A 123,057-nucleotide genomic window follows, 5' to 3' on the forward strand; every position below is an offset into this window, starting at 1 on the left:
CATGATCCCAAAGAGCGATTACTTATGAGGAACGTTTCATTAGGAGGCGAATAAGGTGAAGGATCTCCTCCTGGATCAAAAGATGAATGTGTGCTGCTGTCTGTTTGTCCTATCGATGTGGGTGAAATCTGTCCCTCTTTGCTAATAGTGGATCGATAACCTCTTTCTTTCTGTCTCTATCTGTGTGTCTTTCCTCACGCGAACAGAGAACACGTCGGGAAAACAAATAAAGGAAAAAAAGTGATTTCAGCACCACGGACAGCTCCCACTTCAACCACAGTCATGTGAATGAAAACAGGACACTGCAGCATCCGAGGAGGCACACACACACACACACACACACACACACACACACACACACTGACGAAATCAATACTGTCATGTAACTCTAGTCATAGTCAAGCATAGGTGGAGGGAGTATTCAAATATTGACATTACAGATATTATTTTGCACTTGCTGCTGCTGAACTGTCAACTTACTGTCATGCACTTCATGTTCTTTGCATTCATTCTGTATATTTACCCAAAGCACTGACATCTGCACATATTACACACATTGTACATAGTGTACATTTTGTTAATATTGTAGATTCTGTAATTCCTGCCTTTGCACTATACATGTGTACTGATAATACATTGAATCTGAATCTAAAACCACAGAGCGTGCATTCAAAACATTAAATAAAGGCTTAGAACAGGGGTGTCCAACCCTGGTCCTCGAGATCTACTATTCCTGCATGCTTTTAGATGTTCCCTCTTCCAGACACCCTGACGGGTCCCTTATCAGGCTTCTGCAGAGCTTGATGATAGGCTTATCATTAGAATCAGGTGTGTTGGAAGAGGGATGCCTCAAAACATGCAGGATGGTAGCTCTCGTCGGACCAGGGTTTGGACACTCCTGGCTTAGAATAATTAGTATCATCACCCACTGAAAATCTTCTTAAGCGTCTTATGTATGTCACATGTTTATTTTTATGCTATTAAGTTGTTATATAAATAATATTATTACTCAGGAGGGGAAAGCAGTGCGCCACCAACACTGTTTACAGTGGAAGTGGGGAGCTGCTGACCTCGACTGGGGATGTTGTCGGGCGGTGGAAGGAATAAATACTTCGAGGATCTCCTCAATACCATGCCCACGTATTCCATAGACGAAGTAGCGGCTGAGGTCTCAGAGGTGGGAACTACGTCCATCACCCAAGCTGAAGTCACCGAGGTGGTTGGCAAGCTCCTCGGTGGCAGGGCACCGGGGGTGGATGAGATTCGCCCTGAGTACCTTAAGTCTCTGGATGTGCAGGGACTGTCTTGGTTGACACGTCTCTGTAACATTGCGTGGCGGTCGGGGACAGTACCTCTGGATTGGCAGACCGGGGTGGTGGTTCCCCTTTTTAAGAAGGGGGACCGGAGGATGTGCTCCAACTATAGGGGGATCACACTCCTCAGCCTCCCGGGGAAAGTCTATTCCAGGGTACTGGAGAGGAGGATCCGACCGATAGTCGAACCTCGGATCCAGGAGGAACAATGCGGTTTTCGTCCTGGTCGTGGAACGCTGGACCAGCTCTATACTCTCCATCGGGTGCTCGAGGGTTCATGGGAGTTCGCCCAACCAGTCCACATGTGTTTTGTGGATCTGGAGAAGGCGTTCGACCGTGTCCCTCGTGGTATCTTGTGGGGGGTGCTTCGGGAGTATGGGGTCCGGGGCCCTTTGTTAAGGGCAGTCCGGTCCTTGTATGACCGAAGCAGGAGCCTGGTTCGCATTGCCGGCAGTAAGTCAGACCTGTTCCAGGTGCATGTTGGACTCCGGCAGGGCTGCCCTTTGTCACCGGTTCTGTTCATAATTTTTATGGACAGAATTTCTAGGCGCAGCCAAGGGCCGGAGGGGGTCCGGTTTGGGGACCACAGGATTTCATCTCTGCTTTTTGCAGATGACGTTGTCCTGTTGGCCTCATCGAACCTGGACCTTCAGCGTGTCCTGGGGCGGTTTGCAGCCGAGTGTGAAGCGAGCGGGATGAGGATCAGCACCTCCAAATCCGAGGCCATGGTTCTCGACCGGAAAAAGGTGGTCTGCCCTCTCCGGGTCGGTGGGGAGTCTTTGCCCCAAGTGGAGGAGTTTAAGTATCTCGGGGTCTTGTTCACGAGTGAGGGAAGGATGGAGCGTGAGATTGACAGACGGATTGGTGCAGCGTCTGCAGTGATGCAGTCGCTGTACCGGTTGGTTGTGGTAAAGAAGGAGCTGAGCCGAGAGGCGAAGCTCTCGATTTACCGGTCAATCTACGTTCCTACCCTCACCTATGGTCATGAGCTTTGGGTCATGACCGAAAGGACAAGATCCCGGATACAAGCGGTCGAAATGAGTTTCCTCCGTCGGGTGGCTGGGCGCACCCTTAGGGATAGGGTGAGGAGCTCAGTCACCAGGGAGGAGCTCGGAGTAGAGCCGCTGCTCCTCCGCGTCGAGAGGGGCCAGCTGAGGTGGCTCGGGCATCTGTTTCGGATGCCTCCTGGACGCCTCCCTGGGGAGGTGTTCCGGGCATGTCCCACCGGGAGGAGACCTCGGGGAAGACCCAGGACACGTTGGAGAGACTATGTCTCTCGGCTGGCCTGGGAACGCCTCGGGATCCCCCCGGAAGAGCTGGAGGAGGTGTCTGGGGAGAGGGAAGTCTGGGCATCCCTGCTTAGACTGTTACCCCCGCGACCCGGCCCCGGATAAGCGGAAGAGAATGGATGGATGGATGGATAAATAATATTAACCAAATTTCAGTGTTATAGCCAAAAGAAGAAAAGCAGCTTGTAAAGATCATTCGTCATATTCTTATAGGTATTATATAGCTATATACAGTACTTATAAGTATAAGGAAATATTAAGGACTTGCAAATCTACATCTAATTTTACTAAATATTTTGTAAAACATTTAGTAAACCTGAAATCTAAAATCTAAAATCTGAAACTGAATGAATTGTACTTAAAATAAACACTAATGACTTGTATGACGTTTTATTTATTGCTTTTGTGACTTTTACTGAATGTCAATCCTCTGTTATCATTATGTGATGTGAAAGCAACCAACAGGGACAATAAATAAGAAGGCATCAATACAAAACACATTCAGCAAATCCGGTCCGACACATGAGCCTTTTGAGTATCATTTATCTGTTTCCAGTACAGAAGGTCATGATGTGGGTGATACAGGTGGACAAAGTGGTGACGTTCGTTTCACAGTGTCCATCACTCCGATTCCCGTCAGACACCGAGTCCATCTGACCTTCACACTTCCTGATAACAGTATGAACCCGGATGCAACGCCACATCGGTGTTTCCCTCGGTCTATCAGCTGCAAAGTGATGCCAATCTCACAGACACTGACATTTTTACGGAGTCTTGTGATAACAGATGACATTTTTTACAGACTTGTCTGAGCTCTGGTGACAATTTAAAGAACAAGTCTGTGACAGTGCTGTGTAATAGATAAAATGTGTCTCCTTAATGACTGGAATTCACTGTCACACCTATAAATATAAACATTATCAATGCAGTTCATATTTTACACCACTAAGATTACAATATGAAATGTTCTTATATCAACAATAATCTAACAGTGAATATATTATGTAGAAAATGGCTTGTTTAAACATTTAATTGCAATGATTATGTATTAAATTCCACCAAAAATCATTCCGTGTAGACTTCAACACTGTTAATCTGCTTTTGTAACAATTATCTTATAGTTTCTGTTGTATTTTAATGTTTGATTTATGCTGTAGTAACATCATAGATTTTTAAAATTATTTTTTCCATTGAGTATTGTACACAGATGCATTATTATTGTATTGTACCAAATGGCACCTAAACATCAGAATCAGCTTTATTCACCAAGTACATAAACTGCTAAGCTGTTGTATCTGCAAGTAAAAACAAAATGTAAGAAAAAATGGAAGGAAACGTAGAATAAGAAAAACCCTGTATGTATAAAACAGATGCATCTACTTATATACAATAGTAGTGCAGCTAATATAAGTAAAACATGAGTAAAAGGCAGTGAGGGAACAGAATAAAAAGGATAAAATTTATAAATGAATCATAATAATGAAAAATAAAAGTGTCTAACACCAGAACCATGAAAATAATAATTTCTATTTATTTACCTTGTGCTATTACAATGTGTCATAAAGGTCTGCCAAAATTCTGTAATTTCATCCTGTCTCATAACTCAACTGTACTTAATTTTATTGATAAATCACTTTAGCAACCAGAGCTGAAACAAAGTGCTGTACATCAATAATAAAAAATATAACTATTAAACAAACAATATATCATAAGCATCAGTCTCTGTCCTCAGTGTAAGCCACTCTATCATATGTTGTTTGTGTCCACGCTTCCAGTTGAAGAGAATTATTCTGGAAGTCAGAATTACCCAAACTGCTGTAGACAATCTAAGTGGAAAGTCTGGCATGTGTTGCATTAAGCATTACCAAGGGGACAGTCCCATAGAACATGTACGTAAGTGTCCTGTTTATCAGATTTCCAAGTTTCAAATGATTAACCCCTAAACATCCAAACATCCACTGGTGATCAAAAGCATCTACTGATCCAAAATGTTTAATTCTCATTGATCCATTAATCCTATCAATACATGTAAATAATTGGTGTAAAATGCAGTTTGTCATCTTTTCACGGTCATCAGATATGACCCATTTGGATGTTCAGAGGCTCCGTAGTGAACGTGGAAACACCATCATCTTCTACAACATTGATTCACCAGTAAAACCCATGGAGTTGGATCAATGACAGTGGATGGACACACTTGTTTTATGTTCAGTTAATGATATAGTTCACTGAAAAAGTCACTTTTTCTTTAGTTTTCTCTCCTTTGATGTAATAACCTTTGAATTTACATTGAGTTTTCATGAAAGTCTAAATTAAATATAGGAAAATACATGATTTACAGTTTTCAGTTGAAACTTATCCTCAATATTGAAAAGACGAGGATGATGCTATTCTCATACTCTAAGAAGTGGCCTAAAACTATCCCAGTAGTGTCTACTTTAGAGGGAAATGTCATAGCGATAGTTCATGTGTATAAGTATCTTGGTGTCCTGATTGATGACTCACTCACTTTCAGACCCCACATTGAAAACCTGGTAAAGAAGTTAAAGCTTAAACTGGGCTTTTACTTTCGAAACAAGTTGTGTTTTTCTTTTGATGTAAAAAAGCTCCTTGTCACTGCCACTTTTTTAATCAGTGTTAGATTATGCAGATGTACTTTTTATGAACACATTGTCTAAGTATCCTCAAATGATTGACACAGTCTATCATGCTTCTCTGAGGTTTATTACAAATTCTAAAACCATGACACATCATTGTAACTTGTATTCCAGAGTGGGCTGGCCTGCCCTGTCCACTAGGAGGCTGGGACACTGGTATACCTTCATTTATAAGGCCATACTTGGGCTACTACCTTCCTATATCTGTGGTTTGATTACGAGAAGAAGTGTTGATTCTTACTGTCTGTGATCGAACGAGCATTTATTCCTCTCTGTGCCATTTGCCTGTACAGAGCTGGGAAAAAGGGCATTTGTGTACTCTGCTCCGTCCACAGGGAATATGTTGCTAAAAGACTGGAAACTCTCTGAACTGATCTCCCTGAATGCTTTTAAATCCAAACTCAAAGTGCTGGAGAAGAACTAAATGACTTGCAAGTGTTTTTCATAGGTTGAATTGTCCTGTAAATTATTGTTTGTTGTAACTGTATGTTGTAACTATGTGTTGTGTTTCATAATGTCTCTTTGCCAGGACTCCCTTGAAAAAGAGGTTCTTGATCTCAATGGGATCCTTTTCCTGGTTAAATAAAGGTTAAATAAATTTTAAAAAATTTACAGTGAAAAATGTTGAATTCAGAAGGTAATGTTATAATAAATGGTGATAAATCACTTAAGAATGTTTAAATAGAGAGAAACTTTCATTTGGGAACTGCCAGAAAAGTAGCACGGGGTCTTTATGGGTTAAAATAACATCTATGAGTGATTTAGTAATGAGTAAACTTACTTTGCACATCTTTTGTCTTGACATTATCTCTAACATCTTGCCTACATCAGAGACAACACAATAGTTTTGACTTGGTTGAAATGTTAAGTGTTGCAGCCTCAGGGCCGTTCCAGGACTGGTATGTGTTGTGTGTGTTACTGTGTTTTGTCTTTCAGTGTGTTCCAGTATCAGGTTGGGTGGAGCTGGAGGAATGTGAGGCCGCCGCTGACTGCCTCCAGAGCTTTTAAACCTCATAATGTTCTGTCAGTCCTGCTCTTCCTCTACCCTGGTACCATATTGTGTAGCTTTGATGAATTGTATAGTTAATTTTGGTGTTGTTCATTTTTTTAGGCAGAATGTTCCCCTGCTAGTTTCATTTCTTGAATTATACCCTTGGTTTACATTTGTTAGATTAGTTGTTTGTTGTTAAATTACTTCTGTTTTTAGTTTACTCCTTTTGTGCACTCATTTAATTTGTTATAGTCAGTCATTTGTTATGGCCATAGCATAGGTTATCTAACACTTTGACGCCTGAATTCATATACAAGTATATTTAAAAAATAATAATTATTTGTGTTTTTGCTTTCTAGTAGATGCTAAATTCAATGGAGATTATTAATTTGACTATAGCACATAAAATAGATAGAGTATTGGGTATGTTGCATATTTGAAACAACAGGCAACAAAAGTAAAAACCAGTACCAGTAAAATAATAACCCAATAATCTAAAAATAATGACAACCCCAACTTTTTATCTTTGTTTAAGTGCAAAAAAGTACAATTACATGATAAAAATATTTACACTTACAACTATTTTTTCACAAAAATGTGAATAACCTGAAAATCCATGCACAATCTAAGCACAATTTTAACAATAGTATACCTCACTTTATCATTTACACATGTACATTATAACTTATAACACAGTGGATCTAAAAATACACAAAACATTTATCAACAGGCATCTGGAACGGAAAAATATAGCATTTAACTTAACACACATAAATACATCTTGTTATATTCTGCTATGAATGAAAAAAAAAAAATCACTTGTGGAAAGTGCAGACATTTTTAACCCTTTCCTGCATAGTGGTCACAACAGTGGACAGCTGTTCAAAGGTGTTCTCTTGTATATGCATGGATTTTGTTGTTTCAGTTCCATATCAGCCAACACAGTGGAGACTTATGCATCATCCCATACACTGTAATTCATACCATTACTGTAACTTTGCTGTTCTAGATAAACCTGATCTGCATTTACATGTTTGAGTGTAAAAAAAAAATTGGCAATTGTTATTAGACTGTAATTAGCAGTTTTGTTTTCTGTTTTTTTTTTTTTTTTTTTTTAAACAAAAAGGTTTTTTTTTTTTTTGCATATTATCTCCATGCAAGTATGTTAAAATGTGAGAAAACGTCAGATTAGCAGCATTAAAAGTGTTTTTATTTCATAGTTTTCCCACTGTATATCAGTAAATACATGTTTCTTTGCTTCTAAAATGAAATGCATGGTGTCCAGCTGAGTGGACATTTTTGTAACTCCATGAAAAATAGGTTCATAAAAAAAATCAATCAAAATTTTTTTTTTTTTCCATGTCTAAAGATGAATTAAAACACTTAGGAAAAAAATCTTGATTAAGGTTCTCATAATTCATGCATGACAGGGTTAATTGCATTCAGGGGGTCATGGGTAACACCATGGTATGATGGCTGTGGACTCCATGCCCCAGATATTTCCATCACTGTGTCACATCACATCCTTAAAGATCATGACTCCACAAAAGTAAATAATCCTTTCAAAAATAATTAATAACCCTCACATATAAGATGTAATATTGTTCATTGTAATTTACACTGTTGCCCAAAAAGTTGGAATAATTTTGTTTTCAGATATATTCCTCTTTTTATTCCTATTTATACACACATCACAATTTAAGAATAAATCCCATTGTTACAATCATTTCATGAGAAAATGTAAAAAATATTTTATTCCAACTTTATGGTTAACAGTGTATTAATTACAAATAACTAAACCTTTTATATAACTGATATTAAAGTTGGCCATATTAAATTCTTTCCACAAATACATTTCGTGTTATATTTTAATTTAGAAAGCAACAGGTGACAGATGAAACATGAAACATGAAAGGTGTGCAACAAATGTCTAAGACACTGAAGCACAGACACCTAAGAAAAAAAGCTCTGCATCATTAACATGAATAGTTCATTATTATGAGGTAGATATCTAATTTTCTGTGATAAATGTTGCGTCTTGTGAGTGATCACTCTCCAGTCGCAGCTGATGTTGAAAGGTTGGTAAAGGGAGCAGGTTGTCATGGCAACAATGTGTCCTTGTTGAATGTTATAGGCGATAGATTTCACAGGGTTGATGGGTGACAGGGGAGTAACACACACTCTGATCACTGTCATGATGAGTGTGTTTAATGTGTGTGAACAGTGTGTTTGATGATCACATTAGACTGTAGTACTGTTACAGGCTTAAGTAGATAGATAGATAGATAGATAGATAGATAGATAGATAGATAGACAGACAGACAGACAGACAGACAGACAGACAGACAGATTTCTTGTTTTACAAAAAATCGGTAATCTATACCATCTCTGTATTTATTGTTGTAAATATAAAGTCACTTTTTTCAACAGTTTGCATCCTTGATTTTTTACAGTATTCAAAAAAACATGATTAATTGTATTTATATTTAATTTGACCGTGCAGCTTTGTTGTATTTAAACTTTACCAACGTTAGTAAATGCATCCTCGTTGTAACCAAAATTTCCTTATTTTCTTATATTGGTTCCTATTTTCAGTGTCTTTTTTATTCAGTCATTATTCACTACATGAAAGAGCGTATTCATTAAAACAAAAGATAAAATGTAAAACAAAATACCACATGGCTGTGCTTTATGTACACAAAAAATATTAGTAAAAATATTTTTCCACCTGTAATATATGACAAACATGTGCTTCACACCAAGGGAGTAGGTTTGATTCTGACATTGGTGGGGACACAAATGTCTGGTCTGGTTTCAACCAACTCGATATGTAAAGCGTCATGAAATAACTTTTGTTATGATTTGGTGCTATATAAATAAGATTTGATTTGACAAAAGTGCTCCAAGGCAGCACTCCTGAAAGTTGATGTTTTTTTTGCATTTGTGATCATAATTTCACATCATGTAGAGCTGATCAAACAAGCAAACAATTATAGTCAGTCGGTTCTAGCCATTTTGGCACCCTAGGTGAGATACGAATTTGGTGTCCCCCCCCCCCCCCCCCCCCCCCCCCTTCCCAAAAAAAAAAAAAAAAAAAAACACACATGCACACAAACACACACACACACACACACACACACACACACACACACATCATAGATATGGGGTGGGGGGGCACCAAGGGGAGATACATGAAGCATGAGAAGAAAAGCACAAAGCAGCCAGCAGTAAACCACATAGAAACATTTATAAACCAGCCAACTAGCAGTAAACCATATAGAAACAGATATAAACCACATAGAAACATGTATAAACCACATAGAAACATGTATAAACCACGTAGAAACACATATAACCCAGTTGAGCAGCAGTAACCCACACACCTTAGTAGATATCTCATATCTTAATCATCTACAGTTCTATTATTAGCCAACTTTGCTTCAGTTCAGTTCAGCTAGCTGTAGCTAGTAGCATAAAATGTATTTTAGCATTATAAAAGGTTATACCTAATTGGATTATTTATACCTATACCTAATTGGATTATTTTTCTGCCTCCTCTTTTCTCCTCTTCTAAACTGTGCAGCTAAGGCCTTGGAAGGCCTTTCATGGTGATAAATTCTCCAGCCTTTACCTGGATGCTAGTTCAACACCTGTCTGACTGTCATTCAGCTCCACTCTGTCTCCGTCACTCACATGGTGAGCACTGGTCTGGGAGGGTTCACCTGAGAAATTACAGGGGGGGCTGTTGTTTTGGTTTAATTTCCTCTCATTTCTTTATTTTTAAGACAATTCATGAGAAATTATCATGTTATCAGTCATCAGCCTATGCCCTGCACGCACCGACACACATACGTGCGTGGATGCAGGCAAACAAACACATGTACAAACGTACATGTAAATGACACCTCTGATATTCAAATCCGTCTAGCTGACGTGACCCAGGCAGAACAAATGCATTAATGTTGACAACTTGTGCTAAGCGGTTGGAGATACGAACTGCATCCTGTCCTGTCCAACTTGTTTTTTTTTTTTTCCTGTCCGGTCCAAGGAGCGGATAACTGTAGCTTACAAGTAGATGGAGTAACAGCGGGGATGGCCAATCACATGTTCGATAGCAAAATCGTAGAGCCAATTGGAGAGTGATAATTAGGTTAGAGGCGGGACTTCTAGACCGACTATTAACCCTTTGTGTGCCATAATCATTGACTAAACACTACAGACAGCAGTAATATTGGTAGGGACAAAACAGTAGTGGCTGAATAGTGGTAGGGACGTGTCCCTAATGTCCCTATGCAATTCTACGCCCCTGCTTCACACACCCTGCCTTTCATTTTACTTAAATAAAAACAATATATAATGTACATTTCTCAACTATTATATGCTATTATAACAAGTATAACTACTCCAAAGCAAAATTTATAGAAAACATGAGAAGAATTCATTCAGGAACTCAAATACCAGTGTTTTAATTCCTTTTTTTTTTTTAAATCTTAATATGTAAAGACCATTATGTGTTTTGTGTTATTTAAAGACGTTCATGACAACCTCAGAGGCTGTTGATGTTGTTTGCTGATGGAAACAGAAGCTCAGGGCGCTCCAAGTATTTCCAGTGTGTACAATGGGCCCGAGAAAGAGTCATAAACAATCGAGTCTGTGGAAATACAGTTCATCTCATGCATGTTAAACACTGTATAAACTTGGAACAAACAAACATGTCTATAAGAGCCGTGTTTTCCAAAAAGCCTCTTCATTTTCAATTCAGATGTTCAGAAATCGAATGAGCTTGTTGTTCATGTTGAAAGTGATAATGACTGATGGCTTTGATCATGTGGACATGCACCAGATCTGTCGTATAATCCACATCTACCTAGCAACAACTGTTTGCTTTAGACTCAGGCATGAGGCGCACGGAAACAACTCAACGGTGACACAGATATTAACAAGGATGGCAGTTTCGACAGGACATTACATGTTTCATTACAGAGGACTGAATCTGAGTCTCACTGAGCTGTCGTGTGTTGGTCAGGTCACTCAGGCAGCCTTCCTTTAACGCACCCACAGAACTCCTACGTCAACACACACGACCGGTAAACACATCTATGTATTAATAGAGGTCAAAGGTCTGCCATCAGCTAATTATATTTCCGGCTCTATGAAGGATGGCCACAGCTTTTAGCCACAGAATGACGCAGATGAGGCAGACTGAAGAGTCAATTTGACAGCAACAGAAAGTAATTTAACCAAAGTCAATTAGGCAGCACTAATAGGTATGAAAACTGCAACTGCACTTCTTACTTGTCTCGGTGTCAGGTTACACTTCAGTTATATATGAAGCACTTTTCTGCTTATTCTGCTTATTCACTTATTCTGCTGTCGTCTAAATTCATGTGTATCAGGTTGACAAGCTATAAAGATAATAAACAACATTAAAATGCAACCTTTTAAAGAGTCAATTCTACTTTTTTTTACTGTTCTGCTGCACTACAATTTCCCAGTTTGAGATCAATAAAGTATATGTATGTATTTGTGTATATATATATGTATGTGTGTATGTATTTATGTACAGGGTGGGGAAGCAAAATTTACAATATTTTGAGGCAGGGATTGAAAGACAGTGTATGACCAATTAGTTTATTGAAAGTCATGAGAATTTATTTGCCACAAGAAAATTTACATAATAGAAAATGTTTTTATTCTATGTGTCCTCCTTCTTTCTCAATAACTGCCTTCACACGCTTCCTGAAACTTGTGCAAGTGTTCCTCAAATATTGGGGTGAAAACTTCTCCCATTCTTCTTTAATAGTATCTTCCAGACTTTCTCGTAATAGTTTTGCTCATAGTCATTCTCCTCTTTCCATTATAAACAGTCTTTATGGACACTCCAACTATTTTTGAAATCTCCTTTGGTGTGACGAGTGAATTCAGCAAATCACACACTCTTTGACGTTTGCTTTCCTGATTACTCATATGGGCAAAAGTTTCTGAAAAGGTATGGATAATAGTGTTAGGTATGATTATGACATCAATATATGTTTGGTTTCAAAACAATTGACGTAGCGCCTGCTGAGAAAAAACAACTAAATGTTCATTGTAAATTTTGCTTCCCCACCCTATCTATCTATCTATCTATCTATCTATCTATCTATCTATCTATCTATCTATCTATCTATCTATCTATCTATCTATCTATCTATCTATCTATCTATCTATCTATCTATCTATCTATCTATCTATCTATCTATCTATCTATCTATCTGTGTGTGTGTGTGTGTGTGTGTGTGTGTGTGTGTGTGTGCGTTTATGTAGGTATGTATGTATGTATGTATGTATGTGTGTATGTGTATGTATGTATATATGCATGTATGTATATGTGTGTGTATGCATGCATGCATGTATGTATGTATGTATGTATGTATGTATGTATGTGTGTATGTGTATGTATGTATATATGCATGTATGTATATGTGTGTGTATGCATGCATGCATGTATGTATGTATGTATGTATGTATGTGTGTGTGTGTGTGTGTGTGTGTGTGTATATATGCATGCATGTATGTATGTATATACAGTATGTATGTATGTATGTATGTATGTATGTATGTATGTATATGTGTGTGTGTGTGTATGCATGCATGCATGTATGTATGTATGTATGTATGTATGTATGTATGTATGTATGTACGTATGTATGTGTGTGTGTGTGTGTGTGTGTATATACATGCATGTATGTATGTATATACAGTATGTATGCATGCATGCATGTATGTATGTATGTATGTATGTATGTATGTATGTATGTATCTATCTATCTATCTATCTATCTATCTATCTATCTATCTATCTATCTATCTATCTATCTATCTATCTATCTATCTATCTACATCCACATATCATGACAGTATTTTAGGATGTTTACTCATATCTGAGACACTATTTTACATGAATTATTTACATGTATTTATAGGATTAGTGGTTCACAAATTGTTAAACATTATAGATCAGTAGATTTTTTTCATCTGTTCAGTTCTTTCTGTTGCTACTGCTCATGCGTAATGCCCCTCCAGTCAAACAAACCCCTTTGTACCCACTAGTGGGCAGCGTTGCGTCACATAAAGCTGGTGCTTGTGGGAGGAAGAGGGTAACATCAGCAGTGAGTCAACTCTTCCTTAAACTGTGGGGCGTGTCTGGTCCTGCCAAACATCCAGTTTGTGCGCCTTGTGTGTTGAAAGTATGGTTTGTGGAAGAAAATACAGCCGTATCTGTGAGTGCGCGTGGGATTGCGCAGTTTCAGTCTTACTTTCACCATGTGTCCATCCACTAAATGATCCAAAGTGTGTTGTGTTTATTTTCATTTATCTTAACAGAGTCTGAAACTGAATCTCACTTTGAAAGGTACGACCCGTGCGTAACAGTGACCCACTAACCCCACCCTTTCCTGAGGACAAACACATCCAAACAGTTTCCAAACCACTTCGATCAGGCATCAAACCCGAATATTTTTCTCAGCGGGAGCGGGAGGGGCAAATAATTTGGTTCCAAAGGGGCAGACCAGGCTGTTGACTCTGTCTTTCCACCAGAGGACTGAGAGCGCACAGGGAACCGAAAAAAGTTCATCCACCGTGTTTTAAAGATGCCACATAAGAAGAGAAGCCATGGTCACAGTAAAAACACAAAGGAGGTGGGTTTGCATGTTTATTCACAGAGTTTGGACCTGTGGAAATGTGGAATGTTTAAAAAAAAAAAAAAAAAGTACCCTGTTTTTTGCTGGTGTCTTTGGGTACTTCATGCAAATGTGCGTTTAGTGCGCATCTGATCTGCGTTGGTGTTTATTGTGTGGATGTGTTTGCGCTTTTGCAGGATTGGGATGTTGCAGAAGTAAAGCAATAAGTGCAATGCTGCGGGCGTTGCATTGATTAACCCCATTTCATTATAGTTCTGTATCTGTGTGTGTCAGTGAATGCGTCTTTGCCAGTGGAAAAAGCTGCAGTTGTAAAGGTTTTCTGAAGTTTTTAGTGACTGGAGAAGTTCAAATCACAGGAAATGAGGATATGACTAAAGCCAACCTCCAGCAGAGAAGCTGGAAAGCATTACAATACTCATCTATCAAGGTATTCTGTGGAAATGTGTGTGCGTATGTGTGGATGTGCGTGTGTGGGTGGGTGGGTAGGTGGGGGGTGGGTGGTTATAAACAGGTCAGCGCTTGATGATTCTCAGATATTCTTGCGGCAGAGCTTGAGTGAGATCCAACTGGAAATCTGTGAGTTTTCTTTTGTCACTGAGTCAGAAAGCTGCAGACATCTTTGTGTGATAATTATGTGAAGTGTGCGGGGAGTGGCACAGTGTTTGGTTTGGAGAAGGCATGAGAAAGTTTTTGTGCTGAGGACAGGCTAAAGTGTCAGTCCAGACTCAGCTTTATCTCATGTCAGTGGTTTTTCCTCCTGTTTCCTCATGGCGTATGCAGCATTCTGGAACAGCACTGTGAGTATCACTTCTACTTTCACCCCCTTTTTTTTTATTTATTTTATTTATTTATTTATTTTTTTAAATTTTGCTATTTGATTCACTGCCTAAGCACTTATAGTAACTTTTGCATCTGAATGCCTTTACAGCAGAAAACCAGTAGAACTAATCTGAAAGTACATCCCATTCATTTGCTTTAAAACTTGGCAATAGCTGCACAAATTAACCTTTGGACTGAAATAAATTAATTGCAAGGGCTTTGTCTTTATTCTGGCAGACTTTGTATTTATATATAAGGGTGTGTGTCTGTTTAAACTAAGATAGGCTTCAACACACACTCCTATTTGAGTCCCATTTATTAAGTTAGGTTTGATCAAATGTACAGTCATAGTTCAATGCAGTGACTTATTCTTTCATCACAGCAGATGGTAAATTAATAATAACCACCTACACAATAGGTTGAAATCTCTGCATCCTGTTTTTTTTTTTTTTTTTTTTTTTTTGTCATTTAGCTGTTAAAGCATATGGACTTACAAGCTGATTTGTGTATCTGTGTGTGTGTGTGTGTGTGTGTGTGTGTGTGTGTGTGTAGCATGGAGGATCGACCACTACCCCAGTCCAAGTCCATCATAGTAGCAGGTTTTCTACCCTCTGTGTCCCTGCACAGTCCTGGTACGGCAAGGTACTGACTGCACATCCTCTTGTTATCTCTCAGACGCAACTGAGACGAAGACGAAAACCTTTTGTTTTGTATGTGTTTGAGCATTGAAACTGAAAAACTTGCATCACTTTAAAACTATTTTTAAAATGCGTAGGTTGGAGACAATCACTTTTTGTTTCAATTATGACATAATAATAATAATAATAATAATAATAATAATAATAAAACACCAAAACTTGATTAACATTACTATTGCCTCATGAACAGATATTTATGCTTACATTTTCTTACCACAATGATGTATTTTTATACACTCGAGTCGTGAGAATTTTGTGTATTTGCCTCATACATGAATTCCTTCAGACGTGTATAGATGAGAAGAAACGTCTCTGTATGTTTGTGTTTGTCTCCCTCTACTGTGGACACTCATTCCTGAGAATCTGTCAGCTGTAAATATGTGATTCCTCAGAGCTGCTGGTCTGTAAATTTACAATGAGAGAGAGTTTTTCATAGATTTAATCAGTTTGCTTTGTAATAGCGGCTTATTTTATTTGACGTTTAATATCATAATACCTCTGAATTCAGAGTTGAGTTCACTTTTACTGACTGCTTTTTATTTCCTACAGATTTTAATTGCTTTTTATTCATTTAGTGATGGCTTCTTATATTTATTTTCTCTTTGATTTTTGGACTCAAGTTGTCCGCTCCACTGACCTGCCTTTGAGGAATTTTAGCCTTTTTTGAGTCAAATACTTAAGAGAGCTCCATGTTTATGTCACCACAGTGTTCAGTTATGATTATTGCAAGACTTACAGTACTGTGCAAAAGTCTGTGGCCACTATTAGTTTTATTGTTTTTGAAAGATTGAAATGATCATATGTTTATTTCTCATTGTCGTTTCTTCAGATGCAACAAGGGAAATAAAGAAATTTGTGCACAACCTTAAAAAACATCCAAAAACTGTGCAAAATGTGTTCTAAAGGTTGAAGTCAGTATTCAGTGTGACCTCTGACCCCATGACAAGAAGCAGGAAACACAGTTAGAAACATCTGACATGTGTTGAATGGAACCTGGTATAAAACATCAGAAAATTAATGTAATAAATCTTATATTGTCTGAACAATGTTACATTAAATACTACCTCTTTGGGTCATAGAAGCAAGGTTATAATAGTTTTGGATTTTTAATTCTAGTTTAGTTTTATTTAGTTTTGACTTTTTTTTTTCTCTAATTCAGTTAGTTTCAATTAGTTTTTAGAGCAGGTTTGCTAGTTTTTATTAGTTGTCATTTTTTCTGAATGCTTAGTTTAGTTTAGTTTTAGTATTAGTTTCAGTTTTTTCATATATTTTATCTTCCTCGCCATCCTATTCAAAGAAATAAGTGAGGTTACCCTGGACACTTTATTTGGGGGTCAGGTTAGGGCAGCTCTGATTGAGCAGAGACACAAACATATGTACAGTGCCATGAACAGGGCGGGGAAGCAAAATTTACAATGAACATTTAGTTGTTTTTTCTCAGCAGGCACTACGTCAATTGTTTTGAAACCAAACATATATTGATGTCATAATCATACCTAACACTATTATCCATACCTCTTCAGAAACTTTTGCCCATATGAGTAATCAGGAAAGCAAACGTCAAAGAGTGTGTGATTTGCTGAATACACTCGTCACACCAAAGGAGATTTCAAAAATAGTTGGAGTGTCCATAAAGACTGTTTATAATGGAAAGAAGAGAATGACTATGAGCAAAACTATTACGAGAAAGTCTGGAAGTGGAGGAAGCAACAAAAAACGTACCAAAGCTTTTATTAAAGCTCTCAAATCCAAAATCCTAAAGGATCCAACCAAATCCATGAGAAAAATGGCAATTGAACTTGAGGTAGACAACAAGACCGTTAGAAATGCAGTAAAATATGATTTGAAGTTCAAATCTTACACAAGAACACCAAAACACATGTCGACAACAGCAACAAATCCAACTTTAGCAATTTTTGGGAATCATGTTTATGGCCGCCTTCTAGCCCAGATCTAAACCCTCTGGATTCTGCTATTTGGGGCGTTTTAGAACATGCTACCAATAGAACATCACACAGCAATGTCGACGTTCTTAAAAATACTATTAAAGAAGAATGGGAGAAGCTGTCACCCGAATATTTGAGGAACACTTGCGCAAGTTTCAGGAAGCGTGTGAAGGCAGTTATTGAGAAAGAAGGAGGACACATAGAATAAAAACATTTTCTATTATGTACATTTTCTTGTGGCAAATAAATTCTCATGACTTTCAATAAACTAATTGGTCATACACTGTCTTTCAATCCCTGCCTGAAAATATTGTAAATTTTGCTTCCCCACCCTGTATAAATTCCCTATAGCAGGTTGGAGGGGGTAATGTAGGTGGGAGTGCGATCCATACACAACGTCACTTAAATGAAAACGAAACTGAAACTTTCCATACTTTCACCGTTGGCCTTCTGACTTCTATACCTCTGTTATACCGCTGATCTTAGATGAAATTTTCACATGTTCGATCCTATATCAACACTGACAAAGACGAAAACTAAGGGAATTTTATCCATAATTTTGATACGTTTTAGTTAGTTTCGTAAGCACACAATACAGTTTCAGTTAGTTATCTTTTTTTTTTCTTTTAATTTGAGTTTTTACTTATTTCAGTTAACAAAAATGTTTTTTCAATTTTAGTTTTCGTCATTTCGTTCATTTTCGTTAACGATAATAACCTTGCATAGAAGGTGTTTTTTCTCTAAATCTTTTGTTTTACTGCTGTACATACTTGACATATATCCAGATTGTCTCTTAATCCATAAAGACCCAAACAGCCACTGGTGACTAAGACCATCTACTGATCTAAACTGTTTAATACCTGTTGATCCATTAATCCCATCAATCCATGTAAACAATTGGTGTAAAATACAGTTTATCATCTTTTCATGGTCATCAGATATGACCCATTTGGACGTTCAGAGGCTCTGTTGTTACCGTGGAAACACCGTCATCTTCTACAACATTAATTCACCAGTAAAACCCATGGAGTTGGATCATTGACAGTGGATGGAAACACTTGGTTATTGATGTATTTGCTGAAAAAGTCACTTTTTTCTTCAGTTTTCTCCATTTTGATGTAATAACTTGAATTTACTCTGAGCTTTTATGAACATCTATATGATCAGGGAATTAATTATAGGAAAATGCATGATTTACACTGAAAAAAACTCAAAATAAAGAGGATAATATTACAATAAATGGTGATATCACATAAGGTAGGTTAAATATAGAGAAGATACATTTGGGAACTGCCACAAAAGTACCACTGGGTCTTTATGGGTTAATAGAAAAACTGATAAATACCTATATGTGGTTATTGTAACTTTACTAAACCAACAAACCTAATGTTGGCCTAGGAGTTTTGCACAGTACTGCATGTATTTACCACAACTATAAAGTGTAATTTATTGCTCTTTATATCATAAAAATAACCTTTATAATTCTTCAGTCAGCATTTGTTAGCACAGATGTACTTCAGACTGCAAGATCTGGTGCTTTAATATTGCTATTATTCTAGACAGAATTGAATCTGCTTGATAATTCAGGAAAATGGAATGAGTTTGATCAGTTTGAAAGCTTTTTTTTTTTTCTTCACAATATACACACAAATATACGACTTTTTTTTTTTTTTTTTTTCGAACTTTGTGTTTTTTGGTGTTTTGCAGAAAGTGATCAATACAAACATTGTATCATATGTGACAAAACAACTGGAAATGAATAGTTGCACAATTTCCATTTCTTTTGCATGTATACAAAACAAACAAACAAACAAAAAAAACAATCCCTACAACAACTAAAGCAACCTTCTCCATTAAAAAGAAGAGGACAAGATGGAAAAATTAACATAAAGGTTAATCTGGAACAAAGGGGAATTTGTTCTTTGACAAGTTGAAACAACAGATTCCAGATTTGTGTGAATTTATCAGCAGAGGCATGAAGTGTCATTGTAATTTACAAATATACAAACTTAAACTTGCATAAAAAAATATAAACTTTCTCCTCATACTTTTACATTTACAGGTAGTAAGTGTAGATTCAGTGTGACTGAATCCAAAATACCACTATACACTTACACTAGCCTTTAGCGACCGAATAATTCCACATTGCATTTTGAATCCATAAGTTGTGCAGCTGTAGTTGTTACTTTTCTTCCCTTAATTTTCTGACCAGCAGGTGTAGAAGCTCTTCGTTTCTTTCTGTGAACACTTCGATGACCCTGTCTCAGATTGTAGATGTGTAAATCACCGTGGTGGAGGTAGGGTAGTGTGTAGTATGACATGAGTCTAAATATAAAGATGAGCAGGGGAGTCCAGTTACATGCACATGCTTATGTTCATAGACTAGCACACACGTTGATGACAACACCTGACATGTCCTTAGTCATTTCTACTCAGCAAATACAACACATTATATTAGATTTATGTTTTCAAGTACTAAAACTATGTGAAATACACCTGTGAAATCCTAATAATATCAAGTTACAGGTGAAAAAACTAAACCATCTGCAGCTGTGACTTCCAAGTGGTTCAGTTCCTGATGAGGTTAGTTATCAAGTCATCTCTAGTTATCTCAGACGGTGCATCGGCTAGTTTTACAGGCTGGGCGACTTGGCCGCTTTGCCACAGGTGTGTCAGGGTGTGTGCCATGCATACTACAGGTGATGTGGAAATGCCTGTGTGTGTTTGTGTGCACACATGTACAAGCATGAACACTGCAGATACCATGTTGTGTGTGTTGCATAATGTCGCTGTCAAACATGTCTGCATGTACAGTGTACGCTTTATTTGGTTTTTCTTTTTTTGTAAACTGTAAAACTTTAAAAGACAGACTCCTGTGACTTGATCTGGTGGAATATGACAGACAGACAAAACCAGTGGGTGCTTCGATGAAACTGGTCCCTAAAAACGAGACAGAGGGGCTAAAAATTCAAACGAGATGAAGACTAATGTCATATGTTTGGAAGTACTTTGGGTCTATGTTAAAATAAATATTTTCTGAGATAAAAGACAAACTGTTTTTCAAATAAAACACATTTTTATATTATTTTTTATTTAAAAAAAAAAAAAAAAATCTGTATGTAACACGGAAAAAAGGACCTGAAAATTATGTGCTGCTATTTTTTCAAATATCTTTCATTCTCTCACAGGTACATTTTGGAAATTGAACTAATTACGCAAGGTAGAGTGTTTTACAAAAATGACCACTGTTGCAAAATCATTCACGATTTATTTGTGTTTAACTGGGCAGGTTCTGTATGTAACACCACTGGACACGATGGGTTACACACGAAACCTGGAATGAGACTTGAAAAACTTGTATGTCTGGATTAGAAAAACCAGTAGGATCCTGAAATTTAACACAGTGTCTGTACTTATAGCGGTATGTAAGACTATTTCAAGCTATGTGTTCCAGATAAAATGCACTGACGCCTATGCAGCTTTTCCTTTCCTAATTTTGGTCCTATTTTTGACCCCAATATTTTACTAAAATTTCACTAATTTTGGGATGGCTTAGAGCAAGAGTATCATTTTTCTTGCATTTATCTGAGGTCATCATTAGGTACATCCTAGGGGGAAATAGGTCTAAATTTCTCTTTTATTATTGGGTCTAAAAAGCTGGCAAAGTACTAGGTACCAAAATAAACCCAGTTGGCATCCTTAAATAAACCCATTTGGCATCCTTACACCCTTCTGTGTGTCAGACCCAAAGCAGCAGCTCAGATCTCATCCATCGGTGACCATTCTACATGTGTGCAGTTTAACATGTCATACAGGTTAAAAATACATTAATCGTACAGTACATTATTTTCATATTTTGCTTAGGAGTGCTACCCAGAGGCAACAAACCCCGACTGTCAGACCTCACACTGATTCCATCACACTGACTCACTCAAAAGCTGTATTGTCTGCACACTCCACCCGAGAACTGCCCAAAGGGATACACAATAGGTGAAGCAGAACCTCTGAGATATGACTGGAATTGCACTTTGTACCCACACTGGCTTTAAATACCATGAGAACAATAGGAGAAACACAGCGGCTTCAAAAATGTCAACAGACAAGTGACAAATTAAAGGAAAACTATACTGGAAAGGTGTTGGTTAACCATGTGACACCAGAACAGCTTTGTTGTGCCATTTGGTGTTTTAATAAAGGAGGCGGAGAGTGCTGTCATACATGTCTATCCAAAACCACTCATAGGTGGGATCCACAGATGACAGTGAAGACTGTAGCATATGATTTGCACCACTTTCATACTCATGCACATGTCTTATACCATCACACCTTTATATATTATTAGATTGTCTTTTTATCTTTTTTCTTTTACATACAAAGCTGTTATATTATGTGTTGTAGTCTTTCCTTGTTTGTACTTAACTGAATATGTTTTCCAAATGTCGTAAACAGCTGAACTCCTGTCTTTTATATTGAGTTAGGTGAAAGTTCACAAAGCCAACACCCATGTGTTACACTTCGGCAAATCTGTTTCTCATGATATCTGTAGGAACACTCCCTAGTACACACTTCTTTCTAATAGAGCTGTTCCAATAAAGTTGTTTTGATGAACAGAATCATCTCTGCAGATTCTTAATCACTCCCTATTATTTAATAACTACCATAGAGACCTGCTGACCAGATGTTAAAATGTTGTTATTGTAATATAATATTTGATTCAGACTGAAAGGCCTCAGTTTAGGCTTCTATCTTGGGAAAAAAGTTAATTAAGCTGTAATAGCTAACTAAAGTCTTGCCACTCCCTTTATTCTCAATGGTAATTAGGCAGACTGGGCAGTTGCATAACCTGTCTTTCATTGCTGCGTGTACATAAGTGGTGTGTATACGAACATGTGTGTCTTTATGCCAGTGTATGCTCAAGGCCTATATATCATCACAAATCAGGGTGTGGGTTAGTTGATAAGTAGCTCGGACACTGCCTCAGATAAAGCTCAGGGTGTTTTAGATACCCTGAACTGTTTCATTCATCTTGATTTTAATTCATGCGTTGTGTTGAAACCATATGTTTTTTCCTGGAGGAGCGTCTCAGATGTATGCGCTCATCAGGTGGCTTATCACCCCTCGGTCAGCTCACTTCCCCTTATAGCCCAGAGAGTTATGACCCTGCCTCTTGTGACTTTTCACATCCGAGCCTTCCCCCACTAGCCCCCTTCTGCTCGTCGACCACGCCCCCTCTTTGCTCCCTCCGCCCCCCCCCTCCCCTCCCCTCTCTCCAGCTCCCTTCCCTGCCTCTGGAAACATGCTGCAAGCCTACAGACAAGGCAGAGGCTGACAGACACACACACACATACACACTCTGAGGCACTTTCAGCCAACATGGGCCAGATACTGAGCTGGATCCGAGGCCCACGGGACTCCCCGGCCCTTCAGGATGTGGCAGTGGAGGAGCAGGTGTGTGCAAATGCGTGTACTGATAGAATGATATATGCTGAGTAACTAATCCTAAGTGTCCACGTGTGTTTTGTTTTGTTTTGTTTTGTCGGTGTAAATCAGCCTGCAAGTGTGTGTGTAACTCTACTTTAGTTTGTACTGCATGTTCTAGTTTGTACTGAATGTTTAACAAAGGACTTATAGGGAAAACTCATGCGGAGGAAAACTGTCTTGGCCTTTGTCCAAGTCTGACCTCCCTCTCTCTCTCTCTCTCTCTCTCTCTCTCTCCCTTTCTATCTCACTGCTGGAATGTGTGAGCCTGTGCGAGTTCAGAGTCACTGTGTGTTTTCTACCAGTGAGATATTAAACCAAGGCCTGTCTGTTTTGCTACCAGTTGCCACAAATACAAAACCGCAGGGAGAAATGACGACCCAGTCAGGAATAGTCAAAGGGATAATTGTGTGTTTTACTGCTGAGAAAGAACAGGTTTTATTTTACTATAGGGCGGCATTTGACGTTATGGTTTATCAGTCTTAGAGCAGGATTTGAGTTTGTATGTCTCGCCCAAATAGCATTCTGCTGTGATAATGTGCAGCGGTGGAGCAATGTGAGCAGGGTGTGTAGTTGGATCATAGCTTTTTTGTCTATTTGCACTCGCATGTAGATCACATCCTGTTATCGTTCGTGTTTTATATTTCTGTTATATTTTTTTTACATGCTTGGCAGTGGGAGTAGCTACTTGTTGTTGTGACGGGTCAGCAGAGGTCAGTCTGTTGTCTGTACTTTGTCATCAGGGCTGTGTTAGCTCACTCTGAGTCACTTTATTTCTTAACCCATAAAGATCCAGTGCTACTTTTGTGCCTGTTCCCAAATGAATTTTTCTCTTTCTTAAGTGATTGATCACCATTTATTATAATATTATGCTCTGTATTTGTGCTTTTTTTGTGATAATCATGTATTTTTCTGTGTTTAACTGACTGATTATGTAAAAGCTCAGAGTAAAGTTGAGGGTTATTATATCAAAAACAGAGAAAACTGAAGATAAAATGACTTTTTCAACAAAATCTCTCATTAACTGAACATAAACCAAGTGTTTCCATCCACTGTCATTGATCCAACTCCATGAGTTTTACTAGTGAATCAATGTTGTAGAAGATGACAGTGTTTCCATGGTAACTATGAAGCCTCTGAATGTCCAAATGGGTCATATCTGATGACCATGAAAAGAAGAATAACTGTATTTTGCACCAATTATTAATAGGGGTGTAAGAAAGTATTGGTTCTGCAATATATCGCAATATTTCATTTCATGATACTGTATCAATATTAAAAAGTACTGTATTGATATTTTTAGGTATTTATTCAAATGCAGATATTGTGGAGGTTATTTTTTTTTTCTTTTTTGTGTGTATTTTATTTATTATTATTTAACACTCTTTTATTAAATAATGTTAGTTCCTTTGTTGGGATTACACAATAGAATTTGAACAGGATCTTAAACTGTAATGTCTGTACAATATAATTTAAGTTTTAACACAAGAACATTTTTGTGATATAGCATTAGATCCTGTTCTGATCAAATAAAAATGTGTTTAGTGTTTTGACATATTTCTGGTTTAATTCAATTATTCAAGGAAATAATCATTTAAAAAAAAGAAACAAACAAAAAATTGCCTTTTTAATAGTATCATGATATATTGTATCATGATCCTCGTATTGTGATTTGAATTGTATCACCAGATTCTTGCCAATACACACCCCTAATTATCAACACATACTGATAGGATTAATGGATCAACGGGGATTAAACAGTTTAGATCAGTAGATGGTTTGTGTCACCGGTGGCTTTTTGGGTGTTTATGGGTTAAACATTAAAAACAAATGTGCCCAGGGATTAGGACTCAGAGTGGGTTTTTCTGTTTTCTTTTGGGCTACATTCCCAACAGTCTGCCTCCCCCATACCGTCAGCTGGTGACATAATCATCAGAATGACAGGAAGTGGCCAGTGGGAAAACAAAACTTGACTGCACACGAATAACTATCTGTAAGAAGTCTGAACACGATAAGAGGACAATAGTGCAACACTCAGTTTACATTTCCTCCCTGTCAAACACACATCACAATAACAAGCTGTGTGAATGTACACATCATTCCTCACATTTGACACGTTTGTGTGTTTGCTGTGACAGAATTGATGGTGTTTCAACACAGCAGTGGACTTTATGTCATTGTGTCAAAGTATGCAGAGTTCAGTCATTATAACTGGATTAAAACTATGTTGTTGGTTCATTTGCAGTGTTTCATTCTGGAAGCTGGTTGAGGTGTAAGTATTTAACTACTTAATATAAAACGATCTGTATTTATCAGTCGATGTTGATGATTATCACGAGTCAAAGACAAGTCAAATGTTTTTTTCTTTAAAGTTTTAAGACTGATTAAGTCCAGAAGCTGTTGATTTGATATTGAAGATATAACTGACACAACAAGATGGGAAAGTTGCAAGACACTACAAGACAAAATGCAAAAACCAAAAAAAAAATGTTAAAAATACAACAAAGACACAAATTGTCTGACAAATTTAGATAAAAAAAATTGTCATAAATGATGAAACAAAATGTTCACTTAAAAGGTGCGACAACACAATGGCAAACTGAATTATGTAAAAAAAAAAAAAAAAAAAAAAGAGAAATTATGTAAAATACACAATAACATGAAAATTATGCAAAGTGTTAAGACAAAGAATGCGAAGTATGAAAAAAAAGTAAATGAAGCAACAATATAAGAAAATGTTGTAAAATGTGCAACAGCATAATGGCAAACAAGTTGTGTAAAAACCTTTGACAAAAATGATAGAAAATACACAATAAGATGAAAATGATGTCAAATAAAGAAAATAAACAAGATTTAAATGATGTAGGAGAGAATGTTGTAAAAACTACATAAAATGTAAAGGACACAACAAGAAGAAAACTATATAAAATATGACATAAGACACAACGACACTTAAAGATACAAACAAGAGGAATTGCCCAAACTTATATTTTTATCATTTATTCCATAAAACTGCATCACTTCTTAAAATCAACATCTTCAAGTAAGTGCAGTTTAAAGTGATAATAAAAGAAAACAGACCAGAATATTCCACTGAGTGAGGAAAATAAGGACAAATATGTTGGTGTCGTCATACTGTCTAAATCACCGTAGAGCAGCTGAGTCGGTCAGACGGGGCTCGTGTCTGTGGACATTATGTCATATGACGTCTGACTACTGAAGTTCATGTAATAAACATGAATCTGTCACTGAAAAATTACAATGATCCTTCAATGCAATTTATGGATCGTATTTATTTTTAGATTTTCATTACAAGGCACTGTGCTACTGTCTTTTAACTGTTTTTATGCTGCTTTTATTATACTTCTGTATTGCTTGTATCTCTGACTTTTATTTGATCTTTTATACTTGCACTCTGAGAGACCTCTGCATAATAATTCCTAAGTACCTGAATGTGCACAAATGGCAAATACAACTATCTTTATCTTATCTTTATGTTTTAATTAAGTCTTATAAACAGAGGAAGGTGGGATTTTTTTGTAACAGGGAGTGGGTTTTATTGATGAGGTTAAAGATCCAAACCTCCACCGGCGACCAAACCATCTACTGATCTAAAATGTTTAATAACTTCTGATCCATTAATCCTTTCAATCCATGTAAATAATTGGTGTAAAATACAGTTTGTCATCTTTTCATGGTCATCAGATACGACCCGTTTGGACGTTCAGAGGCTTCGTAGTTACCATGGAAACACGTCATCTTCTACAGCATTGATTCACCAGTAAAACCCATGGAGTTGGATCAATGACAGTGAATGGACGCACTGGTTTTATATTCAGTGAATGACAGATTTTGTTGAAAAAGTCATGTTTTCTTATTTTTCCTCTGTTTCTAATATTATGACAATCAACTTTAATCTGAGCTTTTATGAACATCTGCATGATCAGTCAATTAAATATGGGAAAATACCTGATTTTCATTGAAAATTTGATCAATGACAGTGGATGGAGACACTTGTTTTTATGTTCAGTTATTGACATCTTTGCTGAAAAAGTCATTTTTTCCTTACTTTTCTCTGTTTCTAATATAATAACCCTCAACTTTACTCTAACTGTCATTGAACATATACATGATCAGTACATTAAATATAGGAAATTGAATGATTTACATGGACGTAACGCAAAATAAGGAAGATAATATTACAATCAATGGTGATAAATCACTTAAGACAGGCTAAATATAGAGAAAAAATCATTTGGGAACTGCCACGGGAAAATACCTGATTTTCATTGAAGATTTGATCAATGACAGTGGATGGAGACACTTGTTTTTATGTTCAGTTATTGATATCTTTGCTGAAAAAGTCATTTTTTCCTTACTTTTCTCTGTTTCTAATATAATAACCCTCAACTTTACTCTGACTGTCATTGAACATATACATGATCAGTACATTAAATATAGGAAAATGAATGATTTGCATGGAAGCAACGCAAAATAAGGAAGATAATATTACAATCAATGGTGATACATCACTTAAGACAGGCTAAATATAGAGAAAAAATCATTTGAGAACTGACACAGGAAAATACCTGATTTTCATTGAAGATTTGATCAATGACAGTGGATGGAGACACTTGTTTTTATGTTCAGTTATTGATATCTTTTATATTTTATCACTTTTTCCTTACTTTTCTCTGTTTCTAATATAATAACCCTCAACTTTACTCTGACTGTCATTGAACATATACATGATCAGTACATTAAATATAGGAAAATGAATGATTTGCATGGAAGCAACGCAAAATAAGGAAGATAATATTACAATCAATGGTGATACATCACTTAAGAAAGGCTAAATATAGAGAAAAAATCATTTGAGAACTGACACAGGAAAATACCTGATTTTCATTGAAAATCTGATCAATGACAGTGGATGGAGACACTTGTTTTTGTGTTCAGTTATTAATATATTTTATCACTTTTTCCTTACTTTTCTCTGTTTCTAATATAATAACCCTCTGCTTTACTCTGACTGTCATTGAACATATACATGATCAGTACATTAAATATAGGAAAATGAATGATTTACATTGAACAAACACAAAATGAGGAAGATAGTATTACAATCAATGGTGATAAATCCCTTAAGACAGGCTAAATATAGAGAAAAATTCCTTTGGGAACTGCCACAGGAAAATACCTGATTTTCATTGAAAATTTGATCAATGACAGTGGATGGAGACACTTGTTTTTATGTTCAGTTATTGATATCTTTGCTGAAAAAGTCATTTTTTCCTTACTTTTCTCTGTTTCTAATATAATAACCCTCAACTTTACTCTGAGCTTCAATGAACATATACATGATCAGTACATTAAATATAGGAAATTGAATGATTTACATGGAAGTAACGCAAAATATGGAAGATAATATTACAATCAATGGTGATAAATCACTTAAGACAGGCTAAATATAGAGAAAAAATCATTTTAGAACTGCCACGGGAAAATACCTGATTTTCATTGAAAATCTGATCAATGACAGTGGATGGAAACACTTGTTTTTGTGTTCAGTTATTAATATCTTTTATATTTTATCACTTTTTCCTTACTTTTCTCTGTTTCTAGTATAATAACCTTCAGCTTTACTCTGAGCTCCAATGAACATATCAATGATCAGTAAATTAAATATAGGAAAATGTATGATTTACATTGAACAAATGCAAAATGAGGAAGATAGTATTACAATCAATGGTGATAAATCACTTAAGAAAGGCTAAATATAGAGAAAAATTCCTTTGGGAACTGCCACGGGAAAATACCTGATTTTCATTGAAAATTTGATCAATGACAGTGGATGGAGACACTTGTTTTATGTTCAGTTATTGATATCTTTGCTGAAAAAGTCATTTTTTCCTTACTTTTCTCTGTTTCTAATATAATAACCCTCAACTTTACTCTGAGCTTCAATGAACATATACATGATCAGTAAATTGAACCCTTTCATGCATAGGTCACTCTAGTGGACAGTTCTTCTCCAGCTGTTCTCTTGTATGTTCATGGGTTTTGATGTTTTAGTTCCATATCAGCCAACACAGTGAACACTTACGCACCATCCCATACACTGACATTCAGACCATTACTGTAACTTTACTGTTCTTGATAAACCTGATCTGCACTAAAATGTTTAAGTGTAAATCAATTGTTATTTGTTAGACAGGAAGGTTTTTTTTTTTGCATATTATCTCCATGAAGTGAGTAATTACTGGCATTAGAGTATGTTAAAATGTGAGAAGACATCAGATTAGCAGCATTCAAAATGTTTTTATTTCATTGTTTTCATATCACTTTCTGATATTAGATTTTAAACACGTTTTTTCACTTCAAAAATTAAATGCATGGATATTTTTGTAACTCCATAGAAAAAAAAAACTCAATCGCATTGTTTTTTTCATGCCTAAGGAGGCATAAAAACACTGAAGAAACAAATCTTGACTCACAATTCATTTCTCACAATTCATGCAATGATTTACGTGGAACTAATGCAAAATAAGGAAGATAATATTACAATCAATGGTGATAAATCACTTAAGAAAGGCTAAATATAGAGAAAAATTCCTTTGGGAACTGCCACGGGAAAATACCTGATTTTCATTGAAAATTTGATCAATGACAGTGGATGGAGACACTTGTTTTTATGTTCAGTTATTGATATCTTTGCTGAAAAAGTCATTTTTTCCTTACTTTTCTCTGTTTCTAATATAATAACCCTCAACTTTACTCTGAGCTTCAATGAACATATACATGATCAGTAAATTGAACCCTTTCATGCATAGGTCACTCTAGTGGACAGTTCTTCTCCAGCTGTTCTCTTGTATGTTCATGGGTTTTGATGTTTTAGTTCCATATCAGCCAACACAGTGAACACTTACGCACCATCCCATACACTGACATTCAGACCATTACTGTAACTTTACTGTTCTTGATAAACCTGATCTGCACTAAAATGTTTAAGTGTAAATCAATTGTTATTTGTTAGACAGGAAGGTTTTTTTTTTGCATATTATCTCCATGAAGTGAGTAATTACTGGCATTAGAGTATGTTAAAATGTGAGAAGACATCAGATTAGCAGCATTCAAAATGTTTTTATTTCATTGTTTTCATATCACTTTCTGATATTAGATTTTAAACACGTTTTTTTCACTTCAAAAATTAAATGCATGGATATTTTTGTAACTCCATAGAAAAAAAAAACTCAATCGCATTGTTTTTTTCATGCCTAAGGAGGCATAAAAACACTGAAGAAACAAATCTTGACTCACAATTCATTTCTCACAATTCATGCAATGATTTACGTGGAACTAATGCAAAATAAGGAAGATAATATTACAATCAATGGTGATAAATCACTTAAGAAAGGCTAAATATAGAGAAAAATTCCTTTGGGAACTGCCACGGGAAAATACCTGATTTTCATTGAAAATTTGATCAATGACAGTGGATGGAGACACTTGTTTTTATGTTCAGTTATTGATATCTTTGCTGAAAAAGTCATTTTTTCCTTACTTTTCTCTGTTTCTAATATAATAACCCTCTGCTTTACTCTGAGCTTCAATGAACATATACATGATCAGTAAATTGAACCCTTTCATGCATAGGTCACTCTAGTGGACAGTTCTTCTCCAGCTGTTCTCTTGTATGTTCATGGGTTTTGATGTTTTAGTTCTGTATCAGCCAACACAGTGAACACTTACGCACCATCCCATACACTGACATTCAGATCATTACTGTAACTTTACTGTTCTTGATAAACCTGATCTGCACTAACATGTTTAAGTGTAAATCAATTGTTATTTGTTAGACAGGAAGGTTTTTTTTTTTGCAAATTATCTCCATGAAGTGAGTAATTACTAGCATTAGAATATGTTAAAATGTGAGAAGACATCAGATTAGCAGCATTCAAAATGTTTTTATTTCATTGTGTTCATATCACTTTCTGATATTGGATTTTAAACACATTCCTTTACTTCAAAAATAAATGCATGGATATTTTTGTAACTCCATAGAAGAAAAAAACTCAGTCGCATTATTTTTTTCATGCCTAAGGAGGCATAAAAACAGTGAAGAAAAAAAATCTTGTCTCACAATTCATTTCTCACAATTCATGCAATGATTTACATGGAACTAACGCAAAATAAGGAAGATAATATTACAATCAATGGTGATAAATCACTTAAGAAAGGCTAAATATAGAGAAAAAATCATTTGAGAACTGCCACAGAAGTAGCTCTGGGTCTTCATGGGTTAACCTGGTGACGAACCCTCAGGCTCTGTGTGTATATGAGCCAAAAATAGAGGCAGGGCATACTGTGTACATTTTTGTTGACACATATCCCGTGGAGTTAAATATCATCTCATCCATTTCCTGTTAAACGTCACTGTTTATCCCGTTGGCTGGCTGTGCGTTTTTTTCAGCACTCATCAGGACACAGATTTATCCTTTTGCTGTCACTTCAGCCTGACGTTTACTGTTGATCTGAATGTTCACTGGCATCTGTCTCATTCATTTTCATCAAAGCATTTGAACTGCGCTCCAGTGAAGCAAACCTGTGCATGTTTATTCTACTGACTGTTTACATCTGCTGTATTTGAGGAAAAGCTGATCCTTGTAGCCACATGATGTTTGTTCTAAATAGTGAAGACCACGCAGCAGTCGCACACTTACTGGAAATTGTAACTTGATATAATGATTGGAGTTGTGATATGTGACTTCGCATAAACACATGAAGCCAAGGTGATGCAGTGGCTTAGCAAGCATGTGATTATTAGGTAGTAACGCTTAAAACTGGCAACAGGTCCTAACTGTCATCTCCTTGTTCTTGCTGCTGTTGTGTTTCAACATGTTTGTGTCCTATTGAGGCAAACAGGACTAAATATAATAACAGTATTCTTTTGTGTCGGTTTGGACCAAGGAATGGAGAAGAGCACTGATGAGAATTTATAAGGAAACACAGCAAAGGACATCTTCAGCTTTTGTTTTTGGGCATCTCTGTGTCACTGTACCAGGACTGGAGATCCAACTTAGACTGTAAATAATTCTCAATGTCTCCCAAGTATATCGGTACAGTACTAGTTACACATACAAAACCTAATTTTTTATTCTTTTTTAATTGATTTATTTTGAATATGGAAATGATACAAGCTTCCTGATTGCTACAAATTGACTTTTTTGCACAACATAATATAGAAATGAAAATTCAAGGAAGTATAAAATAATAATACACAAAAAAAGAAAAAGAAAAAAACGCATAAAGACTCAAACAGCCACCAGTGACATAAACCATCTACAGATATAAACTGTTTAATACCTGTTGATCCACTAATCCTATCAATACATGTAAAATAACTGATGTAAAATGCAGTTTGTCATCTTTTCACGGTCATCAAATATGACCCATTTGGACTTTCAGAGGCTCTGTGGTTACCATGGAAACACTGTCATTTTCTACAGCACAGGTGTCAAACATGCGGCCTGGGGGCCAAAACCGGCCCGCCAAAAGGTTCCAATCCGGCCCGTGGGATGAATTTGGAAAGTGTAAGTTAGGCCATCAAACTCAAAAATAATATCATAATAATCTATAAATAATGAACACACCATTTTTTTTTCTCTTTGATTACTGCAAAAAACATTAAATTATGAAAATGCTTACATTAACGAACTATCCTTTAACAATAAAATGTGAATAACCTAAAATGTCTTAAGTAAATTAAGCGCAATTTTAACAATATTCTGCCTGTTACTGAATGTTTTGCGCCTTTGTAGATCGGATCTGTAATGCATGATACGTCGAGGCAGAATATTGATAAAACTGTAATCACATTTCTTAACAAATTTCATTTTTTTCAGGTTATTCACATCCTTTTTGTTTGGATAGTTTGTAAATGTAAATATTGGCATAATTGAATGTTATTTTTTGTGCTAAAACAATTTGAAGTTGTCATTATTTTTTGGCTATCATGCTATTATTTTACTGGTCTGGCCCACTTCAGATTAAATTGGGCTGAATGTGGCCACCGGAAGAAAATGAGTTTGACACCCCTGTTCTACAGCATTGATTCACCAGTAAAACCCATGGATTTGAATCAATGACAGTGGATGGACATGCTTGTTTTTACTTTCAGTTAGCAATATTTTTGCTGAAAAAGTAACTTTTTCTTCATTTTTCTCTGTTTTGATATAATCAGCTTTGCATTTACTCTGAGTTTTCATGAACATCTATATGATCTGTGGATTAAATATAGGAAAATAGATGATTTATCCCCAAAAATGCAAAATACAGAGGATAATATTCTAAAAAAAAATTGGTGATAAATTAGTGAAAGGTAAAAAAAAAAAGAAAAAAAAAAAAAAGAAAAATTGATTTGGTAACTGCCACAAAAGTAGCACTGGGTCTTGATGGGTTAATTTGTCATCATTGTCACGTACTGGATAGTGTATATTTCAGATTTCAGTGTATGTTTTAATAACTGGCTGTTACAAGTATTGTTTCATAGTGTATGATTGGGCACGTTTACATGCACATTAATATTACACTTTTATTATGAATTTGTCAATAATAGATGAGATATGGTAATGTTATTCCAGTTTAATGGGGCTTGTTGAACATGTATACAGAATAGAAAATTTCTTTAACTTGCTGGAGGTTGTGGCACACAGCCAGACTCATGGTTAGCTGGAGTAAAGAGAGACACACCTACTGTTAAACATTATGACAGACGATATCAACAGGTTGAGAGAAAATAGCAAAAATAGCAAAAATACCAAGAAGCTGACCTTTTTCCACAAGGGAGGAAGGGAAGGAACAAAAGAGGGAGGCTGAGTTCACACAGTCACTGTCTGATTTTGTGGTAAGATTTCTAAGTATTTCATCAGTATCTGACTGCACATTAATACAACATTTGTCAGTACTTACATGAACATGTCATATAATGCATCTAGAAAAGAATGCATTAAAGCAAAACCAATAGTAAATCATTATATTTTTTTGTAATGATTATTGTATCTCAACTACTTGTAAAATGTCAGCAGGTTTCACGTCCTATAATGATTGAACCTGTGGCTTGCGATACAACAGAAAAAGAAAACATATATTTACAGTACTGTTTGCAAAATTATGTAAGACATCTACATGAATTTCAGGTTTGAGTGCACAGTTTTGTATTTCATTTCACCTTTGTATTTCAGGAATTACTAATGAAGGTAAAAGTAAAAGTACAATATTTAACTTTCCAGGTTAAAAAACAAAGATAAACTTAGAATTTTCTCATTTTCTTCATCTTTTCACATTGTCTTCAACACTCACAGGAGAAGGATACTGGGAATATTAACCCATAAAGACTCAAACAGTCACTGGTGACCAAAAGCATCTACTGATATAAACTGTTTAATACCTGTTGATCCACTAATCCTATCCATCCATGTAAATGATTGATGTAAAATACAGTTTGTCGTCTTTTTATGGTCTTCAGATATGACCCATTTGGACGTTCAGAGGCTCTGTAGTTACTGTGGAAACACCGTCATCTTCTACAACACTGATTCACCAGGAAAACCCATGGAGTTGGATCAATGACAGTGGATGGACACACTTGATTTATGTTCAGTTAATGCTAGATTTTGATGAAAAAGTCACTTTGTTTTCTCTGTTTTTGATATCATCACCCTCAACTTTAATCTGAGCTTTTATGAACAGCAACATGATCAGTAAATTAAATACAGGAAAATGCCTGATGTTCACTGAATAAACACAAAATACAGAGAAAAATGTCAGAATAAATGGTGATAAATCACTTAAGAAAAGTTAAATATAGAGGAAAAAAATATTTTGGAACTGCCACAAAAGTAGCTCTGGGTCTTTATGGGTTAAATTCCCTTTTAGTTGAAATTCTGCTGACTCCTTTTGTAAAAAAAACAAACAAACCCAAAAACAGGTCTATCTGTGTTGAAGGTTTCACTTTCAGGAAATGACAACCCAAAGCTTCATTTCCCTATTTATATTATTGGTCATAAGTAAAGCGTCATGGTTGGTTAGCATGAGACTGTGTCATGCAGTCATGCAGTTCACCGACATGTCACCAGGTTGGTATGATACTTACAAATCATGCAACATATTTATATATTTAATTAAATTTTATTTGTCAAGGACAGTAAATATAGGCGTTTTTACATTAAAAAGCATTCAATTGATAACTTGTATATAAGATTTGTAGCCATAGATAATTTTCAGACCTTGTCATTGATTAAGAAACGCAACAAGAAAAAAATAAAACCTAATAAAAATATGAATAAACTCTTTGACACAGATCAAGAAACAATCAAACCATAGCAGCAGAAAAATAATTAATACAGATATAAGAGCTTCGTGACAAGATCAACACTATGATTTGATTCAGCATTCACAGATTTGTCTTTGTCTGAGACATAGTTTTGTCTGAGTGTTAATAACCTTCAAATTAGCTCATGTTTTTATTTCTGACGCAAGACATTCCAGAAACGAGAACCTTTAACCAAGAAAGAGGCTTGAATTTGACTGAATATTTCAGTACAAGGACATTCACACCCTTAAATGAGTGTTTATTCATTAGACTCAAATCTGGTTTGTCAGATCGGTTTCTAATCGTTTTAATCCTGACTGTTCTGTTGTATTTACATAATCAGCTGTGTATCATAAATTAGATAATGATAGTCATTTACAGCCGACTCCTTCCCTTTAACAAGTTCACACTTAGTGTACACATTCCTGCTTGTAACTGCTGCTTAGAATGGGATTTGTAACTTCTAAAACCTCTGTCTACCCCAGCTCCACCCTCCTGTATGTTTCCAACGTGAAATGTTTACAGTATAATCATTTGCCTGGAAAAGTAGTAACTTCAAGTCTAGTGATTTCCCACAGGCTCAGTTAAGCAAACCATACTCCCCCACTTTTCTTGTGACTCCTAGAAACAGAATCAAACCTCCCATAGCAATCCTCTGGGTTGTGATTGGCCAGTGTGTCACATGGGGTGGGTCTCCAGGTCCGACACTGATAAGTGTTACCAGAGTTACCAAGTAAGGCGTTTGGGCCCAGCATCAGCATGCATGTTTTCTCTCTGGAATATACTCCCTCTTTGTCACACACACACACACAAAAACAAAGTCCGAGGGTGGGCTCTGGTGGATAAAGCTGTTCAAGAAGATTTATTTTGAAAGGTCACAAAACAGAGACACAAATACCTCTAGCATTGAGATGCCAGGACAGAGATTATGCAACATGCCAAGGTGATCTGTGCTGGGCCTTCTTGTCCTTTTAAAGGTATTTTTAGGCAAACAGGATATGGTGAGAGCGGCTCCCACATACCTAACTATTAGTCTATCATGAGTTTGGCTTTATTCAAAGTGATGATCTTAGATTTTAAAGGTGCAGTATCTAACATTCACATGTGCTTGGATAGTTCTATGGAGATTGTGTTGGAGTCTGTTGTGCCAGAACGGATTGTTTGTTGTCTACATTTCATTTCCAAACTAATTGCAGCACAGTTTATATGAGCAAAAGAGAAGCACTAGCCATGACCTCATGAAATGCCAAGCATTTTTTAGCAACCCTTTGAAAAGTCACACATTATCTGCATTGTCATGATCTGTCTTAAAGGGAATAAACTAGGCTGCCTCATGCTGTTGGTCAGTGGTGGTGTAATCTGTTACACAGGACTTTAATAAGCAGAGAAGAAGAAGAGTGTTATTTCATTTATTTTTTTAATCATGGATGGGACAGAGGACTAATTTGGTCTCCTCTTCCGTCCACATGTGGCTTCATATTTACCAGCCATGTTGAATGATCAGGAAGATGCCAGGGTTCAGTCAGCTGATCAGTCATGTACAATGTTTAGTTAAATGTTCACTGTGTGAGAATTTATTTTATTTATTATTTATTTGAGAAAGTTTTTTTCATTTCATATTAACAGCATTAACTCCTTTGAAATAGGCAAAAAAACCCACATCTGAAGTGACCATAAAACCTTTGTTTTCTTATTTTGGCATTTCCATAGACATTTTCTGATACAAAATTCAAAACTGGCATAAATTTGTGGTAATGCGACTAAAGAGGCTCTTTCTTGGAAAAACTGACTGTTATCATGGATGCAGATGACCAAGACAATTATTATTATTATTATTATTATTATTATTATTATTATTATTATTGTTGTTGTTATTATTATTATTATTATTATTATTATTAAATGTATTTATTTGCACATCACAAACAGCAGGAAAAAGAAATTTAAAAAACAATTTTCATGCAAGTAACACCATTGTGCAGGAGAGGATAGAAGCTAAAAAAGGTTTATATAAATACCTCGCCAGAAATAAACAATACACAGAAGAGAAAAAAAAGAATAAAAATACGAAATAACTGAAATAATGATCTAAAGTAATATATATATATATATATATATATATATATATATATATATATATATATATATATATATATATATATATATATATAATATTGCCTGAGTATCGTGTAAGATAATTGTGTACAACAGAAGACAACATGAAAAAGTTCCCTTTTCTTTTTTTTTACATTCTATTACTATGACATTATCATGCACTTTGAAAACAACTTATACATGTAATTTTATTCACATATATGACATATTAAGACCTTAACCCTAGACTGACTGACTGATGAGCACATCCTGTAAACTCACATCTCAGTAGACACAGTAGAATATAATCAATAATAATGATAAATATAAAAAGGAAAAACACTTGTCAAATTATTACAAATTAAATATTGTTTTTATATTTTTTGACCTCAGTTATTTGTTACAGTATGTCACAGTCACATAAACATTAAATTCTGTCTAGCCATGGCTAAAATCTCTCCGTCGACTGTTATAATCTGTGCATAGACCAAACAAACCCACATTAACAGACCAGTCATGTTTTCACACAGCAGAAACAACAGACTGATACACAAATTGACAGACACACTGAGTCTAAACCGTAGCGACAGATGACAAACACAAACCTTCATTTGTTTTCATTTGTGCTATGAGTGTTGTTCACCACAGGGGGGTGCTGCTTTCTGAAACCCTCCCCTTTTTCCTGAAACATGAATCCTATGTATAGTTTTGTGGTGTAAACTTTTTCCTGCATTTCTGAGACATAGATCGAAATCTGTGGAATCATTTTCACCGTTAACATTTGAGTGATGCAGTGTGTGATTATGGGAAAGCTGCAGACGTTATGTTTCCTGTTTCTTTTTCTGTTCTTGTGCTCTTTCCTTGGGCTTTAAAACAGCAGTGGAGGCAGTTAGAAGCATGTCCGAACTTGCTTGTAGCTTTTTTTTTTTTCAGTAACATTTGGTGGTTTTTAATTTTTTTTTTTTTTTTTAATCAGTTCAGCTCTGCCTGGTGTGGGGTGTGGTTTGGAGGTTTTCATGTGACTTGTGTGTTATGTCCTCCTCCCTCTTTTCTTTTCTCTCCAACCACACACACTCGCTCCGTGTCTGTTGTTCATGCAGCTTTATAGTCAAGATTCCTAAGCAGTGAGTCTCGCAGGCACACCCTGACCCTGCCAAACAACACAGCCACTGCAGCAGATCCACTCCTGCACCCTTCTGCCCTCTGCTTCATACCTCCACTATACATCCTCCTTCAAACATCTACAAATGGGTCTTCACGTCTGTTATCAAACTGCACCATCCCTTCTAAAAACACCGCCCCTGCCCAGCCCTAGTTTCCCCCAAGCTGACTTATTTGTTTTTCCTGGCAGGCAAAGTGGAGTAGGCGGGTCTGTGAGGCTCGCCGACCAATCCGAAAGAGCCTGCTCAGCTGTCTATGAGGAAGGAGGCGGGGTCTAAGCAGCAGCTCTTGCCTTGTTGTGTACTTCCAAGAGGCGGAGCAATAGAAGTTTCATGGCTGGGTGTGTGTCTGAATGTGTGTTTACATTTGTGTATCTGTGTGCAGTGTAGACTATAGTGTGTCCACAGCGGGAATCTAAGGTAAAGCAGCTTCAAGAGAGCATCTTGACAGTGTATACAACAACATATATAGAGGATACACACTTGCAATCAAACCTATGGTATGTATTTTGGACATCTGTGCTGGCTCTGTGGGTGTATCTGTATGGACAGGCTTCCTCTTTGACTGATACCTGTTGAAACTCTGTGACGGTTGTCGTACAGAAGGGTTGTGATCAGAGGTTTGGCACTTTGTCGTCCACAGTTCAGGATTTTGAAGCAGTTTTACTTTGTACGTTCCGTTTAAGGCAGCAGCTTGTGGCGTTTAAACCAAACTGCCATTTGTGTGTCAAGTTCAGAAAAGTCAGATTAAGTCTAAAAGATGAATGTGAGTCTGGTTTTGGGGGCTTTTATGGACACTGAGGGTGGTTGTTGCCTGGGTAACAACTAAAAGAGATCAAAATAAACAGTAAACAATCCAGTGTGCAGCACTGAGGGATCCAACAAAGACGTTCTATTAATATGTTTGCACTCTGAACATGGCTTCATACTAATCATTCAACACTGAGACTTTGTGCCACTTGAACTCTTGGTTTTTGTTGCTTATGGTTTGTACACGCAGCCTGTTGACTCAGTTTGCAGCTCAAGTAAGAAATGACACATATTCATTCTCTGCAAAGTGTTAAGTGCTGAACTAAGATCGGAGCTTTTGAAGTTCAATAGTTGGACTGATGTGACAAAATGGATGAAACTCTATGCAAAACAGTATGTAGACAGCAGATTTAATATATTACATAACTCTAGACTGTCTCAGAAACATCCCCTACAGCAGCAATAATCATCTTCATGCCATTCTGCACAAAACTACAGTGAGACATCTACAGGTTTGCTTCGTTGCTGCCATGACACATCTGCTCCACATTCTTCCTCGTAACACTGGCAGCAGAGTTCACCGTTTCCACCCCTGATCTGAGGTGATCCACACTATCACTACTGACCAGTCAGACAAGACAAGAAGCCAGTTGCTATTTTAAAGACACAGCAGCAGCAGCAGCAGCAGTTAGCCAAAGAGCTGTTCCCAGCCGTATTCGCATATGCGTGTCTGTGGTTTGACGGGTGGAGCCCAGGATTAGTCATCAGTTTTCAGAACAGGCTAAAAGCTCCTGCTTTAATCTGTGTTGTTGACTAAGTCCTGGGATGTGCTGCATTGTTTTATTCAGACAGATACATTGTTAATGAAAGTGCATTGTCTGTTTGGTTCATGTATTGCATTTACTACCTACTGTGCAGGATTGTCTACTGTTAAATGAATATGCATGTAAAACTACAAACACAGAGGACTCAAACTGTTGATAATGTGTGAAATTAACCCATAAAGACCCAATGCTACTTTTGTTGCAGTTCCCAAATGAATTTCTCTGTAGATTTCACCTTTCTTAAGTGATTTACCACTATTTATTATAATATTATCCACTGTATTTTATGTTTCTTTCACTTGAAAATCATGTATTTTCTCATATTTAATTCACTGATCATGTAGATGTTCATAAAAGTTCAGATTAAAGTTGACATTATTGTATCAGTAACAGAGAAAAGTGAGAAAAAGGTAACTAAATATATCAGTAACTGAACATAAAAAGTGTGTCCATCCACTGTCACTGATCCAACTCCATGGGTTTACGGCAGGGGTGTCAAACTCATTTTAGTTCAGGGGCCACACTCACCCCAATATGATCTCAAGTGGGCCGGATCAGTAAAATAATACCTGTGAAAAAAGTAAAATTACATTATGATAATGTTTATATCTACATGGTTTCCTTAAAAATGTGAATAATGAGAACAACTTGAAATGTCTTAAGAAAAACAAGTGCAGTTTTAACAATATTCAGCATCAGATTATCAGTTTATCATTTACACAATTTGCATTACAACTTACATTATAATTGCAAACACTCATAATATTGATGAAATGGCATTTACTTTTCTCCAGACATTTCATGTTGTTCATATTTCTTCAGGTTGTAAAAGGATAGTTTGTTAATGTAAACATTTTCATGTAATTTTACTTTTCTTTTTTACACTAAAACAAAGATAAAATCTGCAGTTGTCATTATTTATACATTATTATGACAGTATTTTTCTGGAGATCTAAATATGTGTATATATGGAACCTGAACCTGAAATGATTTTTACACTATTGATTGTTCATATCTTCAGTGTAATTTTTGCATTTTACAAATTTATCCTACGGGCCAGATTGGACCCTTTGGCAGGCCGGATTTGGTCCCCGGGCCGCATGTTTGACACCTGTGGTTTAGGGTCAAAATACGTATTCAAAATCTCACTGACAGGACATTTTAGTAACAATTTGACAGATTGGAGTTGCTAAATGACCCACATTTTTACTTTTAAATTCATTTTTGCTTTAGTTGGACCATAAGGGATCATCCAAAACAAGGAGCTACTTCATATTGAAATAAATGTTTGAATGGGAATCAATTAAAGTTCACTCTCTGACAGGACATTACTGTGTTTTGACCCTTTAACTGGTGAATAATGTTGTAGAAGATGTGTTTCCATGGTAACTGAGCCTCTGAACGTCCAAATGGGTCATATCTGATGACCATGAAATGCATTTTACACCAATTATTTACATGTATTGATAGGATTAGTGGATCAGATGTTATTAAACGGTTTAGATCAGTAGATGGCGTTGGTCACCGGTGGCTGTTTGGGTCTTTAGGGGTTAAAGTAGCACCAGATAGGATTCAGTAGTGATGCAAATACCTCTGCTCTCATCCACGTTACCTCACAGTCCGACTCTTAAGCCTTGTGTCTATTTTAGCCTCTGATCAGGCTCTCCCAGGATGACCATGATGTTGTTACAGCTGTGTCGGTCTGTGTCGTCCTCAGTGGTTACTACTGCAGCAGCTCTGCGCTCCTGTTCTCTGTGTTTCTACAGTGTGTGTTTCAGAGGGCAGGTGTCGTGTTAAACCACAGAACGACTGGTTAAACCCCCACCTGGGAAACGCCATCTGATTTATTTTTGCTCTGTGGGTTTTTTGTCAGTTGTTCCACTTTTTGATACTCTTCGCTATATCACTTCTCATCTCTTTAATGAATTGGAGTTGAGATTATGTCTGTATTTCACTGTATGTCCCTTAAAACGATCATGTCTTGTAACAGATAGAGAAAAGAGCTCTATGGGTCCATTCACATGCATGTAGTCTTAACCTGTGACTATATTTCAGTGGGATAAACCAAGTATAAATTTACAGGCCTCACTATTTTCTTTATTTAATTTTTTTTTTTTTTTTTTTTGTTTATTTTGACTATTTACAGAATGCATGCAAATTTGATTCCGAAATCATTCATGTACACTCAAAAAGGAGTGGGTTATAGAACAGAAATGCACATCTCTCTGCCAAAGACAAGATTTCATCCGGATAAGATGTATGAAATGGCCTTCAGTTCAACAGTTTAGATTACAGGGCAGTACAGGACAACGAGAACATGATGAAATCTGATTTATTTACTGTTTTGTTCAGGCAAACATCTTAAAATGCTGCTTCTAAAACAGTAATTTAGTTAAAAATTGCTAACTGATGATAGTAGTACAATGTTTATGAAATACTTGTACATAGTCGGTACATATTATAGTGGAATATGGGTAGAAAAGTTGAAAAAGCAGCACCAAATTCCAGCTCATTTTAGAATAAATCAGAATGGCAACAGCGTAGAGCTATCACAACATTATAACAGATACAGACACAGATGAACTTTATTGGTCCTCAGGAGGAAATTCACTTTTATATTAGTAAAATAAAAAGAAAGGAAGAACAAGTCATGATACTGAGATGTTGTAGACTCTGATGGCAGTGAGTTTGAAGGATCCTCTATACTTCTGTCCTTTATCTTAATGAGTTTAATTAACAGGGTATAGTTGACAGATATTTGGTTAATTTATTAATTGTTTGACTGATTTTTCAAGCAAAATGACAAGCATTTACTTCTTAAATTTTAGACTTTTCTCAGTTTTCTGCCTCTTTTTAGTCCAACGGCACAAAGGGTCCGATGGACTACAGGTAACAGTCGTCTATAAACAATTTTTCAAGAATCTTCTTCTCCGCGATCATAAGTTAGAATGACTTGATATTTATTGTGGATCATCTTTGGAGTACGATCTGCCAAGTTTGGTCAAAGAATTGGGAAATATTGATTTTTGAATTTTTTTATGAATTTTTGAATTTTTAAAAATCCGCATTGGTTTATAATGGGACACATTTCAAAGTGCTAGAACTTGAAAACAGCTGAAGATATTTATATAATTACTATTGGCAATAGATAGGAAGTCACATATGGGCTTTCATTTGGTGCCATGACTTTTGCCTTGAGGGACCTTGAAAGGTCAAACCCAGACCGTAGATTTTGGCTATTCTGTTCTACAAGATGTTTTTCTAAAAGTCCAAAGACTAAATTCAAAATGAACAGCATGTGCAATATGATGAAATATACTAGTATCATGACTTGACTGATGACACAACCTTTGACCTAAGATGATCTTGAATGGTCAGATGAATGTCAGTTAATGTCTTTAAATATGCCGTTGGACTACAGGACAGAAAGAACACATGAATATCACATTGTGCACAAATGCATGATCACATATGGAATTGATAGGCGTAGGGATTAACACAGATCTTTTACCTTTCCTCTTTTATTGGCTTTTATGGAGTAATCAGTTAAAAAATGATCCGATGAATGTGTAATGATGAATCAAATGAATCATTTTGTTGCAGTCCTGCATAAATGCATGTGTTAAAAGCATGGTGAATATCTGCTGTAAGTTCTTTCAGTCAACAGCTGCTGAACTGGAGACATGAGGAATGTTGTAACACTGTGTAGTCAAACAGACACCAATTTTCAAAGAGTTTGGGCGGCTCCTAGGTGAACACAGACCTCAGCTGTAGATAGTGTTGCTGGTTCAGTATTGTTTTCTCTCTGGTATCAACCATGTTATCACTATTTTGCGTGAATCTTTCTGTGTATCAGAAAGTATCCAAACTGAACACAGTTGTCATAAATCTGACACAGTTTTCTTCATAGTTTCTTCATAGTTTTCCCTGGACTATGAATGGGAAAAGGAACCTGTTTGTTTGCCAGTAGGAAAAGTATTTGGGTGGTTCAGAGTCTGCGCTGCCTAACCTGTCTCTGTAAACTGGCATGGCGGCTGCAGGGCTGCACAGCAGGTTTGATGTCAGACAACGTCCAGGGGAAGCGCTGAGACGTTTCTCCTGGTGTGCATTTGCATTTTATATATTTAGTTTTAAAAATATGCTACACATGTCCATTTGTAGCTGTGTTTAATGCATGAATTTCTATTGTAATGAATGGCTTTCTCCTTTAGCTGGAGCAGGATCCTGAATGTCTGCGATAAACTAAATACAGATTCTTGCAGGACTCGTGTTTCCATGGTTTTTGGTCTGGCCCATTGTTTGTGAACTGCTCTCACATGATGAAAGAAGTCAGATGAGTCACAAAATCCAGCTAGGCTACTTCCTTTGATTTTTACTGACAAACTATAAGTGTTGGTTATTATACAGCAGAGTACACAGAGTATTTATGTACTCAGTTTGCCATGATGTGCTGTTTTTAGAGAGAGTTTAGTATAAATGTGTGATGTCATTCTTGTGGTCACTGTGAGAAGTATTAGTTCTTTAATGACAGACTGAACAAGAGAAGTGGTTTATTTTGTTTCCAGTCTAGGCCACTGATTAATGCCTTTAGTACTCTTGTGCTCTTCATGTTAAAGTCATAATAAAGAGATGATGATGATTTAAATTTGCTTGTAAATATATATTTTTACAACAGGGCTTAAAAAGTGATGAAGATAAAATCAACTACTAAGGTTGAATAGATTCTTCATTTAATGTCTAAAATATGTCACTTTTCTCCGTTAAGATGTCTAAAAATAACAGTGTTATATATTTTTGCTGACTTGTTGGTTTACATTAAATGAATATTCATAAAAATGATCAGAAAGCTCTATAATTTACTCCTTGGCATCATATCCACCATATTTACTAAATTTCATGTTAAAGTCGAATGCTATTTGCACCATGGAATTAAATAAACACCACTAAATATAATGTTGATGGAACTTTAATGCATAACCTCATTTGTAAACATGATTTCTCACTGAGAACAAATCATGATTTTAATTGTCAAACACTTAGCAATAGAAATCACATAATCTGTAAATCTTTAAAACCTCATATACGTTGTAATAATCAAAGAACATTATTCATACTTTGCTTTGATTCAGTTCAAGGTTTATTAATATAAAACCTATCATAATACATGACTTATACTATCTCAAGGTACTTATATATTCAGGTCAAGGCATTAAAAATAATATACAGAGAAGAAACCGCATGTACAGGTAGAAGAAGAATTAGGAGATTAAAAAAACTAAATAAGAAAATAACAATAACTGTAAAAAAAAAAAAAAAAAAAAAAAAAAAAAAACACTAGCAAAAAAACGACAATTAGCCATTAGAAATACTAGCAGTCATAAATAATAACAATAATAGCATAGAAATAACGATAAAGGTAATAATAATTATAGTATTCATAACAACAATATCAGTAGTAGCAATGTTTACAGTAATGGTATTGATAATGATGACAAAAAGTAAGCAACATAGGTAAAATACATACATAAATAAAATAATAATAAACAATAAAAAAAACCTAAAGTAAGGAGCTGGGAGGAAGAAGTTAAAAACTAAAGGAAATAGAAGACACACGTTAAAGTTCCATAAGTAAACCTCCAGTCCTAGTTTTACATACTCTGTGACTATGACTATTAAAAGTCTTCATATTCCAACTTTAGAGTTTAATGGGACTGAACTTGCCCAGCGTGCAAGTGTCACTATAATGTTTTTACTGTTGGTATCTAAGCACCAATTAATAATATTTTCAGTAGCAACAGGAGCAGTGTAATAGAACTTCCTTTGTGGGTCGGGGATGCCTTGGGCGGTGTTGACCTCACTTCCTCCTCTGTGCCACTTCCTCCTTAAGGTCTCTCTAACCAGTCTGAGTTTGACTGTAAAGAAAATTAATAATTGGACATAATTGATCCCAGAATAAAACACAAAAAGGGAAAAGAGGAAGGATATTAACAGTAGGGAGAGTTTGTTGTTGGACTGATATTGTGGGATTTTTCTGCATGAATATTACATTTTTGTGAAGGTTTATTTCTGGTCTATAGTTGTAGGAGAGCTACCGTAAACACTATAAGTTTGAATGTATGTGATTTGCATGTGTAATGGGCTGGGGTCAGTCACATGACAGGCATTAAACATCAACACCAGTGTCTGCACATAATCTGTGAAGAAATCAATGTTAGCGTTGCACTGCAGTCAGTTCTAGATGAGAGGCCTCACACTGTTGATAGCTTAAAGTGATGCAATTGACAATATGCTGTGATTTGTCTTTATTTTGTCCTGCTGCTGGTTCATTTGGCCTGTTGATATTGGAACACTGAATTCTGCCAAGTATTGGTCCGTTCTCCAAACTCACATGTTCCTTTCTGCACGTGCTCTGTTCTGTTGAGGTCAAAAGTGGATGTTTTCGCAAGATAATGAAACATATCCAGGCCATGACATGTTGAAACTGTTAAGAATTTAGCATTGTTATTTATTTATTTATTTATTTATATTCTCTTTTTTATTGAAAAAAGTTAGGTTTTTACAAAAACTGAAAAATTAGACAGATACACACAAACTATATACATCCTGAGAGTAGGTGTAGAGAACAGCAAAAACATTTACAGCAGCTCATTATTGTCTGGCATACAGGATTTAGAGGACAAATCAGTACATAAATAAATAAATAAAAACACAAAAACACATTTCCTTCAGATAGAGAATTTTTGAGTTCATATTCATGCAGTCATTCTAGCAAAATCAGGTCTCATATTCCTCACATATCTCACCCATCTCTCCCAGTGTTGCACAAAAGAATCCATCTTGAAAGTTATTCTTTTCATCTTATAAATTTCCATGGTTATGTCATTTTATTTTTTCTTGTTAACAATAAACAAAAAAAGTAATTTGCATTTGATTGTATCTGGCACTGCCTCTAATATTGAAATGGAAAAAAAAAATTCTGTTAATACTTCATGATAATTTGAGATTCTGTAAAAATTTGAGGGTGTCTGAGAACTTTTTTCCACTACCGTACAGTCTAACCAAGCTTTAGCCATCCAGATAACTGAGTTTACCTTCAAAACATGGCCCATGCAGTAGACGCCTTGACAGATTAACTCACTGAGAAGCTTAGAGGGATTTAGACATAGCATAATGATATTTAGACAAATGTTTTATCACCAGACTGCATGTATAAGTATTAAATTCAAATCACATTGTAAAACCTGTCATCTGTGAGGACACATGATCATGTACAGTATGTCACAGTATGCTTTATATTCACTTAAGAACCGGTGTGTTGGTTTCCCGCTGAACCCATGAACCTTTTTGTCTAGCCGGAAAAACAACCAAGACAGCGGACTGACTTTACACCGATACGACACCAGATAACTGACTGGGCTGGATGTTGAAGGGGCTGACGTAGTGTCAGTCGGGTGGAGGCTCTTTTATTGACACCAGCTGAAAGAAGTGGGCTGGGCCCTGTAGCATGTCAGGATCCACCTGAAGGGTTAGGTTCTTAAACTGCATGCATGGCAGCCCTAGAAAAGAGGTTTTAAAAAGCCATTAATAAAAAAGCTCTCTGGAGTTTTAATTCCATCCACTTTTGTTGTTAGAGCTGGCGTCCATTTCTTGTGTTGTATTTATTTAGTCCTGCCCCTTCTGTGTCTGTTTTTTTTTTTTTTTAATTTTTATACATATATATATATATAAATAAATTTTTTTAATTGAAAAATATGGCACATCAAAGAAAACTAACATTTCAGGAAATAAATTTTTGACAAATAGATAAATGTCATAGTTATTGTTTATGCATCACACAAAAAGATTATTTTTTTTGCCTCTCTGTTTGCATGTTAACAGTTTAATCGTCCTGATTCTTTGTCTGTATATAAATATCTTAAACTCTACCTTTAAAATTGATTGAGTCTCTTAAAAGGCATCTAAAGACCTTCTTGTTTAGGCAGGCTTTTAGTTTAGGGTGGGTTTTATGACCATGTGCTTGTATATTTTTATGCCTGTGTTTTGTATGTAGCTGTGTTTTTGTGTGTGTGTGTGTGTGTTTTTGTCTATATATTTTCCTTCTGATTTTATTGTAAAGCACTTTTTGAAATCTTTCTGCAAAAAGGGTTATATGAATAAATGTTAGTCTTATCTGATAATAGTGACACATGATTACATTTTGGCTGACGTTTTTGTCAGGAAAAATTACAAAATAACAGAATTCCAATTTAATAACATGGAGGAAAAAAATGACATCTCAGTCAAAACTCAAATGATTTGCTTCTCATTCACAACATTTATTTATTTATTTATTTGTTAGAAATAATGAATTGAAAAATTGTGGACATATAGAACATCTGATGTTCTGCACAAACAGTATATAGCATTTAGCTAGTTAGCATTTCTCATTCCTGGTTGGGCTTTTCACATTTACAGTATAAACAACGATAAAATAAAAACATTATAAACAAACATGATAAATGCCAGTTCACATCTACTGCACACATTCAAAGAAAAAAAGAAAGAAAAACAGCCTGCTCTCACCAAACATTAGAAGTGGGTCCATGCTTGTTTTGTTTTCAGCCAGTTCTTCACCTTTGCTGTGAATGTTTTGACATCTGTTATCAGTTTTATGTCATTTTTGTGTTCAGATGTGACTGACTGTCCATATGTGGTTCTATGGTGGGATGTTTTACAGTTATTGTTGACAGAGCTCCTAGTGACTCTGCTGCCGTCCTGTCTGTGGATAAAACCCTGAACTGGTTCTGCTTCTGAATTATTAATACATTTGTGAATTAACCTCAGGAAGCAGAAATCAGTGAAGCTTCTAAAACTCAATAAGATATATTTTTCCCAGGATGTGACTGTGATGTCAGCAAACTGCCTTTTTTCTCCATAGTTTTCAGAGCTTTCCCAGTAGATGATCCTATAAAGATTGTTATTACCCCGCCCTCGAAGGAAGAGGCAAGGGGTATTGTTATTGTTTCAGTTTGTTTGTTTGTTTGTGGACACTTTAGCAGCAAAACTATTGGTTGAATTCATACCAGATTGGGTTTATAGATTGCCAGTGACCCAGAATAGATGTCATTACATTTTGAGAAAGGTAGGTCAAAGTTAAAATTTTTAATGATTTTTTCAAAATTTGCCCATTTACTTATAATGGGCAAAATATGTGCAAGGGGCGGGGCTTGTTGTGCCTGGCACCACGAGTTACACCTGTAACTGCGTTTGCTGATGATGACATGTTGATGTGGGGGATATTTTTGCACTCCCTCAACTCTTTCCAGGTTCTTATTTTGTATGCATATATTCATTGGTCTCAAAACAGGATAATAAAAACAGTATAATAGTTCTTCTTCTTCTTCTTCTTCTTCTTCTTCTTCTTGTTTATGTTTATGTTTATGTTTACGCATTTGGCAGACGCTTTTTTCCAAAGCGACTTACAGGGGAAAACCAATTAAGAATTAAGAATCTTCTTCTTCTTCTTCTTCTTCTTCTTCTTCTATTTGAAATGTGGCGGAATGTTTCTGTGATACTAATCCAGCTGTTTTTCATTAGACATTACACAATGTGTGTTACTGCAGAACTTATGCTGCATGCTTTGGTTTGTAAAATGAAAAAAAAAAAAACGAAAAAAAAAACAAAAACAAAACAAAAAGCACAGTAAATAGATCCTGATTTCAGACTTCAGTTGTGTACAGTCTTTATTAACAGGATGGACATTTTACCATTAGATCGGTTTTTAAAAGTGAGATGAGATGAAAAATGTGGTTAAAACAGTTCTATAAAATAATATTCTTTCATTGTACATTGTTTTATTACTCTATACTCTATATACAGGTGATAATCTGTCATAGTATTATTAATAAAAGCAAGTTTTTTTGTTTTTTTTTATGCATAAAGTACCATATAAAGGCCTCAGCTACTATTTGGTTTGTCATTTTAGCCAGATTATAATGACTGTGCATGTGTATTTCAGTCTCTGCTTCACTATACTGTTTGTAAAAGTGGAATATACGAGAAACAAGTTCAGTGTATTAAAAAGGAAAATACATTTTATAGAAAAATTTGAAAATTATAGAAGCTCTGTAGAATCATCTGGACAGAGAAAAGACTGATAGACATTCCAAATATAAGGAAAAACTCTAGGAAGTTGTTGTGATTTTGTAAGCAAAAATAAAAAGTGATTAAATAAATAAATAAATAAATAAAAACTCTAGGATGCTTGAAGAAAACTTTTTATAATTGAACTTCTAACCCAAGACAACTGAAGATACTAAATCCAAATGGAAATCACTCTAAATACAGATTTTTATTTATTTATTTTTTTTACCTGTAAAAGCCATTTAGTTCTGTTGTTTCACATGTGTTTTTATACTACGCACATATTTCCTTCATTTTCTTGTATCTTAATAAGGAGACTGAGAAATAAAGATGCATAATTACTCACTACAACCCAGAAAATACAACAAAGCCAAAGGCAGCGGAAGACTTTTGTAACACAACATAGACTGAACCTGAAGGCAACTCAGGAAAGATGTACATGTATTTGGGACACCAGACGAAAAAGTAACTATTTAACACAAGGAGCTTTTGGTGACTGGACAGAAAATAACATAAATTGGACAAACTGGTGTTTTTTTATGCTTCGGTATCACTGTTTGATTTGTTGTGTGAGGAAATACACTGTTGATCATCTTTCATGTGTATGTGACAGATGTCTAATCTGAAGCCGTCGCTCAAAGCTTGACCTCTGGGTCATTTCGAAGGCGGGTGCGAGTTACCTCACTGTTAAATTTATACTGTTACGTCATCTGAAGAGGTAACTTGTGAAATCTCCATTCAGTCTCGCTGTTACCGAGGTGACCAGAGAAACAATAATATTCCGCTTATCCCTCTCTGCTGTCAAACCACCTCACACCCCTCAGGAATGTGTGCGTTGAATCACTATGTTTATCACGGTGTGTGTAAATTGTTGTGCGTGTTGCTGCACTGTAGTCGACTTAATAGACTAGAGTTTCTGGATTAACTTTAAAAGATTACACTGGTCTACAACAAATTTATTGTTTAAGTTTTTTGAGCTGATTTAGGATAATTTTGGTGTGCTGAATCCAAAAATCACATTAATTTTGCTCAATCAGGTCAGCTTTCTGAACTATGCTACATATTGGCTTTTTAACATTTTAGCTTACATTTATGGGCATTTTCACATCATATGATACAAAATTCTTTCATATTTCTTGCAATAAACAAGTTCTGAAGATTTTACTTTTGCCAATTTATGATTAATGGTTTTTTTTAATATTACAGGTGAATGAAATGGCTTCGACTAGAAGATCTTGCAAAAATAAGCCTGACGTATTCTGCTACATCTGCGGTGAATACATAATAAATAATAAATACATCCTGTTAGAAAATGATTTTTTTTCTCTTAAAACCTATTTTGGGTGGGAAGTATAAAAAAAAAAAAATCTACTGATAAAGTCACAAAAAATGTAATCAATTTTGTGAGAAGATCAAATTTTTCAAAATCAAATTAGCAAAAAAACCTGACCTGATTGAGAAAAACAGATGTCATTTTTGGATTTAGCGATGCAAAATGGTCCTAATTCAGTTGAAAAAACCTAGACAACTTGCAAAAAACATTTTTTTGTAACCCAGTGTTATTAGTTATTAAAAGCATATGCTGATCTTAAATATTTAATAACTTTTGAACCATTATTCTTATCAATACAGTTAAATAATTCAGGTAAAATGCAGTTTTTTAGCATTTCAACAGCATCTAATGTGTCTGTTTTTGGATGTTTAGAGGCTCCATCTCTTTCAACATTAATTGGCCAATAAAACCTATGTAGACACTTGTTTGTATGTTCAATTAATGATATATTTTGTCACATTTTCCTCAGTTTTCTTTGTTTTGATGTAATAACCTATGAACTTTCTCTGAGCCTTTATCAGCATCTAAATGAACAGTAAATTAAATCTAAGGAAATGCCTGATTTTCAGTGAAAAATACCAAATGCAGAAGGTAATATGATAATAAATGGTGATAAATTACTTAAGAAAGGTTAGATATAGAGGAAAATAAATTTGGAAGTTGCCACAAAAAAAAAAATCTAGTTCTTAAAGGGTTAAAAATGTAATTTAAAGCAGAGTCTGAACGTATTTTTCATGTTTTGATTTGCAAATATGTCTTGTGAAACCACCGTGTTGCTTTGGGGCAACAGACATGAAGTGATTTACAATGGACTAATTAAATGTAATTTACACACAAATACTCATTTCACATGCTGTTTCTTTCTCTTTGTCTTTTTTTCTAGTCGCAGCCGAGCCAGGCCACACCCAAAACATCAGCCCAGGTCTCCACTGTGAAGCCGGCACAGTTCGAGGTATCAAACATTCCTCCTTAAAGACCTTTAACCTCTTATCTCCCAGAAGAAAGTCTTTCACTAACTTCCGTTGTTCAATCAGTGGATCAGCTCTTGTGTCTCAGTGACCTCTGACCCTCCTATTATCTGGACGGACTATTTATTGTTATTTCCTTCCTCCTTTCATTCCAGACTACCCTAGTCCTTTCAAAGCTGCAGTGTTTTGTTTTTTTTTTTGTTTTTTTAGTAAAGTGCAGGAATAAGTTTAACTATATTCTCTAAGGAGTAGCAAATCCCCCCCAAAAAACTTTCCTTTTCCTTCCATTCAACTACAGGAGAGGAAACACCCAGCTTTAACAGTCAGTGGGAAGTTGTTTAACCCCTTAATGGTGGATTTAGACAATGCATTGTGATCAAAGTCATACCTCTATTCCAGGCAGGTTACTTTGTTGCTAAATGAAGTAAGTTTTAGATGTCTGGGTAGATCAAAAATGTTTGCATAGAACTTCAGGAAGTGTTAATATAATATCTGTGGGAACACACAGAAAAATATGTCCTTCTGAGACCCAGCAATGCATTTTTGTCTTCTGTATGGGACAAAAGTTTCACAGTTGTACTTAAAAAAATTCTGTCCACTGCAAAGGACATTCCATAAAAGAAATAAATCAATAAATAAAAATAATTTTGAAAATGTATCTGAAAAAACTGGTGCATTACGCAGTTTCCAATCAAGACAATTGTTTAATGTAAAAAAGCTAAAACTTTTACTTTCCTGGGTCCAATATCCACCCCTTTTGGATGTTTTCTCCTTTTATTGTTTTAAAAAATGGAATTGTGGTCAATATAAAATGACTTTTAATGACAGGAAATTACCATGAAAATGTCTTTAATGTCAAAGTGAGAACAAATGTCTTCACAGTAAGGTCAATTAATTGAAATATATATATTTGTTTACACAAATATCCATCCCCTTCAAGTCAGTATTTAGTAGATGCACCTTTGACAGTGCTGAGTCTATGTGAATAGGTGTCAGAGTTGTACATCTGGATTCTGCAATTTTACTCCATTCGTCTTTGCAGAATTCCTCAAGCTCTGTCATGTTCCACAGGATCAGGCACGAACAGTCTTTTTTCAGTTCAGCCATGAGCTCTGCACTGAGGTCTGGGTTTTGACTCGGCCACTGTGTACCGTTTGGTGTTTGCTTCGGGTCATTGTCGTACTGGAAAATTTTGCTAGAGTGTATAGTTAAGATATAGTTCTGTTGCAGACTGTGTCATATTGTTTACTATATTTTTCTGCATTCATCTTACCCTCTACATCCCCGCATCATGATGCATTCACAGCCATGCTCAGGGTGCAGGTCTTGAACGTCATAAAAAGTCTCTAATTTTGAAATGCTCTTTTCCAGAGCTTGAAAGTCTGGAATTTTGTGTTAAATCTTAGGCCCAGTTTACACAACAATGCTCTGGGTGAAAACAACAAAAAGATGTGCCTTTTGTTTAGACAGCAACAGCGTTTTTGGGGGTTGAAAATGCAAAAAAGTGAAACCACCTTCCAGAGAAGAAATCTTAAAAACGCTCCACTCTCACATCATCATCTAAAGGGTTGAAAACACAAAACTGTGTTTTCTTGTAGCATAGAGTTTACATCACAAGCGCGCACCAGTACAGGAAAACAACAACATGTTGGATTATTTATTTTAATCTAACGTGGTGTTAAACAATAACTCCACCACCTCGTCTGTCCAGACAAAATTGTTAGTTTTTGTGCATTGCTTTGCCATGTTTTGTTTCCTGTTTTGTGATTGTATCTCATGCTAGGAGAGAACAGGAAGAGAAGTAGAAAGGTTCTTCGCAGGCACTTGGTCTTGGTGGTGGTGATATCACCTAGCCACTTGGTGTACGTACTACATCCATAAATAAGAAATTTCACACACTTTTGCGTGTCCATCGGCATGCAGATTTTTCCCCCAAAATGCACGTCTAAACGCGGAATTAAAAATGAAAACATAACGCCACTTTTGCATATTCGGTTCAGATCGTCATTGTCTAAACATAGCCTCAATAAAGTATGGAAAAAAGTTTCTCTCATTGTTGAATTCTAGAGTTTGGTCAAAGGCACATAATCTGGTAAGATAATAAATTTATGAGGAAAGCATATTAGTTAGTTTCAGTTTATTTTGAATATGCAACAAACAAAGTAATCCTACTGTAGTCCTTAGAAATAAAACAAACTGTAAGAAAACATGAAAAACTGGAACAAGTCTGGATTTTTTGTTTGGATAACGAGCAAACACCCTGTATGCTTCACAGTGGGGATGGTGTGTGTGTGTGTGTCTGTGTGATGGTGTGCAGTGTGCAGCGTCTAATGTGATGGTTGAAAAGCTCCAGACCAAAGAACCTTCTTCCAGTTGACCTTAGAATCTCCCTCATGCCTTTAGATCAGGGGTCACCAACCCTGGTCCTCGAGGGCTACTATCCTGCATGTTTTAGATGTTTCTCTCTTCCAGCACACCTGACGGTCGTTATCAGACTTCTGCAGAGCTTGATGATAGGCTTATCATTTGAATCAGGTGTGCTGGAAGAGGGATACATCTAAAACATGCAGGATAGTAGCCCTCGAGGACCAGGATTGGTGACCCCTGCTTTAGATGAAGTCCAGTCCACATTTCATCCTCTTCATCACTAGTCTCCATCTTCACAGTCACTCATCATGAGAGGATTGGCCTGGTCAAGGCAGATTTACACATGTACTATATTCTTTCCATTTCTTAATGATAGTTTTATTTGAACTCCAGGTGATGTTCAGTGACATGGACATTTTCTGTATCCACACCCTGACATACACTTTTCAATAACCTTTTCTTGTAGGAATTTGTCAGGAACACTGATTAATCACACACTGGATTTTCTGGATGCAGTTGTTTTTATAATACCATCACTTTAGACACATTGACTGTACTCAGGTAATCTCCATTTCACCATTTGCGAAATGGAATGGGGTCAAACGGAGACATGACCCCTTTTTTGGGGTGATATGTTTGCTTGAAACAGCCTTGTGTAGTTATAATATGTGAGTGCTTTCAAATATAAATATGTATGTAAGAAGTTTTACACAAAGACAATCTAATCTAAATTATAAGGCAGTAACTTCCAACAGAATCGTACACTGTATTTGGCCGAGGGATATTAAAAGTGCACAGCGCCTTATGTTACATTATATATCTTTACTTGTGTTTTCACTTTGACAATAAAGAGGTTTTTTTTTGTAAATTCTTGTTGCAGATAAGTTTGTGAAAGCAATAAAATGGGAAAAATCCAGAAGGTGAACATTGTGAAATCAGTAATGTTGCATCTTTCGACAGTTTCACACTTTAATTTTCTTGATAATGTGCATTGTGATCCAAACAAAATTCTATATTTCTTTTACAATCAGAAAAAAAACCTCTCTTTGCAAATAATTATTAGGTGTGAGAGCTATGTAAGATGTACTGTTACATGTTATGGTCTGTGTTTCGCCCAGAGCTGGTTGGTTTTAGACATTAGCTGACTATTTTTTAGCTAACAAGAGCCAGTATTAACATTAACATCAGTACAAATGCATGTATCAATCTTCCATATTGAACCTCCAGTGTTTCATTTTCTATTTTTAACTTGTTAAAAGTTGCGAAGTTCTGAAATAGTCTGGCCTGGATTGTTTTCATTTGGCCTCTAGATTCATATGGTATCTCCTTTGGTGCCTGGCTGATAGAGAAAGCCTTGGTGAGGTATATTTAAAGTTGCATGTGCATGTTTTATTGTGTTATTTTTAAACTTAGATGGAGTTACTCAGTCATTAACCCTCAGCTTTAAGTGGCTCTTGTTAGCAGCTGACCTCAGTGCCCTTCTTCATTCCTTTTGGTTAACTTTCAGCACAGTGGGCCACAGCTGCTCACATGTCAGTGGAAGTGTAACTGCAGCCCTGTGTCACAGGGAACACTTTTAATTAGCATAAACCTTTTTATATATTCAAAGGAGAACTGGGCAATGTGGCCAAAAAATTATACCTAGATTTTTTTCAATGTTATCGGAGATTTGCGGTTTTATTTGATTGTTTTTTGGCTGTAAAAGCTGTAGACAAAAATACCCTTCATACCAAAATACTGTCTATTAAAACTGGTATCCATATATGACTGGAGAAACACATTTACAGTTAATATATTCCAAAAGGCAAATGGGTCTTTCCATGAAACTGGGTTTATTTTAGTATCTGGAACTTTGAAAGCTTTTACATCCACTAATAAAAGAGTAATTTAGACATATTTCCCCCAGGATGTACCTAATGATGATCTCAGATAACTGCAAAAAATTATACTCTTGCTCTGAGCCATCCCAAAATTAATGAATTTTTAATAAAACATTGGGACCAAAATTGGGGCAGGAAAAGCTACCAAGGTGTCAGTGCATTTGACCTGAAAAACATGGCTTGAAATAGTCTTATATAGCGCTATAAATAAAGACACTGTTAAATTTGAGGATCCTAGTGGTTTTTCTAATCCAGACATGCAGGGTTTTTATGAATCGACAGTCTCATTCGAGATTTCATGCATAACCCGTTGTGTCCACTTGCGTTACATGCGGAACCTGCCCATGTAAACACAAATAAATCATGACTGATTTTGCAACATCGGTCATTTTTGTGAAACACTCTCCCTTGCATATTTACTTTGATTCCCAAAATGTACCTGTGAGAGAATAAAGAGATATTAAAAAAAATAGTAGCACGTAATTTTTGTGTCCTTTTTAACGTGTTACATGCACATTTTTGTATGCTTGCGTCAAATAAAACTGTGTTTTATCTGAAAAATAGTTTCTCTTTCATCTCAGTAAATATTTATTCTTAAAATAGACTCGAAGTGGTTCCAAACTTGGTTCATAACATTAGTCTACATCTTGTTTGAATTTTTAGCCCCTTTGTCCTGTTTTTAGGGACCAGTTTCATAGAAGCACCCAAATATGTTGCATTAAAGTTTTTGTTTAACAAGAAAGGTCTCAAGAAGAATCATCTTGAACTTGCAATTTAGGCATGTCAGGAAAGTAAAACTGTGATTAATTGAGTTTACAGATATCCAGGCACAATATTTACTTCATAGTTTTTGCAATTTTATTTTTATTCAGTCATTCATTTTAGTTTTAATGTCATTCTTGACATCAAATATGATTCCAAAAACCATCACGTTCATAGAGGTCTCATGGTGTGTAAAGCGATTTTAGTAAAAAAGGGTATTTTAGTGTAATTTTATGGAAGTCTAATCCGTGTATCATTCGTTCATTCGTTTTTCAATTTAAAACCAAAAATTAAAAAACATGTTTTTTTGTTTTTCATTTTCAAAACCACACTGAAAAACAGATAACGGTTCGTTTTTCCATTTCCCGATTTTGTGCTCAAATGAAAAATGGAAAAAACGGATAACACCCGTTGCATCCGATTTTGCTATTTTCAATATAGTTGTCTGACTTGGAAATAGTCATGACTAGGGGAAAAAATAAACAAACGGAATTTTCCGAATTAATGATGTACTGTTTTCTGAAAACAAATAATTTAAATTTTTTAATTTTTTGTGTGAATGCAATACGCTTCCGTACGTATAAAACAGTTGCTTAATTATAGCAAAATATTCCTCCAGTCCGACCATGATTCCGTTTGTTTATTTTTTCCCTTGTAATGACTACTTCCGGGTCAGATGACTGAACTAAATTGAAAATTGCAAAATGGGATGAAACGGGCGTTGTCCGTTTTTTCCATTTTTCATTTGAGCACAAAATCGGGAAATGGAAAAACGAACCGTTATCTGTTTTTCATTGTGGTTTTGAAAATGAAAAACAAAAAAACAAGTGTTTTTTTTGTTTTTTGATTTTTGGTTTTAAATTGGAAAACGAATGAACAAATGATACATGGATTACGTCTCATTATTTAGGCACAATATAAATCAAATAAGAAAAGCACAAAATAAAGCAGATTTTTCAGTTCATGTATCCTCAGATCTGCTTATAAAGGTGGTTAACCAACCTCTTCACACATGGTGCGTTACAGAAGGCATCAGCTGAATCCACCATGGCGTCAAAGCCTGGTGCGGTTACTACGGCAACAGGCGGAGCCACAGGAAGTGGCGTCGCAGCAGGAGGAAGTGCATCAGTTGGGACGGCGGGAAAAGTGGCACCTAAAGCCAAACCAGAGGTAGAAACTGACTGTGGATGGTGACGTGTAAAATCTGTGGGGCTTGTGGCTGTTGGATGTAACATGAATCTGTTCTTCCTTCTTTCGGTGTCAACACTCACTGTTCATCATGAAGCAACTCTGTTTTGACCTCACTGGCTTTATCTTCAGTCTTGGTGACAGCCTTTCCACTGCTCTCACTGGCTGAACCTTCCACACGTCTTGACCTTTCACGTGCTTCGGAGGCTGTGTCACATTAATGGGCTTTCATCTTACCCTGCTTTGGATGAAAATCTCTTTGCAAACTGTGTCGCTGACTTCAGAAATAACTTCCACATGACTTTCTTTAAACACGTGCTCCTTGGTTTCTAGACTAACACTACGTCGGCAAGTGCTACTGTTATTGACATGTCGTCCGCTGGGGCTACTGTTGTAGACATGACGTCAGGTGGGGCGAGGGGCGGTCCTAAACAGACGGCAAAGGTAATGGTTTTGTCACAGTCAAAGCTCTGGTCGGTGCTTTTTCTTGCTGTAACACTTATATTATTAAACTGTAAATCCTCTGCACTTAAATGGTTGTTGACAGTTTTGTACTGACATTCTTTGTCCTTCCTTTTGACAGCTATGCACCGTAGGGAATATCATTTTGAAGTTATTTGTCTGTTCAGGTTGCTGTGAGTTTTCTGCAACATACAGCTTTGAAAAGAAACATTAGCCCACTGTGATTTTCAGTCCTTCAACATGAAGTACTGTCTTTGGATAATACATCTTTATGCATTGTTTCTATCATCAGATTTTCTTCATTGATATATTTCACGTCATTAGAAAATAGGGTTTTGTTGTTGTTAATTAAAATACATACACGTTTCTTGCTAGATTTTTAACTCTTGACATTTGCACACAAGACAACCTTGAGGACTCAAATAAATATTACCACTGCTGTAAATGTACTTCACAGATGTATACAAAGTTTGATGTTCTGCCTGGAAGGTGTATAATCTGTATTCAGAGTTTGGAAAAGTGCCTTGTATTGTTTCACTTTGGGGCATGCATTTTCCAGTTTAATGTCAATGTCAGTTTAAAGCAACAGAAAGCCATTACAAAGGTTTTTTTTTTTTTTTTTTTTTTTTTTTTTTCATGAACCCCTTAGAACTTGGGTGTCAAACATATGGCCCGTGGGCCAAAATTGGCCCACCAAGGGGTCTGATCCGGCCCGTGGGATGAATTTGTGAAATGCAAAAATGACACTGAAGATATTAATAATAATTTAATTCAGGGGCCATATTCAGTCCAGTTTGATCTCCAGTGGGTCAGACTAGTAAAACACCATCATAACAACCTATAAATGTCAGCTCCCAATAGTTTTTTCAAAAAATTTAAATTACATGACAATGTTTACATTTACGAACTATTCTTTTACAAAAAAAAAAAAAAAACAACCTAAAATGTCTTTAGAGAAGTAAGTGCAGTTTTACTAATATTCTGCTTGTTTCAAAATGTTTTGTGTATTTGTAGGTCCACTGGGATCTGGAAGTTGTAATGCATATGTATAAATGAGAATCTGAGGCATAATATTGTTAAAAATGCATTTATTTTTCTTTATAGATTTCAGTTTTGTCATGGTTGTTCATGTTAGTTACATTTTTTTAAAGGATAGTTTGTCGATGTAAACATTTTCATCATGTACAGGGTGGGGAAGCAAAATTTACAATATTTTGAGGCAGGGATTGAAAGACAGTGTATGACCAATTAGTTTATTGAAAGTCATGAGAATTTATTTGCCACAAGAAAATTGACATAATAGAAAATGTTTTTATTCTATGTGTCCTCCTTCTTTCTCAATAACTGCCTTCACACGCTTCCTGAAACTTGCGCAAGTGTTCCTCAAATGTTCGGGTGACAACTTCTCCCATTCTTCTTTAATAGTATCTTCCAGACTTTCTGGTAATAGTTTTGCTCATAGTCATTCTCTTCTTTACATTATAAACAGTCTTTATGGACACTCCAACTATTTTTGAAATCTCCTTTGGTGTGACGAGTGCATTCAGCAAATCACACACTCTTTGACGTTTGCTTTCCTGATTACTCATATGGGCAAAAGTTTCTGAAAAGGTATGGATAATAGTGTTAGGTATGATTATGACATCAATATATGTTTGGTTTCAAAACAACTGACGTAGTGCCTGCTGAGAAAAAACAACTAAATGTTCATTGTAAATTTTGCTTCCCCACCCTGTAATTTAACTTTTTTCACCATAAAACACTGAGTTGACATTATTTATATATTATTATGTTATTATTTTATTGGTCCGGCCCATTTCAGATCATATTGGGAGGATGTGGCCCCTGAATTAACATGAGTTTGACGCCCCTGCCTTAGAATGAGTCCTCGGCTGAGTTTTGAACCACGACCCACTAGTTGAAAAAGCTGGAAGTAAAGCATTAAAAAGCACTGGACCATTAGAAAAGTGTTTTTAAGCCTTAACCACACTTTCAGATCTCATATTAGATCAGTCTGCATCTACTCCTCTGAGTTTCCTAACACCATTGACATGTTTGTGGTGTTTCTTGTCAGTATGTTTACTGTCTGTTCAAGTGCTGTGAATCTTTCATGGTGTGTTTTTGAGTAATTATCTGACTACATGTTTGTAGCCTGCACCTGCGTCCCAGGTTAAAGCTCCAGCTCCAGCTCCAGCTCCAGCTCCTTCTCCTGCAGCTTCTGTTTCTGCTGCTGTGACTAAACCCAAAGAGTCGCTCAAAGACACCACCAAGGTAGACTGGACAGCAGCGTCTCCTCACTCTTTACTGCATCCTTGACTCTCATGGCTGACCGTTCAAGGCTTTGGTCGTGGCTTTTCTGGAACATCTTCTTGTGTTTCTTTTTTTTTGTTTTTTTTCCATCCTTACCTGAGATGACTTTCCTTTGGGCATTGCTCACCTTGCGTTCCTGCTGGGACAAATCATTTCTTCACTTTCCAACTTTGATGATGACCGACTGAGTTTTATGAGGGACCTTTGTTCTCCAGATCACTACCCAGCATGCCTTCGCTTGTTCTGTTTGCCTAAAGAGCATCACTCATATGCATCATATAACTGAGTCAGCAAAAGAAAACAAACCAAAGAGACGTGCAGTTGTGTGCTTTTCATCAAGGTGGAGGCCTTCTTCTGCTTCTCTATCCTCAGTTTGGGGTTGAAACTATGCCTGTACACTGGATCTTTAATTTCACATATAATAGATTTAAATGCGTTGTATTTTAGACTGCTACTGCCGCCACAACAGTCAAAGCTGAAGTGCCTAAAGCTGATCCTGGTAAAGCATCAAAGCCGGCAGCAGCTGCCACGGCTGCAGCTGGAACTGTGCAGGCCAAGACACAAGCTAAACCCACACAAACAAAGGTAGAAGATGCAAAAAACAACGGTGGCGGAGTTTGTTCAATATTTTTATCCTCTGTTCTTCTTATGTAATCGAACAGGATGTCAGTTCAGTTTATGGTTTTATTTCTTTAACCCATAAAGACCCAGTGCTACTTTTGCAGCAGTTCGCAAATGAATTTTTCCTCTATATTTAACCTTTCTGAAGTGATTTATCACCATTTATAGTAATATTATCCTCTTCATTTTTCGTTTCTTAAATGAAAATCAGGTATTTTTCTATATTTAATTCACTGATCATGTAGATGTTCATAAAAGTTAATACATTCAAAAGTTATTATATCAGAAACAGAGAAAACTGAAGAAAAACTGACTTTTTCAGCAGAATGTATCAATAACTGAATGTAAAGTAGGTGTCTCCACTCCACTGTCATTGATCCAACTCTGTGGGTTTTCCTGGTGAATCAATGTTGTTGAAGATGACAGTGTTTCCACGGTAACTACGGAGCCTCTGAACATCCAAATGGGTTATATCTAATGACCATGAAAAGATGACAAGCTGCATTTTACACCAATTATTGACATTTATTAATAGGATTAGTGGATCAACAGGTATTAAACAGTTTAGATCAACAGATGGTTTTAGTTGATGGCGGATATTTATTCATTCATTCATTCATCCATTTATTTATTTATTTATTTTATTTAATTTAAGGATCCCCATTAGTCTCTACTTTGGTAGAGACTATTCTTCCTGGGGTCCATTCCCAATATTAAAGTATTACAGTTTTTACATTTACAAAGCACCTAGACAGAAAACAAACAAAAAACATTGTTATATTAATTTAGCATTGTTTCATTACTGATTACAGATGTCTTAATATTTGTTTTAAAATCAACATGATTAATTCTCAATATAAAAAAATATTACAATTTAAACGTTTACTAAGCACATAGAAAAAAAAACCCCACAAAAACCAAAACGTAACAACATGATTACTTCTCAATTTAAAAATGTTAAAATTTAAACATTTTATACAATGTTTGGGTCTTTATGGGTTAAAAAAATAATTTTGTACTTGGCTACCTGTTGGTGGGAAATTTAAGTGTTTTGAGGTTGTAGAATATGAGAGGATGTCATCTCTGTAGTGCTAAATCTACTATAAGGTTTGTCTTTTAGTAGATGACATTAAAATGAATCTGCAAAACTTTTAATGGGGTGGGTCGTTGTACTGTTTTTCCAGAAATAAAAGCAAAATTCCTCTTTTTTTCAGCTTGTAATCTCCACTTTTATTTTGTAACGTAACTGTAAAAGTATGTAACAGTTCAACTAAACTGCATTAATATTAGATTATCCAATAAATCAGATTATTATGTTAAAAAAATGTCCCAGCATTAATGAATAAATCAATTTGCAGTAACAGTATGTGGACTGATTCTGGTCTGTGTTTCAGGTGCAGGCGGAAATTCCTCCAGCGGTAACTAAAGGAGCCAAAGAGGTAAAGACTGACTGTACTAGTGTTAAAGTTATGAGAAGCATGTTGCTAGCTCTGGTTTGCTGAGGTGTGTTGCATGAACAGGCACCTGCTGTGGATCCTTTTGAAGCCCTGGCAGGCTCACTACCATCCACTGACCCCGTCAAACGGCCAGAGCCTGTATACACCGGCCCAGAGGTCAAAGAGGTAACACTGTGAGCCCTGTGCACTGAAAACTATGTAGGTACGTGACGCAATGAGCTGCTGCATGGATCTGCTGTGTAATGTAATGTGTGTTGCATGTGTCACAGCATGGAATCACCTCTAAGGATGATCCCAAGTGTGGAGAAAGAGAGGACACACTGCCTCCAGATTACAGATTTGAAAATATGGTCAGTTTTACACAGTCTCTGATCTTCACCATTTCTTCTGAATACAAGTTTCTTCCACATTCACACATAGTTTTTGCATGTGTACTATTCAGAGAAACTTTGAGATGTGAAAATGTTAGTTTTCTGATTTGGTACCAGCCAATATGTGCCTTCAGAATCAAGTATTAAAACATGTCAGACACTAAAAATAATCAGATGAATAGTCTTGTGTGTCTTTTTCAGTCCAGGTATCAGGTCTAGGGTAGAAGTATTAAACATAATTGTCTTATATACTGGACAGTAACAAATATTAGGCTTCTTAATTAAAAAATGAGCATATTTGGTATTGAGTTTCACATTTGTTAGTTAATTTAAATATTTGTTACTTGGACTTAGCTATTTAATTTGGTAGATTAATTACACTGGTCTACAAATAAAACACCTTCAAAATAAAAGTAGTTAAAGTTTACCAAGTCTGAATTACTATTAAAGAGAATTTAAGTCAAAAATGCTGGTTGGCTGTAGTTTCAAGGTACAGTCTTGAGTCAAAATGTGAAATTCCGAGAATTAACAAGAGATCTATCAATTAACAAGAGATCTGATTCAAAACACTGTCTGTGCAGTACAATACATTCACTTTACAGGTTAATTTTAGTGGAAGATTTATAAATCTAGTATCTAATATATATGCATAATAACACTTTATCACAGGGTTTTTCAACCTTGGGGTCGGATCCCCACGTGGCGTCGCCTGGAATTCAAATGGGGTCACCTGAAACTTCTAGTAATTGATAAAAATAAAAATAAAAACTTGCTAATAAAAAAATATATGGTGAGTTGACAGAGACAATCCCAATCCATAAAAGACATGACAAACAGTGAAGCTGAAACTGCAGCAGTGTGGTACTGTTTATCTGTCAAATGTTCATTGTGGTCGGTTTCAGACGCTGCAGCTCTTTCATAATTCATAGTTTGAGTTATTGTTTGTTCAGTATTAATTGTCAGCCTTGTAAATCCAAGTTGGCCTGACTGTACATATCCTGACCAAGGAAAATAAAATTCTCACTTTGTGCAGTAATCTACACCTGGATTTTCTGCCTCTGTCCGTAATAATATACATTATATAGACTAAATGTCATCTAAAATTAACGTTTATTTACAACATAGTATAGTAAACTATTACATGATCATAAACAAATTAATTTTAGCAAAAAAAATGTCTCCGTTTTGAATGTCTGGGGTCACCAAAAATTTGTGATGTTAAAATGGGGTCACGAGCCGAAAAAGGTTGGAAACCACTGCTTTATCATAAAAATTGAAAACATCAGTTAACCAGCACTTTTGTCATTTGTTGTCTCATTCGTCTTAATCGCCCCAGCTATTATTATATTACCCTTAAAATCAATTATTGGTTGACCTCAAGCATCAAGTATATCCGGACAAATGTCATATAATGAAGAAGTAACTGCGATGGCCTTTGAAAGTTGTTGTTCACATTATTTTAGGGGATTATTTTTCCTCTATTCTAAAACACGTGTGTATTTTCTAGCCTCCAGTTCCTGCAGATGTGAAACCAAAGGATGTTCCTGTAAGTCAAACTCGCCAAATTCACATGTAATAAAGTCATAACCGCCTGTTTGGCAGATTTTTTTTTGGCACATACAGCTCAGGGGGGGGGTCACACTTGTCCTTTGTAATCTTTTTCCAGCTAATGTCAGCGAATGAGCATGCACTCACATTACACAGGGCAGGAGGCATTTCCCTGGTTCCTCTAGAGTGGGGAATGTCTCACTGAATTGGTGCTTGTTGTCTCAACAACCAGCTCTGGACCCACCTTCTGTGTTTGAGCTCGTTGGTTCTTGTCCTACCAAACATGAGTGCTCATAAATACTCGGCCACACAATGGAACATGACTTACACACTTCGATATCCGCCCACATGTAGGTTACAGTGTACTCATGCTCAACACACCCACATTTACATCATGGACTACTCCCACTTCGTCATCTTGTCTTGCAAGAGCCGTTTCTAGTTCTGTGTTTCACAAGCAGTTTTCTCCCACATAATTTAATTCAGTGTGAGTTTGGTGCTTTTCATTGTGATGTTTATCGAGTTTTTGCTGGAACATAGGAGTTTGTTGGGGGTTATGTGTCTTTTCAGGGATCTTATTTGTGATTTTTTTGTCTTGATGGAATGTGAAGGGTGTGTCTGTACTTTTCCTGCACTGCTGGTACATGCAGTCTGGTTTGTATTATTTTGCCCTTTTGTTTTGTCTTTGGTTTGGTCAGATCTGCCCTCTAGTGGAGGATTACGTATCAGTTTAGTATTTAAAATGTGCAATCATCCCTTATTCTAACTAAGAAAGGAATGAAATCTGGTGATATACAGGTAGTGTTGATACCTGGTCTTCATTCACGCTCTTCTTTGCACTTCAGAAACCACTGAGCACAGACGAGGCCTTGGATTCTCTCTCGGCTGGTTTCATTACTTCTACAGGTCCATCTGCACCCAAGAAACAGGAGGTCAGATGATTTATGACACCTAGCACTGTGCTCAACAATGTGTGGCATGTAGCACTATCTTGCTAGTCCACCTTTCTTCATAAGTAATAAAAGTACTTGTCTCTACTAGTACTTTTATTCTGTGATTATTAAACTATATATATATATGCATATTGTGCATACTATAATATTATATTATAACATAATAAGGTACTCATTATTATTATTATTATTGTTATTATTACTTTTCTACTAGTACTTTCCAATGTGCAATGGCTATTTTTTCACTACTGTTTTTGATATCCATATTTTTTAATAGTTATTGTATTGCTTTTTTCTTGTGGTATTTCTTGTTTGTATATTCAGTGTTGTGCTGCTTTTACAATGTCAGTTTCCTGAGGGTTTTGCCCAAAGGGTCAATAAAGTTCTATCTAATCTAGTATAGTATAGTATAGTATAGCATAATCTAATCTAATCTAGTATAGTATAGTATAGTATAATCTAGTATAGTATAGTATAGTACAGTATAATCTAATCTAGTAGAGTATAGTATAGTATGATATAATCTAATCTAGTACAGTATAGTATAGTATAATCTAATCTAGTATAGTATAGTATAGTATAGTATAATCTAATCTAGTAGAGTATAGTATAGTATAGTATAATCTAATCTAGTAGAGTATAGTATAGTATAGTATAATCTAATCTAGTAGAGTATAGTATAGTATAATCTAATCTAGTAGAGTATAGTATAGTATAATCTAATCTAGTATAGTATAGTATAGTATAATATAGTGTTGTATAGTACAGTATAATCTAATCTAGTATAGTATAGTCTAGTCTAATCTAATCTAGTATAGTATAGTATAATCTAATCTAATTTAATCTAATCTAGTGTAGTGTAGTATAGTCTAGTCTAGTCTAGTCTAATTTAATCTAATCTAATCTAAACTAATCTAATCTAGTATAGTATAGTATAGCATAGTATAGTATAATCTAATCTAATTTAATCTAGTGTAGTGTAGTATAGTCTAGTCTAGTCTAGTCCACTCTAGTCTAGTCTTGTCTAATTTAATCTAATCTAAACTAATCTAATCTAGTATAGTATAGTAAGGTATAGTAAAATCTAATCTAATTTAATCTAGTGTAGTGTAGTATAGTCTAGTCTAGTCCACTCTAGTCTAGTCTCGTCTAATTTAATCTAATCAAATCTAGTCTAGTCTAGTCTAGTATAGTATAGTATAGTATAATCTAGTCTAGTATAATCTAATCTAATCTAGTATAGTATAGTATAGTGTAGTATAGTATTATGTAATCTAATGTAGTGTAGTGTAGTCTAATCTGGTCTAATCTGATATAATATAATATAATATAATATAATATAATATAATATAATATAATATAATATAATATAATATAATATAATATAATATAATATAATATAATATAATATAATATAATATAATATAATATAATATAATGTCCCTTCCTTTGTTTTCCATGTTTAGAGAAGGGATCATGCTGAAGGTGTCAGTGCCTCATGTGCTGCCCCGTCCAACTTTGCACCCCCTCCCACCACCTCCGTAAAGGTAAAGGCTGCTTTCTGTTAGTCTGTATTGTGTCATTAAAGTCCCATCTGACAGAAGAAACTCACCAACCTGCATTGTCTGATGTTTGTCTCATAGAAAACTGAAACACCTGCTGCTCCTCCTGCTGATAAAAAACCCAAAATGGAGAAGGTTTCTGATGACTTCTCTCTGGAGGCTGGAATTCCCCCTGTGTCTTCCAAGGTTCCACTTACGACACATAGAGCTGACAGTATGTATTGCATTAATGTGACATGTAACAAAGCTGAAATGTGTCTGGGTTGGCTTTGACAGAAAGCGGCTGCTCCTGTGGCTGTGTCTCCAGCTCCTCCCGCTGATAAAAAACCCAAGATGGAGGTGACTTTTCCACATCTACCCCTGTACATTTTTGCACACAGGAGAGAAACTGAAGGATTCAAACACGTTGTTTTTCCTCTCAGGGTGATGTATCCATGTCTTCAGAAGCTCTCAGTGCTCTTGGTGACATGTTGGGAGAACCAGAACCAGTACCAGAATCGCCCAAACTCAGACCTGAAGACATCGTTTCGGTAGGAACACAAGGAGCCGCACTGTCAAAGTCAAAATCGAGGCTTTTCTAACAAACTGGTGGACTGGAGAATTTTACATTGCAGCGATCTGGCTCATTTTCTTGCCGAATCTATGAGAAACCACTTTTGCTTCCGACAGTGCACTTCACGACAAAATTTCCAAAAAGGCCTGAGTGACATTTCAGTTTGTTACGTAAACAAGTGGACTGTGTTTATGATGGAGTCATCTTTGAAGTTGTTCACCGTGAGGGAAGTGATTCAGGTTCATGAGCACGGAAAGACTAATGGATTAGTGGTAATTAGGATATCACTGAGGTTTTACAAATTTGAAAAAACATATGTGATGAAAGTCCTACGCTGCTTTAAATGATAAGTAGACTTTTAACATTTTTTAGCTTTTCTGGCCACATTGCTCAGTCTTTGTAGAAACATGTGATCTGGCCTGTAGGAAATGTAGTACCAGTTGAACAGATGTGAGTACTGAGTAAATAAACCCTCGTCACTTATTTCCTCCTTTTTACGTGGTTTCAGGAGGACAAACTGAAGAAGGAGAAGGGTGTACGTGTTGGGGAGAGGGACGACACACTCCCTCCAGAATACAGGTTTAATGAGGAGGAACTGAAAAAGCTGCCTGCTCCGAAACCTGAGGTGAGGCAGGAGTGAACTCACACTAAAGCTCTTTGACTGTCACTGTGATGTTTGCACAATAATGACTGTATACACTGTTTTTCTGCAGCCGAAGATGGACACCACTGAGGCTCTGGACATTCTGTCTGGAGACTTCACCACCCCCTCAGCTCCTCCTGCTCAGGTACTGTCCAAGTGTATGACCACCAGACCTGAAGGGATCGTACAGTGTTTACAGCCTGATTTCATGCTGTTGCTGCTGTGTGTTGTAGATGAAAGTTACACCCTGTGCCGTCCCCCCTGTGGCTGTGTGTAAAGCTCCTCCTGAGGATAAGAAAGCCAAGATGGACGCTGAGGTCACCTCTGCTACTGCCAAGGTACAGCATCTGCTACATGTAGGTCTGAGCTGGTCATACATGTATACAGATACAAGTACGGATACAGGTACTGACAAAAGTACAGACACAGGTACAAGTACAAGTACAGGTACAGATACAGATACAGATACAGGTACATGTACAAGTACGGATACAGGTACTGATAAAAGTACAGCTACATGTACAAGTACAAGTACAGATACAGATACAGGTACATGTACAAGTACGGATACAGGTACTGATAAAAGTACAGATACAGGTACAAGTACAAGTACAGGTACAGATACAGATACAGATACAGGTACATGTACAAGTACGGATACAGGTACTGATAAAAGTACAGATACATGTACAAGTACAAGTACAGATACAGATACAGGTACATGTACAAGTACGGATACAGGTACTGATAAAAGTACAGATACAGGTACAAGTACAAGTACAGGTACAGATACAGATACAGATACAGATACAGGTACATGTACAAGTACGGATACAGGTACTGATAAAAGTACAGCTACATGTACAAGTACAAGTACAGATACAGATACAGGTACATGTACAAGTACGGATACAGGTACTGATAAAAGTACAGATACAGGTACAAGTACAAGTACAGGTACAGATACAGATACAGATACAGGTACATGTACAAGTACGGATACAGGTACTGATAAAAGTACAGATACATGTACAAGTACGGATATGGATACAGGTACTGATAAAAGTACAGACACAGGTACAAGTACAGGTACAGATACAGATACAGGTACATGTACAAGGACGGATACAGGTACTGATAAAAGTACAGACACAGGTACAAGTACAGGTACAGATACAGATACAGGTACATGTACAAGTACGGATACAGGTACTGATAAAAGTACAGATACATGTACAAGTACAAGTACAGGTACAAATACAGATACAGATACAGGTACATGTACAAGTATGGATACAGGTGCAGATAAAAGTACAGATACATGTACAAGTACGGATATGGATACAGGTACAGATACATGTACAAGTACAAGTACAGATACAGATAAAAAGTACAGGTACAAGTACAGATATAGGTACAGATACAAGTACAGATACAGATAAAGGTACAGATAAAAGTACAGATACACATACATGTACAAATAAAAGTACAGATACAAGTACAGGTACAGATAAAAGTACAGATGTAGGTACAGATACAAGTAAGGGTACAGGTACAGATACAGATAAAAGTACAGATACAGGTACAGATACAAGTACAGGTACAGATGTAGGAATAGATACAAGTACAGATACAGATAAAAGTACATATGTAGGTAATGATACAAGTACAGATACAGGTACAGGTACAAATACAGATACAAATACAGATAAAAGTACACATACAGATACACATACATGTACAAGTACCAGTACAGATACAGATGAAAGTACAGATGTAGGTACAGATACAAGTACAAGTACAAGTACAAGTACAGATACAGATGAAAGTACAGGTGTAGGTACAGATACAAGTACAAGTACAGATACAGTTACAAGTACAGATACAGATAGAAGTACAGATACAGGTACAGATACAGATCAAAGTGCAGATACAAGTACAAGTACAGATACAGATAAAAGTACAGATATAGGTACAGATACAAGTACACATACAGGCACATACAGTATGCAGATACAGGTACAAGAACAGATACAGATAAAAGTACAGATACAGATACAGAATGTACATATTGTGTGTATATATAAGTATATTAAATAAGACTGAATCCATTGATGTACTGTGGTCTGTTGTATTTTGTAGAAAGTTGAATCCTCTGCTGTTCCCCCTGTGGCTGTGTGTCCTGCTCCTCCTCCTCAGCGGAAAGACATAAAGAAACCTGCTGCAGGAAAAGATGCCACTGATGCCAAGCCCAAGACTGACAAAGTGAGTTCACCTCCTAAGACCCAGCTATGTCTTTGCCCATATTTGTGGACAAGAATTCCACAGCTTTATCTAAAAAAAAAGCCATTGCAAAGGACAGTCAGAGAAAAAAATAAGAAGATGTATCTGAAAAACTGCTGTTTTCAGTTTAGACAATTTTTCACCCAAAAAAAATCCAACATTTCTATTCTCCTGGGTCTCAGGGGGTTAAAGGACATTTGCACATTTCTGTTGGAGACACAGGTCATCTGTCTGATATTTAAACACTGTCCTCTGTCCTCAGGGCGACTCCATGGCTCTGGATGCTCTCTCTGCTCTCAGTGACACATTACCAACAGATGCACCAAAACCAGAACCCCCCAAGCTCAGACCTGAGGACATCGTCCCGGTATGAACCCCCACTGACACAGGGTTTAGGGTTGGGTAACCATAGTTAGGGTGTGTAATGATAGAAACATGTCTACGGATGGAGGTGATGAAATACTGTTTCCACTGTGGGAGCTGCTGTGGTAGTGCAGTGTTGTAACTCCAGATGCCTCGAACGGATATGAGACTTTAGCTGCAGGATTTTTTAACACGTGACAAGAAAGAAACAGTAACGGTGACATAGAAGTTTATTTAACAGTGTTTTGTCAGTTTAGTGAAATGAAAAGATGAGGAAACCCTCCAGGGGAAAGCGTTTTTTTTTTATACATATATACTATACAATAAAAATGTATATCTTTTATATTTCACTGATGAAGTCATTTTTCCTTATGCAAATTATTAGATTAGATTAGATTAGGTTAGGTTAGATTAGATTAGATTAGATTAGATTAGATTAGATTAGATTTGATTAGATTTGATTTGATCAGATTACATTACATTTGATTGGATTTGATTAGATTACATTAGATTTGATCAGATTAGATTACATTTGATTTGATTTGATCAGATTAGATTACATTACATTTGATTTGATTTGATCAGATTAGATTAGATTAGATTTGATCAGATTAGATTAGATTAGATAGAACTTTATTGATTGTTTGGGTTGAGCCCTCAGGAAATTGAGGTTCTAAAAGCAGCACAAACACCGAATATACACATAAGAAATACCACAAGAAAAAAGCAATACAATAACTATGAAAAACAGTAGTGAAATTAAAAAAAAAAAAATTGTCAAACACACAGAATAAAAGTTATAATAAAGTGATAAATAGCAGTAGTAGTCATAATGAAATACAAATAATATTAGTATGTAGGTAATAATAATAATAATAATAATAATAATAATAATAATAATAATAATAATAATAATAGTGACACAGTTGAAATTGTTGTTCATGATTGGAGCCTTAAAGTTTCTGTTTTCAAAGAATTTAGTTTTTAGTCTCTTGTTTTATGTCCAGTTTTGTCTTTTAGTATGTAAGGGAGTTATTTTTGTTTCTATGATGTGACAAATTAACCTCTCTATTCCCACCGGATCTGCATCAGTCCAGTCTCCATATTCTCAACTGTTTTTACTGTCAAACTTTTGTTAATAGAGGCATGTTATACCTTGCTAGAAAGCTTAGATTCTCCACAATGGAGTTGCTAAGTATTTTACAGTATTCCTGCTCACCAAAACATAATTAGTGGAAGAATCACCTAGATAGTGACCAAAGCTATGTGTGTTTGGTGGTCATGAGGTCACATTACTGGTCCATTCTATATAATTAATTATTTACCTATTCAAAAATATGTGGGATGGAACAGGTTAAAGAAGAAACTAATCAGATGCAATGACATTGTTGACTATTAAAAAAGTTGCTAAATATTTTGACCATTGATTAATTAGGTCATTGTCAGAAAAAAAGTCTAAATTCTCTGATTCTGGCCTCTTAAAGGTGAAAATTTTGTTTTTTTTTTCCTCCTTCATGACAGCAAATTGAATATCTTTGGATTACTGACATTGTTTGAAAAGACTTTTCGATTTTTTTTCTATAAACCAAACGATTACTCAATTAATCAAGAAAACAATCAGCAATGGAAGTAGTCATGAGAGGCAACCTTAAGTGAATCTACAGAACAATAATGTATACAGACATAGAGGATGTTGTCCATGTGATTCTCTCTGAGAGTGTTCATAGATGTTGATTTTAGAACTGATGTGTGACTGATGTGTGACTTTTGACAGGAGGACAAACTGAAGAAGGAGAAAGGTGAACGTGAAGGAGAGAGTGACGAAACAATTCCTCCAGAATACAGGTTTAATGAGGAGGAACTCAAAAAGCTGCCGGCTCCTAAACCTGAGGTGAGACAGGGATTAATCCACTAGAGCGATGCTAAAAATGACACTTTAGTTTAGCTCCTATATTTCATATTCTACTCATGTAACAGATTAAAGGTAAAATAACCCTATTTAGTTTCTTCTGTGCTTCTCCTGCAGCCTAAGATGGACACCCTGGAGGCTTTGGACATTTTGTCTGGAGACTTTTCAACCCCTTCAGCAGCTCCTACTGTTCAGACTCCTGTTGCTAAAACCTCAGTTCCTCCTGCACAGGTTTGCATCATCATGTAAATGGATTCTTCTATGAAACTGGTCCCGAAAAACAGGACAGAGGGGCTAAAAACTCACACCAGATGTAGACTAGTGTTATGAAGCAAGTTTGGAAGCACTTTGGGTCTATTTTAAAAATAAGTATTTACTGAGATAAAAGAGAAACTATTTTTTCAGATAAAACACATTTTTATGTTATTTTGTACAAAAATCCGCATGTAACACGGTAAAACACAGGCACGAAAATTACGCACTACTATTTTTCGAATATCTTTTTATTCTTTCATAGGTACATTTTGGGAATTGAACTGATTATGCAAGGGAGAGTGTTTCACAAAAATGGCCACTGTTGCAAAATCACTTGCGATTTATTTGTGTTTAAATGGGCAGGTTCCGCATGTAACACGAGTGGACACGACGGGTTATGCGCAAACCTGGAATGCAACTGCCGATTCATGAAAAACCTGCATGTCTGGATTACAAAAATGACTAGGATCATCAAATTTAACACAGTGGCGGTATATAAGACCATTTCAAGTCATGTTTTTCAGATTAAATGCACTGACACCTAGGTAGCTTTTCCTGTCCCAGTTTTGGTCCCAGTATTTTATAAAAACTCATTAATTTTGGGATGGCTCAGAGCAAGAGTCTAATTTTTTTTTTTACATTTTTCTGAGTCATCATTAGGTACATCCTGGGGGAAATATGTCTAAATTTCTCTTTTATTATTGGGTCTAAAATGAACCCAGTCACATAGAAGCTCCCAAATATAAAGAACTAGCCGATAATACTATCTCTACAGACACAGGAATCATGGAAGCATTTGTCATTTTTATCTGCCGCCTGTTGTTTTTTCTTCACTGACCTTTAACATTTTTATTTAAAACTGTTCTAATACATTACTTTTATTACCTTGTAGTGGTGTCAAGACTATTTCATCACTCTTATCATGCTCTGGTCTCTGTTTTTCAGGTCAAAGTGGAGGATTTATCAGCTTTGGATCAACTCGGTGCAGATTTTGTGGCACCAACTCAAGCTGCTGGAGTTAAAGCAGACGCCCCTCCTTCTGCCAAGAAGACTCCAGAGGTAAACCCACTGGTGTTTTTGTCCTTCTGCTGAGTTTGATACACAAAAGGAAATCTGTCCTTGCTTTCTCTACTGTGTCCTCCCTTTAGACATGTCCTGCTGTGTGGTGATGTTTAGAAATAAGGCTTTTTTTCATGTCAGTTGAGTCTAACATAACAGATTCTGTAGTGTTTAGAACCAGTGGAAACGGTTTCTGTCCAGGGTCTGCAGAGCCTCTTTAATGCCTCAGGAGGTGTGTAAATTACATATCATCCTGGATTCCAGAATGCAGTTGTTCAACAGATGGGTTCCCTTAGGTCAGGGGTGTCAAACTCATTTTAGTTCGGGGACCACAGTCAGCTAAATTTGATCTGAAGTGGGCCAGACCAGTAAAATAATAACCAAATGATATATAAATAATGTCAACTCCAAACTTTTCTCTATGTTTTAGAGCGAAAAAAGTAAATTTACAATATAAAAAGGTTTACATCTACAAACTATCTTTTCAAAAGATGTGAATAACATGAACAAACTGAAAAAATAAGTAATTTTAACAATAGTTTGCCTCAGTTTATCATTTACACATGTTCATTATAACTTACAGATCACAGTGGATCTACTAATACACAAAACGTTTAGTAACAGGCAGAATATTGTTAAAATTGTACTTATGTCTCTTAAAACATTTCAGGTTATTCACATTTTTTTGCAAAATTATATTTTGTTGTAGTGTAAATACATGAAAATATTCACATTTACAAAGAGAAACATTTGGAGTTGTCATTATTTATATGGTATTATGATAGTATTTTACTGGTCCTGCCCACTTGAGATTGAATTGTTCTGAATGTGGAACCTGAACTAAAAGTTAGTATCTTCAGTGTAATTTTTGCATTTCACAAATTCATCCCAAGGGCCAGACTGGACCCTTTGGCGGGCCGGGTTTGGCCCCCGGGCCACATGTTTGACACCTGTGCCTTAGGTGCAGAGGGAGAAGAACACTGGAGAAGTAATTTAAGAAGTGATTATATCTTATGAAGTTTGAGTACATGGAATAAAACTTTAATGTGTAGTGACAGTCAGGTGAACATTGTAAACAGGAGTTGGTCTAAGATGGAAAGTACATTTTACTGTATTAATGCTTGTCTTATTCACTGGTTTTCAGTGAAAAACAATGAATATATTTCTTCATCTGCAAAATGTCAGTCTCATTTTGGCTCATGCATGCATTCACCAGGGTGTTAATTATCTTATCATTAGTCAGAATTAGAATCAGAATACTTTACCAGTCCCAGGAGGAAATTATTGGGTATTAAAGTCGCTCCATTCAAGTATAATTTTTAAAAAAAATTGCAGGAATGAAACTATCAGTACAACAGAAAAAGAAGGTCTTGAAAGTCTGGAGAAGTATAAAATTTTGAAACACTGTTTTCCAGACCTTGAAAAATCTGGAATTTTGTGTGAAAGTCCAATAAAATATGGAAAAAAGTTTCTCTCATAGTTGAATTTTAGACTATGCTCAAAAGCACATAATCTTGTAAGATGAGAAATACACAAGGAAAACATAAAAAACTTGATCTGATTTCACTAACCGGTCGGTACTGGAGTGATTCAAGTGAAACTTGTTTGTGTGATATTCACTTTTGTGATTTTCATATATTTTGAAAATGTTTCTGTCAGTAAAATATAATTTACTGTGAATTATGCATTCATTTATTCATATGTTTATTAAAATGAACTTTTCTAATACATACAAAGGGTAAAATCTCAACCAAAAAACGTAGGAACACAAGTACAGAAGTACATAAAGTTAATGTCTATGGGGTAAAAAAATAGCAGTTTTGAAAAAGTCTGGAATTTTTATTTGGATAAAGAGCAAGTACCCTGTACGTATATCCTTTCCTTGGGTGTCCTGAAAGGCACTTATAAATAAAATGTATTATTATTATTAGTAGTAGTAGTAGTAGTAGTAGTAGTAGTAGTAGTAGTAGTAGTAGTAGTAGTAGTAGTATTAGTATTATGTAAAGCACAAAATATACAAATATATGTACAGCTCTGAAAAGTAGGACACTAATTTGTACAATATGAACTAGACAACATATTATCAATATATGTAACTAACTATATGTAACTTTGATTTTTATGACTGTTGGTGACCAGACCACTTGGACCTTGTTAGGGGCAGGGCTTAGATTAGTTTGAGGTCAGGGGAATTATCATTATTATTACCTTTATTTGTGTATGTGAGTGTGTGTGAGAGACTGTGGATCAGTGTGCTTATCATGTAAACCTGTACTATGTGAGAGTGTGAGTGCTTGAAAGGGGGGGGGGGATTTTTGGGTTTGTCTAAATGTAAAATGTGTTGCGTTATTGTTACATGTGTTATTTATTCTTTGTGCCTGGGCCCCTCTGAAAAAGCTCCTCAGCTTCCCAGGATGTCCCATTTCACATAATGTAAATGAAAAATGTAAGGTTTTTCCATTTTTAATAGATATGTGAATAAATAAATGAAATGAAATATAATTAAAGAAATATACATAATAAGTGTGGAAACATATAGTTGTGTGTAATTATAATGAGTGGAGATAATGGTTTATTTATTTATTTTTGTAGAAATCCCCTGCAGTTCCTCCTATCGCTGTGTGTCCTCCTCCTCCTGTTCAGACGAAATTTGATATAATGACACCTGGAACAGGAAAGCCCACCGCTGGCCCCAAACCCAAGACTCATGAGGTGACATTCAGCTCATTTACCCTTATATTTTGTAGTCTGTCTCTGAATTTTTAACGTTAAACCCTTTCCAAACCTGGTCGTCTCTCCTCAGACTGACTCCATGTCTCTGGATGCTCTCTCTGCTCTTGGAGACACACTGGCAGCAGATGAACCAAAACCAGAACCCCCCAAACTCAGGCCCGAGGACATCGTCTCGGTAGGAGGACAAACGCTCGCTGATGTAGACGCCGTAGTTTATGATTCCAGAATGTTTCCTGATGTTGCGGTTGTGTCTTTACCTGTTCGCAGGAGGACAAACTGAAGAAGGAGAAGGGTGTACGTGTTGGAGAGAGGGATGACACACTCCCTCCAGAATACAGGTTCAATGAGGAGGAGCTGAAGAAGCTGCCTGCTCCGAAACCTGAGGTGAGATCCGTGGATTAGGTGTCGCTTTAACTGTCTGATAGTTGAGGAGCCAGTTTTTCAAGCCAATACAGAAAACAAATTATACCACCTCATAATTCTGATTAAACATACTGTATATTTAGTACCGTTTAAAACCAGTGCTTTTAGAGCCCATCGGAAGTGTTTGAGTCCTAGTTTTTTTATTTTGATTTGATTTTGATTTAGTGATTTATTCCGAACATGCAAAGAAATTTAACATATATGCGAACAAACAAAACATGCATAATAATACAAATATCAACAATCATAACAATCTTAGACAGAAGAACACAATAGTTCCATTTACATGCCTGAGAAGGGGTGGGAAGAAGTGCAATTTATTTAATCCCACCCCCTCTCCCTAAAATATTATTAATAATATATATGTGTCTCTTCCCTTTACAATACTCTTTTATATTTATTTTGTTATCTTTTTCTTGTATATTATGTAATGTCTTTTTCCTGTAATGTTTCAGTCAGTGAAGACGAATTTCCCCACAGGGACCGATAAATTAAATCTAATCTAATCTAATCTATTTATATATCTATTCACACACAAACACACACACTCATTCATTCATATACACATACATACGTACATACATTTATCTACAGGGTGGGGAAGCAAAATTTACAATATTTTGAGGCAGGGATTGAAAGACAGTGTATGACCAATTAGTTTATTGAAAGTCAAGAGAATTTATTTGCTACAAGAAAATGTACATAATAGAAAATGTTTTTATTCTATGTGTCCTCCTTCTTTCTCAATAACTGCCTTCACACGCTTCCTGAAACTTGTGCAAGTGTTCCTCAAATATTGGGGTGACAACTTCTCCCATTCTTCTTTAATAGTATCTTCCAGACTTTCTCATAATAGTTTTGCTCATAGTCATTCTCTTCTTTCCATTATAAACAGTCTTTATGGACACTCCAACTATTTTTGAAATCTCCTTTGGTGTGACGAGTGTATTCAGCAAATCACACACTCTTTGACGTTTGCTTTCCTGATTACTCATATGGGCAAAAGTTTCTGAAAAGGTATGGATAATAGTGTTAGGTATGATTATGACATCAATATATGTTTGGTTTCAAAACAACTGACGTAGTGCCTGCTGAGAAAAAAACAACTAAATGTTCATTGTAAATTTTGCTTCCCCACCCTGTATATCCCCACAACATACAAGTACAACATCAATTCTTCAGACTTTTTTCATAGTAATATAGTGAAACCCATTTTAACTTGTATTGTGTTAATTCCACTTTTGTAATTGTAATCAAGGGGTTATTTTACTCAAATTGCATTTGATAGCATGTTTACTTTTCATATAATTGATCTCAAAACCTTCCAAAAAACAGTAAAACAACTGGTCTAATGTGGACTTTCGGTCAGTCTGTCATATTTTAATGTCTTGAAGAGTATTGTTGCAAATTTGCCTCAATTTTCCACTGTTTTCATGATGAGGTGCTGCTCAACACTCTTTACGAATGTACATGTTTGCTGATTTTCTATGATCCCTGACATTCATGGATCAGATTCAACAACTGGTTTCGGTAATGGTGTTATTAATTTTATGACCTTCTACTGATTTTTTGGTCATTTTTGTTTAGTTTGGATTGTTGATTGGAGCAACTGATCAATAGTTGCATTAATATATTAATATACATACCTAGAGACTGGAAAATGTGTTTAATTTCTATTATGTCAGTTATGCCTAATGTCACTAATTTGCATCATAGCCATTGTATGTGCTATATTCACATTAACAATATCCACATAAATTTGCATCTACATGACAGCAACAACACAAATAATTGATTTTTTTAATATATTTGTAAATACATTCATATATAAATTTATGATATAAATGTATAAATCATGTTTAGAACTTAATGTATTGATCCTTATTGAAATCATTGATAGAAAAGTCTCATATTCCTGGCTCAGCAGTTACCTGGTTGTTTAATAAACTAAGTGAAGTGGTAACATTGACAGTTGTTTTGAGTAATGTGATTGATTTATGACAGATTAACATGATGTGTCACAATCTATTGGCACAAGGCTAATGTTGGAAAGAGAAATGGATATAATATAATATTGTTTTATTTGCATGAACGGTTCCCATCTGTACGTTTGCACTTGTAAATATAGCTATATAAAATGTAAATAGATACATTTATGACTGTCTGACCTACTTTGAGAAACACTATTTTGGTTTTCTTTATCCATACTTAAAATGATAATGTAAAAAAGATGCAAACTGGGTGCTAAAGGTTAACAGTTAACCACCCTGTTCTGGAAACACTGCTTGAAATCGACACATACATTTAGTTTAAATGAAAAGTGTCTGATGTTTTATGTTAAATCTTGTTCATCCTTTGTCCTGCAGCCCACCATGGGAACCTGTGAAGCCCTGGACATTTTGTCTGGAGACTTCCTGACCCCCTCAGCAGCCCCTGCTGTCCAGGCTCCTGTCGTCACACCCTCAGCTCCTCCTGCACAGGTACCATGCAGATCCTTTTCCTGCAGCCCAAACTAAAATAAACCTTCTTACAGTGGAATTATGTATGCATTTAGACCTGACAGATACCAATCTCTGCTGCGTTTCTCTCTCAGGCTCCTGCAGACTTTGCTCTGGATGCTCTGGCCGGAGACTTTGCCTGTGCTACTACTGCCCCGTCCGTGAACACTGCTGCTGCTGAAACCACCCCAGAGGTAAAGGTTCAAGTAAAACCAGAGCATTCATGACCAAATTAGACTCTTCAGGCACATAAAACCCTTTCTGTTTGTGTTTTCTTTGCTTAGCTTGCAGCCGGAGCAGACAATGCTCTGGACGCTCTATCAGACACCTTGAAGGATATCGCACCCACCCCCCAACCTGAACCCACTGTTCCAGCCAAAGACATTGTAAAGGTAATCAGCACGCTTCTAAAACATTATTTATATTCGATTTGTAAATGTAACCCATAAAGACCCAGTGCTACTTTTCTGGCCGTTCCCAAATGATTTTTTTTTTTAATCTCTATTTATCCTTTCTTAAGTTATCTATCAGCATTTATTTTAATATTACCCACTGTATTTTGCATTTTTCATTGTAAATCATGTATTTCCCTATACTTAATTTCCTATATTTAATTTAGATGTTCAAGGTTATTAAATCAAAATAGAGTAAACTGAAGAAAAAGTGACTTTTTCAGCAAAGATATCCATAAAACAAGTGTCTCCATCCACTGTTATTGATCCAACTCCATGGGTTTTACTGGTGAATCAGTGTTGTAGAAGATGACAGTGTTCCCATGGTAACTACAGAGCCTCTGAACGTCCAAATGGGTCATATCTGATGACCATGAAAAGACGACAAACTGTATTTTATACCAATTATTTACATGTATTGATAGGATTAATGGATCAACAGGTATTAGACTTTCTAGATCAGTAGATGCTTTTGGTTGCCAGTGGGTTTTTGGGTCTTTATGGGTTAAAGGTGACCTAACGTGTTGTTGTTGCAGGAGAAAAAGGCTGTTGAAGAAAGGCTGATTAAGATGGGAGAGAGAGATGATACGCTGCCGCCAGAGTACAGACCCACAGAGGAAGATCTGAAAGTAAACACCACATTTTACTGTGTATTTTATATTTGCAAAAACTGGATAAAATACAATATTTTTATTTCAGTGTTTTCTTAAATGTGTAGTACCTTGTTGCTTTAATTTCCTTCTAATGCACATCCACAGAAAATGGCAGAAGAAAAGGCTAAAGGACCTACAACACCCAAGGAAGTGAGTTCTTCATACACACAATATAGTAATGATGAAATGATGTAGATACAAAACACAGTCACACAATGTTCTGTCTTTATCTGCTTTATAGAAATCTATGGATGATAAAACAGCATTGGATCTGCTGTCTAGTGACTTCTCCAGTACTCCTCCTGCACCCGTCACATCATCTGCAGACACAACAAAGCTGGAACCTCCTGAAATGGATGCAGAGCCCCTGAAGGTAACAGGAAAACACACCACAAAACTACAACTGCACAATGTAGCAGTATGTGATTCTGCAGTCGATGCACAAATATCTTAAGGCAATGTGTTCATACCAGGGTTATTATTATTACCCCACCCCGCTAAGGGGAAGCAAGGGGTATTTGTTTTTGGTTTGGTTTGTTTCTTCGTTTTTTTGCTAACACTCTAGCAGCAAAACTATTAGTTGAATTCAAACCAAATTTGGTTTATAGATTACCAGTGACCCAGAATAGATGTCATTACACTTTGGGAACAGTAGGTCAAAGTTTAAATTTTTTATGCATTTTCCACATCTTTTTTTCTCCATTTACTTATAATGGGCAAAATTTCACATGTCTGTAGCAGCAAAACAATTGGTTGAATTCATACCAAATTGGGTTTATAGATTGCCAGTGACTCAGATGTGGTTACATTTCAGGAAAAGTAGGTCAAAGTTCAATTTTTTATGAATTTTTTAAATCTTTTTTTTCTCCCATTTACTTATAATGGGTGAAATTTCAAATGTCTATAAAAACATAAATTTAGTTTCAATTTACTTCAAACTTGGCACATATATAGAGGCAATTGATATGCTGACATCACCACATGCGTAGACATGATGACATCAGCTGGATCGATGCCAAAATAAGCTACAATATTTGCGAGGGGCGGGGTTTGTTGTGCCTGGCACCACTTGTTTTATTATAAAATGAGACTTAATGGTATGTAATGGTGAAAAATAAATATGCTATGTGATATAAAGTGTTGAAAACAGAAAAACTAAAAATAAATCCTATAGTAAACAATGGAAAATGAATTCAAACTACAAGGAGGTAAAGTTAGCTTAATTTTCCTCGTAGGTCTGTGGCCACCACACATTGAGGCCTATAATAAACAAAGGTTCAAAATAATGCATTTTTTGCATCCTATCCTTTTAAACCTCTGTAAACCATGGGTTTCCTTGTTAAACTAAAACCAGTCAATTCCACAAAATAAAAATACTTCAACACTCAGAAATGAACTGAAACTAAAATCAGAAACCAAACACAAATGTCAAATTTATAACTGTTGAAAAATTGAAAATGTTATGTCCATATTTCAGAATGTTTATTCATACAGCTTATATTATTCTTGCCGAATGATATTTTGGATTAAAGAGCAGTGTGTGGTGTGTTGTATTCAGGAATGACTGCTCCATCTTAATATTACCTGCAAAAGTTGACAAAAAGACAACTGTTTGGTGCACAAATACATTACAGTCTAAGACAGTCGCACTGATTAATAGGATTGTTTGTGTCATTGTTTTCTCTCTTTGCAGCCGGTGGCAGGTATGGTCCTGGATGTCCTCTCTGGTACTCTGTTACCAGAAGCAATGGAGCAAAAATCAAAGACAGACAAACCAAAGGTAAAAAGACAGAATGTCAGATTGTTCCATAAACTGACATAAAAACAAAACATAAAAAGTCACTTAAATCCAAATATACAGTGAGATCTGTTGGTAAAGGCCTGTTGTCATGGCAGTTCACAAATATGAACTCTGAAGGAACACACTCTAGGTTTCATTATTACATGGCGCCCTCTAGAGGACTTTCACTAGGCTCTCTCACCAGGTTGAGTCTAACCAAGGTCTCAACTTTGTTACAGGGCAAGAGCAAGTCAAAGTCAAAGTCTAAAGTAAGCAAAGTGCCTGCTGCATGAAGCACTGAAGTGGAAATGCACTGGACATGAACAGAAATATGAGTGAAAAACACAGAAATAAACGTCTCCATATGTGGATTCTGCCCTCCTGCATGTGATGCACTCTGCTCCACCTACTTAATGGAATGTTAAAGGTTCAGTGTGTAATATTTAGTGATATCTAGAGGGGAAATTATACATCAGATCTGCTCCTCATTAGAGCCAGTGATGTTTGTCCAATCTACGTTTTTTATTTAAATTGATATTAACTCCAGTCCAGGCCCAAACTTAATGAGAGAAGGTAATATACCTTACCAAGGTCAAATCTGACCTACTATCCAGTTAAGAAAAAATCACTTGCCATAACATTTAAAACCAGCCAGATGTATTTTAAAAGCCATATTCTATATCACTGGAATCTATTAAAGTCCAACATTAGTTAGCTAAGGTGCTAACGTTAGCTATCACCAACATTTTTGTATTAGAATTGTAAGTTTATTTATCAACCTCATCCATTTCCTCTGCTCTTTATCATATAATGGAAAATGATAGAATGACACGTGGATGTGACTTATGGTCTCGGGGACACAGACTACAAACTAACGAACAAAAATAAAGAAAGGAAGTGACATGAAGGCTCAACCAACAAATAGAAAAATGATGGAATCTGTGAATTATTTTGATATAAATTATTCATTCTGAGGTGATGAGAACACCACTATTTTCAGATGATTCTGAATATTCCCCACACTGCAAAAAATGCCCTACTAGTAATAAGCCTAATATTCCTAAATCTGGTAAAATTGACTTATATTGAGCAAAAAAATTTCTACCAGTGGGGCAAGAAAATAAGTCTTGACTAGAATTCTTAAAACAAGCAAAAAAAAAAAAAAGTCTATCAACTGAAAAATTATAATGTGCCTTAAAACTGACAAAAATGCTAGAATTTTAGCAAACTGCTTAGTACAAGAAATAAAATCACTTTGATATTAGCTGGAAAATCTTATTAGGAAAAAGTTTCTTTTATTTATTTATTTATTTATAAATAAAAATATTTTCCTATGTAAAAGTTTCTTGGCAAGCTTTTTTTTTTCCACTTTCTTAGAAATCATTTTTTGCAGTGTACACACTGAACCTTTACTTTCCTAGACGTGTTTCTGTCATTTCTGCATTCAAGGGTCTATCATTTTCAATATGTTTAATAACTGTGTTTGACTGATTGATATATTTATTTTGAATATGAATGTCAAAAAAGAAGAAAAATAAATAAACAAAACATTTAAACATAAGACATATAATACATATTGGAAAAGGAGTGAGAATTATAACTTATAAACTCCCATCCCTTCTCCTTACATAATTAATAACAATAATAAGCTTCCTACTAACTGTGTTTTAGAAACAACATGCAGAGGATCCATCTGCCGCTGACATGCTATCTGCTCAGCTAAGCTCAGATGTCGTGCCATCATCTACAAAAAAGGGAGGCAAGAGCTAGACCAGTCGGTAAGCTTTGTTCTCGTCATCAAGATAAAAAAAAAAAAAAAACAATGCCGAAAATAAACACCTGTGGCTTTTATTGTGACTGTTTTCTGTGTTTGTGTCGCAGGTTGTTGCTGAATACGTGCTCCAAGCCACAGAGACGCATCACTGAACCAGCTGTTCTCTGGATAATGAATTTATTTTTCTAAATTGTCAAGAATGTATACTGGATGAAAGACAAATGTAGATATACCCGAAACACACACTTTCACACACACACACACACACACATACACACACACACAGTCACATGTATGCATTCACACAGCTCTACGTGCAGTGCCTTTTTACTCAGTTTCACTTGTAATCGAGAATGAGGAGCTTTTGGTTTCGGTCTGTTTCTGAAATGAAATGACAGACTTTTTAGGGCAAGATTAAGAAAATGAGAATGTGACAACCTGACGAAGAAAAGAGAAAAACTGTGGGAAGAAAGGAAAGTTAAAGAGAAGTGTAAATGGTTTTGCTCGATGGTGTGAGAGGGAAGGCGCTGCCCGTCGGATTCTTTAATGTGCATCTCAGCTCACACTTCCTGTTTTTCCAGCGATGCACTAATACCATAACACCGCACGTATGGATGTCGGGCTGGTGGTGTTGTGACATTGACACATGGTTGGAAAAATGAGAACTGTCAGCTGTGTGGAAGCAGAACCGAGTGGGTGTATCGTATCGGGATGTTTGTGCAATCTTGATGTACACAGAAAAGCCAAGTTTACTATCACCATGTGCTCTGATGCCATAAAGACACTAGTGTACAGCTTAGTTCGCTTATTCTGAAGACAACACGTAGTTTACATTATTAAATATGTGGAGGATTTCCAGGAGGTGTTCTGCTTTAATCTCAGAGCTTCTCACAAATGCCTTTTAGTTTCTGTAGAGAAAAAATTCTGTCACAAATTGGGTCTTTGTATGTATTTGGCCGAGTTTCTAATGTCTGAAAGAGCGTTTAGTCAACCAAGGTAGTTACAAGTTTTGTAAACTTTCCTTGTTTGTATACTGTATAAAAGAGTTTTTTTGCTCTATGTAAGACAACACTGTACAGTTTGCACAGTTCAAAGGTCTAAAGCAAAACTGTAAAGTCAACAATCACTATACTTTCCCCTTTTTTTTTTTCATGTTAAAGGTTTTGTGTGGGTGTGAGTCAAAAAAGAGAGATGGGAGTACTAATTAAATAAAATAAAATAAAAAAAATCTGTCTAAAAGCAGCTGTGTGTACTGTCTGTTTTGTGCGACTTGAAGAAAATCTAAAAAAATGGATAGATATATGGGAATATGTGTTAAAATATTATTATTACTACTATTAACAAGGTACATGCACAGGTCTTGAAAGTCTTAAAAAGTATGAAATTTTAAACACTGTTTTCCAGACCTTGAAAAGTCTGGAATTTTGTGTGAAAGTCTTAAAGTATGGAAAAAAGTTTCTCTCATAGTTGAATTTTGGAGTGTGCTCAAAGGCACATAATCTGGTAAGATAAGAAATACACAAGGAAAGTATATAAAAAACTGGATATGACTTAACTAATCAGGCGGTACTGGAATGATTCTAGTGAAACTTGTTTGTGTGATATCCATGCACTTAAAACATACTTTACTGCAAATTATGCTTTTATTCATTCATACATTTATTAAAATAATCTTTTCTACACGCAATGTCAATCAAAAAAGTACACGTGCAAGTATAAAAGTATATAGAATCAAGGCCTATGGGGAAAAAATAGTTTTGGAAAAGTCTGGAATTTTTATTTGGATAAAGAGTAAGCACCCTGTACCGTCCTGTTCAGATTAAGCTAACATACAAACAAAAAGTTAAGGATATTTCTTTTTTTGTCATTTTTTTGGTAATTTTTGCCATTTGTAAATAAAACTGTCTGGTCATTAAAAAAAATGTGATAATAATAACAATGGTAATATTTTATATAGCAGGTAAACATGTCACATGCAATTATAAAAAGTACCTCATAAAAACAGCAGTTCCTTTATAATACCATGGAACACACAATAACAATATAATTAAAGTGTAAAGTGCATTGATCAGCGTAAAGCCAGACTATAAAACTGAACAGATTCTTTCCATAGTCCTGTTCAGACTAAACTAACATACACTACAAACAAAAAGTTATGGATATTTCTTCTTTTTTTGTCTTTTTTTTTTTTTTTTTTGTCATTTTTGCCATTTGTGAATAAAACTATGTCTGGTCATTAAAAAATGTGTTTCAATTCACACACTAAAAAGGAAAAAGCACTATGCAAGAATCCCAACTGAAAAAAATAGCCCAAAAATAAAGAATATCCTTAACTTTTTATTTGTAGTGTACATCCTAGTGATCTTATCACAAGTGCGGAGTACTGATCCAAAGTAGGAATGGATGTAGGACGACACATGGACACACGATCCCATGGGACGTACAGTACTTGGAGGTGGTTTGAGACGCCTCTGAAAATGTATTAGAAATGCTTCATATGTGTAAGATCTGCAAGAACATACCCACAGTTTGTATAATCCAGCAGAAATTCATATGTTTTTGACGATTTAACTGTCACTAAAGGCTAAAAAAATCAATAAAACAACTGTCATTTTAGATAGAAGAATATTAGAAACATATCGACTGAACACAGTTAATAAGAAAACATTCCGGCTTTTGAGTTTAACATGCAAACAAATATTAAAAGTCATTGTGTTCAACCTGAAATGAAATCATGCACAATTTTAGGCTATAGATGAGCTTATTTATTTTGCATGTAAAGTACAGAAGCAAGATCTCATCACAAACTGTCACCAAAGAATGATGTCGAGACACATTTTAATGCCAGGTGTAAACAGATGCAGCTCTGCACACACTTATTTGACTGACTTGCTTTTCACAGGCTGTAATTACAGCCCACTTCCTTTTGATTCGGGGGCTCAAAACAAACAAACCTAGTTTCTACATCTATGGCTAAACTTCATTTCAAACTGAGCAGAGTGGATCAAATAGAAATGAATTATTTATTTAAATTTATTACATAATACATTGGAGGCAAAAAGAAGGGCTTGTTTTGTATTAGGTTTTATTTACTTTATTTTACAATATTTAAAGTGAAAAAAAAAGTGACAACTGGATAAAAAAGCTGTACATTTTTGTAAACAGAAAGATCTTTTTTTTTCTCAGTAGTTTGATGCCATATAAATGTACATAAAAAAAAAAAAAAAAAGAAATGTGCATAATCAAAAATGCTCCATTTTTAGAAATAACAGCAAAAGGCAGTAATCTAAAATTACACCAGTCTGGCTTTTTTCTTCTCATAAGCTGTATTTTTACAAAACAAAAACAAACAAACAGCAAAATAATTTAAAAAAAAAATATATATATATTATTTCTATTATTATTTCCAAATGACAGGTCAAATTAAGGCCGTAAAAATATAGGGTGAAATATGGAATAAACCCTAAAATGTGCAGACTGGAAGACTTTATTTTAACATTTTATATTCATATTTATGTTTCATCAGTGAAATTAACATAAATAGATGGTATTTTTTACGTTATTATCATTGTTATAGCATGTGTTTTCCATTCACAACAAAATATGATGCGTTTAAGATTTTGAAACTTTTAAAATTCTTTTTATCTTCTAAAATGTATACACACAGTGAACAAGGAGATGATTATTCATCACAGTTTACAGCACTATAGAAGATGAAAAACAAATCATTTAAGAAAAATGTAAGAATACAGAAATACCAGACGCAGACAGATCCGCATACACATCTGATCAAATATGACTGTTGGGCCTCATTTGTTTTCCAGGTTCCATCATCCGTGGTCTGTGTGAAATAAAAATGTATAAAAATATCATAATGCATCCACACAAAATATACATAAAAATAATAATTATGATAAAAAAAACTGTCATTGACTGTAAATTCAGGTCTGAAACTGACAGACATTTTAAAATGAGAAAATACGTACTTTCTTTTGTGATGGTGTGGACATCTCCGGGTTCTTATTTCTACAAAAACAAATACAGAAATAAAATAAAATAATGTAGTTGCTACAAACATGTAAGAACTTTAAGCTAACATTATCAAGAAGAGGAGAATACATTCACTTTTATTAAATTAGACTTCATAGTTTTCTTTTCTTTTCTTAACATCATACTTTCACTGTGTTCTCTGGTATCCCATGACACGTTGTTATGTCTTGGGCCCACTGTTGGTATTCTTGTTTTTAGAATCCATTCCAGTAATATTGTATACTTCTGTTGGACTTCATTTTTTTTAAATGGAAATGAAAATGAAAATAAAAATTTGATCGCAGAAAAAAATTAGACTTCACAGTGGGCTTCTATGAAATGTTCCTCTAAAAAAAATAAACCACATGGACTCACTGTTGCAGTACAGAGTGGTGACGATGAGGACCAGAAGAAGAAGGCCACAACCTCCGGCCAGTGGAGCCAGAATGATCAGAGGACACGACATGGAGGGGTTTCCATCTCCTGAAAAGCATGTCTTCATTTAGCCACATCATCTCACACACATTCAGATGGACTTACTGAACAGCTGATGTTAGATCCTTACGTGGCCTGGTGCAGGTGCACGCTGTGGTAGTTTGGATGACTTGGTTTGGCTCGGTGGTGACGACCGCTGGCTTTTGTACTGGAGCTTTGTCTGGAGGACAAAACAAACAGGTATTGTATCTGTTCATTATCAATCACCAGATGATATTTACTCAATAAAACTCACTTGGATTCAGCCGGGTTATTTCGCCAAATTGCAGTTCGTTCCCTCCGATCAGAGACGCACAACTGTAAACACCAGAGTCTTCATCTGTGAATCTGATCAGCGTTAGGATGTTTGATTCCATCTTTGATTTGAAGGTGGAAGGTAAAGGCCTGGGTGTTTTTAAGATGCCATTGTTGGTGAAAGACGCGATGAACTGCATCCCAGTTTTATCCAGGACCCGAAACCAGATGACCATGCTGCCCTTGTTCCTGGGGTTGCATTTGATGTCAACTTCTTCTCCCACAGATGGTGTCTTGACTGTACATTCCCCACATGTAACCTCTGGGAGATTCAAATAAGTACAAATCAACTTATTGAACTTTATTTCAGATATTTCACAAGAACAAACCATCGAGAAAGATCCAATTGAACTTACTTTGATAAAACACCAGAATCCCCAGAGCCAGAATCCATTTTTGGTCCATTTTAATGTTGCAGCTGCCAAACACGTCTTCTTTGCGTTAGTTGGAGTTTGTTAGGAGATAATTCTGTGTGATACCAAACCACGCCCCAGCTGTAACCTTCTTCTCTTCTGTGTCAAATCGGATCATTGCAGCCGAGCGCTGCAGCACAGACCTCCTGCATGCATGGTCGTGGTCTGCAAAAGGTTTTGAAGTTGAGCCCACCCGAGTGCGCTTCACTCCTCTGCCTCTGGTTTTCAGCTTGACTTCATCCACAAGCAACTGGCACACACACACACACACACACACACACATGCCGCGGTGTACAGTATGTAGGCTAAAGAGAGGAGGAAAGGAAGTGCACAAAACATACAAAGAACACATGATAACAAAATTCACCTGTTCTCTCAGATGGCACAGAGGATATTATTTTACCTTTTTTGGAGATTTAATCACTATTTTAGACCAAATTAAAGCATTCAGATGTAGAGTTTGACCCCTGAACTACTGCGTAGTACAACAGTATGCATTTAGATTTTTTTTTTTTTTATCTTAGTGGGTGACAGAATTTCTCAGGAAAAAATTATCTGGACATGGGGGGTGAACTGTGAGTGTAATATATTGAACTTTTTCTTTTTCACTACTTCAATTTTTTTTATGAAAAACTATCAAGAATATGAACCTTTCCAGGGACTGTGGGGAGAAATAAGTAGTTTTGCCACAACATGCCACCTGCATTTTTACTTCTTTTGAGGTTAATATATAATTGTGCACTGTCCATGACTAACCTTCTTAAGGAATAAGCAGTTTGTAAATAAATAAATAAATAAATGTCCTTGAGTAAAATAAATAAATCAAAAATTGCAAATGTTGACTGTATATATATTATCTGTCTTTTCACTTCCCTGTTCATCTCTACTGAAAAAACATAAATAAATAAGTAAAATTGCAGGTATAATGCTTCCAATTATATTTAAGCCAAATAACTATCAGCAATTTAAGAGAAAATATTGTAGTGTTGTAAACAGTGTTAATGTTTTATGTGAGTCTGATACATTAATACAAGGCTGAGAGCACCATTCTGGATAGTTTATATGTCATACTCTTGCACCTATATTCAATCCAGATCCTGCTACAAGAAAAAGTCAAAGTTCTCTTCGTAAAGATGTTTGATAATGAAACTATTGAGCGTATAAGCTTCAACATTTCCTGTGATTATATGTACTGGGGCTGCAGTTTTCACAATGCTACTAACTTTTTTAACACCACTGGACAGCACACGGTTCAACCTCACAAAGCGAATGTCACACTTGGTGCATCAACCATGTTACACAGAATGACACCGAGGTTTGTTCTGATGTCAGAGGTGTGGAAGCCGGGGTTCTTCTTCTACCAGGAGGTTTGTATTCTGATATTTTAAGGGCTTTGTTTACAGAAGTAAAGTTCTAAACCAGTCCTCACAATGACAACTTTAACTTAATAAACTAAAATGAAGTCATACTCCTTAAGGGTAAGAAGAGTGAATATCATCAAAACAACTGCAGAAGTAACAGTAAAACACCCCTATACATGCACGATGACAATTTATTTTTATTTTTTTTTATGTTGACCAAATGTTGATAACTGACTTTAATGACTCCCATGTTTTGCTTAGAGTTCATGCTTCTTCCGTCTTTATGGAGGTTTTTAGTCCCATTGTGTTTTGTCTCTGCTGCTATTACTGCACAGAACAAACTTAAACAAACAATATTTGCTCATACAATTAATTTTTACTTAACTATTCCAGATTTTTATTTATTTTTTTACTCACTTTTTCACTGCATTTTTTAATCATTTCAATCAACAATCATTTATTCATATTTCTTTCTCTTTTATGTCCTGATTGGTGAAACATGGGGTGTTTTTGATCATGTTTTATTATCTACAATATTTTTTTGCAAATTAGACTCTTTTATTTGTCGGTTAAAGTAGATTTCACCAGAATTTATCTACCTACAGGAACAACTAAGTAACTTGATTTGACTTGACTTCCATCCTAGCTTCATATATTTATTTATTCATTTTTACAAATAAAACACCAACACAAAACAGCCCCCCCCCCCCCCCCCCCCCCCCCCCCCCACACACACACACACACACACACACAGCACATTAATGAATTTGCAGCAACACAGTCCTGACAACAATGAATTAATATGCTACAAATTAGTAATCGTATATCAAATAAAAGAAAGAAAAGTGTACGTAATGAAGAAAACAGTAAGGTTAGTCACTCACATCAGTCACCTCATTGAAGAAATTTTAACACAGGGTCCCAGCTTCTTGTATTTTGTCTGAATTCAACAACCCCACAGAGTAAACGAATGTTCTACGACCCAACATGATGACTACTGTGGTATTTACCTCACTGGAAAAAAAAAAAAAAAAAAAGTGACCACTCCAATTTTCCAGCTTATGGTAACGTGACACACTGAACTTCACAAACCCACTGTTAAACTTTCACATACTATAAGGTCCCTCATTGTACCGAGAAGTGTGTAAGGTTAGAAACCACATATGAACATATCAACATGAAGGTGTGAAAGCATGTGGACCATTTCCTGACCTGACCTCATTTACCTTTCGGGCTTTTAGCCAGTAAACCAGCAAAGTGCATGTCTTCTGCAGACATGAGAGACCAGTCTACATTTGCACATCAAGGTGAATATACAGTGCATAAAAAAAAATAAATAAATAACAGCTGTATGCTTCCTCCTAGATTGAGGTCATGTCAGGAGATCCTCTACACACTTTTATGCCTTCGTGTTGAGACTGTTTTTGCAGTTTCTCTACTGTCCAGGCCTCTACCAGCCAAAAGGTTCAGGTGTCGTATTTACTCACACTTGATCAACTTGAAAAAGCCGAAAAACAGAAACACTTACTGTATTTATCACATGTTTGTACTGAATGTTCCACATCAAGAAATTAAGAATGTTTGACTTTAATTCTGTCCATCTGATACGTGCAACATTCACTCTTAATTTTGCATCTTTTTTATACTCATTGGTTTTACAGATTCTTTAACCCTTTATTGGGCAAGTGACTATTTTTGGTCATTTCTGTGCACATTACAAGACAGTGACAGCAACAGTTCCAGTGAGGACAGTGAGGCAACAATCTCAGGTCCAATGTGGTCTACAGGGTCTGTAAGGTCCACCTCTGCATGGACAGTGAGTGTACCTGCTTTGTTAGGTACCATGAAGTAATGGTACTAAAGTAAGGAATGATGTTCAAAGGGATCATGTGGCATTGAGACGGCAGCCACCTCATACTTTATTACAGAAACAATGGATCAATTATTTTCTAAATATAGTTATGATGAAGAGGTCAGTGGCCCGGATGCATGCAACCAGTCGAAAAATTGTATGTGGGATGGTGTTTACATTATGATTAAAGAAAGAGTGCAACATAACTGTCTGTGACTATCCTGATCACCTATCTGTTTATATCTGTAAATTATATTCATTTTCATCTGTATATATGTATTTATTTTTATTTGTTGTTTTCATATTTTGAGATCCAGGTTGGGTTGGTATGGGGATTACCATTGGTTCTGGGGAGGGGGTTGTACTTTGTGTCACAAAATCTTGTATCATAAAATGTGAATTTCTTTCTTTCTTTTGTTGTATTGCACTTTTGGAGATGCACAATGAAAAAAAAAAAAAAAAAGATTAAAAAAAAAAAAGGGATAGGTGTCTGGCTCAGCACTTATGATGGTCTAATGTTCTAAAATACATGTTTCTTTCACATTACATGTGTTTTTCTTGTATTTTTTATATATACTTCTTGGATTTTTTTTTTTTTTTTGCCACTTACCGACAAGGAGCCACATATAGTAACTTTATTGACCTTGATTTTCAACATGACTGTAAAAAAATTTTTAAAATTTCCCAAAAGTAATAAATTCTTGTTATGTCCTCCAATAGCACACTAAAGCTGAAATGTTTAATTTCACAATATTTCCATGAGTGCCCTATAAAAGGTTACAGAGTGTGTTATGTACAGTTCATGCCCATTATTGTACACATATCTGATTTACATTGTTGAAATAAAAATGAACATCTATATTATCACCAGAAGTGATGAGTCAAATCGCAATGATGCACAGGAAATTTGCCTGAGTAAATTTTACGCGTATTGAAGAAAATATTACTCTACTCAGATAACATTTGGTCCCTCTCTAAAAAGAGTAAAAGGCATTCTTTGGGTAGAGCTCTCCAAACTCAATATAGAGCCAAATTTACTCTTTTTGAGGTAAATACTTTTGACTCTGGAAAAAATGCTCAGTAATTTTTCCTGTGTGACATTTGATACAGGCTTCCAAATTGCACAACACAAGATTGTGAAACTGAAGCTGTTTAACTGCTAGATGGCAGCAAAAGCAGCATTTACAGTTTATTGTGTCTGTCTTTAATTGGTCAGATCCCTTAACCACATGGGACACAGCTGCTGAAATGATGCATTTTAGAACCATGACTCACAACCAGGTGTTTCACAGTTACTGAACTTTTAACTTTGGATCTACAGTTTTCCCCTGAGCATCACTGAATCTCAGAGTTTGAGCAAAGACAGCAGAGCAGCAGTAGTTTTATGGTGTTGCATTCATGCATTATCTAATAAACTGACATTCAGATAGATTTATCCTATTTCATCACATATGAATAATGACAGTTTCTGTTTATTTTAACCTGGATTGATTCATTATAAGAGAAAAAGACACTTAGAAGTTCATGTTCAACATCTCACTGACATGAATGAAGCATCAGCTGCAAAATGAAGTGAAAGGAAATGAGGTCAACATTAGCTAAACTGTTTATTTTAACTTTTATATTACTTTTTTGGCAGTTTCCAAATGATTTTTTTTCTCTCTATTTAACCTTTCTTAAGTGTTTTATCACCATTTATTATAATATTGTCCCCTGTATTTTGCTTTTTTAAGTGAATATCTAATATTTTCCTATATTTAATTGACTGATCAGGTAGATGTTCATAAAAGCTTAGATTGAAGAAGAGAAAACTGAAGAAAAAAGGGACTTTATCAGTAAATACATCAATAACCAAGTTTTTCCATCCACTGTCATTGATCCAACTCCATGGGTTTTACTGGTGAATCAATGCTGTAGAAGATGACGGTGTTTCCATGGTAACTACGGAGCCTCTGAATGTCCAAATGAGTCATATCTGATGACCATGAAAAGACGACAAACTGTATTTTACACCAATTATTTACATGTACTGATAGGCTTAATGGATCAACAAGTATTAAACACTCTAGATTGCTAGACGATTTTGGTTGCCAATGGCTGGTTGGTTCTTTATGAGTTAAACTGAATAAAACAACCATAAGTTCTTGCGATACTGTTTCTGGTTCAGCTTTAGCCATAGCTGTGTGTGCAGTGTTTTAACAAGATGATTTAGGTCATTTAATGTCATGTAATATGTGTTTTTGCTTCATTTTATTTAGACAGCTGTTAAATGTGATGCTCAGAGTTTGATGATCTATGTAATAAATAGCAATAACCTGCATGACCACAATGAATACTGTGAAAATCAGAGTATCAGTGAGTTACAAAGGGATTTTTAACCCATAAAGACTCAAACATCCACTGACGACCAAACTCATTTACTGATATAAAATGTTAAATAACTGTTGAGCCAGTAATCCTATCAATACATGTATATAACTGTTGCAAAATACAGTTTGTCGTCTTTTCATGGTCATCAGATATGACCCATTTGGACGTTCAGAGGCTCAATAGTTACCATGGAAACACCATCATCTTCCACATCATTGATTCACCAATAAAACCCATGAACAGTGAATGAGGATGCTTGGTTTATGTTCAGTTAATGATAAATTTTACCAAAAAAAACATCTGTTTTTCTTCAGTTTTCTCTGTTTTTGGTATGATAACCCTTAAATTTAATTGGAGCTTTTATGGACATCAATCATGATCAGTAAATTAAATGTAGAAAAATACCAGATTTTTGCTTAACCTTTAGCCCTATCAGCCCGCCCGTGGGCCAAAAAAATTATATTAATATTCATCTACTATAAAAATATAATAAATCAAGACAATGGATGTTTTTTTTCAACTTTTGCTCAAAGTTTAGACCCTAATGTTAATAAAAGTACATCAAAAGTGTATTTTAGTGCAAACTTTAATGCTCAGACATGATTTTTAATCTTTGTGGGGTGAAATATACGCTATTAAAAATCTCCAACACGAACAATTAATTTATGCATATCATCGTCAATCCAGCTGAAAAAAAACAGGCGAGGATAAAAAATTCAAATTTCTCTTTTAGTTTGTTACAGTTTACTCAGGCATAGTAATAGATACAATATTTTAGACAATGGGAATAGATTCTGTGAGGTCTCTAAATGTCCATAGACACCAAGAACATCCATATGAACCTTATTATTATAAGTATTATAAGTAATTCTTCATTTACTTTGGGTATGTCTTTTTAGGTGTTTTTCCCCTGAAAATATGGTCAAGGTTAAACAGGTTAATAATGCAAAAATATTGAGCATAATATTCGAATAAATGGTGATGTATCACTTAAGAAAAGTTAAAAATAGAGAAAGAATTATGTGGGAACTGACACAAAAGTAGCATTGGGTCTTTATGGGTTAAGCTAAAAATGGCTTCCAAGCAATGAAATATACAGTCATTTAGTGAAAAACAGAGGTTCGAACTACAGCAAACTAATCATATGTGATTCCTACAACAGGTCTGGACTATTTACACCTCAAAGAATATCAAGGTACGTTCTACTAAATCAGTCAAATGTGGCTTGTGAGAACAAATGACAGACTCAAAGATTGAAAAATTTTACTTGACGTTTGTGCGTACATATACACATAGGAACTTTTGTGTGGTTGTTCAGAGAGTCAGATAAAGGATACTAGAAAAAAAAACATAGCTCTGTATAAAAAGTCCATCTACATCTATAAACATACATATATAAAAGTGATACATATATTAAAACCAATCATAGTGCATTAGAACCAATAAAAGTGCATAAAGAGCAACCCAGGAGACAATAAAATGAAATAAATAAATAAATAAATACACTGCAAGGAGGTAATCAGTCTACAACAAGCTCATATGCACATACACACCTACACACATGCATATACATACATATACACACACGTACATGTACACATTAAGTGATTAAGTCTTATGTTTACCAACTGTAATTATGGTCAACACTGAAAATAAAGCACATTAACTGTTAAGATTATCATGAAAAGGCTGCTTTAACAGACGTGGGGAAGTGAAACTCCCCTCAGATCAAATGATTGAGCTACAGCGTCTATGGCGCAACTCAGTGATGTTGTATTTCCTGCTCAGTGATGGAAAATAAGCGCACCGATTGGGTAATGGGCAACAAATGCTGACATTTTACTGTGCTGTGGGCGTTTAATCAGTTCCATAGGTGGGAGGAGAAAGACAGTGTGAGAAAGGAAGACAGGAGAAAATAAAGATAATATTGTGGTAACACTTTACTTGAAGGTCTAGTTTATAATGCATTAAGCGCACATTCATAAGACATTATAATGCATTTATAATGCATTATAAAAGTCATTACAACAGTTTATAATCATGTACAACAACTTATACTAATGTTAATAAAGTATTATAAGTGTAAGCATAAAGTATTATAAATTCTGCTTTCATAATGTTTTATACCTACATACCAAAGCAGTGTGAAGGAATTTATTTTTTTAGGTGGGGAACTTTTTTTAAGTTTTGTCACTGGTCCCTATATCCATCTATTTTAGGGATTTCATATTTATTAAAAAAAATAATAAAAACGTTTGAATTAACAAAGATTTAGAGCTGCCACATTACTTTTTTTTATTTATGTACAAAGCAACATGTAACACTTCTATTTACTGTCTCTGTTCTTTTAATGTGTTGTTTTTGTAAAATAAAGTGTTATTAACCCTTTAACTACCCCACTAAGAAGAACCTGATGAGTAACTCAACCATATGGTTGAACAGGCAGTTAAAGGGTTAAGAACACTTTGATGTATAATTTTTGACTTACACTTTACTTAGAGCCAGCAGATACTGCTCATACGCCATCATACTTGTGTTATAATATCACACAATTGCTAATAAAGTGTTGTCACTTTACTAAAAGCTCTTAAAGTCATCCTGTAACTTATTATTGATGTTTAAAAGTAATTATTCAGTTTCAGAAACTACATGTCAGAGCAGTTCTCTGTGTCTTTATAACTGGCTGGCGTTATGATGGTTATAATGTGTTCTGTAACCCAGGACTTGAGATTCGTCCTACAAACACTGTTGTCACTTTGGTATGGATGTATAAAATATTATGAAAGGTGAATTTATAATACAGTATGCCTACACTTAGAATACTTTATTAACCTTGGTATCAGTTGTTGTACATGATCATAAACTGTTGTAATGACTTTTATAATGTATTATAAATGCATTATAATGTCTTATGAATGTGTGCTTAATGCATTATAAACTAGACCTTCAAGTAAATATTGTTTCTCATTCACTTTTACACTCAACGTCTCCTTTTTCCACCTCTAATTATTTTCATTACCAGTTTCTTCTGAATTGCTTACACGTCTATTTGAGTTGAAACTGTGACGGAAACTGAGGCGGTTTCGGATGCATGTGTTGTTTTCACTAAGCAGGGGATTCTGTTGATGCTTATCTGTTGGAGGGGAGACCCAGTCAGAACGATCTCCTCAAGCCCACTTCACCTTTCCATAGCTCTGGTTCAGGTTGAGTCAGTCAGAAACACACCTGCATGGGCTACCCTGTCTTAGTCACACAGGGGGTCTCCAACCTGAAACTAACATCTGTGCATGTGTGTGTATGTGTGTAGTGGGTGACCAGGGGAAGCCAGAGACAAACAGCATCATCTACAGTATCAATGCATTCATGACATTCACATTCACATGCATATACAGACGGAGGACGCAGCCCTGCGTTCTGATTATCACGAAATTTATCCTAAATCAGCACAAACAGCAGGTCTTCATTAGCTCACTGAGTCACTGCTCTGTCAGTAAAAGGCATTATGGGATATGGAGTTGCTGAAGGTAAACCAGAGCATCTAGAGACGTAAGTACAAAATGGAGGGCTTGTATGGGAACATAATATATCTGATAATACTGATCATTTTTACCTCCGCCAAGGAGGTTATGTTTTTGCCAGCGTCGGTTTGTCTGTCTGTTTGTCTGTGTGCAAGATAACTCAAAAAGTTATGGACAGATTTGGACGAAAATTTCAGGAAATGTTGATACTGACACAAGGAACAAATGATTAAATTTTGGTGGTGATCGGGAGGGGGCACAGGGGGGCCCACTGATCTGCCTTGGCATAGGGGTCTGTGCTCTCTGAGTGCTTCTAGTTGATTTTATTTTTATTTTTTATTGATTTATTTCAAATATGGAAATGATACAAGCTTCCTGATTGCTACTAAGTGACTTCTTTGCACAACATAAGACAGAAATGAAAATTCAAGGAAGCAAAAAATAATAATACACACAAAAAAAGAAAAAGAAAAAAAGACTCATATTCGAAAAGGAGTGAAAAGAAGCATAGTTTACATTATGATTAACCCATAAATGATTAACCCATAAAGACCCAGCACTACTTTTGTGCCACTTCCCAACTGTATTTTTCTCTATATCTAACATTTCTTAAGGGATTTACCAACATTTATTATAATATAATCCTCTGAATTTTATGTTTTTCAGTATAATTGTAATGTATTTTCCTATATTTATTCCACCAATCATGTAGATGTTCATAAAAGCTCAGATTAAAGTTGAAGGTTATTATATCAGAAATAGAGAAAACTGAAGAAAAAGTGACTTTTCAGTAAAATTTATCATTAATTGAATATAAACCGTGAGTCTCCATCCACTGTCTTTGATGGTGAATCAATGTTGTAGAAGATGACGGTGTTTCCACGTTCACTATGGAGCCTCTGAACGTCCAAATGGGTCATATCTGATGACCATGAAAAGATGAAAAACTGTATTTTACACCAATTATTTACATGGATTGATAGGATTAGTGGATCAGCAGGTATTAAACAGTTTACATCAGTCCATGCTTTTGGTTGGTGATGAATGTTTGGGTCTTTATGGGTTAAATGTGAAAATATAACCTGGAGTTGGCAACCAAAGTGTGCTTTTTTGATAAACATACACCTTTATTCTTCCATTTAGAAAAAATCTAAGGTATTATTCCAGGTTATTCTCTCTTATTCAGTTCTTTTATAGTTTGTTAAACATATTTTACCTATAAATAGAAATAGATTAATACATTTCATAGTATATTTGAATTCCACATATTGATCCTTACTCCAATTTTTCCAACAAATATTCCTGAAATATTGTGGATTCCTTTACATTAACATGCAACACTTCTATATAATACTGTTTTTAGTTTTCCATGACTGTGCTGTTGTATATTTGAGTTATATATGTTAAATGTAACAGTAAAGGTGAAATAGTTGAACCTATTTTAGAGACACAATGATGTTATGTGTGATTTCGACTGATTATAAACATGTAGAAACTAAATCATCTTAAAAGAATGTTCTGTTATTTAAGAGTATAAGAGTATATCATGTCCTACATTGTACATATACGTTTCAAATGAGAGATGAGGTTATTTCTTCACGTATGAAAACAAAAGACTAAATTCTATTTAGGTTCTGTTGCATAATATTACAATTAAATTCCATATATTAGTCTAAATTATGTATGTTTTAGTATAAACATCCTTGTACTGTTGTGCATGACTTTACACATACAGGGTGGGGAAGCAAAATTTACAATATTTTGAGGCAGGGATTGAAAGACAGTGTATGACCAATGAGTTTATTGAAAGTCATGAGAATTTATTTGCCACAAGAAAATTGACATAATAGAAAATGTTTTTATTCTATGTGTCCTCCTTCTTTCTCAATAACTGCCTTCACACGCTTCCTGAAACTTGCGCAAGTGTTCCTCAAATATTCAGGTGACAACTTCTCCCATTCTTCTTTAATAGTATCTTCCAGACTTTCTGGTAATAGTTTTGCTCATAGTCATTCTCTTCTTTCCATTATAAACAGTCTTTATGGACACTCCAACTATTTTTGAAATCTCCTTTGGTGTGACGAGTGCATTCGGCAAATCACACACTCTTTGACGTTTGCTTTCCTGATTACTCATATGGGCAAAAGTTTCTGAAAAGGTATGGATAATAGTGTTAGGTATGATTATGACATCAATATATGTTTGGTTTCAAAACAATTGTCGTAGTGCCTGCTGAGAAAAAACAACGAAATGTTCATTGTAAATTTTGCTTCCCCACCCTGTAGATATAATAATTAGAAATCATGTGGGGGTTTTTTGTGACGCTGTTGTATATTTTAATTATGTAAGTTAAATGTAACGGTAAACCTGAAACTGTTCCACTGATTAAAGAGATTTCGTTTTGGCCGCATATATATGCATGTATGATATATACTGATGAATACATTTTGACTAGATCTGTTTATAAATCCCTTATGCAAACTGTTTATTATTTCATTTGTGAGTTGAGGTGATTTATTCATGTAAGAAAGATTAAATTCTATGTAATATTATACTTCATTCCCACATATTTGTGACTGTCTGCCTTTTACGTTTCTGTTGCTGTTTTCTCTGAGGTCGGACTGTATTCAGTTGAAAAGTTTAAGGAAGTTAAAGTCGTGAAGCAAATACTGAACCATTCTTATTACTTAATAGTGTATTTTTTACATTTCAAAACTTGATAATATTTTTAATATTTCATTGTAATACTATGAAACACAGGTGCTGGTAATAATAAAGTGTCCTGGTGCTTGATATGTTAAAATGAAAATGCTTTTCTTTTTGTACAAATATTCTGCTTTTGTTGTATTAAAGCTGCAAAATGCAACTCAAACTGTAAAATACACATATAATGTTTTATAATATATTCTCTATATTGTCTTATTTGTTTGTACACTAGTTTATTTTTTAACTCTTCATCATTTTATATCAGAATAACACGAAAGCTGCTACTTTATATGTTACAAGTGAAATTTAATGCTAACAAATACATGAGCATTGAAAAGAAAAAAAAAAGTATGTCAGGTTGTAATGTTCACAGTTTTTATTTGAATTGTTGTATATTATGTCACATATATTATCTATCGGACCATACTTTTTGTTTGCCTTGTTTGTCTTTCACTAACCCCCCCCTCTCATACGGGGTCCCACAGGGCACAGTTTTAGGCCCTCTTCTTCTTTCCCTTTATTTATTGTCTCTTGTTTCGATACTGAGGAAACATTGGATGTCATTTCATTGTTATGCTGATGACACTCAGATCTATGTGCCCCTCATGTAAATTCTGTATTTTCTTCATTTTATGTGTTTTATTATGCTATATATGTTTTGATAATTAAATTTGTATGTATTTTATTATTCATTCATTTTCTGAACACGCTTTATCCTCCCCAGGATCACGGGGGTCGCTGGAGCCTATCCCAGCTATTTACGGGTGAAGGGAGAGTACACCCTGGACATGTGACCAGTTCATCGCAGGACTGACATATAGAGACAAACAATCACTCTCACATTCACACCTATGGACAATTTAGATTAACCGATTAACCTATCAGTGCATGTCTTTGGATGGTAGATGTGTTTTATTATGTTATATGTATTTTATGGATTATATTTTCATGTCTTTTAATGTTGTTTTTTGTTTGTTTTTTACCGAACAGCACTTGGTTTCTCTGTGGTTGTAAAGTGCTCCATAAATAAAATTGAGTTGGATTGGATAGTGCATCTCAAATGCTGATGAAGTTATATTGTTGAATAATTTGTAGATCAGATTAAAAAAAATTACCCACAAACACGTGCATACGGTGTGGTATATAATCTACACTCTGGAAAAAACATTCAGCAATGCAGCCGTTTCATGCTGTAAACTGAGTGCATTATATTCAGTAAGTGCACTACAATAAGAGGTTCTTTTCAACTTTTCATTAAGGTTAGTATTCTTTTGTTTACTGTATTCTCATCTCTGAAGTGAGCTGCTCTTTCTGCCTTTCTGCTTCGTTGTCTGCCTCTGTGTCTCAGCCAGTGCTTGTGGTTCGGTCTGTGGTATTTTTGTGGTCTTTTTGTTTCAGAGACTCGATGAAGAGCTCAAAGATGAGCGAAGCGATAGCATCTCACAGAACACGGTTCTTTCTCTCCTCTCTCTCCGGAACACAGGAAAGGGTCGTGCACACTCCCTGAGACCCGAACAACCGCCAGCACCATCTCTTTTTACTCCTCAATCGCACAGGTGTGCATTTGTGTATCGAGTGTGTCAAAGAGTGACAGATAAAGATAATGAAAGACACCAAAAGGCACATACACTTCTGTATCAAATACAACTAGAACTGAACATTCTACTGTATTTAAAGCTATTGTACATCACTCATTCGGCTTGATAGAAACTGAATGTGATGCAAGCTTACACATCAAAAGTAAAGGAAGAAACCAAACCCTATCGCTCACCTACTCAACTTCCGCCAAATACAATATTGACAATGGAAGTACAACACCCACATCCAAACCTCCTTCTCTGCACCGTACATAGAATAGAATAGAATAGAATAGAATAGAATAGAATAGAATAGAATAGAATAGAATAGAATAGAATAGGTTTTTATTGTTTCTGTTACTGAAACAATAATAATCAACTTAGCGGCTCTGTTTCTGTTTTAGCAGCACATACTTAAAGAGCAAATAGAAAGACTGTATATAAAAATATTGCACAGAATTATGCTGAAAAATATTGACAATATACAAAATTGCAAAGAAATACTAAAATATACATAAGGCCAACTGTATACTACAGATAGAAGAAATATATACAACGCATAAGGATATATACAGGTGATATATATATGTGTGTGTATATGTATATGTATGTATGTATGTATGTATGTATGTGTAAGGTAAATTTGTATTTGGCTGAAGTCATTCAGTCTGAGCAGACTTTACTATGTCTGTCATGTCTAACGGTTTTCTTCCAGTATATTAGGACTTTGTAATCGAAGTGATATTTGTTATGTTAGTTGTTTGTCCAGGACAACAGATGGAAATTAGCTTCTCTGCTAAATCTGGTGCATGCATCTTGTTTTTTGTAACTAATGCCAGTACATACTTTCCTGTAACTAACTAAATAAATAAATAAATAAAATAAAATACAAGGTGCATGAGTCATGATTAATGTTTATTCATTAGGCTGGTGCTCGTTGAATGAAGATGCGTATCCAGAATTCTTTAAGATGTACAACACATTAAACATCATTTTAACATTAATCCTAAAATATCCTGCTTATTCAACTAAAAGTCACTTTCATTAAAAACTTTACATAGTTTTTAATTTATTGATTTTAATGATTAATAACTCAATAACTCCAACCATTTATTCAAGACAAGTCAGCACCAGTCTAGATTTAAGTCACTTTTATTGATTTAAGGAATTTTGGTCACAAAATTTTCAACCAACAATGCTTTTTTTACGTGGATCCAGAGATGAACACACAAATAAATATGGTAACATCACTCTACAGGTTCTGTATTTTCTGACTGAAGTCCCAGATTCTCATCATTTTCCAAATACTTAGCCAGATCTTGCTGTTTCCAAGTCAGACCTATATATTTTATTTACAAATGATAAAATGCATACAGTGTTATTGGCTGTAGAAGTCCAATGCCTGTAGGAATAAATGGACAAATGAAATATTCATCCTTTAGAGTTTCATATTTAACAGAAATGATTCACTTTGGAGCCAAAAACATTCACTTATTAAAATGATCTATGAAAAAATCACACTGTTATGTTATGCATGATATTATTTCACCGTCATATTGCTGATGGATGTTTTTAGAAATGTTCAAATGATCAAATCATACTAATAAAGCCCTTTTATATAATGCAATGAACTGTAGCACTGTATTTACTTTCATTTTAGTGAAATTGCACAGACCTGGAAGCCATTAAAAAGTAAATAACAACAAATTTTTGCACAAGTTATGGGAGGAATTTCCAGGAAATTACCTGAAAAAAAAAAACACCACCACCCATAAAATGCCTGCATAAAGTGATTTCATAAATATATATATATAATAAACAGCAAAAGCAAATCAAAGAACAGTCAGATAATTCCCCACACATCCATTTTAAAGAACATCACATGTATGGAACTACAGAGAAGGAAAGTCCTCGCCTTTAATGTGGTAAATGGAGAAAGAACACTTCAATAAATGAACATAAATTGCTTAAAATGTTTAATCTACAAAGCAAAAGGATATTTACAAGCTGTAAAACATTAATATTCAGAATGGCTGTGGATTTACCAAACTGGAGCGTCCTCATGTAACAGAAGACGCTCATTATGTCACTATGATACATCACTGCTGCTGTTACTGTCGACATCAAAACATCTCAGACATGAACGCGTTAAAAGATGTTAAAAGACAAAATCTTCAGGATGATTCTTCTCATGTTCTTTGCAATTCATAGATGTGTTTCAGTGATGCACTTCAGCCACTGCAAGAACAGAAAGAGTGTCAGTGTGAACAATCTGCTTTTAATATTCATCCATTATTATAGTCTTTCATAGCTTTACTAGAACCAGAGAAGTACATCACACTTAAGCAAATACTTACTTTAAGTTAAATGTAGGATGTACAAGTGGTGCTTTGGTCATTTCCTAAGTTGAAAGAAGAAAAATGAAATTATTGACCTGAACAAACAATTATTAGATATAATGTAAATAGAAAATTTCACTGTAACTGCATACTTCGCAAAGTGGTGCCGGCATTTTTTGGGAAGCCCTGTTAAAACAAAAGAAAACTCATCAGAAAAACAATCAAATAGTAACATCAGAGGCGTCAAACAGAAAAATTGTGACCCAAATCCGGTCCAATCCGGGCCGTGGGATTAATTTGCAAAGTTCAAATGCACTGAAAATATTAACAGTCAACGGGGTCAAAATCGTATAGGTGCCACACACAGAGTAATTCAATCTCAAGTGGGCTGGAAGAGCAAAATACTAGCACAATAATCTATAAATAATGAAAATCTTATATGTTTCTCTTTGTTTTAGTGTGAAAAAAGTAAAATTACATGATGAAAATGTTTACGTTTACAAACTATCCTTTCACAAAATGTGTATAACTTGGACAAATACACTATTGCCCTTAAAGTTAGACTAGAATATTTTTACCTCTTACATTATTTATAGTTTATTGTCCTGTTTTTTATCGGTCCAGCCTGGTTTAGATTGAATTTGGTTGCATGTAATGAGTTTGACAGCCCTTACATCTTAACCCATAAAGACCCAAACATCCACCAGTGATCAAAATCGTCAATTGATCTACAAAGAAAAGAAACAAAACCCTTTCCAACATGAAACAAGGGAAATCTGGGTTGATCTAAACTGTTTAATACCTGTTAATCCACTAATCCTATCAATCCATGTAAATAATTGATGTAAAATGCAGTTTGTCATCTTTTTATGGTCATCAGATATGATCCATTTGGATGTTCAGAGGCTCCGTAGTTACCTTGGAAACAATGTCATCTTCTACAACATTGATTCACCAGTAAAACCCATGGAGTTGGATCAATGACAGTAAATGGAGACACTTGGTTTATGTTCAGTTAATGATAAATTTGCTGAAAAATGTCAAATTTTATTTTGGATTCTCTGCTTCTGATATAATAACCATCAACTTTAATCTGATCTTTAAAGAACATCTACATGATCAATAAATTAGATTTAATAAAATACTTGAATTTCACAGAAAAAAATGTAGAATACAGAGGATAATATCATAATAAATGGTAATAACTGACTTAAGAAAGATTAAAAAGAGAGACAAAGGCATTTGAGAACTGCCATAAAAGTAGCACTGGGTCTTTATGGGTTAAAATGTAACAAGTTATATCAGATGAAACTGAGTGCTGGTGATTGATCCTACATGATTTTATACATATTTAATCAAACTTACGGCTGAAGTAGTACAGTGTACAGAGGATAGCGACAGAAAGGCCTGCAATGAGTCCGACCAACGGCCACAGAACCATGGAGCCACACTCATCTACAGCAAACACAACATAAAGTATATGAGTGCATTATATGCAAACATTTGTCAGTGTTCATACATTAGTGGTCAGTACAGTGGACAGCTATTCTACAGCTGTTCTCTTGTATATTCATGGGTTTTGTTGTTTTTACACAGCGGACACTCATGCACCATCCCATACACTGCAATTCATACCATTACTGTAACTTTATGTTCTTGATAAACCTGATCTGCAGTAACATGTTTGAATGGAAATTAACCCTTTCATGCATGAATTATGAGAACCTTAGTCAATATTTTTTTCTTGAGTGTTTTTATTCCTCTTTAGGCATGAAAAAACAATGCAACTGAATTTTTTTTTTTTTTTTTTTTTTTTTTTATGAACCTATTTTTCGTGGAGTTACAAAAATGTCCACTCAACTGGACACCATGCGTTTAATTTTTTAAGCCAAGAAACATGTATTTAAAACTCATCATCAGAAAGTGATAAACTGTATGAAAACTATGAAATAAAAACATTTTTAATGCAGCTAATCTGATGTTTTTGTCATACCCGCAGCCAGACGATAGTCTGGTCTCGTCTGTCTTTTATGTTTTGTTTGTCACTTCCTGTTTTATTTTGTTAAGTTTCCCCTCATGTGTCTTGTCTGTCGTCTTTACTTCCTGTTCCCTGTTCTCCCTGACCTCTTACCTGATTACCTGTCTCCGCCCTGATTTGCTCCACCTGTGTCTAGTTGTCTTCCCTCCCTTTCGTGTATTTAAACCCTGTCTCTTCCCTCAGTCAGACGCCAGTTTGTAACTCTCGTAGTTCTTACCAGCGTCTTGACCTCGTTTGTTCGTTTTGTCTGCCTGTTGTGACCCTTTTTGGATTCCTCGGTTTTTTGCCTACTGCCTGCTCCCTGTCGGTTTTTGTCTGCCTCATTGGATTTCCTGGTTTTGATCTTCTCGCCCTGACTTTCTGGTACGTGAGTATTTGTCTAGCCCTTATGTCCTGTTGCCTGAGTGATAGCCTGCCTGTGCATGACCTGTTTCCGTCCCTGACCTCCCTTTGCTTTTCCCCAGTCGGGAAAAATACCCCAAACGCCGCTCGGGGAGACGGGCTGCCGCCCTCGAACCGGAGGACGAATCAGAGGAGGATATCTCCAACCTTTATCCTCAAGATTCTGTCATTATTATTATTCTTTCACCTGTGTGTGAATAATAAATCTTTTGAACCTTATTTTTGTGTCCGAGTTACTGCATTTGGATTCAGTGTTTGTACTAACGTCATTACAGTTTTCTCACATTTTATCATGCTCTAATATTAGTTATTACTCATTTCATGGCGATAATATCCTCTGAGACCCAGGAAATTGAGAATTTTAGCTTTTTTACACTAAAAAATTGTCTTGATTGGAAACTGCATAATGCAACAGTTTTTTCAGATACATTTTAAAAATATTTTTTTTATTTATTGATGGATTTTTTTTAATGGAATGTCCTTTGCAATGGACAGCATTTTAGTTAAACTGTCAAACTTTTATCCCCGATAGAGGACACAATGTATTGCTGGGTCTCAGGAGGATATGCAAAAAAAAAAAAATTGTTTCAGAAAACTGTTAATTACAGTCTCATAACAATTAGCAATTGATTTACACTAAAACATGTTACTTCAGATCAAGTTTATCAAGAGCAGCAAAGTTACAGTAATGGTATGAATTGCAGTGTATCTGATGATGCATGAGCGTCCACTGTGTTGGCTGATATGGAACTAAAACAGCAAAACCCATGAATATACAAGAGAACAGATGTAGAATAACTGTCCACTAGAGTGACCAGTATGCATGAAAGGGTTAATTGCAAATTTTTACTAGACTGTAATTAACAGTTTTCTTTAACAAACATGTTTTTTTTTGTATATAATCTCAGTGAAATGAGTAATAACTAGTATTAGAGTATGATAAACCATGAAAAATGTCAGATTAGCTGCATTAAAAATGTTCTTATTTCGTAGTTGTCGCACAGTTTATCACTTCCTAATGATGGGTTTTAAATACATGTTTCTTTGCTTCAAAAATTAAACATGGAGTCCAGCTGAGTGGACATTTTTGTAACCTCATAAAAAAAATTTCAATCACATTGCTTTTTTCATGCTTAAAGAGGAAATAAAAATAATTCATGCATCAAAGGGTTAAACACAATAAGCGAGGCTTGAACTTGAACATAGTAGAGTGTGAATGAAAAATACCAAATCACGATAAGAACCACAAAATAATAAACTTTAAACAACAAAACACAGAACTCACCTGATTTTTGATTCTTTTTGTTGCATTTGCAGCCTGAGCGTGGTGGTTTGGGTTTAGGCTTTGGAGGCGGTGTTGGGGGGATCACTGTTGAATAAAGACCAGAAAAAGAAAGAAAGAAATTAAATGGATAAAAATTAAAACTGAAGCAAGGATATTAAAACAGTCAAAAAAGCAGAATTCCACCTATTTTGACCTTTTCCTAATCCGTTCATGCATTACGATGTATTAAAACCAGCAAATTTTTATCGCATGTGAATCATTTCAGACACTTTCTTTAATTTTTTTCTTTTTCATACCAATTTATGATATTATTTATGATATACAATCATATTTTGTAGACTATACGCTCTATGGTGCCAGCTCTTTAGTGTTTATCTTACGCTATAATAAAAAACCACAAATGTAAACGTACCGCAACAAAGGGAAAAGCCTTAACAGTATTATCACGTGTACACATCTGCAGATTTAGAATAAGTGAAGGGACCACTAGTTTAACAACTTAAGCGTGGTTTTCAATGAGCTTAATGTGTAACTGATGGCATTTCTCCTAATTTCCTATGAGAAATTAAAACCTTGTCATACTGTCCGCCTGTCTTTCACATCGCTATTTGACACTTTATACCAATATTAATGTAAAAAAGGCAAGCAACTTGGTTTTGTTTGTTCGACGGCTCATCAGATTTATTTATTCTACAGCACATTAAAGTTTCAGTGGGCTTCAGGCTGGGAAATTTGGAGTGGTCACCCAATGTGTGGTCATCGAGTGTCTGCTTACTCTACAAAGTGCATAAATTTAACCCTATTTTTGCAGTAACTTCCAAATGAATTTGTCCTCTATATAAATTATTTGTAACTGTTTTATCACTAGTTATTATTCCATTATGTGCATTTTTTAGAGCAAAGCAGATCTTTTCCTATATCTAATTCACTGATGATGGGGGCAATTGTAAAAGCTCAGGCCAAATTAATTTTAGTGATAATAATTCAACTTTTTGTATGGGAACAGAGACAACTGAAACAAAATATATCATCTATTTAACTCAAAAACAAGCCTCTCCATCCGCTGTCATTTGTCAAACTCCATGCTTTTACTGGTGAATCAATGTTGCAGCATATGACGGTGTTTCCACGTTCACTATGGAGCCTTAGAACGTCCAAATGGATCATTTCTGGTGAAAATGAAAAGCTAAGAAACTGCATTGTACTTTCATTATTCAACTGTATTGATATAATTAGGGGTTTGAAAGTTGTTCAGTGTTTTCGATCAGTAGTTGCTTTTGGTCGGCGGTGACTGTGTAGGTCTTTCAGGGTTAAGATACAGAAGCTTGAGTGGAAATCAGTTTAGATTTAGATGTAAAATGCTGATGTATACAGGCAAATTATTATTTTTAATCTGAATGTTGAGTTAGAGTCATCATTCTGAGTATTGCTTTGGACCTGAACCATCTAAACCAGTGTTTTTCAACCTTGGGGTCGCCTGGAATTTTTAGTAATTGTTAAAAAAAAATTTACTTATACAAAAATATCTTTGAATTAATGATTCAATATATATTTCATTATAATATAAGTTTTCCTGATAAAAATCGAGTTCAAATAAAATGCAGAATATAATATCTAAGAGGACATATCTTGGGTGACCCGATCATGTGACCATGTGCATTACGATGCTTCAACCGGCTCGGACACAGTTGCAGTCAGAAAACTGAACCGAACAGAGAATGGAAAGATTTCTTCGCCCGCCTGGTCCCGCTAAGACATCTCCAAGCGAAAAATGTCTCCATTTTGAATGTCTGAAGTCGTCAGAAATTTATGATGTTAAAATGGGGTCACGAGCCAAAAAAGGCCAAAAAAAGCCAAAAAACCACTGACCTAAACTGAGACCAGTGGCGGCCATTTTAACAGACACCTAATATTTAATTCTGTTAAAAAAAGCTCTGAAAGTGTCAGTACACAAACCTCCTGGCAGAAGCAGAACCCCAGGCCTCCACACCTCTGCGTATCTGTTGTCTTTTAGGACACAAGAATAAATCCCTGTGTCCTCCTGTGTAACTCGGTTGATGCGTAAAGTGTAGGACACCCCGCTCCTCTTTCTGATTTTGAAGCGAGATTTGAACAAATCATTGCTGTAAGCATCACGGTCCGCGTTGTTGGATCTCCCTATGTACTCGAACGTCACAGTGTTGTGAGGACTACGGAACCAGAACACATAGTCACAGGAGACGTTGAAGCATTCACACTCAACAGTTTCAGAATCATTGATCTTAGGGTAGAGAACTTTGACTTGTTCTTGTAGTAGGGTCTGGCTTGAACCTAGAAGCAAAAACACAAGGACATTTTAGATTTGACAACATCAGTACAGAAATACACACACACATTCTGGAGTTCAACACCTAAAGGGTCTCCAGTGGTGGTCTCGGCCTTGTGTTAAACAGTTGACGTATCTATCAATCGGTCAAAAAGTTCGGAGATAAGTCTAAACCAGGGGGTCAAATTCATTTTAGTTCAGGGGTCATATCCTCCCAATATGATCCGAAGTGGGCCGGATCAGTCAAATAATAACATAATAATATATAATAATGCAAAATCCAAACTTTTCAATGTTTTTATAGTGAAAAAAGTCAAATTACATTATGGAAACGTTTACATCTATAAAGTATCCTTTAAAAATGTGAATAACATGAACAATTATGAAAAAACTGAAATTTAAGTGCGTTTTTAACAATATTATGCCTCTGCTTATCATTTGCAGACGTGCATTGCAACTTACAGATCACAATGGACCTGCAAGCACACAAGACATTTAACAACAGGCAGAGTAATAAGAAAATTGTGCTTAATTCTCTTAGGATACTTCTAGTTTTTATATTTTGGCTGAAAGGCTAGTTTGTACATTTACACATTTTCATGTCATTTCACTTTTTTACACTAAAAGAAAGAAGACAAATTTGGAGTCATCATCATTTGCGGGTTATTATTATTATAATAGTATTTTACAGATCTGACCCACTTGAGACTAAAGTAGGGCTTTATATGACCCCTAAAGTAAAATGATTGATTGTTAATATCTTGAGTGTAATTTTCGCATTTCACAAATTCATCCTACGGGCCGGATTGGACATTTTGACGGGCCGGTTTTGGACCCTGGGCCGTATGTTTGACACCTGCGCTCTAGACTGACAGAAATGTAAAATTTATAAGTAACTATGGTTAAAGCAAAGTCAAATCATGTGAAATATGTTACAGAAGCATAAATGATGCAAGAATGGAAAATACAGAAACCTCTTCTCATTTCACACTGAAGATGATATTTTGAAACTACTGTAAAGTGACACCATTTACTATCCATGCCGTGTCTACAACAGCTATTTTATCTAATTTTAGAAACAGTCTTTTACATCTAAATGTTGAATTTTAAGCTACTTATAAGATGCTACCTGTTGCAATCGCTGTTGTTGTGAAATACGTAAAGGTGTGTTCAATTCAAAGGCTCCTTATTTTTCAAAGGTTAACACACACTGCTGCTTAAATCTGTTGCATTATAATGTGCTCCTGTCGATATGCATGAAAAATGTATGTTAAAAAATGCATTTATATTCAGACTTTTATGTTTTCGGTCTGTTACTTTTGAGTGTTTAGCTGGTTTATTCCTTTAGGGGTGGGGGGGTGGGAAGAGTGCACAAAGGTGAATTGCAAAATGTAAGACCCAGTATCACTAAGTATGTACTGTATTTGGATGATTTTCTTTTGTAAAATAAAAAGATATTTAAAATAAATAAATAAATGCATTTAAGAAAACAGCAAAGTGAATCTAGTCTAGTTAACAGTTCAGCGGTTCATTCCACAGGCTGTACAGAGCAATAATGTTAACTGTAAAAAATATAGAACTATATTCAGCGTATTTCTATCATCATTTTTCTTTTATCATATTTTTCATTTATATATTCATATTCTATAATAACCACATATAACACATTATAGATTAATGCAAAATATTAAAACAACAACATCCTCGATTGCAGTTTTGCTTTAACTGTTTTAACAATTAAGAGAAAGCTTATTTAGTTGTTTTTAATCTGTTAAAACCACTTATGTGCTGTTTTTTTTTTTAACTTTATCACAAATTAATATTAAAATTGTATCAAACAAACAGAGATAATATTTACTTTAAACATCAGACACACTTCAGCTTGAGCGTACGCATCCTTCGTTTCAGGCTGCTGACTGAGTTGACATGTCAAAAATGCTAAAAGCTTGTAAAAACTCATTTCGTGGTCTTACCTAGACTCCATAATGTCCCTGTCAGCAGTGTCCATCCCAGAAGCAGCCGGATCATTTTTGATCACTCACTCTGTATATGCGTGTGTTGAATGGTAGCTGCTGATACTTTCTTTTCCTGCTAGTATCTATCTGTCAGAGATGATGGGAGGAACTGAGCTGAGTGGCCTAGGTCGTCAGGGTAACACCCCGATGTGACACACACAGGACCTGTCACTGAAGGAAATACCCCAGAAGTAGAATTTACACACACACACTCATACAAACTGTAGTAGAAAAAAAAAAAAACAGTAATGGGAAAGTCTATTGACATGTAGCATATTAAAGTTAACACATCATGATAGAGCTATAAAAAGGCCTATCTATGATGCACACAGTTAAACTGAAATATAGATATGATCATAAATATATAAAGTATGCATATGTGAGACAGCTGAAAACACAGCATGTTCCATCCAAACACATATAAGCACATATCAAACAATAAAAACCCATGAAAACTGATAGAGCAGCAGGTTTGCAGCACTGTGGTGTACGTGTGTGTGTGTGTGTGTGTGTGTATGTGTGTGTGTGTGTGTGTGTGTGTGTGTGTGTGTGTGTGTGTGCCCAGGTGTGTGACCTGACCTCGAGCTCAGCAGAGTCCTACATACAGCAGCTTGATGCCTCAGTGCAGAGCATGCAACAGGGACACCAGCATACGAAGCCTGAACTCCAGGTACCGACTGAAAATAAACAAACCTTGGAACAAACACTGTACATTATGCACTGTTACATAAAAGCTAATTAGAGTTCATATTAGCAGAATAATCACTTTTTATAGACATTTTGATGATATTATGAGAAGATTCTTCAACTACAGGGCCAGTTTTCCCTCAGTTGCTTCCAAATTACTGATTCCAAAGTTGTTGTTGAGCACGAATTATGACATTTTCTGATATTATTCTTATCATTACACATCAAGATCATTACTGATTATATCAATAATCAGTAATTAGTTGAGGGATTCTGTTGCATAATGTTAACTCTTTATAGGGCGCTCATTGAGATACTTTGAAATTCAAAATTTTAACCTTAGTGTTATTAGTTTTGTGAAATTTTTCAACATTTTTTATTGTTATATAGAAAATAGCCCTGTGACATGATTACAGTTTTTAATCAGATTAATCACAGGGTTGCTGTGGATTAATTTTGATTAATCAGGATTAAATATCATTCATTTTAAATCTATATTAATCACATTTCATTTTGCATGAGTAAACAGATTCATGAAAGAAGGGAATATATATGCACGTAACGTGTTTATTAAACACCTTCAACAGTTTCAATGAAATCAACTGTTTTATCTTGTTTTTTTCATCCTCATATTCCACCCAGAGGGCCAACATGCTGTTTAGCGTCTTCCATCTTTATGGGTTGGTTCTGCTGCCTGTCACGACCAGATCAACTGCCCTTTTGTTCATTTGTGACGCTAACTCTACTTGGACAAACTGCCCGAAACACATTGCCAGAGACGTTCAGAATCATTTTGCGCTGCAGATGAGTTAACCCTTTCATGCATGAATTATGAGAACCTTATAGTTGAGTTTTGTTTTTTTTGTTTTTTTTTAGTGTTTTTATTCCTCCTTAGGCATGAAAAAACCAATGAGATTGAGGGTTTTTTTCATAGATTTACAAAAATGTGCACTCAGCTACACCATGAATTTTATTCTTGAAGCAAAGAAACATGTATTTAAAACCAAATATGATAAAGTGATATGAAAACAGTGAAATGAAACCATGTTTAATGCAGCTAATCTGATGTTTTCTCACATTTTAACATAGTCTAATACTAGTTATTACTCACTTCATGGAGATAATATGCAAAAAATAACAATTAACAATTGATTTCCACTCAAGAACCAATCAACAACAGCAAAGTTACAATAATGGTATGAATTGCAGTTTATGAGATGATGCATAAGCGTCCACTGTGTTGGCTGATATGGAACTAAAACAAGTAAACCCATGAATATACAAGAGAACAGCTGTAGAATAGCTGTCCACTATGGTGACCACTATGCATGAAAGGGTTAATTGCGTAAAATTTTTAATCAGATTAATCATGATGATGGATTAATCCATGTTATCACATTAATTTTGACTGCCCTAGTAGAAAATCAAGGTTAATGAAGTTATCATATTTGATTTCTTGCCCATAAGTGACAAAAAAAAAAACAAATTAAATAATAAAAAAAAAACCTCCAAGAAGTAAATATTAAAAAAATCCAAGAAAAACACATGTAAGGTGAAAGAAACATGTATTTTAGAACATTAGGACATCACTCTGAAATTCAAATTTTCAACCTTAGTGTGTTATTGGAGGACTTAACAAGACTTGATTTTAAAAAATGTTTCAAATTTTTTTTATTCTTATGTGGAAAATCAAAGTCAATGATGAAGTAAATATAAAAATTCCATGAAAAACACATGAAAGCTGAAAGGAACATCACTTTTAGAACCTTAGACCAACATAAGTGCTGATCCACACACATTCTCCCTTTGAACATCATTCCTTACATTAGTACCATTACTCCATGGTACCTAACAAAGCAGGTACACTCACTGTTCATGCAGAGGTGGACCTTACAGACCCTGTAGACCACATTGGACCTGAGACTGTTGACTCACTGCCTTCACTGGAAATTACCAAAAATAGTCACATGCCCGATAAAGGGTAAAGTTGCTGTAGAATACGGTCATGCAGAATAAGGCATTAACAAGTGCTTTATAATGACAAACAGCAAATATGCAGGTAATCATTATTATAATAAGCTAGAAATGAATGGTGAATGTAAACGGTTCAGCTTGTGTGTGCAGCTGCTTCTGTTCCTGTTATTTATTACTAACAGTTGGTGCAAATCCAGCATAAAGAAAAGTGAAAACACAAGATATTTACAACAGAGCATAAGAAATATACAGACAAGACTAAACAGATAATAGGAGTATAATCAGAGGACTGCCACCCTTTTAATTCTTTACATAAGAGTAGAATAAACTGAATTTGACAGTAAATTAATAAGTATTTGCTGGATCTAATATGTTAAGGTGCATTGTGTTGGTCCCTGATTTCTGTCTTCCTAAATGACTGTTAAAATCCAGAAAAAATCCACTAAATAAGGTATATTTCCAAATATAAAACATCACACGAGGACAGAGTTATAGAAGACAAACTGACTGGTCTGAGAGTTGAATATCATCAAACAGTGGCAGACGTGTCACAGAAAGAAACGACAATAAACAAGCACATAACTAAACTGAGGCTGGGACTGATAATTACTATATTTAAATCATTTAATTCCTGACAGGATATTTAATGTATAAAATTAGAAAATCACAACACTTCTGAGGCTATAACTTTGTGTTTTTACTGGATTTAAACACTTATTACCTTATGTCTGTACATATACAGTATTGTGCAAAAGTCTTAAACCAGAATTAGAGTGTATTGTTTTAGTAAAGTTATAACACAAACTATGTAATTATCAATATATGTGTTCAGATGCAACAAGGATATAGAGGAAATATTTATGGTGTGAAAAACAAACATTTCAAGGGAAAAAAAAAACAGCTTCTACAGACCTGAATGACATGTATTTAATGTGATTTCTCTTTAACTCTTGAGATTTCTCACTTTTTTTTTTAACCCATAAAGACCCAGTGCTACTTTAGTGTTAGTTCCCATATTGATTTTTCTCTCTTTTGAACCTTTCTGAAGTGATTTATCACCATTTATCATAATATTATCCTTTTCATTTTGCTTTTTTTCAGTGAAAATCAGGTATTTTCCATTCTTTACTTTACTGATCATGTACTTTAATCATCATGCTGAGATTACATTTGAGGGTTATCATAGCAAAAACAAAGAAAACTTGAGAAAAAGTGACGTTTTCAGCCAAATATATCATTAACTAGAACTAGTGTTATTGATCAAACTCCATGGGTTTTACTGGTGAATCAATGTTGTAGAAGATGACAGTGTTTCCATGGTAACTATGAAGCCTCTGAACATCCAAATGGGTCATTATCTGATGAACATGATAAAATGACAAACTGTATTTTACACCAATTATTTACATATATTGATAGGATTAGTGGCTCTAAAGTTATTAAACATTTTAGATCGGTAGATGGTTTTGATTACTGGTGGATATGTGGGTCTTTATGGATTAATAGTGTTTTTAGGTTTCATTCAACACGTCAGACGTTCTTTATTATTTGGTCTGGATTTTGTCATGTGAACAGAAGTCATTCTACAGAGTTTTGCATGTAGAAGCCTTTTAGTTCTGTTTGTTTGTTTACAACATTATGCACATGCATATTACCTGTATGTTCTTGTTTAATCTGAAAAAAGAGACAACTACATACTGTATGTCTGTTCATTTCAACCCTGCAAAAACAATTAATCTAAAGGTGGTCTGAGGCTTTTGCACAGTACGGTACTTTATTATACGTCACATCATTACTCTTTGGTTTGGATTTTGTCATTTTGTTTACAGAGTTTTGCTTATAGAAGCCTTTTAGTTCGGGTTTTATAACATTATGCCCGTACATATTTCATGTATGTTCATGTTGTATCTGAAAAAAAGAGACTGATAAATGTCTGTTCATTTCAGCCCTGTAAAAACAATTAATCTAAAGGTGGTCTGAGACTTTTGCACAGTACAGTACTTTATTATACATCACATCATTACTCTTTGGTTTGGATTTTGTCATTTTGTACTTCATTCATTCATTTATTTGTTTTGAGCAGAAGAAAAAATTAAACATTTTTTGTGAACAAGGAACTAATATCTGAGCAAATACATTAATAAATAAAGATGATCAAGATAAAATAGCAATTGTCATGTACACTTGTAATAACAAAATAAATTCAATATGTACTGCTCAAAAAGGAGTGGGAAGAAGAAAACATATTAAATCTCACCCCCATCTCATATTTATACAACATAACACATTAGATTAGCTTCCTTAATGATATAGTCACATCTGTTTAGAGTCCTAATAATGTAAATAACTGATAGAAAACAGATTAGGAAAACTGATGTATATTACACTCAGTATCTTAATGATAGTCTGCATAATTTATAATACAATATATTTCAACGATAATCACATACCAACAATGGTAAAGGAAGTGGAACATACCAACATGGTAAACAGCGACAAGCACATACTAACAACTTCACTATACAACACATCGATACTTGTGTTTTTTTCCTAGTCAGCAAGTTTTAAAGTAGAACTAATACATGACGTTAAAAAGTTACTTGAAATTGCCGTCCGTTCCGTACTCATGAATTTTTCCCAACATTCAATGCTTTCAACTGCCTACAATCTGTGTTTTTATTTGACTTAAAAAAATTTTATCCAGTAGAACCTCACATTTCAACACTGAAGACCCCTAAATCGTATGAGCAGTGCGTTTGTGGAGTGTTTTTGTGTATTTCAAAGCTAAGGTTGTTCAACCGACTGGAGGGGGTCTTCATGTCAGAGGATGTGGGAACCATGTATCTTTACGGGGGTCGGAGTGTTGAGCGAGGCAAGGGAGTGAGACCACAGGATTCTTTGAAAACAGGAGATCTTCGGGGGGCTTCAGAGCCGTTCTTTCGTACGTGTCGAAGCTGTGAAGCCTTTGTTGGTCCTTTGTGTCATGTGCTTGGTGCCTCCTACTGCTTTTGTCAGTTCCAGCAGAAAATGTTTGTACCGTTACTCACACTTCAAGTCAGTATTACAGCGTGTTCCAGAGTTTGTTTGGCTTTGACAAGGTTTTTATCCAACAGCTTTTATGAGACTGACATAACCTGAATGTGCACATATTTACCCTTCTATATATCAACAGCTGGAACGGTAACACTTTTACAAAATTACTCTCATAATAAACACACTAACAGGCAGTTTAATGCGTGTTAGAAGCAGGATTTTAGTCATTACATTAAAAGTTAGTCATTAAAAGAATCACAGTGCCATCTATTTGAAGATACATTTGAACTGTAGAAGGAGAGATACAATATGGAGACTGACTGTGGGGATAATAAACAGTAAATTAGTCATTCAACAAATTAGGATAGCTATAAAGACATATTAGGAGGAAAACAATAATGGGGAAACGAACCCAGCTATACTGCAGGATGCTTTAAAAGAAGTTATATGAGGAAAAGTGACTGCAATTACAGGTAATCTAAAAAAAAGAAAGAAATAAAACAATATAAAAACCATATTGCAGAACTGACATTCATCATATTCATCACTTACATCACAATCATCACATTCATCATAATCAACACATTCATCACATTCATCATATTCATCACATTCATCACACTCACCACATTCATCATAATCATCACATTCATCACACTCATCACATTCACCATATTTATCACATTCATCACATTCATCATAATCATCACATTCATCATATTCATCACACTCATCACATTCATTGCATTCATCACATTCATCATTTTCATCACATTCATAATATTCATCACATTCATCGCAGTCATCATATTCATCACATTTATCATATTCATCACATGCATCATATTCATCACATTCATCGCATTCATCACATTCATCATATTCATCATAATCATCACATTCATCACACTCATCACATTCACCATATTTATCACATTCATCACATTCATCATAATCATCACATTCATCACACTCATCACATTCATTGCATTCATCACATTCATCATTTTCATCACATTCATAATATTCATCACATTCATCGCAGTCATCATATTCATCACATTTATCATATTCATCACATGCATCATATTCATCATAATCATCACATTCATCACATTCATCATATTAATCACATTCATCATATTCATCACATTCATCATAATCAATACATTCATCACATTCATCATATTCATCACATTCATCACAATCATCACATTCATCATATTCATCACATTCATCACAATCATCACATTCATCATATTCATCACATTCATGGCATTCATCATAATCATCACAATCATCACATTCATCATATTCATCACATCCATCATATTCATCACATTCATCATATTCATCACATTTATCATAATCAACACATTCATCATATTCATCACATTCATCATTTCATTTCATTTATTAAGATCCCCATTAGCAACTGATGATTCAGTTGCTGTTCTTCTTGGGGTCTCCTCTACATTACATTACAATTTTAAATTTTTACATTAATCTTACATCATTCACGCCCACACACACACACAAACAGGACATATACAACAGCCCAATGCAATTAAAATAAATAAACAAACAAAATAAGTACTATACATTCGTACTCCTTCACCAAATAATAGTTGTCTGATACAAATGGGACAAACAAAATAAATGCTATACATTTGTACTCCTGCATCAAACAATAGCTCTCTGATACAAATCATGAAACATCTTTCAATATTAGCAATACTCATTCCATTTCATGCCTGTTGTGTAAACAAAAAAAGTTTTAATTTCTTTTGAAAACATTTTCTATTATTTTCTGACAACAAAAACCCTGGCAATCCATTCCATGCAGCCATGGCCCGATAAAAAACAGTTCTCTGTAACTGATTTGTTCCGCCTAAAGGCAGAGCACACCGTGTTTCAGTGGTTTGTCTTGTACGATAATTATGTTGATCAGCAAAAAATGACAGTTTTCTGTGAATAATTTCTGGAGTTTGTGTTGCGATAATGTTGCGAATAAATGATAATAAAGAATATTTCAATCTAGATTTTCCAGTTAACCATGTCAAACTGTTGTGCATTGTCGTTCTGTTAGTTCTGTAAGGGCAACCCAAAACAATTTGTGCCGCTTTATTCTGTGCGACTTGCAATTTGTGTAAATTACTTTCATTAGTATTTGACCAAACAACTGAGGCATAATCCATATGAGATAATACTAATGACTGAACTAACAGCTTGGTCAACCATTGAGGACTAAATTTCTTAGTGTCTAATTATTCCTATGCTCCGACCCATTTTTTGCAATATATTATTTATTTGACCATTCCACGACAATGTGCCAGTCACAATTACAACCAATAAATTAGCTTCCTCTACTTGCTGAATCACACTTTCTCCCACAGTTAAGTGCAACGTTGGTGACATCTTAAGAAAATATTTTGATCCAGCACCCATACATTTTGTTTTACCTGCATTAATAAGTAATTTATTGTCTGTAATCCATTGTGTAACTAAGTCTAACTCCTTATTTAAAATGGTATTAAGTTGACCTACATTTTTTGCCAATACATAAAATGTTGTGTCATCTGCACATATCACATTCATCATAATCAACACATTCATCATATTCATCATATTCATCATATTCATCATAATCAACACATTCATCATATTCATCATATTCATCATAATCGTTAAATTCATCATATTCATAATATTCATCACATTCATCGCATTCATCATATTCATCACATTCATCATAATCAACACATTCATCATATTCATCATATTCATCATAATCGTTAAATTCATCATATTCATCACATTCATCGCATTCATCATATTCATCACATTCATCATATTCATCACAGTCATCATAATCGTCAAATTCGTCATATTCATCATATTCATTGCATTCATCATAATCGTCAAATTCATCATATTCATAATATTCATCACATTCATAATATTCATCACATTCATCGCATTCATCATATTCATCGCATTCATCATAT

The 123,057-nt window shown here is 35.4% G+C and overlaps 3 protein-coding genes across 22 annotated transcripts; 1 reads left to right on the forward strand and 2 right to left on the reverse strand.

The window, feature by feature from the left end:
• The first annotated feature begins 13,729 nt into the window (after window positions 1–13,729).
• Window positions 13,730–86,598, forward strand: cast (calpastatin). Of its 20 annotated transcripts, XM_030134789.1 has the most exons (37): window positions 14,472–14,729; window positions 15,304–15,393; window positions 52,413–52,481; window positions 58,533–58,676; window positions 59,028–59,138; window positions 61,308–61,427; window positions 61,914–62,051; window positions 63,482–63,526; window positions 63,608–63,709; window positions 63,814–63,894; window positions 65,423–65,461; window positions 66,309–66,395; window positions 67,883–67,963; window positions 68,060–68,164; window positions 68,255–68,317; window positions 68,401–68,508; window positions 69,040–69,156; window positions 69,245–69,319; window positions 69,408–69,512; window positions 71,317–71,439; window positions 71,720–71,824; window positions 73,595–73,711; window positions 73,847–73,960; window positions 74,930–75,043; window positions 77,636–77,755; window positions 77,847–77,951; window positions 78,044–78,160; window positions 80,566–80,679; window positions 80,793–80,891; window positions 80,982–81,089; window positions 81,686–81,778; window positions 81,908–81,952; window positions 82,044–82,175; window positions 83,496–83,582; window positions 83,822–83,851; window positions 85,254–85,360; window positions 85,464–86,598. In XM_030134789.1, the coding sequence occupies exons 1-36, from the start codon at window positions 14,700–14,702 to the stop codon at window positions 85,350–85,352; spliced, it is 3,432 nt and encodes a 1,143-aa protein (XP_029990649.1). In that variant the 5' UTR covers window positions 14,472–14,699; the 3' UTR covers window positions 85,353–85,360; window positions 85,464–86,598. The 20 variants fall into 20 exon arrangements, with proteins under 20 accessions (XP_029990653.1, XP_029990666.1, XP_029990662.1 ...); XM_030134793.1 differs by lacking the exons at window positions 14,472–14,729; window positions 15,304–15,393 and adding an exon at window positions 13,730–13,929; XM_030134790.1 differs by lacking the exon at window positions 83,822–83,851.
• A 1,518-nt stretch (window positions 86,599–88,116) lies between these two features.
• On the reverse strand, window positions 88,117–92,875 carry cd8a (CD8a molecule). The gene is made up of 7 exons (XM_030134761.1): window positions 92,833–92,875; window positions 90,531–90,892; window positions 90,116–90,436; window positions 89,951–90,040; window positions 89,761–89,868; window positions 89,343–89,382; window positions 88,117–89,197 (listed from the first exon to the last, which is right to left on the reverse strand). Exons 2-7 carry the CDS (start codon window positions 90,577–90,579, stop codon window positions 89,146–89,148), a joined length of 660 nt encoding a protein of 219 aa, XP_029990621.1. The 5' UTR covers window positions 90,580–90,892; window positions 92,833–92,875; the 3' UTR covers window positions 88,117–89,145.
• Window positions 92,876–105,146: 12,271 nt separating this feature from the next.
• Window positions 105,147–114,448, reverse strand: cd8b (cd8 beta). Its single transcript, XM_030134786.1, has 7 exons — window positions 114,314–114,448; window positions 111,992–112,345; window positions 110,036–110,119; window positions 107,676–107,765; window positions 106,463–106,496; window positions 106,329–106,372; window positions 105,147–106,209 (listed from the first exon to the last, which is right to left on the reverse strand). Exons 1-6 carry the CDS (start codon window positions 114,366–114,368, stop codon window positions 106,366–106,368), a joined length of 624 nt encoding a protein of 207 aa, XP_029990646.1. The 5' UTR covers window positions 114,369–114,448; the 3' UTR covers window positions 105,147–106,209; window positions 106,329–106,365.
• Window positions 114,449–123,057: the final 8,609 nt, after the last annotated feature.

This window comes from Sphaeramia orbicularis, chromosome 5 (genome assembly GCF_902148855.1).
Source record: "Sphaeramia orbicularis chromosome 5, fSphaOr1.1, whole genome shotgun sequence".
NCBI classification, from domain to species: domain Eukaryota; kingdom Metazoa; phylum Chordata; class Actinopteri; order Kurtiformes; family Apogonidae; genus Sphaeramia; species Sphaeramia orbicularis.

What these genes read in the sequence shown, in the direction of transcription:
- cast (XM_030134789.1), top strand. Translation starts at nt 14,700, where the DNA reads ATGGCGTATGCAGCATTCTGGAACAGCACT. An exon ending in CCGGCCCAGAGGTCAAAGAG is followed by an intron (nt 63,710 to 63,813) that starts GTAACACTGTGA and finishes CATGTGTCACAG; the next exon opens with CATGGAATCACCTCTAAGGA. An exon ending in CCACAGAGGAAGATCTGAAA is followed by an intron (nt 81,779 to 81,907) that starts GTAAACACCACA and finishes GCACATCCACAG; the next exon opens with AAAATGGCAGAAGAAAAGGC.
- cd8b (XM_030134786.1), bottom strand. Translation starts at nt 114,368, where the DNA reads ATGATCCGGCTGCTTCTGGGATGGACACTGCTGACAGGGACATTATGG. An exon ending in AGGGACATTATGGAGTCTAG is followed by an intron (nt 112,346 to 114,313) that starts GTAAGACCACGA and finishes TTTTGCTTCTAG; the next exon opens with GTTCAAGCCAGACCCTACTA. An exon ending in GGTTCTGCTTCTGCCAGGAG is followed by an intron (nt 110,120 to 111,991) that starts GTTTGTGTACTG and finishes TTTATTCAACAG; the next exon opens with TGATCCCCCCAACACCGCCT.
- cd8a (XM_030134761.1), bottom strand. Translation starts at nt 90,579, where the DNA reads ATGGACCAAAAATGGATTCTGGCTCTGGGGATTCTGGTGTTTTATCAA. An exon ending in AATAACCCGGCTGAATCCAA is followed by an intron (nt 90,041 to 90,115) that starts GTGAGTTTTATT and finishes TTTGTCCTCCAG; the next exon opens with ACAAAGCTCCAGTACAAAAG. An exon ending in CCACACCATCACAAAAGAAA is followed by an intron (nt 89,198 to 89,342) that starts GTACGTATTTTC and finishes TATTTCACACAG; the next exon opens with ACCACGGATGATGGAACCTG.